The 101,008-nt window shown below is 54.4% G+C and overlaps 5 protein-coding genes and 1 long non-coding RNA gene across 10 annotated transcripts; 1 reads left to right on the top strand and 5 right to left on the bottom strand.

The window, feature by feature from the left end:
• Positions 1-6,671: 6,671 nt before the first annotated feature.
• IDO2 (indoleamine 2,3-dioxygenase 2) lies at positions 6,672-14,835 on the bottom strand. The gene is given in 11 exon segments (XM_080568739.1): positions 6,672-7,718; positions 9,186-9,334; positions 10,724-10,775; positions 10,965-11,082; positions 11,208-11,307; positions 11,905-11,919; positions 12,233-12,351; positions 12,496-12,615; positions 13,162-13,257; positions 13,986-14,227; positions 14,230-14,835. Coding segments are annotated over 11 exon segments (1,449 nt in total). The 5' UTR covers positions 14,315-14,835; the 3' UTR covers positions 6,672-7,365.
• Positions 14,836-15,344: 509 nt separating this feature from the next.
• On the bottom strand, positions 15,345-35,190 carry LOC308182958 (uncharacterized protein). Its single transcript, XM_080568383.1, is given in 46 exon segments — positions 15,345-15,562; positions 16,126-16,203; positions 16,372-16,525; positions 16,804-16,912; positions 17,050-17,130; positions 17,392-17,575; positions 17,885-17,990; positions 18,410-18,608; positions 19,064-19,153; positions 19,326-19,506; positions 19,613-19,749; positions 20,009-20,090; positions 20,210-20,376; positions 20,490-20,561; positions 20,805-20,870; positions 21,375-21,552; positions 21,676-21,752; positions 21,949-22,470; positions 22,606-22,702; positions 22,782-22,814; positions 23,255-23,411; positions 23,571-23,691; positions 24,267-24,347; positions 24,594-24,777; positions 25,252-25,400; positions 25,650-25,961; positions 26,299-26,541; positions 26,545-26,809; positions 27,228-27,364; positions 27,468-27,549; positions 27,772-27,938; positions 28,778-28,849; positions 29,075-29,131; positions 29,281-29,470; positions 29,574-29,650; positions 29,949-30,027; positions 30,355-30,416; positions 30,699-30,763; positions 30,873-30,932; positions 31,859-31,976; positions 32,186-32,266; positions 32,572-32,755; positions 33,073-33,181; positions 33,579-33,777; positions 34,102-34,191; positions 34,486-35,190. Coding segments are annotated over 45 exon segments (6,525 nt in total). The 5' UTR covers positions 35,059-35,190; the 3' UTR covers positions 15,345-15,562; positions 16,126-16,127.
• A 3,151-nt stretch (positions 35,191-38,341) lies between these two features.
• Positions 38,342-67,246, bottom strand: ADAM9 (ADAM metallopeptidase domain 9). Of its 4 annotated transcripts, none has more exons than XM_080568736.1 (23): positions 67,080-67,246; positions 58,512-58,609; positions 57,296-57,360; positions 56,148-56,226; positions 54,194-54,270; positions 53,259-53,448; positions 52,417-52,482; positions 51,870-51,941; positions 51,070-51,239; positions 49,779-49,860; positions 49,144-49,277; positions 48,806-48,977; positions 48,592-48,684; positions 48,146-48,341; positions 47,550-47,655; positions 46,600-46,783; positions 45,839-45,919; positions 44,466-44,575; positions 43,787-43,884; positions 42,721-42,859; positions 42,137-42,239; positions 41,382-41,509; positions 38,342-40,567 (listed from the first exon to the last, which is right to left on the bottom strand). In XM_080568736.1, the coding sequence occupies exons 1-23, from the start codon at positions 67,165-67,167 to the stop codon at positions 40,453-40,455; spliced, it is 2,646 nt and encodes an 881-aa protein (XP_080424862.1). In that variant the 5' UTR covers positions 67,168-67,246; the 3' UTR covers positions 38,342-40,452. The 4 variants fall into 4 exon arrangements, with proteins under 4 accessions (XP_080424862.1, XP_080424861.1, XP_080424864.1 ...); XM_080568735.1 differs by lacking the exon at positions 67,080-67,246 and adding an exon at positions 60,559-60,854; XM_080568738.1 differs by lacking the exon at positions 43,787-43,884 and having other exon boundaries at positions 44,470-44,575.
• Positions 67,247-70,953: 3,707 nt separating this feature from the next.
• Positions 70,954-72,347, top strand: TM2D2 (TM2 domain containing 2). Of its 2 annotated transcripts, none has more exons than XM_080568741.1 (4): positions 70,954-71,229; positions 71,317-71,404; positions 71,499-71,614; positions 71,867-72,347. In XM_080568741.1, exons 1-4 carry the CDS (start codon positions 71,024-71,026, stop codon positions 72,093-72,095), a joined length of 639 nt encoding a protein of 212 aa, XP_080424867.1. In that variant the 5' UTR covers positions 70,954-71,023; the 3' UTR covers positions 72,096-72,347. The 2 variants fall into 2 exon arrangements, with proteins under 2 accessions (XP_080424867.1, XP_080424868.1); XM_080568742.1 differs by having other exon boundaries at positions 70,956-71,229; positions 71,805-72,347.
• LOC308183123 lies at positions 72,204-75,568 on the bottom strand. Its single transcript, XR_013942297.1, has 2 exons — positions 75,013-75,568; positions 72,204-73,433 (listed from the first exon to the last, which is right to left on the bottom strand). It is a non-coding gene; the product is annotated as an uncharacterized lncRNA (long non-coding RNA).
• Positions 75,569-79,752: 4,184 nt separating this feature from the next.
• Positions 79,753-100,410, bottom strand: PLEKHA2 (pleckstrin homology domain containing A2). Its single transcript, XM_080568740.1, has 12 exons — positions 100,255-100,410; positions 95,565-95,728; positions 93,886-93,942; positions 92,397-92,445; positions 91,542-91,639; positions 89,474-89,620; positions 86,637-86,783; positions 86,425-86,493; positions 86,190-86,260; positions 84,562-84,625; positions 83,851-83,928; positions 79,753-83,459 (listed from the first exon to the last, which is right to left on the bottom strand). Exons 2-12 carry the CDS (start codon positions 95,703-95,705, stop codon positions 83,127-83,129), a joined length of 1,254 nt encoding a protein of 417 aa, XP_080424866.1. The 5' UTR covers positions 95,706-95,728; positions 100,255-100,410; the 3' UTR covers positions 79,753-83,126.
• Positions 100,411-101,008: the final 598 nt, after the last annotated feature.

The following is a 101,008-nucleotide window of genomic DNA, read 5'->3' as shown; positions in this document are numbered from 1 at the left end:
CCCAAGCAGCGTCATCTCCGCTAATCCTAAAATGAAAACCCTGGTGGAACTGGAGCAACAGGAGAGCTGAAGGAAAGGGACGTGAGTTTATTGCAAATCTTCATGTCAGACAGGTACTGCAGCTAGCGCCAGATGTCCCAAACGCATCCTTTTGGTATTATACATGCAAATGATGGCCATGATTTATTTATCGGAAAAATCCGTATTTCATAATAATGTACTTTCTCCACAGTATTTATTATTTAAATTACCCGAGCTCCTTATCATAAACCAGGAACCTGCTGTGCTCAGCTCTGAGTAAATACAGAAGAAGACAGCCCCTGTCTCAAAGAGCCTGCCGTCACAGCGTGCACACTTTACTCCTGCCCCAACACGCGGCGAGGATGGCTGCCTGCCCTGCTCAGCGCCGCGCTGCTGGTGGGGACGGGCGCATGCCGAGGGCTCAGCACCTCCACCCGTGTCTCCAGCCCGGGAACTGCGGCCACAGCGAGCGTGGGGCCACGCATGGCCCCGTCCCTGTACGCCCCAGGATGTTTCTTGGCCTCTGTCCTGGTGTATTTTTCATGTTCCCTCAGTCTTTGGAGGAGGGGGAGATACAAAGCACACCCGTCTCTTCCAGCTGTGTATTATTTCCTACAACAAGGCTGCAAACACAATCCTCAAACATTCCCATTGCTAGCAGAGGGCTCTGGCAGCGCTGCAGCAGCAGCGTGCAGTTACTGCAATATTTGTAAGGAGGTCAAAGACCTTTGCCAAGACGCTGCTTTAGCTCTGGCTAGTTTCCAAATCGTTTGCCCCATGCAAAGCTATTTTTATTTTCATGCTAATGTTTTGGTTGATGGTTCCTACTATTTCCAAACAGCTTTAATGGTGCAGTGTTTTATAAACGCTGCCCATACCTTGGAGACTCCAGGGCTTGAAATAAAGCTCTTTCCCAAAGGTCCCTCTGGGGAGCCTTCCATCTGGTGACTCGCTTTACAGCTGGTGCTGGTTCCCAGCACCAAATCCCTGGGAATACACGAACAGCATTTGTCTGACACTGAGCTGAGAAACAAGGCGCCAAGAGCTGCAGCCGCAGGAGCACAGCCCTATGGCAGCCTTCGGCGCGCGAGTCCCTCGTCACCTTGTCCCAGCGCTGCTGCAGCGCTGAGCCTGCACCTGAGCAGACCGCACACTGCAGCGGCAAGCCAAAAACAGGGAGGAAAATCAGGATTCAGCGAACAGGCTGCAGCTGCCATGAGGCAACAGAGAACATGTAAATGCAGCTGGGGCAGGGATGCTTGTCTGCCTGTTAGGGCTGGGTAGGTAAAACACTCCAGAAAGCCAAATATTTAGTTGCGTTTACCCAGGGAGCACAAAAGAACCCCTTCCTGCCCTGATGGAGCATTCCTCCTGCGCGGGTGAGCAGGCTGCTGACAGCTGCAGGAGGCAGGTCCAGGAACACATTGGCAGGGACCCCTGGGCAAGGAGCATACAAAATGGAGTGTGGCAGAGCAGGCAGAACGGGAGAGACAAACGGCAGGAAAAAAAGCTGCCGGAGAGAGAGCCGTGGCTGCCCCGGGGCGCTGCGCCCAGGGCATCCCCAGCACAGCAGTGCCGGTAGCCCCTGATCATCACCTCCACAGTGATGGCTCTTCAATCTGTTCCTCACTCCCCTTCCATATTAGGCATAATTTAGCAGCTCCTCTCTCCTCCTCCTTCTGTGCTGTAATTAGCACTTTTTGGCTTGAGTCATGTCCTTTAATCATATCTGGACTGCAGTCACTCCTGCCAAGGTGAGTAATTCCCCAGGCAGAGATAAAGCCCTCTGCGCTTCTTGAGCTTTTGCCAGGTCAAGCGTTCAGAGGGATGCAGTGGCCAGAGCGTGTACCAGATACAACATCGGGTCTTGGGCAAGTGGCAGTGCCAAGAAGGTTAAGGCAATTATTTCCTGTGCCCTTCTGTTCCTCCCAAGTGGGAATTGCAAAGCAAACTTGGTTGTTATTACTAAATTGCTCTGAGACCAGCGGCTGAGCCGTGCAGGAGAGGAGAGTGCGACAGAGACAAGTACTTTGCACAAATTTGTCCCCACTGGTACATGTCCATCGCGGGAAGTCACTCGGGGACAGCCCCTGGCTGTGATACGGGGACAGCTGGAGCTGCGGGTACAACAGGTTTAGGGGCTCATTGCTTTCCCAGTGCATGGACAGCAGAGCGGCTGTGCAGCTGGCCGCATCCTGGGATGTGACGGCCGCAGACCTGCAGCCTGCGGGCGCCCTCAGGACAGCCACCGGCAGGTCTGGGCACCGGCCCCCGAGGGCTTCGGGGAGTGGCTCTGAGTTAAGTGGGTAGAGAAAAATGGGGGAGAAAATGAGCAGTCCTGGAACAGAATGGGAGGGTGCGGAGAGGGATGTCAGACACGCTTCGGGCAGGAGCAGGCTGCCGTTTAGAGGGGACCTTTAGGATGATGATAGTAGCTGAGGGATCCTGAGATGGTGCTGCAGACCTCCCGGGCACTTAAGGAAAGTTGGTCATGAAACGTTTTATAGCTTATGAGGAGCTCGTAAGGCAGCCAGGACCTGGATAATGGGGGATTTTAATTACTTGGATATTGATGGACATAATAACTGTGCAGCAAACCACAAAGGGAAACCTGTGGCTAGAGGGGAGAGCAAGATTGATCTATGCACAGCATGTTAAATAACCTAAACCGTTTGGAGCTTCTTCTGGCCCTGGCTCCAGGAGCACAGCCAAGTATGATAAATAAGTTTGGGGTTGAGAAGTGTCTAGAATCCAAATGTTTATATTCTTGTTCGATTTCAAATATTCACCAGAGTGGTAGCAGGAGTTGTGGCAAAGCACTTGCTCGGTGTGCCAGGCGGCTGCCAGTGCTGCGGGAGCGGTGCCGGCCACCCAGCCGCCGCGGGGAGCGGCTGCAAGCAGGGAGAGGCAGCTCGGGAGCTTTTGCACGGAGTTTCTGAGAGTTGAGAAGCCCCTGGAGCACCCCTGCCCCCCACGCCACCCCCCGGGGCCCACCAGAGATTCCAGCTGCCAGGGGAGGGCAGGAGCTGAGCCCAGGGCTCAGGGCAGCCCAGTCCCTGCTCCAGCGGCAGCAGAGCTTGCTGTTGGCTTTTGCTCTTGCCTGGGAAGACAGCAGGGCTGGGGGATGCAGCCAGGGACTGTTTCCCGTGTGTTACCTGAGGTGGAGAGGGCAATAAGGCACCTTTCATCCTTTCACCCTGTTCATGCACTATACAAGGGGCTTTCGGAGAGCAGAGCATCCTCCTCTTGGGTGTCCAGGCAGGGTACAGGAGTGATCCCTCCCCAGCCTGCCCTTGCCTGGGTTGTGGAGAAAAGGGCTGCAGCACCTGGAAAAGTCATTGTGCCTGTGCGTCAGCAGCTGGGCGAGACACTAGGCTGGAAAATGGGTGGCAGAGCACCTGAGTGTGCTACGCTCGTGTCTGCAGAAGGTGGACTCACGGAGTGCTGTGCCGTGCCGTGCCGTGCCGTGCCTGCCGGGCGGGTCCCGTGCTGCAGAGTCTCGCAATGGAAATGTGTGCATCAGCCTGCCTGGGGCAGCACCTCTGTTTGTATTGATAAGGCAGTTTTCTGTGTGGGCAGTGCTAATTTGGGTCTGCAGCCGCTACTCTGGTTGCAGCCGAAGGCTGCGACATTCCTGTTGGTTTTGCATCAGCTATCTGGCAGGAATCCTTCCCAACTGATCTGGCAGGTGCTGCCTGATTCAGGGGGGGCGGAACAAAGCCCGGGCACAGCCCCAGCCCAGCAGTGCTTCCGGGCAGCTAAACGAGGAGAAGTCCACCTGGGAGCAGCAACAGCTCTGAGAGGGCCCTGAGCTCCCCGCAGGGAGCAGCGATGCACAGGAACATGCAGGAATGCCCAGCCTGGCCCTTGGGCACATCCAGCCGGGACTGCTCTTTTGCTGTTTGACTTTAATAAAGAGCTGAATAAATGGGCCTAACCCTGCCCGATGCAGAGCCGCGGTGCTTCGGGTGTCCCGTAGGCTCTGGGCAGCGACCAGTGCCACAGCGCCGTGCACCCCTCTTCAGGATTTCCTTTGCTCTTGCACAACAAATGCCAAGTGCCGTGTTATTTTCAAATGTGTTGTGGCATCTTTAGGCATAGGGCCCGCTAAATTATTTAAATGCAATGTGCTTCCAGTCGTAATGCACCTGAGACCTTAGATGTCTGCGTCTTGTGATCAATATTAGACAGCAGTGGTTTGGAAACAGAGAGAAATCAAAGCTCTCGCAGAGAAGCTGTCCCAGCCTGCCGGGAGGAGAGACAGGAAGGGGCCGTGCATCACTGTCTGGGCGCTGACAGCCTGCAGGATCTGCCCGCACCGACTTTAAAGGAGATGAAGCTGATTAATGCCTGTGCTGTCACTGCATGCTTGTCTCACACAGCGTTTCATAAACTGTAGTCAGATCTGACAAGCCCTCGCTATGTCGTTTGTCGGCCTGGGAAAGCCATGGGCTCAGAAGCAGTTTCTGAGGAAGCACACAGCAATTCAGGCACCTTCCTCATCCCCCGGGGCAGTGCTGGCAGAGCCCAGGGTCCCTGCAGGAGGGTCCCGGAGCCCTGCCACCTCTCCTCTGGCTGCCCTGCTCCATTTCCCTGCAGAGGGGGGGCACAGGTCTGCGCCCTCCCTCCCCTGGTTGAGCTTTGCCAGGGCTCTGCCTGTGCAGGGGCAGGGAGTGAGGGCTCCAGGAGGGTTTGCAACAGGGACGGCTCCTTCTGGGGACCCCTTGCCCTTGGCTGGCGCTGGCATCACTGCCGACCAGCCTTTGCTTGGGTGCTTTGCAGCACGGGGACAGCCCCTGCGTCTCCCCCACAGTGGCCATCTGCATGAGCTCCCTGGGAGCCCTTATTATATTTTTCATTTAGCCAGAGTGACTTTTTTTCCCCTCCAGTTTGCTGTTTGCCTGAAATGGTCTGAAATGTAATAGACCAAGACAATCATCAGTATGAAATATTTCCTACATAAAATATGCAGTAGCTATTCAGAAATGAAGATCGAGTGGAATGAGGGCTGCCAGACAAAGATTTAAAGGTGCTGACATGTTCCTATAGGCTGTTTACTGAAGATATCTTTGCCTAAGCCCCAGTTTTAAGACTGCCTTTCAAAAGAGGGCACAAAATAAAATTTAGCAAGGAGCTTTAATAATTCAAGGCGCCGTGTGCTGAGCTTTTTGTTACCCTTATGGGAATGAAACCTCATTTCAAAGGACCTTGACTTTCTTCTGACAGTGCAGGAGAAGTGGCACTGCCAGAGCTATTTTTGCACTGAGACACTGATTGGGTGTGAAACCTGTCTCTGGTGGCCGTGCCAGCAAACCCGGGCAGGCAAAACGTGGATGCATATGGCCTGATTTCCCTCAGGATGCCAACACCGAGGGACTTGGGGGTGCTCTCTGTAAAATCAGGCCACTTGGGCATCTGGTGTTATGAAAAGCTGCGCAGCCGCCGCAGAAATGCGGAGCCGAGGGTGCGTTGGCTGCTCTTGCTTCACGTGCTGTGGTGCTTCTGTCTCGGTGCCTGTGTGCTACGGGTTGGGCTGACCCCCGCCTCGGGCTGGGTGCTGCGCGTACCCGCTGCTCCAGAGCACAGGGGAGGACCTTGGCTTCATCTGGGGCGGTTTTCCTTTGCTGGACCCTTTTGGAAACCGTATGTCCCCTCCCACAGCGCGATATTGATCACCGAGAATTAAGAAAGTGAGCCCTGTGTGTGCCCAGAAGTTGCAGCGTTACCCTGGTGGCATCCTGAACCCTCAATCAGGAGCTGCAATGAAGCTGGTAATGGAGAATAAAAGTACAGCCTTATCACTTGGTGCATCGCCGCCAAGCGACCGCCCGCTCCTTGAGGCCCCTTGCTGCCCCGGTTTGCTCGCATCTCTCCTCCATGTCCCCCTTCCAGCTGGCTCTGCGTGACTCCAGCAGACTCCGGTTTGCCAGCAGGCAGCCTGGGGGTAATTGTGGCCCAGCCACAGACCCAGCATCCATTTCAGATCTCTGCCTGTTACTCAGACTGGAAGCAGGCATTTCAGTAAGCAAGCCTGTCAGGTAATAGGGAAATGTGGGGCAACCAGGAGCCCTATTTTGTAGACCGGGCAGCTTGTTTTTGTCAGCCCAATACCAGGTCCAGCCTGAAAGAATCACAGAATACCCCAAGCTGGGAAGGACCCGCTCGGATCGCCGCATCCAGCTCCGGAAAGGGGTGATGAGAGCTGGTGGCCTGAGGCTGCCTTCATGGTTTGGGACCTGCACGTGCCCGGCAGCCCTGGGCCCTGAAGAAACGTGCCCTGCCGTGGCGTTGCAGTGCCATACTTCATCGCTCCAGAGGCAAGAGGAGCTGAGGCTGACAGACGGGGGTGCCAAAGGCCTTGGGGCGCAGCGGAAAGCCCCCGTCCTGCGAACCGTTTGCGCCCCACGCCCCCCCCCCCCCCGCACTCACGGCAGCACTCGTGAAACACAAACCCAAATTCTGCTTTATCTGCCCCCCACCACCCCCTGCACTCCGTGCTGCCGGCCCTGCGGCTTGCCCCGGGCGGCTCGGGGCGGACAGCGGGCGTCTGCTGCCACCTCGCGCTGGCAGCGGGCTCGGGCCTTGCAGGCCGCTCAGGGCCTGGGCGCCCGCCCTTGCGGGGGACGTGCGAGCCGAGCAGCACAGCCAGCTTTAGGAATTGAGCTTTATTAGCCTGGGCAGTTCCCCTGCTCTCCAAGCTGCTCTTGCAGCCCCCGCAGTGGGGCTCCGAGGCCGCTGGGGGACAGGGGGCTCCTGCCACGCTGGGTGCCCCGGGTGCCCGTCGGGGCTACGGACGGCGGCACGGTGTTTGCCCTGGCAACCTCCAGCAGAGAATCGTGAAATCACGGAAAAGTAATCACGGCAAATACGCAGACTGGGCCTGGAAGGGACCTGCTCCTAATGAACTCGGCCCAGAACTAGAACCTCCAGCAGCGGAGATGCTTTGGGGGTGTATCTGCTAGCGCCAGCCTCCAGCAGCTGCCAGCCGCGCTCTGGAGAGCAGAGCCGTGGCAGCACCGCACCCTGGCTGCATTCGGGAGACCCCACCAGGGGCTGTGCCCGGCCCTGCCAGCCGTGGGGTCCGGGCCGTGGGGGGGTCCTGGCAGGGGCAGCTGCCACGCACGACACCCAGGGGTGGCGTGGGGCAGGCAGGGATGCCGCAGAGCAAGCGGCTTGGAACTGGGGAGGAGAGAGGCAGCTTGCTCTGAGCCTGGGACCTGTGCGAGTGGGAAGGGGCTGCAGGGAGGGAGGGAGGGAGGGGATGTCAGTGATGGTCGCCGTTTGGCTCGAGTCCCGCAGCCTCCTGTGCCTGCCCTCGGCAGCGCCTCGGCAGCCGCCGGGGCGTCAGGCGCTTATCAGCCCGTCCCTGGTGGTGTCCCTGACGCTCTTCAGGAAGCTGAAGATGTGCGACCCCCCGGTCCCTTTGGCCTCCAGCGCAGCCGGGGGCCTCCCAGCCCAGCCGCCCACCTCCGCCCGCCCCGCCTTGGCTTTGGCCACGGCGATGTACTTGGTGACGATGGCGATGTGGTAGGACCTGAAGTCCGCCAGCGCGGCGACGCAGCGGTTGAAAGCCGCACGCAGCCGCGTGTCTCCGGAGCAGAGCACGTGCTGCTTCAGGGAGGGCGCCCGGCAGATCTCCTCGATGAAGGCTCGGTGCGGAGGGGGCATGTAGTCCCTCATCCTGTGCAGGAACGCGGCTGCAAAACACCAGCAGAGAAAGAAAGAAGTTGAGGGGAAATGGGATGAAGCTCTCAGAGAGCGGCCGGGCTGCAGCCAGGACGCCGGTGCGGGCGGTGGGCACGAGTCTCATGCTGCAAAGCCTGGGTGTCCTTAACCCGGACTGTGCAGCTACGTAGGTGGCAGGAAACCTGCTCGAGATACTGCAGTGCGATTCTGTGTCTGAAATGCAAGCCATCAAATATTCCCATCTCTGATCCTGTCTCATATCTTGGTGATATATATCCCTGCTAAGATTGAGGCATGTGGGAAAACTATATAGATGCCAGGCATTCTTTTAGACTGAAATATTGGATTTTCCTCTTCTTGCTTACTCCATGAAGGCCTGTCTATGCACCTGGAAAAACTAATAAAGTTAATGTTAAACCAACAGAGGACCTTAGGAGCGGGTGTAATGTAAATCAAAGAGAAGAGGAGATGCAGATAGCTGGGTCCCTTCCGTAACGCAATGTAAATGCTCTCAAAACTCTTCTCAGCTGGCATTTGCTGGGACCACCCCTGCCCTTTCCTACCTGTGCTGATCCTCACCTGGATGCCCTTGGGAAGGCTGTGCAGGGGCAGCTGCATCCCAGCCAGGAACTAACCCAGGGCTTTTGCCTCCCAGATCCCTGGGCTGGAGCCCAGCACAGGAGCAAGCAGGGGGCCCAAGCCCCACTCAAGTGCTGCGCTGGGGCCCCCGTCAGTGCCTGGGGAAGCTCTCTGCTTGCAGGTGCTGTGGCGTACTGCCTGCAAACACCAAGCACCAAAACCCCAAAACAAACCTCCTGCCAGCTGGTGCCCTCTGCCCAACCCCACCTCTGTCCCCAGCACTGAGTTATGCCATTTAGTGCCAGGTAAGATCCTCCTCGCAGTCTCCTGTCCTCTCGTCTGTCTTGGTGCATTAAATGAATTGAGAAAGAAAACCCATATTAGGTCAGTGCTTCATTAGAGTTGTTTTTAACCCTAAAAGGCAGGTTTTAGCCCTTGCTCTCAGCCTTTATTTATTGTTTGCTATTAGCGTGGTTTCACTAATTTCTGATAAATATATTCTGTTGTGGGCCAGACTATTGCAAAGCTATGTGAATGGATGAGCTCAGTTACTGGCAGGATGCTGGCATGCTCTGCTCCCTCATCTCTGTACCCATATATAACCTCAGTAAAAAGTTGACATGCAAAAAACAAAGTCTGTCCCTCTGGGAATTTATAGCAGCGTGGAGGTGCTTGCCAGAGCCTCATTTATGGACTTCCTCTGTAATGTACTGAGGAGAGCCTCTTCCCAGCCAGATGCTGTGACAGGGCTTTTGGGAGGGTGAGATGGACACACGGCCCTATCAGCTGGTAAATCTGCCGTAGGCAAAGCCATGGGAAATGCACTGGCTTGATTCTGTTCCCCCCAAATTATTAAAAAAAAAAGAGAGAAAAAAAAAAGGAAGAAGTGTTTGACTTACTGCTTTCCTGGCTGTGGTGAATCCCCAAGAACTCATCAAAAGCATGCAGGACGGTGCTCTGTGCCGCGCTCCCTCCCGAGTACGCCATGGGCTCCTCGGAGACCCCTTCGAACACCAGCCCGTCCGGCATCGCGGGGTTGTCCTTCCAGCTGAGCCAGGAGACAAGGTGCTCAGGAAGGGGGCGGCCACGCAGCGAAGCCCCCACGTTTTGTAAACAGGTCAGACTGCAGAAAAGTGACCCTGGGCTGACAAGATTGGGTAAAACCTTCCTGACCCCGTCCTTGAATCACCTCCCCCTCACTGAGCCTTGCCAGCTGTCCTCAAGCACAAGATAAATTCGGAAACTAAACACCACATCAAGGTGCACAGCAAGGTCGCAGCTGTAGGGAGAAATCCATCACTGTCTGTCTTCCCACAAGCGAGGGATCGCTGTTTGGGTCTCCAGGCTCTGGCATTCACCCCAGGGCACACTCCTGGGACCAGCCCCCGCCGTGACTGCGTCCCCAGCCCCTGTGCCAGGTCCTGGGGCTTGGCACTGAGTGGGCAAGAGGGGAGCGGCTGCCCTGCTGCGCAGAATAAAACGGCAGCACCTAAGGCATTTGTTCCCTGAGTCCCCGTTAGGAGAAGCCCGGTTGCCCCTGCACCACTAAGAGCCACACAAGAGCACCTCTGAGCCCTTGAAGTTTTGACTTGGGATTTTTCTCTGTTCCCGCTGATGATGTCTTTAAAGACAGTGCAGGAGAGCCTGTCTGTTTCTTTCAGCAGAGCACAAGCCCGTAATGTGATTTCCTCCCTCTCATAAAAGATGCTCGCCCTCAGTAGGGCTGGGAACTGGGCAGCGCTGCTGCCTCCCCCCTCTCCGTACACCATTAACTCACAGCCCGTGTCATACTGGTTTATGCGCCTGTTGTGCAAAAATGGATAAATGCTCTCTTACAAATGGAAAGAGAAGTTATAATTTCAGAGAGATAATGTGCCTGGCACAAAAATATCTCTTGACCTTCCGAAGAATGCACCATTTCATGAAGCTTTCAGTACTGGCTGTTAGGGCTGTTTGCAGAAGCAGATTTTGCCCAAATTGCAGAGAAAATAGATTCATTATCAAATACCTTAATATTTTTAGCTCTCCCATGGATGTATTTATAGTAACCTCTACTAGTGGGAAGTTGTTATAAGCAGAAGGGAATTTAAAAGGCATGTTTTTCCAAGCTGATGACCATCAAGACAAGGTCAGTTGGGATAAAAAATGAAAGAAACATAATCAGGATGCATGGAGCCTTTTGACTTAGGAATGCTGAGATATGCCGAACAGAAATAAAAATAGAAACCCCCTGAGAAGCCCAAGAGTGGAGCAGTTTGGGATGCTTGCAGCCCAGCAGGGAAGATGAGGGATAACAAAACCACAGCGCTGGGCTCTTGTTGCCATATTGCTGCCTTGCCCAGCTAAGCAGCCCCAGCAGGGCTGCCCCCTTCCCAGCGGAGCCCCTGCTCCCCCTGCCCGTGGTGTCGTTGGAGGAATGGAAATGCTCCATACTCACCCGGAGAGGAAGATCCGGATCACGGCATAAAACACTGCTGGATCCACGTAATCTAGGAGGAAATCGGATCGGAGGTGTCACTGCGGGCAGTCGGCATCGGCGTTTCCCACGGGCAGGGCCTTTATGAGCTGCTCTCTGGGCCAAGCACGAGCGCATTCGCGCAGTGCACCCGGTGAGCAACCCCATGCACAGCACCCCGAGGGCGCGGGCTGCCCCGCAGGCTCCTGCAGGCTGCTGTTACCATGCATCCGCTGCAGAGCCTTGCCCATGGCTCCGATGGCCGTCGCCAGCCCCTGCAGGGCTTGGTGCAGGGTCTCCTCGTCAAGCTGCCGGACGGCACGAATGGCCTGAAGGATCGCCTGCGAGGAGAGAGGGAGAGCACGAAGCGATGGAGGGGCTGGGATGTGCTCTGGGTACTTGCTGGAAGCCCCAAGGGCTGGGATCTGGGGCCAGGCAGCTGCAGGGCGGGGGGCTTGCACCCTACCTTAATGCCAGGCACGGCCGCCTTCTCCACCAGGAACGTGACGAGGATGAACCCCCTCAAGCTCTCTCCCCCGGGCAGCAATATGATGGGGTCCAGGTTCCTGCAGGGGCGAGCGGGGCGGTCAGCAGCAGCTTTCCCCGTGCCCTCGCCTGCCCCCCAGCCCTGACGCTGCGTCCCAGCCACAGCGCTCTTGTGGGGCAGTGGCACAGGGCGGCAGGGAGCTGAGCTCTGCTGCTGCCTCCCAGGGATGGGTGAGATTTTTGGAGGAGCTGCTGCGTGCAGCCGCCTCCCCCAGCATCAGGACAGACCCCAGCTCCCCCACCCATGCAAAATCCTCCTCGTTGCAGAGCCTTCTGCACCCCGAGCAAAGGGAAGCTGGCACAGGGCAAAAGGGAACATCATGCTCTGCTCTGGCTCTGAGGGATCCTGAACCCTCCTTGTGCCCACGCTGGGCTACAAGTCTGGTCCCTGACAGGCAGGCTCTGCACAGGCTGGAACAGCCATGGTTCAGCCGCGATCATGGTGGCTTTGCCGTTGTTTCGGTGGTGTTTGTGTGCCAAAGACCGAGCTGTTTTTCTTCTGCTTGTGTATCGAGAGAGAGGTTTAACCTAAGCAGAGCCCTGCAGTGTAGGAGCACTAAGCCAATTCAAACAAAACTAATACTGTTAGAAAATAAATAAGCATCTTAAATACTTACTCAATTTCCAGAGGCCTGAAGGCATTTTGGGCATTGCCAGCAAATACACAGGGAAAGGGGAGAGGGAGAGAGAGAAGTGTTATAAATTGTTCTAGCGATGGACTGTGCTGCGTAACACAAACGAGTTTTCTCGCCAGAGGGCAGCGCCATCCCTCGGGCAGACATTCCCACTTGCCCCACACATGTGCCCATGGGGCAAAACCCCTCCCCAGCCCTTAGCTGCGAGCTAGCCCCCCAGTTATGGTGGGTTTAAATGGTTTTGGCCAGGACTGGAGCTGCGTGGGCTTGAGCCGCTGACCCGGCTGCAGGAGCCGCGTTCGCTGTTTACCCGCTGGGGTCCTTCCTCTTCCAGTTGGCCAAGACAAAGTCTGCGTGGCTGAGGATGGGGGGGAGCCCGAGGGCCTGCGAGACCTCCCAGAAGGGGACGGCGAGGTGGCGGGGCAGGACCTGGGGGGCACAAAGCACAGGAGAGGTTGCGCCCCAGCTCTGGCCTTGGGAAGGAGGCTTGGCCCCAGCGGGACGGCTCTTGCCGCAGTCCCAGGGGAGCAGCACGCGCGTCAGCTCCCCAGGAGCAGGGGAACCTGCTGTTACCTTCACGGTGCCCTCCTCGCCCTCCTGCCACAGGTAGCCCATGGTGATGAAGCTGAGCACCAGATGGGCCAAGTACAGCTCCTCGCGCCCTCGGAGGTGCTGCGTGCTCAGCTGAGGCATCTGCCAAAGAGACGCTGGTGGGCAAGGAGCCATGCAAAGGGCCCCGTCCGGGGGGACCTGTGTGCCTCCCCAGCCAGGAGTGCCCCTCCTGTCACCTCTCCCTGCCCTTTTCCTTTCCCCCCCGCCCCTGCAGCGCTCGCTATGGACGGACTGGTTTGCTGCGTGCGATGGTTTGCTGCGTGCGATGGTTTGCAGTAACCCAGGGGATGTCACTGCCCCGCGCCGGGAGGAACGCGGGAGCTGCAGCTCTCGTGACATCTAGAGGGTTTCCCCTGCCACCGCACTCCGCGCCTGCCTTGGCCCAGCAGCTGTGTAAGGAGTTATGGCCGTGCCGAAGGCTTTGCCTCTGCGTCGCGTTCGTTATAACTAACGGTCCCTCCATGCGCTTTCCGTACACACTGTCCCTCCGTACGGCAGCACCAGCTAAGGCAGGAGCAGCACACACTGAGACACGCAGAGCTGCCCGTGCACAGGGATCCTGCCAGACACAGCTATGCCAGACCAAGGTTGAGGGCGCGCCGACGCCAGCAGCGGTCGCGCATTTACCTGGTGAACACGCGAACGGAGCCGATGGCTCGCAATCAGCTGGGGCAGCTCGCGGGCGATCTCCATCCACGGGCCGTAGGGAGCCGGCAGCTCTGTCTTGGTAGGTGTCGAGAAGCAAGGGGGGGGGGGCTGTCAGCACACAGCCCCGCGCACAGCACCTGCAGCGCTCCTCTCCCTGCGCTCCGGCAGAGCAGCCCGGTGCCGAGAGCTGCTGCTGGTGCTGCTGGGGAGCCTGCCCGCCCCAGGCCCGGAGCTGCGGCAGGAGCCGACCCCGTGCCCCCCACCCTGGGCAGAGGTTTCTGCGGGGAGGGACAGGAGCGGCTGTCAGCCAGCCCGGGCTCCAGCATCCATCCAGCCCTGCGAGTCGCAGCTAATGGTTTATGTCTGGTTCCCCAACTTGTAATATCAGCCTGCATGATGGTGAATTAATGGGCGATAAACAAGTATCTGCCTGTCCCTGAGAGCTCCCTCTGTAAATTGCGCCCCAGTGACAAATGGCTCTGCTTTCAGCACGGGAGATTTGCCTTCTAAATTCTCTCCTCGTACTCCTGTGAAATCCTGTAAATCCAAGGCCAATATCTGAATTGCAAAGCTCCTTCCCCCCCCCCTCCGGGCCACGTGCTGCAGCCAGTGTAATTTTTAAAGTGAGGAATTTGTCCTATGAAACTGCCTGAGACAAAGTATCACAGGCATTCCTCATCGATTTTCTAAACCCTTGTAAAATAGTGTTAAATGGACACCCAACCAGCGCACCGCTCACCAGCCCCCCTATTTCCCTGCTGTTTCTTGCAGCCCACGGGCACGGTGGCACGGCCACCTCCTACCAGAGGGCTGGGAAGCAGGAAGCCGTAATCCTCCGAGAGCTGAAACCGGCTCAGCGCCGAGGGCAGCGGGGTCTCCTCCTTGCCATCGCCGGCCTCCATCACCGGTGCTGGCCGCGGGGCTGGGACGCGCTGTGGCTCCGTGGAGGCACCGACTGCCCCGTGCCTGGTATGTGCTGAGCCAGCGCAGCACGCCCCGGCCACGAACCTTGTCCTGGGGGGGCAGGTGAGGCCCCGGCCGCCCGCGGCCAGAGGGGTCGAGCAAACACGATTAAAGGTTGCTGATAAGCCAGTGTCGTGGAGCAAGCGCCGAGCCCCGTCCTCGTCAGCATCCACCTCTGGAGCGGGCTCGGGGAAGGCTCCTTGCTGCGGGCGGGGGCTGCGAGCTGTCCCCCCCAGCCTGGGATCTCCTCAGCAGCGCTGGTGGCTGACGCTCAGGGGAAAGCCCACGGCTCCCAGCAGGGCCCGCACCCGGCTGGTGACCCCCCAGCGCGGGGGCTCCGGGCGCCTTGTCCCCGCAGGAGCAATGTATGCTCCATCAGGCATCAACTGCATCCTGAGCCCCGTGCTTGCATAAGGTGCTGCTGATTTACGCGCTAATAATATGCCCAGCGCAGACAAGATAAATTAATGGGAGCCACAACTGAAGCTGCTGCCACAAAGTAAGTGCGGCGTGGCAGGGAGTAAAACTCCCTACTCCACATTTCATGTCAGTTAAGGATTTATCTGCATTTCCGGCTAACTCCCTAATGACTGAACGTGAGCTGAGGTTGTCATTAAATTCCCACTGCCAAACAAAGCACAAGATTCTAATGATGGTTTTAATTGTGCCTGCACCGTAGGCTGCCCATGCTCTCCCCAGGGCTGCACACACCCAGCCCCAGGGGAGTCAGAGCTGACACGGAGGGCGATCAGACGTCCTTGCGATGAGGGTCTGGGGGTTTCTGACCCAATGTCATGCACAGCACCAAAACTCCCTGCCCATTAGGTGGCTCATGCCACTGTCTGGCCAGAGATGAATGAAAGTAGGCCAAACGAGACCCTGCAGAGGAGGCTGCTGAAAATCGTGTTTCAGGGTGGCGCTGCCTTCGTCCCCCCGCAGATCAGTCCCCTCCCGCCCTCCCGCAGGTGCCGGTGCCATTGCAGCACGGCACAGCGCACGGCTGCAGCAATAGCACCGTCTGCTCTCCACGCCTGCTCCCCGTTGTTCCTCCCCGGGCAAAGCACAGCTGCACACGCGCAGCGCTCAGAGCCCCCCTCCTCTGGCCAGCCTCCGGAAGCTGCGTGGGGCTGCGCAGTCCCCTCGCCCTCCCTGGCTCTCCTGGCACTGCGTTGCTCCACAGGGATCACGGGACTCAGGCATCAGAAACACCTTTTATTGAACAGCACACACAAAAACACAAACTACAGACTTAGCATCCCTCCGACAGGCTTCAATGCCCCCAGCGCACAGCCCCAAGGGGGCCACGTGGCTGTTGTGGGTTAAATCCCAAGCCTGGGACCACAAACATCTCTGTCTGTGCGCTGTGCTGCTGCGTCTTCCTTCCAGTGCTCCCCAAACTCCAGAGACCCGCAGGCAGCTGCCAAGCACACGCAACAGGGATGCCCGTTAGTCTCTGCCAGCCCCTCACGCAGCGACCTCGGCACCCCCAGACCCTGCCTGCCCCCCGCGTGTGGCACGGCACCACCCTGAGACCTGCCCCATGAGCTGCAGCAGCCGCCCCACCGTGCACCCGCTCCTCCCATCCCAGGGAGCGCCTCGCAAGCTTCTCCGCTCCGTCACACGGGAGTTCGTCACCTCCTGGCTGTCATCCGCAGCCACGTCCCAAGGACATTTGACCGGCTGCCACCTCGTGACTGCCCTCTCCAGCTCCCGCGACCTCCCTGGCCACGTCTGTTGGTGCCTGGGAGCCGATGCGCTGCGGAACCTGCCAGCAGCCAGGAACTGCCGCCTGCCCTCCGCTGCGATGCCCAGGCCACCTGCAGTGCCCTCACCCTGACGCTCCCCCTGGCACCCCCGACGTGCTGGTGCAGAGGCACAAACTGCTCCCTTTCCCCGGTTTCCACTGCCAGCTGAGCCACCACATGCAGACTCTGTTTACAACCTCAGCACAAGACTTGGGTGACTCTGGCAACGACTTACATTTAAAGTCCTCTCCAGCTATGCTGCTGTGCATCCAACACGCTCCCTTCCTCCTCAGTGCTTTCTTTATCTTCAAACCTAGGGTGGGAGCAGGAAGGGAGTTGTCCTAAGTCACCAAGCCCAACAGCGCTGGGCCTCTCCTCTCCCCTCCTCACGCACACCGCATGGCAAGGGTCCAGGTCCAGGCTCTGGCTTTACTGTCACCTATGACTGCATCTGAGCCCGAGGCGAGGGGAGCAGACTTACTCGTCTATTTCCAGCTGCTCCGTGGAGAGACACTGCCTCAGCTCCTTTCTCTTCACCACCATGAGGATGAGCCCCATGAGGACGGGCACAAAGAGGCAGAAGGTGAGAAGCAGCCACATCTTCAGCGGGTCCTTGTTCTGCAGGCCTGCTTCATCTAGGCACAGGAAACAACCTCCTTCAGCCCACAGCAGCGCACTTCTCAGGAAAACAGTGCTCCCCCCTTTGTGAGCCACAGCCAGACAGGGAACGGCAGCAACTTGGGCCTGGGGGGGTGGGCGCAGGTGGCCCTGCTTGAGCAAGGATGCTGGAGAAGACCTGCAGAGGTCCCTTCCCACCTCAAGGGCCTGCGATTCTGTTATTCTGCTCCAACACCTGCCCTATTTCTTTTCTCCTTCTCCACAACCCAGCAGGCTCGCTGCCCTCGCTGCTCACCAGCACTGAACGGGCTGTCTTTGCTCCCTCCCTGCCTCCCCGCTTTCTCCCGGCAATTCGGTGGCTTCCAGCCAGGATGGCAATGGCAAGTCCCTTTGTTATTGCACACCTGCGCGACAGAGAGGGAGAGAAATGATTTATATCAGCTACAAAAGATCAGGAACACATTTCCTCGCTTTTGCAAGCTGCATCTTGGGAGAGTGGAATGGTCCAAAAAAACCAAGGACACGTGGCACGGTCACTTACCCCGCGATTGTTGCATTTTGTCTTTATGTCACAATTATAGTTCAAGACAGCAGCAGACACACACTTCTGTTTCATGCAGATCTAAAACACAAATGTAGGGGTCAGCAGACAGCACACAACGGGCAGTAACACCCATCTCCTACTTGTGAGAGACACGGGTTTCAAGCCTGACCCCATCCGATGGGGTTCGCACAATCCACACACCAATCCCAACCCATTCAGGATGCAACCCATGGAAAAGCCACCGACTGCCCGTGGGTCTCCAACGCCACTGCCGCAGAAACACTTTCTGCAAGTCCTCCTCTTCACAAGAGAGCCACAGCACGTCTAAGGACCGCTTACCTTGTGGTCGCCGCAGACAGTGCCATCCTTCACCAGCATTGGGTCCCTCTCCGTGGGAGGCTTCATGTAGTCCAGCGTGACACACAGCGTGTTCTGCACCCGAGCATAAATCACCGCAGCCTTCTCCTTGGTGAAAGGCACATTACCTGGATATTCGCAGATGAGCTTCCCACATTGGAGATTCCTGCAAAGGCATGGAGAGCAGAGGACTTCACACAAGCCACCTTCATCCTTCTGTTCCCCTCCGTCGGTCGCACTGAGGGCTTGGAGAACAGATCCCAAGCAGCCGATTTGCAGCACACGGACACAGCATGCTTACGTCTGCCACGGGCCTTTCTCTCATCTGCCTCGCAGCCCACGCACCCTGGGACAGCGCGCTCCTCCCCGGTGGCGAGGGCAACACGTCCGTGCTCCCGTCCTGCCCCGCAGTGCAGCCGGGCTCCCTGCTGTCACGGACCTAGCCAGAGGCCCCTGCCGTTCCCACAGCACTTACTTCCATGCACAGCTGTGGTACCCGCTGTGGTTGGAGCCGCAGTGTCCCATTCTGTCCCTTTGGCCATTAATTTCCTCGTAGCAGGCCAAGGGTCCGTTTTTGGCCCCTGCAAACACGTACCATCCCTCACAGACTGGCAAAAGGCCTCTCTCTCCACCTCAGGGCTGGACATCACTGCTGGGGCCACGCGGTGATGCTGAGGGCTGCCTGCTCTCACAGGCACGGGGCGCCGTGGCCGTGCAGGAGCCTGGACACAGCGCTCTCCCCGCCGTGCTCCCAACAGCCTGCTGCTGCTGTATGGTGCTGCAGCTGCCGCCCAGCCTCACCACAGCCTGCCTGTCAGCTCTGTGCTACAAGACTGAAGTCAAGAGACTTCCCAACACACGTTTTCCTCCACGCCTGCTGCCTGTTTTTGCCTGCACACCGGCTGGGCTGCCAGGGTCTCCTGTTTCGATGATTCTTGTCCACAGCCTTAACATTTCATGCACAACAAACAGCCCCCCTGCAGCAACCTGTTGCCCTTACCTTTGCCGAAGATCTCCTGACACTGCTTGTCAGCTGTCTGGCAAACTCCTCTGTAGCAAAAGGCGGTGTTCCTGCTGCAGGGATGCCCGTCCATCACCCACTGGTTGGGCGTGCACTCCCCAGAGGTGCCGTTGCAATATTCCTTCAGCTCACACTCGTCCTCGGGGCTGGTTCTACACAACGTGCCGCTTTTCACAAACTAGTGGAAAGAGGCAGAACAAGAGGAGCTTTGCATAGCGCATGCACTCTCAGACGACAGAACAGATCTAGGGCAAAGCAAATACTGGCTTTACAGTTTAGATCAGGATTGGGAAAAATCTACCCACACAATTTCAAAGCTCTCCACAAAACAGGTTTACCCCCGCAACATTAACACGTCTGTATAGTTGACATATCCTTCATCTTAGTACTTCAGGAGAAGGCATGGTACCTGCTCCTTAAAAACACCTTCTTGACACAAAGGCCCTTCACTGGCAACACTACGTCACACAGCTCACTTCACTCACCTGTGCTCTCTCCGACCCCTCACATCAGCAGAACAGCCAGTACTTGCAGCTGGAAACGCAGCCACTTTTCCCCACCGAGTCCCATTACGCATGCTCTGCACATGTGGAGGCTGTTCCTGAGCGTGCCCACTGCTGCTGCACAGCTTACCTTGCACTTCCAGCAGCACGGTCCCGACAGGCACTGCACCCCTTTCCTCCTTTTGCACCCCACAGTACAACACAGGTCGCGCCGGCACTCCTGGAGGTACCAGCACAGGCAGTCAGGAGAGCTCACACCTCTCCTGTGGGTACAGGAGCTCAGCAGAGCTCGGGCTTCCCCTCAGCAGCGGCCGTCTGCAGCCTCCTGATGAGGCATGAGATTCACACCCCTCTTTGGAGAGCTCTTCCCTGTACCGAGGCTCACAACTAACCTCTGCTGACCCGCAGTCACAGGCCTCTCCTGGCTCCACCACTTTATTGCCGCACACAGGAGCTTTATACGACACGTCCATCGCTGGCCTGTTCAACAGACACTGCCCTTCTCCAGTGGCAAGAAAACGCTGAAAGTCTCTTATGCTGCAGCTGCTGAAGGCTTTGGTGCCAGCCGAGTGCCTGTAAGCCAGAGGACAAGGCTGGCGCCCACATGAGCGGCACGGACAGAGCACTTGGGGCTTCACCCTGCAAACCCCGGGCACGCTGCGAGGACGGGGAGCCTTACACCGCACTGGGCTGCATTATGCAGGCGGCTCCCGCGCAGCGACAGCTCCCGGGGTCGTCATACACCATCCCCAGGCTGAGCCCCAGCAGCTGGGCCACGACGACCGCGAACGCCTCCAGTGTCATAGCGCTTCGGTACTGCGAGGGCAACAAGGGCAGACCTCAGAGCGCTGTCCTTGCAGCAGGCTCACGCTCTGCCTCGGGGCTCCAGTGGGCTGCGAGGCACTGACAGCCCTGCGGTCCCTGCTCCATCGCCCCAGGGGCTCCGTGCCCACCGGAGCAGCACCTGCTGCCGGCGTTCCTCGCCCTTTGGGTAGGCGTGGGCTCGCCTGGAGGCACAGCTCAGCACCGTGCCAGCACACGGGAGGCTAGGGGTACAAACAGACAGGCTGCGTACCAAGGCAACCCCTCCAGCGTGGTTCTTGAGACACAGCTTCTTCGCAGAAGATGCCCCCACGGAAGGGGACTGCTCCCTGTAACTGAGGAACGGGGCAGACTGAGCCCTACACATGCTGCTCATGTGTATGCTCATGCTGCTGTATCGACACCGTCCTACTCCTCATCCCCATGCCAGCTAACACAGCCATCCCCTTTTTACACGAATAAGAATGTGATGTCCTGTAGCCGCAAAACACGATGTATGTTTTTCCACTGCAAAAATCTCTGCAGCAACTCCTCAGCATCTCCCGTGGTAGGAATTTTGTTCTTTTCTGTCCAAAACTCCAGTGAAGAGAGTACTATCGTCAGATTGAGGCGTGTAAACATCTGGAAGCAGACAGACACCACGGCTGGTCCAGAGCCCAGCTGCTCAACAGTTTCCCACGTGCTTTTCCATACCACTGCAACACATTTGCCACGCACAACCAAAAGCAACTCACGCTGTTCACGTAGCTGAAAAGCTGGACTATCTTGGCTGTCACGGCACCCTTGTCTGCTCCCATGTAGTCATACTGAAAGACAACAGACACAAGAGCATCTGAGTGCACTGTGCGAGGCAGCAGGACCAGCTCTTCAGGGCTCACTGCAGCTCCTGTCATAACATATTATTATCCATGCCCAAGGGAGTTAGTTTCCATTTCATGGAGACTGTCAAGCCCCATGCACACTTCCCTTGATGTTCTGTGAAGCTCTGAAATTGTTGCAGTTTTTTCCTAGAGAAAACAATTTATGATAGAGAGGATGCAAAGACTCACCAGAGCTTTGTCCAAAACTGCATGCATTTCCAGATATCGTGGGGATCTGTGGACAGCTTCCTTGCCCTTAAGGAAATACAAGCCCAAAACAAACCACAGCAAACTAAACAGCAACAAAAATACCCCCATAGAGTACCCAGAGCGATTACCCTCTGCAATTTGTATCAACTTGCAGAGGAGACATTTAGTTCCACACTCAATTAATGGGCGATTTGGAGCTGTAGCACAAACAGTACCAAACTTCTAGGAAAACATTCCTTCCATAATCCACAACACAATAACATCAGCCACAGATTCAGGCTGTATTCACAGCAACAGAAGTTTGCAGAACTCCTTGCGGCTGCAAGGAAGCCCCATCCCACTCACCCGGGCTGAGCCTGCGCTGCCATCAGACCCCAGTCCTGACCTGGTCCTTAGCACCGGTGAGTCACGAAGCCCTTCAGCATTGGATGTACCAAGTACACACAGGAACAAACACTACTGCACAAACTGAGGCACCCTTCAGCTAAAGATTTCACAGGCCTACTGCTACGACTGCACCAAAACCCCACGGCCTCGAGGCGTACTCACTGCTGCTCCTTCCCACGGCTCCGGTGACACCTCTGCAGCCCAGGCAAGGGAGCTGTTTTCTGCAAGCAGCTGCGTCTCTACATTTTCGTTCCGCATTTGATAAATGAGGTGCTGATACCCAGCTGCAGCCTCCAAAGGCCTGATCCCATAGCTGGTATTTGCGAGCTGCAGGACCCCGCTGCAAAGAAAAGGCGTGAGTGGCAGGTATGGCTCCTCCGCCAGCCCAGCACCACTGATACCAACAGAGCCTGGCGCTCTTGCTAGTGCCTGTGCTGCAGGGCAAAGGCAGCCCGAGGCTTACCTCAGTCCAGAGCAGGTGCTAAGTGCCACGAGCGACACTGGGAAACCCTCCACGTAGCCTTCGTAGAAGCAGTCGCGCTGGAAGGAGTAAAGCCGTGTCTGCGGCGTGGTGCCTCCTCCCTCGAGACCTGGAGCGTGTGGCAGCGTGCAAGGCGCCAGACCTTGCTGCTACCTGTGCCATGGTCCCCGTCCCTGCAGAGGACGGGCTCCCGGTGGGAGCACGCAGCGCACATGGGAGAAGCACGGCACTGCGGGCTCCCCTGGGAGCAGACACCTGCACTGACCACTGCTTGGTCTTCGTCCCTTCATCAGCTCCTCGCTGTCCCTGGGAACTCGTGATGGCTGCAGCGGGGTGTGAGCTGATGCACCCCCTCACCAGGGCTGCCCGGAGTGGATCAGTGCCCGAGGCGAGCAAGAGGTCTACAGAGCATCCCTGCAGAAGGAAACCTCGCCGCACGCTTCTTCCCAAAATCGCGCGGCACGCGGGGCATACCGTACCTCGACACGCGCGAGCTCGGATTTCGCCAGCCCCCCTCGGCCGTCCGTATAAATCCGGAGATCCTCTGGCAAGAACACTCTGCGCACAGAGCACAGACGGAGCCCTGGGGTCCCCGCTCGGCGCCCCGCGGCGCCCCGCGGCCGTGCCCCCACTCACTGCTGCCGCAGGCGCACGGTGCGGGGGGTGCCCGCGATGGGGACGCTGTAGGCGCGGGCGCGCTGCGGGGCTCGGCGGCGGGGCTGCGCCGGGGACCGGGGCTGCGCCGGGGACCGGGGCTGCCCGGGCACCACCACCAGCCCCAGCGCCACCAGCAGCCCCAGCGCCACCAGCAGCCCCAGCGCCGCCCGCATCGCCGCCGCCAACGGCAGCCGCCAACGGCCCCGAGAGAGGCGCGGACGCGCGGCTGCACCCGGCGCCGTTATTTTATTGCCCGCGGCGCCCGCCCCGGCACGGCCCCCGCTCCGAGGGAGGCTCCGGCCCCGGCTCCGGCTCCGTCCCCGCTTCGCTGCCGCTCTCCTCGGTGGTGGAGCTGCGGGGAGCGCGGGGGGGCGGCTCAGTGCCGGCCCCGCCGGGCTCCGCACCGCCCGCGGGACGCGGGGCTGTCTCACCTCTCCCAGCTGGGCAGGCTGCCGGCCTCCGACCTGGGGGCGCGGGGCGGGCGTGAGGGCGCCGGGCACCCGCTGCCGGCTGCGCCCCGCGGGCCCCAGGAACGCGCGCTCCCCGAAACGCGCGCCCACCCGCTCCCCGCAGGCACGTGTGAGCCCTGCCGGAGGCCCCGGTGTTTGGGGAGAGCGAGGTCGGCCGGGGACCCGCCGCCACGTTGCAGAGGTAACCCCCGAGGAGCATGCCTGCACCCCTCTGGGAAGCGTGCAAGTGCTTGGAGGGACGGGCGGAGGACAACGCGCTCCATGTCCTGACCCAACCCCGCTCCCCCCTGCTCCCCGCGTGCCCATGCTCTCTCCCACCTGCTCTTCTCCTTCACATCTGGACAGAATGCATCCGCAAACCCCTCACTGCCACAAACCCCTGCCTATCTCCCCCACCCAGAACGGGGGCCTCGCAGTAACCAGCATTAACTTACGCATCACTTTGCGATCTGTTCCTCGCACAGCGTCTCATCAGCTGGGTCCACTTCTTAACCAGGATGATGCAGCAAATAAGGATGGGGATGAGAATGCAGAGGACCAGCAGCAGCCAATTTTTCAGCGTGCCCTTAGGAAAGCTTTTTGTGACAGTGTCTAGGGAGAGAACCACACGCACAACTCCGGGTAAGGGCCAGGCAATGCCAAGGGCGTCTGCTCTGTCACAAGACCGACGAGGCTGTTTCTGGGACCATGGGGGCAGCCACTGCCCCCGGTAAAACCGCTGGGCACCCAGAGCTGCTGCGCAGGACTCACCGTCATGGCCCCGCAGCTGCTGCCCGCTGTTGATGCTGCCGCCTATCGAAGATCCCCGAGTCTTGCACTGGGGCGGGTTCCAGCCCGGGCTGCAGTGGCAGTTCTTTTTGTTATTGCACACCTGCAAACACCAGGGTGGGAAGAAAACATTCCCCACCTGTAAAAACTTGTACTAAGGAGCACTGCTAAGCTTTCACTCGCACCGTTTTCCTACCCACTCCTCACATGCAGACCAGTGCAAGCCCCATGCTGAGGTCACAGCCAGACACTAGCACCACTTGGCACTGCTGCTGGACACCCCTGACCGGGCTTCCCCCGTGTCCTGCTCCACTGCTCCCCAGGCTGCCTCTCACTTTGCACAAGTACACTGGTCATTTCCAACACTATTTCAATTATGTGCAGTTAAATCCTCTTTAGATACTCCTCTTCCAGTTTTCTGTTAATCTAGACAAGCAAATACTCCACCTTCCCTCATCTCATTTATATTTGGTCTTGGAACGGAAAGTACATTAGGTATTCTCACTTAATTTCTCCCACAGTTGCTGCATAACAATTTTGGAGAACGAGTGTTAGCCCAAAACACGGGTTTAGCCAAGTCCCAAGCAAGCCACTGTAGGCACATGAGAAGATCCTCTCTGTCTTCTTCAGCAATATCAATCAACATGACGAGACCACCCTAACAGCACTGTTACTTACTCCATGCCCATGGCATTTAGTCTTCACATTGCAGTCATACTTCAGGACTGAATGTGGATGGCACGTGCCATTCACACAAACCTGAAAGTCCAAAAGGAAAAAAATTCTGCTGGATACTTTCCCATCACTCTTTGTCATGCTAGCCATTACTCTAAAAAAGATTCCTAGGTTCAAACACTGATCAGTAAGTCAATGGCACATGTAATAATTACCAAAAATGTAAGTACAAACCACCTTTAAATTATACTGCAAAATGGCAACTATTTCTAAAACTGCTACAGTTGTGATAATTGTATGTCATTTCCATGCTCTCAAAATATTTCTTACCTTTCTAGGACCACATTTTGTACCATCTTTAACCAGGAGAGGATCTTGCACTGTCGGTCCGCGCATAAAATCAAAAGACACACACAGATGTTCTTGCACTTGAGCATAAATGATGGCACCCTTAACTTTTGTGAAGGGAATATGATTCGGGTATGTACATACTAGCTTTCCACATCCCAGATTCCTAAAAAAATCATTAGCACAGTAAATTAGAAGAGTGGGCACAATGATTGACCACAATGCTGGAGGCACCGAGGTGCACAATTCAGGGAGGGAGATTTAAATGAAATAAGCACACAAGCCCACCGACTGCTTGCACAGCTGGGTGGTCGATGAAGTTGCTTCTCAACCCCCTGCAAGTCTCCAGTATCCCCCCCCAACGCCCCGGGCTATGCCACGGGTAAACATTTGTCATGCCCACCATGGAGCGCTCTGCTCCCCGCTACGTGTCCCTTATCCATCAGGACAAAGACCTGCCCAGCATCACCGTCTCTTTTAAGAGTGGCTAGAGCCAATAGTGGAAGAAAAGGCAGCCATGCAGGAGAAAACCATACTGAAGAAGCTTCTGACAGATTTTTACACTTTGCATCAACAGAAAAAGGGAAGCACAAATTAAACGTGTTCTCAGTTAAACACTTCCCTCTCCCTCGAAACCTACAGCCAAGAGCAGGGCTGGTACCCATCCTTTGGGTGATTACCACAGTGGCCAAACCTATCCTGCTGGCTGTTGACTTCTTCGTAACAAGCCAAAGGAGCATTTTTGGCACCTGGAAGTTTGGAAATAATACTGATTATAACTGAGGGTAATACAGATTAGAATATGGCTTTAACATTTATCATTTCTTGTATCTGATGGAGTAAAACGTGGCTACATCACTATCTGCCCACGTTCAAGTTGCAGGACAGACCTTGCAGACAATGGAATTGCTGGAAAAGTCCCAGAGACCGTCCACAAAATCTGGGTATTTCTGTGGCTTGTTCTCTGCCCAGATGTATGGCTGGCTGTGTGTCAACATTCAGCCTGAAATCCTCACGTAAACCATCACCCTCCTATGGCCAATTCCTTTCCCCTCGCCACAAGCACAAGAAACCCGGCACTAAGCATACTGCATTTGAGCCTGCACTGGCATTCCCAGTCCGTGCCAGGGAGAGCAGAGCCGCGCCGCTACCTGTCCCGTAGAGCCTCCGGCACTGCAGGTCAGCAGACTGGCAGCGTCCCTTGTAGCAGTACCCGGTGCCGTGCTCGCAGTCGTGCCCATCCTGCACGTAGAAATCGGGGGGGCAGGACGCGGAGGACCCGTTGCAGTACTCAGCCAGGTCGCACTGCACGTCGGCGGGAGGGCGACACAGCGAGTTTTTCGCTTTAAACTGGCGAGAGAGGCAGAAATTGTTCCTCTCTCCATCCTCAGGCACCCATCGGTGCAAGGACCCTCTGCAACAGCTTCCCAGTGCCAGGACCGCTGCTGGGCACTCAGCTCCCCGCACAGCCCATCCCCATCCCCTGGATGCTATCTTGTCCATACGTTATATGCTAGGGAATGTGCTCATCTTGCTAAAGGCAAAAGGCAGCACTAATATTGTTAAGTTTTTTGGAGGTGACCATCAGCAAAACCAGTAAGCTGGCTTATAGTCCTACTACAGTAAATACTACATCTCCAGACCTCAAAAATGGCCTTAAGTTCTGATAATTATGAACATGCCTTACCTGGCAATTTTCACAGCACCGTCCTGAGGAACACTTCACGCCCGGTTTGAGCTTGCACTGGGAAGTGCAGCATTTGTCCACCGCACATGCCTGCAAGCACACCGTGAACCCTTCCCTGCTTCCCATCTCCTCACCTGCCAGACAACCACTTGCCCTGGCCCCCATCCCCCTAACAAACAGCACGCTTCGGGGGCCCCAAGGGAAGAGGACAGCTGCGCATCCGTGCATGGCCACAGAGCTGCATTATGAACCCCCGGACCACCTCCGGTCCACGTTTGGGGCCGTTCCTGAGGGCGGGGACACCCCAGCCCCCCGCTGCCCGGCGCTCACCGCCACGGAGCCGCAGTCGCACTGCTCGCCGTGCTCCATCACACCGTTGCCGCAGACGGCCGCCCTGGAGAGCGGGCCCCTCTGGACAACCCTGATGAAAGGGCACTCTGGATTCTGCTTGAGGAAGTTCTCAAAGTCTTCAGCGTTGCAGCTGCTAAAGGATTTTGCCCCACTGACACGTCTAAAACAAAGGATTATCCCTACTTTTGTACGTACCAACACATCCACCACCATTCAATTTCTTAACATCTCTGTTCAGTTCGAGAACTTGCTCGTGGGTGAGCACGAGGCAGGACAAGCAGTCCCCAGGGGCCTTTCAGCTCGTTGGCAAACCTGCCTTTAACGTGTGCTATTAGTAAGGACGAGAAGCATTCGGAAATATCTTGCTTTTGGAAAGAAAAGCTTTGCTTTTCGATGTAACCATCAAATCGCTATTTATTCTTTTTTTCCTTTCCCAGAGCAAGAACAGCAGATAGCTCGGTGTTACTCTGCTATTTGTGACAGGAGGGCACGCATGCCCGAGGCACACCGTGCCATCCTCCTCACAACGCCCTGTGCCTCTGGCAGGCGAAGGCCGCGAAGGGCCGCGAGGAACTCACAGCGCCTCCGAGCCCATGACGCAGACGTGCCCGGGGCAGCGGCAGCCCCGGTTGTTGTCGTAGCTCATGCCCAAGCTGCGGGCCAGCACCTGGGCCAGGAGGACGGAGAACGACTCCAGGGTCACGCTGCGCTGGTACTGGGGGGGCAGAGCCGGGCGCTGGTGGTGGAGCTGCCCCACAGGCACCCGGCCCCACCCCAGGGCCACGGTGCCAGCTCGGTCCCGGCCACAGGCCTCGTACCACGGCCACTGCACCCGCAGCATCCCTCTGACACGCCTTGTCTGGAATGGTCGCACCCGCATAGGAAGCTCGGTCCCGGTACCTGAAACGCAAGAGCTCTCTCTGGCCTTCGAGCCTCAGCGGCTCCGGGTCAAGGCCCCCATCCCACGCAGGGCAGGGGGGGCTCTTGTTTGGTCCTCACTGCATCCCCACCTCACTTCCACACGAAGCATCTAAGCCCTAGCAAAGTCTAGAGTTCCAAAGTACGTGAATTTTACAGGTCACTACTGTCTGCTCTGAAATAATAATGACCCTCTGTTCTTACAGCAGTAGACAGGGCACTTCGTAGGGCCGCAGAGCAGCGCTGGTCGTCTTCCACTTCAGCAACTGCATCAACACTTCTTCTCCATTCAGCCCTGTCTGAAATTTATTCTTGTCCATCCAGACCTCCATGGAGGACAGGGTAATGGTCATGTTAAGAGAACTGAACATCTGGAAAGTAAACAGGGGAAATGGCTGCTCGCGTATGTTTCATTTCATGCCCTATTTAAATGCTTATTCTTATTAGTAGCCACATTGCCTAAGGAAAATAGGCAGGAGCAGTTGGCAACTGATCTACTGCTGTGTATGTGTATAATGAAAAAGGTATAGAGAGTAAAGAAAAACAAAGATAGAAATAGCAATGTGTCCAAAAGAGAAGAAAAAAGTGTTTTATGAAGCAGGATCTAATAAATCCAAAGAAAACCTATCAATGAGTAAAGATATTAAATAATGAAACATGCAGAATGGACAAATTGTCCTTGTCTGCATTTTTGGGGTTACCAGGGATAATATACTTCTCGCAATTTTAAATCAAACACTCATCCAAATGTATATGCTATGTACACAGGCAGGAAAAAAAAAATCAGTCCCCTATGACAGAAAAAAAGCAGTGGTGGCTTCTGACACATGCACACATGCATGATCACCCCTCAGTGGAACACTATACTATAGGATAATATGGTATCGAAGTGATGTTAGGAATAGCTACTGATTTATTCTAGAGAAGCACTGAGTTAGAGCATGTGTTTGTGCTGGACAGCAAAGGATAAAACCTTACTTTGCCACAGCTCCTAACCCTGTCTAGACAAGACCTAGGGAAACTTGGAGCTTCTGGCAGGCTAAACTAAAAAATCAATAGCTAAAAAGATGAGATTCAGTATTATCAGAAAACACATTTAATTATTATCTTCTCAAAAATTAGACAAATCCTACCAATACCTAGCTGTTAGTAGGCTGAAATAAAAGCCCAAAATTTCTATTGCAGTATTTAAAGAACAGTAAAAACTTACACTGCTGAGAGAGCTGATGATCTGAACTATCTTCTGCGTCACAACGTATTTGTCTGCACCCAGGTAGTTGTACTGAAATATGACATGAGGTTGTACCTAGATTATTGACGTGCCAAAGCACACGGAGTTATCATGGCCTTTCACTGAGTGGCTTTTACCAACTGATGGACAGCCACAAGCTACAGCCCGCACTAAGCCACGCAAGACCACAAGGAAGACCATGGCAAAGCTCTGCAGCAGCTCTATCCAGAGCCAAGGAAATAAATACAAAACAGGAACTGACTGATGCAAACCTACCAAATTCCTTTCCAAAATTAAATGGAGCGCCAACTCTCTGTGGTGCTTTGACAGTAACTGGAAAAGAGAAAAAAAAAGTTCACCATTGTTAATTGATTTCTCCATTTGAGTCATGATATGTAAGAAAAGCTAACTTCTTTGACGGAGCAAGAGACACCAGAACTGATGCTGACATCAGTGCCACCAACAGGGCAGCGAGCACTCACTTCGAGAGCTGTGTGCGCTTTGTAGGAGACCTCCTGCACTGCCGGCCTGGCCCCGCTCTCGGCGCGGCTCTTTGCCAAGAGGAAATCTGCCATGCTCTCGTTGCTCATTTGATAAATGAAGTGCTCAAAGGCGGGTGAATTAACCAGAGGCTCGATCCCGTAGCTGGCATTCTCAAACTGCAGCAAGCCCCTGCGAGGGGCACGGCACCGCTGGGAACCCCGGCTCCCGGCAGGGGCTGGGGAGGGCTGGGGAGCCACGGGCACCGGCACGGCAGCGCAGGCGGCCCTGGTACCTGAGCCCGGAGCAGGTGCTGAGAGTCACCGCCGAGCCGGGGACGCCCTCGATGTACCCGCGGTAGTAGCAGTCGCCCTAAACCACAGCAAAGCAAAGGGAAGCAAAGGGAACCATAGAGGCAACGGCACCTTGAGGATTTTGTTCAATCTCACTTTGGCTCAAGTACCTACAAACAATCTCAAGTATCTACACACAATCCTAGTGTGAGGACAGGGCGTTCTTATGACAAAGCACGGCCCTGTCCCACCCAGCTCTGCTGAAGGACAAGGGAAAGAAGGGAATTACCACTCCCCTGCATAAGGGGTGACATCTCCCCATATACTGAAGAGCAAGGCTACCCTGCAGTTAATCCAATGTAAGAACAAAACATTACCTTGATCTGGGGCGAATCATAGTACAAAGATCCCTTCTCATTGTATGTGTAAATCCTGAAATCATCAGGTAAAAAGAACCTAGAACATAAATACAGCAAAATCCTCTGAAAACACCCTGAGGAGTGTTTACCTGGAGCTTCTCAAGCTCGCACTGGGTCCTGCAGCAGGCACTGCACACCGACGGTGCTGGGGCTTCTTGCAGGTCCAAATCCCGCTGCCACCCGCGGTCACGGGCACAAGCATCCCTCCAGCCCTGCTCCAGCCCCTTGCAGCCCCGCAGCACTTGGGTGCGTGGCACACAAACGCATCCTCTGCAGGTGACCGGTACCGTCCCGTGCCAGATGGGCCTCCGGTGGGACCGCGCAAGCCAGCGGTGCTCAGACGGGGCAGCACCAGGGCACTTACTGCTGCTGGAGGTGAATGGTGTATGGCCTCCCCTCTATCGCGAGGACGTAGGACAGCGTGCCCTTGTGTGTGCAGAAGAGCAGGGAAAGGAAGAATTAGGAACAGTGGCTGCAGAAAAGCAAGCTCAGAGGGCAGTCTGCAAGCGCTGAGGACAACTGCAGGAGCTCAACAGATCTGGTCACCCCCCCTCCACACACACACACACACATGGGCAGGCAGAGCATCATTTCCCAAAACTGTCCCCGCAGCAGCCACGCCATGACTGTTACACACTATTTTAATGCACCAGTATGTCCACTCGCACACACAAGCACAAACATTAAATAGTTTAATTGTGTAAGTACCGTCTCTCCAGCTGTTTTTGAGGGTAACCTCTGAGGAATTGTGATGTGCAAAGGTATTTGTGAGCCTAGAGAAACAATTTGTTTTTTTAGTTATCATCACAGATGAATGCTGCCACAGTTGTGCCTGTCAGCGACAGCTGGAATTGTGTGTGTGTGAGAGGCACTTTTACAAACCGTGGGCTGGCACGGTCTCTGTCCGGAGAGGGCTACCAGCCCTGCTTTTTCTGCACACTTCTATAGAAAAAAACAAATGGATGTGCACGTACCAGTGCTGGATCCCAGCTCTGCTGGAGCCCAGGAGTATAAATACTGTACGGCGGGAGCACGAGAGCGAGCCCCAGTTGAACCAAGCCAGCCCAACTTGCATCAGGAACAGAAATGGGGCTCGGGGAGCCCAGCCACACGCCGCTGGCTGCCGTACAACAAGCGCCCACTTCGGCGGGCCCCACAGCGCTCCTGCTCCGTCCGTGTGCCGCGCTCCACACGCAGCCGCCGACGTGGGGCCACTTCACGCACGTGGCACGTCGGCAAAACCCAGGCCCCCCGTGGCAGCGAGGAGGGGGGTACCCGGAGAAGTCCCCGAACCCCCAGAAGCTGGGTTCGGCGTTTGTTGAAAAGAGCCCAGTGCACGAGCCCCCAGCCCTCCCCAGGGACCACCACCCAGCACCACCCCCGAGCATCCCCGCCACGATGCCGGGAGGGACCATTCCCGGCCGGCCCGAGCCGCCTGCGGCCCCGGGCAGCACTCGGGCGGCTCCGGCCCCACCGGAGGGCTCCGGCCCCCCCGGCCCCCCCGGCCCGACTCACGGATCGCGGCCAGCAGCGCGGCCAGCAGCGCCGGGCGCGGCCCCATGGCGGCCCGCCCGGTAACGGCCCCGCAGAGAGGCGCGGACGCGCGGCTGCTCCCGAGGCCGTTTATTGTTCGCGAGGGTTCGTTTCTCGCCCGCCCCGCTCCGCGCTCGGCTCCGGCCCCGCCTCGCCCCGCGCCTCCCGGCGGAGCAGCAGCAGCAGCAGCAGCGCGGCCGCGGCCAGCGCGGGCGGCAGGAGGCAGGCGGCGAGCGGCGGCCGGGGCCCTGCCGGGGGGAGAAGGGAGCGCGGCGGCGGCGGCGGCGGAGGGGCCGCGGGGCCGCCGTGGCGCCGGGCCCGGCCGCGGGACTCACCGCGCTCGGCCGGCCCCGGGCCGCCGTCGGCGCCGCCGCCCGTCGGGGAGCCCCGCCGGCGGCAGTCGGGCGGCTTCCAGCCGGGGTGGCAGCGGCAGCGCCGCCGGTTGTCGCACACCTGGGGAGAGGGCGGAGGCGAAAGCTGTCCCCCTCGGTCTGGAGTCGGTTCTAGGACCGGTAACGCCGGCAGGGTTTTACCCGCGGTACCGGCTGACGGGGCCGGGATTTCGCACGGCCTCAGCCTACAACGAGTCTGCAGGCAGCTCCCACCCGAGTCCCAGCAAACCTCCACGCCCCGACACCCGCAGCAGTGCTGCTGCCGCTTACCCCGTGGCCGTGGCACTCCGCCTCGCTGTTGCAGGCAGCTCCGAGGACTGAATGGGGGTGGCAGGTGTTGTTTATGCACACCTAGAAAAACACACGACAGCTCCAGTTCGGTGCTTTACCGTCGGAGCCCTCGGCTCGTTGGCCTTGTGTCCCACACGGGATTGAAAACACACTTCTTTAAAAAAAAAAAAAGGTGCTTTTGAAAAGCTACGTTTACTACCTTAGGGTTATATCTAACGCTTATATCACACCAGAAACTTAATGTGATGTCAGTGTATATTCACAGTGTTTACACTTACATTGCAAAGGAGCGAGTATTCCTAAAACCTTGTTAATGTTTAAAATTCCTATCTGACATCTTAGTTGCCTATAAAATGTTTTCTTACCTTTCCAGAGCCACACTTTGTACCTGGCGGAATCAGAAGAGGATCCAGCCTCGCTGGTACATTCAAATAATCCAAAGATACACATAAATGCTCTCGCACTTGGACGTAAAGGACAGCGGCAGCATCAGTTGCAAATGGAGTGCTATACGGATACGTGCAGATTAACTTTCCACATCTGAGATTCCTGTAAAATTGATTTGCATGGGATGTATGTGTGTATCACATACACACGCTAAACGGTGAAACAACAGCACCATTAAACCACACAAGAGAAGTACGGAGTGCTGCATGATGAGAAAAAATAAGTAGGACTGGGGAAGTCCAAGGATGATCTGTGCTAGGAGGAGAGACGCTCCATTACCAATGAGGAGAAAACACATGTAACTATTTATTGCTTCACAAATCCTACTGTCAGTTGGAGTCTCGACACTGTCCTCTTCTGTACAGTCCAAAATAAATACTCATTTTTAGGGGAGCAGCTGCCCTTCCCTTGCAACCTACCTCCACGTACAGGCCCTATAGCCTTGTCTGGGGTGGAACCCACAGTGTCCAAATCTGTCTCGCTGACTGTTGAGTTCCTCATAACATGCCACAGGAGCACTTTTTGAACCTACAAGTTTAGTTTATAATCAATATTAGTGCTGAAGGAACACGAAGCGACATATTATGGTCCCTAAAAATTTTCATACTGTGCACAGCAGAACACGGATGCTCTTCACTATTTAGAGAAAATGTTTGTTTTCTTTCTCAAATTAGTCCTCAGAAGCATGTAATGGGCTAATAGTAAATTGGCTCGCTGATGAAGTTCACTTACCAACCATCAGACCTGAGTCTAACAACTAACCACAAAACCTCACCTCCACAGAAACCAGGCTATAAAAAGCCATAACGAAACCCACCTGAGTTTGGTGTTTTAGAGAGCAAAGACACAAACCAACTTCGCTAGCACCACAGCTGCCTTCTCAAGCAGGGCAGCAGTGCCAGCGACAGCAGAGCCGCGCTGCTACCTGTCCCGTAGAGCCTCCGGCACTGCAGGTCAGCAGACTGGCAGCGTCCCTTGTAGCAGTACCCGGTGCCGTGCTCGCAGTCGTGCCCATCCTGCACGTAGAAATCGGGGGGGCAGGACGCGGAGGACCCGTTGCAGTACTCGGCCAGGTCGCACTGCACGTCGGCGGGAGGGCGACACAGCGAGTTTTTCGCTTTAAACTGGTGAGAGAGGCAGAAATTGTTCCTCTCTCCATACTCAGGCACCCATCGGTGCAAGGACCCTCTGCAACAGCTCCCCAGTGCCAGAACCGCTGCTGGGCACTCAGGTAACCACGCGTGCCCTCCCTCCCCCCATCGCCATCCCACGACAGTCTTCCCCCAGTAATTTCCTTCCTTGGGATTTAGGGAGCTGAGCTGGAAAGCTCCACCCCAGGAACTGCAATTGCACAGCAGAAGAGTTTGTCCCCATCCTTAAGCATGGAAACATAATATTTCTCCAAAAAATTATGATGGCCTTGTGATGATTACAAGAACATGACTTACCTGACATCCATCACAGCACAATCCAGAGGAACATTTCACTCCTGGCTTAAACCGACACGTTTTAGTACAGCATTTATCCTTCAAGCATGCCTGAGAACACATCACAAAACCACATTATTCTGCACTTTTGTTCCCCCTGAGCTTTTCACTGTCCAGGGTCCTCCCCTTCCTTCTTATCCCCAAAATGTTACACTCGGGCAGTAGCCAGCACGATAGAGTGGGCACAGCTGCCGTCAGATCGATGCCAGCGCAGGAGCTAACGGCAGACACAAGTCCTTGGGCTGGCACCTACTTCAGCTGCGCCCTGCGTCTCCATGGCTCACCGCTCCGAATGGGCAAACAGTACGAAGTCACACATTTAGCCACAGCTACTGCAGTGCTCACCGCCGCGGAGCCGCAGTCGCACTGCTCGCCGCGCTCCACCACGCCGTTGCCGCAGACGGCGGCTTGCCGGTAGGAGAGCCCGGCCAGGCGGGGCCTGTCGAAGAGGCAGTCCCCTGCGTCGCGCTCGAGGAAGTTCTCAAAGTCTCCAACGCTGCAGCTGCTGAAGGATTTTGCCCCACCAACGCGTCTAAAACAAATGATTATCCCTACTTGTGTACGTGCCAACACACCCACCGCTGTTCTGTTTGAGAACGCCCTGTGCCTCTGGCAGGCGAAGGCCGCGAAGGCCCGCGAGGAACTCACAGCGCCTCCGAGCCCATGACGCAGATGTGCCCGGGGCAGCGGCAGCCCCGGTTGTTGTCGTAGCTCATGCCCAAGCTGCGGGCCAGCACCTGGGCCAGGAGGACGGAGAACGACTCCAGGGTCACACTGCGCTGGTACTGGGGGGGCAGAGCCGGGCGCTGGTGGTGGAGCTGCCCCACAGGCACCCGGCCCCGGTGCCACCATAAGGCCGCAGCACCCGGCCCGGTCCCGGCCGCAGGCCTCGTACCACGGCCACTGCACCTGCAGCATCCCTCTGACACGCCTTGCCCGGAACGGTCGCACCCGCAAAGGAAGCTTGGTCCCGGTACCTGAAACGCAGGAGCTCTCTCCGGCCGCAGGTCACAGCCCCCGGCCCCGTGGTCCCCCCACTGCCCACCAGTGCCCCCGCCGTCGCGGGGTTGGCTGAGCTCCGCCACGCACCACCAGTCCCTGGGGAAATTTTAGTCTTACACAAAGAGGCAGGCGAGGTCATACGACCGCAGGGCGAGGTACGACTGCTGCCGCTCCAAAAATCTCTGCAGAAGTTCACCGGCTTCCCCTGCTGTCGAGATTTTATTCTCCTCTATCCAGAACTCCAGGGAGGACAGAACAACGGTCACGTTCAGAGGATTAAATATCTGAAAACATCACAGATGAGATGGCTGCTCACACGCCTTTCTTTCAGAGCACCATTACATCTGTACATGCAACAAATGACATAGGAAAAGATGGACAGTAGCTGTTGGCAGTCATGGAATGACATCTGTATGACAAAATAGAATGAACTAAACTCGAAAATAAAACAATGTCCCAAGAGGCACATGAACAAAGCCTAATAACTTGATAAAAATGTTTTAGTTTTTCTGTTAAGTAGCTTATCATCATACGCACAAATCAGGCCAAGGACAGTTCTTAAAAGTGTGTGTGTCGGACAGTGTGGAGGGGAAGAAAAAGCAAAACCTTTGTATTCACCCACTGGGGTTAAACCCTTCGCCAACCTTTTATCAAGTCTGGACCAGGAGGCAGAGAAGCTGGCGGCTCCTGCCAGGCTGTGCCTGACATCGCAACGCCAAGCATCACGCGCCAGGGCTGGATCTGCAGTTACATAGCCTCCTCCCCGAACCAAAAGCAACTAGGAAATAGGTGGCCGTTTCTAAAATCAGCCCCTCATCATTTTATTACAATACAAACCGGACTTTAAAACTTACATTGTTGACAAAATTGAAAATCTGGATTATTTTCCATGTTGCAACTTTCTTGTCCGAGCCCATATAATTGTACTGAAAAACAACACAAGGGCATAAGAATGGACAAGTCGTTTATCACAGCGAAGCAGGACAATGTTGAAAGGATTGCCAGCGTCCAGTCACGCAAATGTGAACTACCAATTTTCAATCTTTCTTTCCTGTAAAATCCACAGTACAAACAGCTTTTTAAATGGAAAACCAAAAACGCATAGAAGTTGGAAATGGCACCATTCTTATGTTCATAGTAGTCAAGCAAATACGAGGAGAAGACGGCTGGCACCAACTTACCAAAGCTTTGTCCAAAACCGTGTACACCTCAAAGTACTTAGGAGACCGTGCTGCAGATAATGCTGGCTAAAAAAGAAAATATTGTGAAGCTATTTATTTTTGCATTTTAGCGATCTTATTTCTGAAACGTGCTATACAACAAAGTGTCCGTTCAAAAGCATTACTTGGATGCTGTCTTCATATTAGCACAAGGTAAGCAGCCGCTCTAACTTAGCCACTCCTCACTTTTTAAACAAGCCATTCTAGCTTAGCCAGGCCTCTCATCAGGCACCAGGAGAGCGACGATCCACGCGACAGCTCAACACGAGCCCTTGCCCTCCTAAAATCCCCCACTCATCGCCGCCCATCCAGACCGCATGTGGGACAAAGGTGCCCGCAGGAACAGCCCCCTCCCAGGCCGAGCAGACTTGAGCTTGGCCAGGAGACCAGAGGCAGCTCACTTCACCGTGCACGATCTTCAGCACCATCTCCTGCGCTGCCGGCCTGGCCCCGCTCTCGGCACGGCTCTTTGCAAAGAGGAAGCCTGCAGTGTTCTCGTTGCTCATTTGATAAACGAAGTGCTCGAAGACGGGTGAATTAACCAGAGGCTCGATCCCGTAGCTGGCATTCTCAAACTGCAGCAAGCCCCTGCGAGAGGCACAGCACCGCTGGGAACCCCGGCTCCCGGCAGGGGATGGGGAGGGCTGGGGAGCCGCGGGCACCGGCACGGCAGCGCAGGCGGCCCTGGTACCTGAGCCCGGAGCAGGTGCTGAGAGTCACCGCCGAGCCGGGGACGCCCTCGATGTACCCGCGGTAGTAGCAGTCGCCCTAAACCACAGCAAAGCAAAGGGAGCCATAAAGTCCCAAGAACTGGTCACCCAAGCAGCTTAACTGCACGCACTGAGCAGCGGCTCTGCTCTGCGATACTTCAGGTTAAAAGGAAAAAAAAAGAAACACCAGTCCAAACTCGCCTTGATATGGGTCAAATCAGATTTCAAAGACTCCATCTCATTAGACATATAAATCCTAAAATCATCCGGTATAAAGAGACTGCAAAAGAAAAGCATAAAGTTAAACGCTAGAACTCGCATGTCTTACCCAGAGCTTCTCAAGCTCGCACCAGGTCCTGCATCAGGCACTGCACACCGACGGTGCTGGGGCTTCTTGCAGGTCCAAAACCCGCTGCCACCCGCGGTCATGGGCACAAGCATCCCTCCAGCCCTGCTCCAGCCCCTTGCAGCCCCGGGGTGCGTGGCACACAAACGCACATCCTCTGCGGGTGACCGGCACTGTCCCGTGCCAGATGTGCCTCCGGTGGGACCACGCAAGCCAGCAGTGCTCAGAGGGGGCAGCACCAGGGCACTTACTGCTGCTGGAGGTGAATGGTGTACGGCCTCCCCTCTATCGCGAGGACGTAGGACAGCGTGCCCTTGTGTGTGCAGAAGAGCAGGGAAAGGAAGAATTAGGAACAGTGGCTGCAGAAAAGCAAGCTCAGAGGGCAGTCTGCAAGCGCTGAGGACAACTGCAGGAGCTCAACAAGGAAACGCTCCTCACGAGGCAGGCTGAGCCTCTGTGGCTGCTGTTACAGCCGCCAGCACTCACCACCCCCATCACCCCTCTGCAGCCAGGAGATCAGGGCCTCCTGCATATGTGCCCACTCACACCTACACGTATGTATTTAGGAAATAACAGGGGTGCTCAAGTACCGACTCTCCTGTTGTGTTTGGGGGCAGTTGCAGGGGGACTGTGATTTGTGACAGTACTCGTGAACCTGGAGAGAGAGAGAGAGAGAGAAAGAGATAGAGAGCGCTGTGCGAGGCATTACCGGCCGCATCCCCGGGCACAGCCCTACCGCCCACGCTGGGGGCCCACGGGTGCCCGCAGGCAGACTCACGCAGCGCGGCCAGCAGCGCCGCCAGCAGCACCAGGCACGGCCCCATGCTGCAGCCTGGCTGGTAACGGCCCCACCAGTAACTGCCCCACGCTGCGGCCGTTGGGGACCGTTCCTGTACCAGGAAAGCAGGAGCAGACAAGAGCACTTTTGTACAAAACTGGCATCTTTATTGCTCGTTTCTTACAAAGGGGTTCGGTAAAAGCCCTTTCATTGCACCCAAACACTACAAAACTGGCACGCGGCGCGGTCCCGGAGGCGCACAGAAACAGGCGACGTTGCTCCCAGTGCAACGTTTTAAATGAGAATGGGACACGTACAACATTTCCTGCTCCTTCAGACCTAATCAGGTGACAGGGATGAGTGTACACATTAAAAACGTCAGTAGTCATACTCAATATTTAATACATTTAAAATCTGAGCAATTTCCTTTCCACAGAACTGTTTGTAAAAACTGCACGTTCATTGCCCTAGACCTCCGCCCTGCAAGTATTGCTGACACGCACACTGAAGTACAAAAACTTAACTATTAGAAGGCACCGTTTTCAGCATAGTTTTAGTTCACACGTACAGCTTTAAATACAGCTAAGTACGTCTTCCTCCAGGATTACTTTGTGACCTGGGTTCCCTCCTCCCAAACACACCCAGCGAACCTGGCCACTCGTGTCGCGAGCTGCCTCGAGGGGCTCGGCCAGACATGGCCTTACAAAGAGCAAAGCGAGGTACTTACAGACAGACAGCCCAAACTGAGTAGAATACATCAAGAAGTAGGAAGTGATTATCTTGGAACAAACAGAAGACCCCCACAAATAAGTCTGGTGATACCTTAGCTGACATTTTACATATTTTAATAGTGTTATAAATCTTAGTCTAAGTTTATGGGAAACCACAAGAGTTCAAGTATTTTATTACTGCAAATGCAAACACTATATATATATATATATATTTATATATGTATATACAAAGGAAAAGAATTTTTTTGGCAATATTATGGGGGATCTTTACAGAGCGCGTTTGTACTCAGTGGCTAGCACAAAGTGAGAAAGCCAAGCACACTTTTCAGTATTTTTTTCGGATTTTGCAAGTTTGTGCAATAGACTTCTACTCGTCACCACCATCATTCAGTTTCTACTTACAGCACAACTGTATCACAACTAACAGATCTCTGCTCACACAGGGTGCTAAACACTCCTTTTCAGAAGCAGTATTAAAACCTGGTTTAGTCAATGTTGCAGAAACTGACGGCAGTCCAATGTACTGCAAGTTAGCCTATATAAGCATCCTGACCGACATTAAAAGGGTTTGAAGATTAGGTGACAAAGTCGCATTAGTCAACAGGCTCCTGTCTAAAGTGCACGGAGAAGCTCAGGTGGTCTAAGCAGATACACATTTTTTGCTTCTCAGTGTTCTGCAGGGACTCCTTTGTAGTCTTTAGACCCAATTTAAAACCTAAGAACACTCAGTTTTTAAAAACAAAATATGGCCATGTCTTTTCGTACCTTTTTTTTCCTTGCCCATTCATGGTATTAGTGGAAGTTAGTGCAGGATTCTCATTTAGCAACTCACAATTACTAATTTAAAAACATTAAATTAAACTTAATGTTCATATAGTACAGCTTAGTGTCAGTCAGCATGAAATTAAGAATAAGTGCATTATTACACATCAATAAACATATATACATGCATAAACATGTTTACAATATATTTATCTTCCTCTGATAAAGTACACTGATACCTTATTCCGCTTGTGCCATTTATGTGTAAATGGGTAGCAGTTTCCAGTCCGTGCAAAATAAGTTTTAAATTAATCGGCCAGATTTCCTTGATTTGATACTAGTATGGGTTACTTTAATTCTTCACTGTACGTTCGGAAAGATGACAACAAATAATTTCATTATTAGGGCTCATAACAGAAATGGGGAAACGAAAAGCAACTCCTAAGTGCTGTACTTTAAAGATTAATTAACTGCAGACTGCTCCACTCCCAGCTGGGCAGCCCTGCTGCAGTTTACAAAGCCACAATACTCAGACAGATCTAAGAACAGGTTTGATGTTTTCAGTTCTTGTAGCTTTGGTAGAGGTATTTAGTTTAAAGTTTTACATTCCTTGCTTCAATATCTCATTTGCCTTATTCCAGGCTGCAGAAGGAAGCCTTTCTGGGATTACCATGGGCCACTCGATGCAAGACGGATAAATGCAATTTCAGCTTTGCTTCAGCGAACAGGTCAGCTCACGTGAAGGCCTCAAAGAAGCCAAAAGCTATTTGGGAGGCAAAGGTGCTGGTCGAGAAGGAAAATAATGTCCCTGAGGTAAACATTTTTGCTGTGATGGAAGAGGTCCCTGAGGTACACATTTCTGTTGCGGAGGAGGTGGCCTACAATGGGGACAGAGAAGCTGTTGTGAGTTCAGATGGCTACGTCTAAAAACACACATAGTAAAGCTGCCCCTTCTTCCTCTTGCTTTGCACAAGTGTGCCCCAAGGCCGATGGCAGAGACTGCCCCCTTTCCAGCTACACTGCTTCTAGCACACCCAGCTCCCAGAGCTAAGGCTCATTTCAAACATCTCATGGTCAAACTCTTCTTTGAGTTTCTATTTCTTTGAGCCTGTATTTCTTCCTACAGTTTCAATTAACAATTTTTCCCAAAACAGTTTAAAGACCCCCACAAGTTTCTCACCAACACAAGCTATTTTAAAATACTCCCTCTCTTGATGCATTGTACTTTCTGGATAAGTATATTTTACAGCACAGGCATTAAGATCTTAGAAATACAATTCAAAAGTAAAATGAAAAATAAAGGAAAAACTATTCAAAGTTAATTAAGAAATGATCCTGTACTTGGCGATAATATTCATGAATCAGAGAGATGCCAGATTTTTGAGTAATTTCCTTTTAAACTACGGTCTCTGAGAGGCATTTTCTTCACCTGCATGCAGGGCTAATCTAGCCCCAGAAAAGCATTCTGAAACCTGTTAATCAAAATGTAGCTCTGACAATGTGTAAAATGAATGCTACGGGTAATAGCGCTTTAGTTCTGAAGCATGAAATGAATGAGAAAATTTTTTCAATAATAGGTCTGTTCTGCATGCATATAACACATGATGAAATACCCTAACACACAGATGAAGGCAATGACAAGCTATAACTACTACCAATTGTGCTGATGTATTTGCAATAACTCAAACCAACCTTGTTGGCAGCTTCTGTGGCTGTGGTGCCTGGTATTGCGGAGACGGGTAGTAGGACTGGTGGTAAGCCTGCTGAGGATGCTGGTTAACTGGGTAAGATGGCACAGGGAAGGTATTTGGTTCCATATCCTATGAAGGAAACATTACAAGAACAGTCACAGAGTTACAGTTCGGAAATTGAAATATTTGTTTCATTATTTAGTTGACATTTAAGACCTCTTGCAAACAGATCTGGAAATGTCAGAGTTACTCCTTCCTCCCAAGAAGCTCAGTAGAAAGAAGCAACAGCATTCTGAAGAGTACTGCTTTCTGGAAAAAATAGAAGGGCTGATCTTGACTAGTGTTTGCTTTGTTTAGCAGCAGTGCTTTGACTGGTTATTGCACCCAGAGACAGAACAGGTCTGCAAAGGAGTGGGGCCAAGGAGGTGGGAAGGAATGCTCCACTCCCCAGGTGGGATGAGTGCTTCCAGTGTAAGGATGAGGGGGTAGCAGAGCAGGCAAACTGCCCACCAAGCCAAAACAATCCATAAGAGAAACCCATAGTGCTTGAAGAGGGGAGAACAGAGGAGCTTTTCCACTGCCTTTAGGCAATAATACTTCTACTCCCTTCTTAGCAAAGAGAAAACATGATTACAGAAATGAAAAAATAAAATAGCTTTGAAGCCTCTGTCAGTGCAAAAATAATAAAAAACTGTCCTCATCTGTTACTTTAGAGACAAATAACAAATGAAGTAATGGAAAGTGGATCATCCCTACCATGGGTACACTTCTTGAAGAATAAGGCGTGCCATGTGAAAAGCCTCTGTGTTGGTAGTTTCTTGGTTCTGTTTCTGTTCTAGGAGGTGGTGACTGAAATGACCTGAAATCCAAGTGACATAAACCGTGTGAGCATATAAACTTGTTAGAATGACCAAGTAGGCTACGAATCCAAGTGCTTCTTACTTGCTAGATGGGTTTACTGTATCTTAGCAAATATCAAACATCAGGAGGACAGCCACATATCTAAGAAACAACATAACCTTTTTTCTGTTTAGGATTATGACAGCTTTGCTTCTGTACTAAACATAGGAACCAAAAAAAAAACCACGAAAAAACTATTACCAAAAACATTGCAACAAACATAATTGTAAAAAGAAAAAAACATTGTGGGAACAGAAAAACATTAATCTTTTGTGTCATTGCCAAGGGCAAGCTACACGTGACACTTGATGCAGCAGTCTTTGCTTGACCATCTTGGTACTGGAATATGCCTACATATGTTGGTATTGGCTTGTGTAAAGAAATGTCTATGGACTACTACAAAAGGGCAGAAAAGAAGGTAAGGAGGAGAATATACTTACGAATGACAGCGTGACATTAACCTTCTAAACCATCGCTTCAGCCTGTCTCTCCTTGCAAATGCCAGAGCAGCAGCTATAAGGAGTGGTAGGACCAGGAAAAAAAATACCAGTAGCCCATTCCTCAGTGAGGTGTCTTTGTCTGATAGGGACAAAAGGATGAAGAGGAAAAAAGTATATAGCATTACCGCCTCTCAACTCATTGCAGCATTTAGCAGGATTGGTTTTTTCAACTACCCTCCATTCTTCATGGAAGAAAAACCTAAAGAAACTATTAAGACTGCAAGACATATGCCCAAATATTCTCTTTTCTGATCATCTTTTTCCAGCAATTCTCTGGTCACAGATGAAAAAAAACATACTTAATGATATGCTGGGCTATAACAGCATATTGCATTACAAAATTAATACCTAATTTCTTCCACTCCATCACTGTGAACATTTTATGAACTCATCTGAAAGATAGGAAAACAGAGCTTCCTCCCTTTGATCCAATCCTACCATTGTTTGCTGTACACAAAGAGCTCAGGTTCTTAGCAATCTCTGCATTTTTATATATGGCAAATTTCTCCGCAACAGGCTGTGATGTGATTCTCCAGTTTGTTATTACCTTAACACAGTATCTAGCTTCCCTCAAAAACCTCTACCATCTTATTAAAAACGGTCTTCAAGATCATTCTTCCAGTTCACACAGGGACTGTATCAATCCCTTCTTTATATATTCCATAAGGGCACTGCAAGTTTTCTCCAGCTTAAAGCTTGAATTTTGCTTCCTCTTTCATCTTCAAACTGTCAGTGAAGAAAGTCAGCTTTACAGCCTTTCAGTTTGCTCTTTCATGTACACGAATTTTGCTCCACTACCCCACTCTTCCCGTGCAAACAGATAGATATATCTTCTACATGCATAGATACATCTTCTTGCTATGTCAAATGTTGACCCGGTACCTCTTCCTGGAGGAAAAATTACATGAAATAACCACAAAATTCCCTCCCCAACCCATCTCTTCCCTCCAAAAAAAAAAAAAAAAAAGGCAAACTGAAAATCTACAAACAATATAGTGTCACAAACCTCTGTATCTCCCTGTTTCTGTATCGTGTACCCCTCTTCTATACCGTAAGATGCTTGGGGCAGGGACTACATTTGCATTTACTACCAAACGAAGCATGCTGTCTGCACTTAAATAACAAACGTTAATAAAATAGCGACTTATCAACATGCATTGCCCTAGCCCACCTAGGCCAGATGTTAGTCTTGCAGGTGCACATGCAGCTACCTGCAGATACTAGAACAGGGCAGCTACTCATCTCTGCCATCACTGCTAGAAGGAGCACGCCCTTGTGGAGATGCAGGTTCACATCCATGAATTTGAACCTGCATCCTCAGCCAAATTTCATGTTTTCTTTGGATCTAAAATTAGAAAGGGCCATTTTCCCAGCTTAGATAGAGAGAAGTCCAAGATGATTTTGGTCCAAGTTGGCAGAAATCAGCTGAAGACAGTTAAAACAGACCAGTTTCTTTGAAGATCTCCAGCATCCCAATAGAAAGGCAGGCAACACCTTGAGCTCAAAACCCTAACTAGTATTGCTTGCAAATGAAACCTATTGGCTGCAAATGAAACCTGGTAAACAGCCAACCACCAGCACTAGACACCAGAATTTAGCTGCTTCAAAGCAGTCAGGCACTCTGCACACAGCCCGGCATCACCCCTAGCAAGACAGGCCCACAGCTCCAGTCGCCTTCACACTACTTGCCGTTATAAGGAGGTCCACTGTCAAGACTTCCTCCGTAGCCTTTAGTCTCACAGTAAGGAGGGGCCCAGCCTGCTTCACAGTGACAATTCCTGTTGTTATTGCACACCTATATTTAAATAAAACACATACACAAATAAATAAAAATCAAAACAGAGGAAAAAGCCATCTATTACTCCATGTCCCCAGAGAAAATATCTTCTGGCTAAGAATAGTGAGAACACAAAGACAGCAAGGTGTCTTCAACTGCTACAGCCTATTTGGAAATTTTAAAAAAAAGTTACATGAAAAACTACTAACTGCACTCAGGAATTTCTCCTCCTAGGATACAGAGCAAAAGGTTATCATTATACACACACAGTGACAGAGTTGCTGGAATAACACAAATTGTTTTGAAAACTCACTGTAATAGCCATTTTAATATTCAGTTGAACACTCATTTTGCAAAGGTCTGCATAAAAAAAATTGGTAACTTATGTTTCAGTATTTTTAAAAGCAGCATGCTGTAGCCATGACTGTCTATTCCATCCCTTCCACATCACTCATCCTGGAGAACTTTAACCAGTAATTCCCAGGTCAATTCTAGATGGTCTTTGGCCAGGCCAGGCCAGGCCACGTGTCTTCAAGATTTCACATGACTGAGCAAGCACAGCATTGTTCAGGATGAGCTTCCAAAGATTAGCTGTCCCAACTGCCCTTTTTTTGTGAGATGCAGTTTCAAATTACATTAGCAATCCTGGAACTGGGAATTACTCCTGCCCAGCAAACAAATTATTATCTTAAGAGCTTTCAAGTATATATATATTTTGATACTGTTATACACTGTCTTGACCAGAGACATTTTAGAGAGAGTTTTATCAAAGTTAAACAAACAAAAAAAGTTACTATTCATCAATTTGAAACTTGCATGACTTACGCAATTTTGGTATAATTTTTGTGGACCGTTAAAGGCACTTTTCTCATTGACAACACTAAAAAGCAGCTGTTAATAGGAAAACTCACCCTCAAGAACCCCAAGTGGTATTTTTAATCACTACATCTAGCGTTGTGATTACTTTATTCCCCATTAGTTAGTCCTTAAACAGAGGAGGATAAGAGACTTCCAAGGTGAAAAGAAGACTAGTATATAAACGCTATTAAGTGATCACAGTTACAGCGTACCTTTTTCAATCTGTGACCTTTGGCAATAAGAACAGTCAGTTTATATATATTTGTATGGTCATTGGCTCTAAAAATCCAGCGTTCTCATAACTCATAACAAAGATGTCAGACAGCCTTGTACAGAAACACTGCTAGTTATATCAAAACTTACAGTCTCAGTATCCGTTCTAAGCAGACTATTTGTAGGAGCAGAGGCTCCTGCACTACTTACCCCATGCCCGTGACACTGCCTTTCTACATCACAGTCATAGTTCAGGACAGAGGCACTCACACACTGGAAATGCCTACAGATCTAAGGGAGTTAAAGAGATGCACACAAGTGAAGCATGATGGCTTTTCACTGACCTACCCCTTTTCTTCCTACTCCTTGCTCCCCAGGCTGCCTGCTTTACCTCCGATAGCCCATGCACATGGCTTTCAAGGCACTCTGTTCTCATGGACCGCAAAGCAAGTCTCGGACTCCTGTGTGTTAAACCTTAACTCCACAGGAACACCTCCTCTACAAAAGGTTTCTCAGTATGGGGTCTGAATTGTCACTTGAAGGCTTTTGTCTGAATGTAAAGGATTAGCAGTGTGCAGTATGGGTATGTGGAATGCACATTCCTCTACTGGTGCTAAGCTTCTCAAGTCTATTTAGTTTAGGTTGATTTTAATTGAAAAATTTCTTAGAGGCATTTGTGCAAGCCTAGTTCTTCCTGCTCACTGATGGAGGAAAGATTCTGACTCTTAAAATACTTGTTTTCTTTTGCTTCCTCTACAAATGAGAAGGGTTTTAGATTATTTTTTTTTCTGGACATGCACTGCAATACTAAGCAGTGTGTGTACATAACGGACTTACTCAGTTCTGCATTAACTATGTGAACCCCTCCCAAAAGAATAGTGGCCATAGGTACCCATGAAACAATGCAGCTGAAAGTTTTATTCGCATTAAAACCCCAAATTACTAGTAGCCACTTTGGACTTGTTAATTACCTTTCCAGTACCACATTTGGTGCCTTCATTCACCATTCCTGGATCAGGGACATCAGAGCCTAGCTGGAAATCTACACCCCAGCACGTGGTGCCTCTAATGGGAGTTTGGATAATGGCAGGCTTAATTCCAAAAACAGGCATAGTTTTCACATTTTCACATTGCAGCTTGCCACACATGGCATTCCTACAACATCAACATACAAATGCTGTAATGATGACACTAATTTATTCTGAGAAGACAACTAAAAGCAGATATGACCTTTTCTTTCTACTGGAAGACGCTACTTGAAAATAAAATTGAGGCAACCTGCCAAACAGAATTGAGCTGGGCCTCGTTTCAGTGCTGGAAGAGTATGGATTTACCCGTTCTTTCTGCAAGCTGCCAGGATCTTTACATAAAAGAAAACATGACCATTTCCTATTCTTTTTCCTGTATGTAAAGACTTCAGGATAAGAACAATCAATGATGGCAGATGTAGAACAAACTCTCCCTGCCATAGCCCCAAGTCTGAGTGCATGACACAAAGACACCCTGAGGCAACAGAACATTGCAAGCATTGGAATTGCAGCACAAGCACAAAAGCTTCAAAACCCAGCTACAGAAGAATTGCCTGAATATTCAAACCCATTTCAACTATTAAGGGCAAGAGTTAAAAGCCAGACAATCTAAAACAAAAGCCAGCAAAGCTTATGAATGCAGGTGTGGGGTCTGTGAGTTAGTTAAGTGCTACTAACACCTTCAGAAGTTTCAAATCTTTTTCAGACCTTTTCTAAGCCACCTCCCTGTGGTTACTGAGTGACGCATGCATTGCTGATAAGGTTAGATTATGGCATTATGTCTCCCTCCCCCAGCGAGCCTGCTGTAAAACCCCAAATTAATACTGTGGCACCCAAATAAAGATTCTCAATGATACATTTAGGAATTTCTTGATGTGTCAGGCTCAACTCACCAGCTGGAACATTTCTTGTAGTCATGGCCGTGGAAACCACAATTGCCAAATCTATCACCCTTGGAGTTCACTTCAGCAAAACAAATGTTCGGGGCAGCTTTGGCTTCTGAAAAAAACAGCCCATTCCCCCAGACAGAGGAACCAGGTTAAATAGAGACAGAAACATCTCACATCATCATGTTTCCATTCCCCAAACCAATTACCCTGCTATGCCTAATGTTTTCCATGCAACACAGATAGCTCAAGAGCTTGATCAAAACGGTAGAGTGAAAACATCAGCACCACAAGGTTCCAAGTTAAAAAAAAAAGTCACTTATCAAATGGCATAATTGACTGGATGTTATTTCAAGTCCTATAAACCAGAAGCCTCATTGTAATAGGAATGCTCAGAAAACTACTACTCGAATCACCAGCACAGCACTAACTGTAAAAAAGAAAAAATGTGCAAAGGTAAAGCCATAAATACCACCATTACAAGTCCTTTGCCAAAGCCATCTGGTCATTGTTACAGGAAAGCAATGAAACATTTAAATAAGCTCAGTGTTTTCTTTTAACTACGTCTCCTAGAAAAACTGTAATATTGTGCTCTCTCTCACTTGAGCCAAAGATATCCTGACACTGTGCATCGTAGTACTGGCAAACGCCATTGTAACAGTAGGCTTCCTCGTTGTGGCACGGGTGACCATTCTGAACAGTGAAGTCTGGCTGGCAGAACTGGGATGTGCCGTTGCAGTACTCTGGTAGGTCACACTCATTGTTACTTGCCCGACACTCAGTTCCTCCAGGAAGGAGCTAAAGAGAGAGTTGGGGGGGAAAACTATCAGAAAACATAAACCTCACAGCAGCGAATGATGCACCCAACCCGCTGTGTGCTCCCAACAAAAAGGGCATTGATCTGCAGCCCTCTGGGGGTGCTGTAAACATGCAGGGCAATTCCCATTACAGAGTGTGCTGCTCATCTCACAGATGCACTGGCTAAGTCTACACTCCTTTTCTAAATCCACTGAAGAACACTTCCAAATAATACATCTCAGTCTCTCACCTGGCAGTTTTTACAGCAGTCACCGTAAGCGCATGCAGCACCGGATCGGAGCCTACAAGTACCTGGTTCACAGCAAGGATCGCTTTCACATTCCTGAAAACAGAAGTTCTGTGAATGTCAGGAAATCACACCCTCAGCCAGTCACAGGCTGCTCTCCAGTGAGAGGCATGCAAGGCTACCCAGGAAGCGTTTGTAAGACATGCAAGCTCCTAACCTTTGGCGAACCACAGTCACACTCCTCCCCTACATCCACCAGCCTGTTCCCACAGTATGGGACGCTATAGGTTTCATCAGGCTTGGGAACGTTGAGCAGGCAGCTTCCACCTTTGTTGAGAGTTAGCTTCTCGAAGTCTTCTGCACTGCAGCTGCTGAAGTTCCTTGATCCCCTGTACAGAGAACATGTGCATATCTTTACACCATGTCAATCCACAAGCACTCCCTCAGGTTGCAGAACAAGCGTGATACTTGCTTTCCTGTGAGTTGTAAGAACTAAGCATATACACAGGGAGTTTTGACAGTTTGGAATCGCCTCCCCTTTCCTCAGTTACTTACGATGCCCCAGAGCTCATAATGCAACTGCTTGCTCCACAGTGACAGACTCTTTCATCATCATGGTTCATCCCCAGGTTATGTCCCAGTTCGTGAGCCATAATCGATGCAAACATCTGTATACTGATTTTTCCAAACTGCACAAGAACAAAACAAAGAAAGTTAGCGGACACTTGATATTGAGAAAGTCAGTGCTCACTTATGTGCCAAAAAGTCAATGCAGCTCATTAATGCTCTGTAATTTCACATAGGAGGGCAACCAACCAGCACTGTTCCGCAAAATGGCACAGCTGCAGATGTCAAGCAGACACCAACAGGGGACAGATTTGAGATGAATGCTCACAGCTCCCACATACTTCTACAACATGGGTGCTGAAAACATCCGCAGAGAAATCCTGTCCCTTCCTCATGAGCACTGCATGCTGAGGAGAGGGAAGGCTAATCAGAGGATGCAGAAGACAGTAGATACCCGGGTCACAACTCTTCAAGGAATTGCCAGAAACAGTGACCACATGAAAGCCCCCATTAAACCACTTCAGCTGTGTTGTTAAAGATTCTGCACTTCCAAGAAGACGTGTGGAGTGCAATTTATTTATTTTATCTTGTTCATACTCACAGCACTACTAAAGGTATCTCACCACATTAATGCCTCCTGCGTGGCTCTTGGAGCACACTGTTCCAACATAGGCCATTCCAGCAGTGCCACCAAATCCCTTCTTCCTACAGTCAGTGAGAGAAAAACAGAAGATAATCTTCCCAACCATACAGACAACATGATACCGTCTGTTAACAATACAGCCCATCCATACAGCCACTCAGTAGCTTCTGGGCACAAAACACTGGCTTTTCAGCTCTCGTATGCTAGCAAATGGGAAGAACACTGCTACAAGTGCTACTGATTATTTTGGGTATAAAGGTACTACTTCAGCTTTATCTTTCTGTTCATTTTTTTTCTTTTAAATTAAGAGATTGCAGAGAGTCAGCCTCTCCCACATATTCCTTCTAAACATGAAAAGCTAAGTTCTCCACCCTTAAAATCATGTGTTTAAATTGGCCATTAACTGCCTTTCTACTATTGCCAAACATAGGTTCCTTTCCTTGCTGACTTCCTTTTCATTACTATCTTATTTTGTTTCTACATAGATCTTAAAGCTTAATTGCAATGAACCACATTTTACTTCATATAAAACAATCTTTAAAAGCATTTTTTTCAGCCATCTTGCCCTCATAACCTGACCAGCGGTGCTCTGCCTCAGAGGAGAAGAGGCTCTGAGCTCCTGCTGCTCTGCAGGAAGGGGAGCTACTGCTTTGTGCAAGGGCAGATCGGGCAGCTGCCCCTGTGCAGAGCAGTGCTCTCGCCTCTGCCCTCCCTTGTACTTTGGGTAGTGACTTCCTAAGTACCGTGCTATCTGCAGGGGCAGGAAGTGCACGGGGGCACGCGTCCTGCAAATTCGGTGCTTGCTTCAGGCAACAGGAACGGACAGATTAATGTCACACGGCAAAGCTCAAACTGCGCAGCTGGTTTCTGGATTCCAGCTGCAGAAACAGCTTTTACTCCGTGCGGATGCAATGCTCAGCACCAGGCTTATACTCACTTCCAAGCAAAAAAGCCCTACAAGTCTAAACAGTGTGCAATCCTGACAAAGGATTATCTGATTACAAGCTTTACACAATACAAAAATAAAACATTGCAGGAGATGTGCGACAAGAAAATAAGTTTAGGAATGTATCTGTCAGAGAGGACACTGAATTCAAGGACCACAGAAACCTTAAAATCCTTTAGTTGACTTGGAGTGTTTTCCCATAAAACACAGCAGATTGCATTCAATACTCTGCCAGAAGACAGCTACTTTTGATACTAGAGCAGAGCTAAGCCGACAGGAATAGAATAAGCTTCTTAAAAGTCAAAGGGAAGGAACCTCAACTCACAGAACAAACTGGGCACTGTCATGTCTCCGTCGCAAAACAAGATTCTTCTCTCGCCACTGTACAAAATTTGCCAGCACATCACCAGCACCTCCGTCTGTACTAATGATGTTTTCGTACTTCCAGATCTCCAGGCCAACCAGTACAATGCGGATGTTCAACATTACGTACATCTGGGGAAGAAAATATAAAATAAAAAGGAAAAATATTTCTGAAGACCTTCAGATAAGAACAAGTGGTTTTGTGTTATGTATCTTACTGTGAGAACCTACTTTTTCCCCCCATATTTTTTCCATTTTTTTTAAATTTAGTACACCATTCATATCACCAGGATGCATTTTCCCACTAAGTTAAAATTTAATTAGCTAAAGAATCAACGCTTAAATGCCACACTGGCCATACTACAAGGAAATCCAAGACAGAAATAAAAAGTATTCTAAATCCTGACAAATATCATCATCTGAAATAGTCAAGTTGAAAGACATGCTTTTTCCTCTAACCTAAAGGTTACGTACACAAAGTCAGCAATAACCTGTCCTGTCACTGTGTGTCACAGGTTACAACAGTTCCCAAAGTTAAATCTCAAGTATAACTGCAGATGAATTTAGGGGAGGAAAAAAGCTTTCATAGCGATGACCCATTGGAACAGGTTTAGTTCCTAGCTTGACAAAAACCTTTATTTCATTCTCTCCGAAGTGGTAAGAGAACAAACTCCAAGGCAGAAGTTTATAAACTTAAACACGGCTGAAAGGCTGCTGCATATGCTGTCATTCCTACTTAAGGTCAGCGTGTCTGTAACTTACACTATCAAGGAAGTTTGCCAGTTGCACCATGTGTTCTCTTACTTCTGTTTCACTTTTCCCAAAATCTTCAAACTGCAAGATAAATAAACTTGGTCATGAAAAGAATATAAAGAAAAAACTCAGAAAAATGAATAAAACATTTTAAGACTAATAACAAAAATCATTCTTGCCAGGCTCCCAATCTCCTGCTTAAAAGACACAAAGTTGAATCCCTGCTTATCAAGATGATCATCAAGAAAACAGCATCTTCATTGCTGTTACTGAGCTGTTCAATATCCAAGAGAAGACAGGAAAGGCAGTTTTTGCCATGTGTTTTCCTTCCATTATTAATTCCTTTGCTGATAGAAACTCTCCATGTCTGACAGTTTACTGTTTTCTTGAGGAGTATCACATCGGACACGTTTATTCAGTTATAGGTTAACATTTTTGCATAACCTTGTCTGAAGTGTCATTGTCTTTCAACAGCCCATTCGGGAATAAAGGAGACTGAGGGCTTTTCAAGTCATCTCCTTGGGAGAAGGAAGAGGAAGCAATACACAATCCCTACCTTTTCTTTATCCACAACTATGAATAGCTCCACATATCTTGTTTGATGTAGGACGGCTCTTTTTCTCTGGGAAAGAAGGTTTTGGATAATTTCAAGTTCATTAATTCAGGTGTAAGTAACAACAAGAAATATTATATTGTCATATCTCACTTGACACAACTAGTGGTTTAAGAGACACTCTGCCACGTTGAAAACTAGCCAAAACCAAGAAGTGCAATCTAAAGCAATGACAATTTCTCTACAGCGTTTTACACTAAAATTGAGCTACACGAGGACTTACAGTGTTTCCTAAGCAGGGGACCTTTTTACTTTTCACACAGGTTTCTTTGGAAAGACAGTATGCATTTTTATACAGGAGCAGAAATATACTAACAACCAAATGCTGCGGCCCCTTAGTACTTTTGATACTCCTGCTTTTCCTGCAACTGTGTTCCCATATAGCCAGTCTTTAAACAGCAAGGGGGACATTCACACCTACCTGTTACACTGATGGTTAGGAGAACGGACTAAACACAATATTCTGCTGGCTTATGATGCAATACTTTGATAATGAGCCTCTCCAATGATGGTACTGTTCCTGCTCTTAAAAGTCCCTGCAAGCTCTGTCAATGAATAATCTAGCTAGCCACTGAACTCTCACTGCTGTGTGGAGAAGCAGAAGAAAATTGCAACTGCTTTGTTGAGACAATTGCATTTTCCAGCAGCGTAGAAAACCCTCTGGATCAGAAACCTTTAGGTATGTGCTAAACCCCAGGAAATCCAATAAGCTGCTTCCATATTCTTAGCTGAACATTCACAAAATCCATTATAGGGGACCATGGAGAAAACAGCGGTGCACTTACTCGCAGCAGCTGAGTCATACTGGGATGGTGATTTTCCCCTGCATGTTCCCCGTCATGGCCTTCGGTGGTTACTCCGCACATTGTGGGCTCTTTCTTCACATTATCCAGTGGGTATAAAATGTGTTTGGAGCCAGAGGACGAATCCATGGGATCAATCCCATAGGTGACGTTCCCTATGGTCACCAAACCCCTAAAATATAGCAGTGTGCAAGAAGTTCTTGCATTAAACACAGAATAGCTATGCAGATTTTTACAGTGAAAAAAAAAAGTTATTCTTTGATAACTAAAGGAGTGACTATATCTCTGTCCTCTTTGTCCTTGCGAAACAGTACGCTTCGCTTAAAGGCTGAACACAGCCTTTCACTGGAAAAGGCCTTCACAAATACAGCAAATTAAACATTTTAATCAGTCTGCAATGCCTGAGAAATTAAATCACATGCAGAAAAAACGTAGCTCCATTATTATCGCCACTTTTGTGTCTGACACGCTGCTGCATCGAACTGAAGTCCCAAAAGGTATGTAAATGAGCCCAACACAAAAAGAATTTTCAATCACATTCAAAGTGCATAAGCTAAAGTGCAATTCTATAAAATTTGCAGAACGGTATTCCACTTTACACTTTTGCACCGAGTATAGTTCTTCACAATGACCATTAATTCAAATAAGCCAAAAATTGTGCCAACAAATGGCTTTCTCTAATCTGATACAGAATTGCATTAACTTACTTAAAGCTAGTGGAAATATCTGTTAACTCTACCTGAACAAACAAGACTGCAGAAAGACTACATAAAGATATACACTATTGCAGCTCAGCCCCAGTCAATGAATTCCCATCTGGCTGAACAGTAGCTAAAAACAGAAAGAATTTTTGTTTCAGGTTCAGCGAGCCGTGAGCCTCACGTGACAACTGCAGCACAAAAGATGAGTTCTGCTACCTGAGCCCCGAGCACGCGCTGACAGCAACAACAGAATCCAGGATCCCCTCCACGTATCCCTGGTAATGGCAGTGATCCTATGTGGGAAAACAAGGGCACATTACACGCATATTCCACGCATTTCTGCGCACCCAGTACGAAACCTGAGCACATAAATTGCCATGCCCGCCACTGACCCGCAGTAGCTGCAACTTGACAATATAATGTTTGAAGTCAAAGCTGCCACACACCCTTTACCTACAGTCTACAGCTTCTAACTTGCCTCTGGCTCTACCACAGCATAACAGCATTTCCTTCTCCAGCACGCACCTAGACTTCATCACGTGCTTTGGTGCCACAAGGACTTCTGTATGAGAAGCTAACCAAACTGTCAGATAGATAGGGAGGTAGGGACCCAGTCTGAGTCCTATTCTGTGAAGGATACGCTCTTCACAACTCGATACAGCCAGTAGTTCATTAGATCTGAGTTTAAAATCCCACTCGCCCACTCAGTCGTTCTACCTGACACCGGATTCCGAGCTGACACTGTTAACATGCAGCAATACTGACAAGCAGGGCTCAGAGGCATTATCTAGCGACTGCATTTCTCAGCTTGACACTAAGCCATCCTTTGCAGTTCTGTCCTCCACCCTGCCCCAAATATTTTGAGGCTAGCCCCTCCCTACTGATTTGGGCCAAATCATCATTCAGACTTTGAAAAAACAATTTTGGAGAATGTTTGGCCTGCGTGTAGCCTCCCTCTAGCAAGAAAAGGGCCAACACCTGCTATCCTCGCCAAGGCACTGTGCTGCCTGAACTTCTCAAATGCACAGAACATCCCCCATCAGCCCCGAGGAGACACAACAGTTCCATTTTATCCTCTGTATTAGACATTTTGGAAACGTGAAAAGAGGGTAATACACGGCAAATACATTCAGTTTTCTCTGGCAAGTGCATTTTTGAATGTTACTATAGGGGTCAGGTAGATTACATCGCCTGTTCTTTCAGCACTGAATGCCGAGGCATGCAATAATCCTTCAGGGTCACCGTAACTTCCGTAACCTTGTGCAGAAAAAGCACTTTTCCTCTCAATCACTTTTTTATAGGAAGTAAATACTCAGTCAGTTCAGGTGCTCTATTTTCAAAAACAAGATCCTGTGAATCATATATGACTAACGCTTCCCTTTCAAAGGAACAATGCTGATATGTAAGAGGAGTGAAGCCATTAGAAACGCTTTCATGCTTTTTGTATTGCAAAAGCTGCTATTTATTCTTATTCTACAGAAGTAATTAAATTTTCAAAGGCAGCCTAGCAGGTAGCCTGCTTGTACAGAAGAAGAGCGCTGCAAACGTTTTCAGTGGAATAACTCCAACACCATGCATAGTATGTCCCTCTCAAAGGTCCTCCGCCCCTTCCAGTAGCTCCCAAATGCCTGGACTAATGGCTAGACTGTCAACCCTTGAAACTTCTTAAGCGTCACTAATACAGCGTCTCATAAAACTGAAAAGATGGGTCAGCAGCTGACCAATCTGGAAGACCGCTGTGTGCAAAAGGAAAAGCTTTATGTAGGCATCAGGTAACGCCCAGTTCTGCTCCACGTCTTCTGCTCTCCGTAAGAAATGAGGCCTGTGTCCAGAAGTGGCACAAACACTGCACTGTGCTATATGACAGCGCCACCACCACTCTGAAACAATGAGATATTTCCCAGCTAAGAAGAGTATTTCCTTTTTAGAGCGGAGCTCCTTTTACAGCAATCATCTCTGCATAAAACATGGGGCTATGACAAACTACAGGCCAGAATCTCATACAGAATCAAGGATTCTCTCTGGGAAAAGCATGGCTCATACATGGAATTAGAACTGGGCTCGCTGAAAAAATACAATGATAAGTATGTAACACACAACTCCCTCAGCATGTAGATGCTCGATGTTCAAGTCACCTTCCAGGAAAGGTATAAAAAGGAAGAAGTCCTACCTGGACATCTGGATGTTCAGATTGCAACTTCCCCTCCTTACTATATGTATAAACTGTGAAATCTTTGGGCAGCAGTTCTCTGTAAGGAAAGAGAGTAGAAGAGAAAGAATACAAGAGGAATATCATGAAATAACTATGATACTACAGCAGGTAGCAAGATAATCCTAATTAAGTGTCACAGGTATGTAAATTGTAATTAAATGTATAATTCAAAAGGAAAAAAACTAAGAACTTGTGCACTTCTACAGCAAAATCCAAGATATCAGAATGGTGGAACTGTTAATGAAACCGAATCACACACCTCACCCTGGGTAAGCAGGACAAGCGTCAAAAGTCTTTAGATGGTGCTAACAGCTCACTAGCTTTCACACAGAGAAAAAACAACACAGCACTCAGGCGGCTGCATATAACATCTCTTCCCCAGTTTTGGAAGAAAATGTTTTGGGAAAGTCTCCTACGATTAAGACAGCCGGCCCATACTTGTAAATCCATAGATGCAAGTGTAGACAAATTTCCACGTTCCTGAGGGTCAGGAGTTTGGCAAATGGCAGACAGATCTCCATGGCCTTCTATGTTTAGACAGTTATGTCTCTTCTATTATGAAAGCAGTTTTACAAGGGAAACAGCCTGATATACGGTAACCTGCTGTTGCTCAAGTAGTACTTTAAAAATTAAAAGCAAGACAGACAACATCTATGTTTCCTGTAAGTTACAGATATTAAGAGCTGGGAGATGAAGTTAGCTTCCTCGTTTGTTAGTAGTCTTGTGCTACTGAGATGGGAAAAAAACTGAAACAATAAACAAAACCCAAAGGAAAGCAGAAATATTTACTTGAAATATAACTCAGTTTGTTTATTTTTAGATGTGAATGGAGAGTTATTCAATGATTCCCCAGATCCCCTTTGAGCAAACTACTACTTCCTTCACTGCAAGAGGATCACCAGTGTCGCAGGAGCTCAACATTTCCGGCTGATAGCCAAGACAATGTGGCTCAACCCACTTTCACTGTCTTTCTCTGCAGATTTCTCAGAGTTAGTTTGTAACTGCCCTTCTCATAAAGAACCTCAGGAATCAAAACTAGCATGCTACCTGCCAACCTGTTATTTGGACACAGTTGGAATTTAATAATCAAGGAATTCATCACTTACTTGTTCTTTTCTAGATGAATCGTGTATTCTTTTCCCTCTATCTCAATAGCATACGACACCTTGTCCTGAACGTAAAAAAGAAAAAGTTGCATTTTAATAATGTTAATGAATAAAGTGTTCTTTGACAGCAACAAAAGTTTGGCAGAAACAGCCTCTGCAAGCTACTACTCTGGGTACAAGCATTCAGATCACTACTGACACCTTCCACAACTCAGGACTAGTCTGTCCTGGCAGCCTTCACAGATACAGCCTTAACAACAGCGTTCCTACTGGAGATGCAACAAAATTTAAACTGCTTCCTTGAAGGATGTGGAGCTCCGCTCATCTCGGCTGCTCCTCTTGTGCTTCTGGCTGGTACCACGATGCTGGTCAGTGGGCCGCGTGTTTGTTGTGCTCCTGACTGATCTTGCTGTGCTGCCAAGACTTTGCAATGAGAACCTGGCCTCAGCCACCAGAATTTGCTCTGGTTCCCAGACATCCAAAAGAATTGATGACTGCTGTGTCCATACATGTTCTCACCCAAGGCAGGGGGTTGAACTAGATGATCTGTAAAGGTTCCTTCCAACACAAACCACGCTGATTCTACATGGCATATCCACACGTGGAAACTGCCAGACACACGGATACTGTACTTGTTAAATCTTGCCGGTTGCACCAGAGCAGAAATAAGCAGGGTGAGTGAGCCTGAAACCTATTTTCTAATCGTCCCTACCTCCAGAACCTGGCATCTTTTCCTGCGTAGCTGGGGAAAAGTCACATGAAGAAAGCTATTTCGAAATAGCTTTGTGGTTTTCACATTCCTTGTTTATAACAAGACTTTCACAGAAAAACTCTTAGTTACAGCTGGAAAAGGACAGTTCTGTTTTACTGTTGAACATTCACAGTGGGCTGGTACCTCCACAGCCTTGCGTGAGCCAAGTGCTATGCACAGCAACTAGGGTCCTTACATACTACGTGGGTAAGCTGAATTGCCTGATCACTACATTAAATATCACAGCAAGAGTACTAGTCAGCGACAGCAATAAACTGCAAGGCATTTTTCTGAATATTACATTCTGCCAAGAATTATAAAATCTGTGACTAAAAACATTTGGCCTAATCCAAATACTTTGAAGCGTGCAGCCTTTAGTCATGTGATTACAGCAGAACAATACAGGCTGGAAAGCACCCGGAGGTGTCTAACCCAGCCCCCAGCTGGGTCAATACTGCCCGGTACCTGCACTGAGGAGACATCGGAGGCCTCTCGCCGTTCTCTTCCTAACCTCTGTGGGATTATAACTTCATAGGAGGACAACAGAGAAATTTCCTGGAAACCTAGAAAGCAAAAGAGAAAGGCCACCAGATTAGTCCACCTAAAGAAACAAAGCAGTCGGAAGGATGAGGCAGAAGGACGAGAAGCTCCCTCCCTTTGGCGAGGAGGAGGCAGGCAGAGCCCCGGAGCTCAGTGCAGGTCCACGGCGCGGCACCAGGCAGACCCCGCCGCAGCCTTCGTGCGGCGCTGGCATCGCTTCCTGCCAGACCTGCGAGCTCTGCTTTTAAGAAGCAACAGAGCACCACAGCGCCGAGGCACGCACGCTTTCAGAGCTACGGACCCCTGGGGCTGCGCGCCCAAACACAAGAGGTCACCGGCCCGACGCACACAGGACAGCACGGAGCGTGGCTCAGAGCAAAGCTCTCGTGGGCTGCCTTGTGAAAGGCCGCACAACCAAGCTGAGCAGAACACTTTAAATTGAAAGCTTCACAATTCAATTACTCTCTTACAAGTATCTATCTCATGTTCCACCACTTTCCATTAGCAGAAATCAGAGCACGTCAAGCAGGTCAGCGCAGAGATAACTCGCTCAAGGACAGAAGGAAAGACAGTGTCAGATCCAGGTCTCCTGAGCTGCAGAAACACACCAGCTGGGCTACGGAGCCTCTCCAGCTCGGCTCCCAGGGGCTCCCGCAGTTCCTGGGCTTCCTAACGCTGTGCTCGAGGCCAGCGGAGCTCAGCGTTACGCCCTCAGCCCCGCACACCCCTGCCGAGCTGCTGACAAAAAGCCAGTACTGCTCATTGCGTTCTTAGAGAGCACTTAAGCACCTTATAAAAACAAGTGGGGCGAAACAAATGCATGCAAAAAAACGCCTTTTGCAGATTGCTGTATACATGATTTGCATACGCAACAGACAGATCACCTGACTGAGCAAAAACCAACCAAAAAGCTACCGTCCTGCACGAGCCGCCAGGTTTTCCAGCAACTGTTCCACACGGACGTGCAAACAGGAGTGAAGCGCACACCTAAGTTACTTTCCCGACCCGCAGACGCAGCCCCTGCGCCCGGCTGGGAGCCGCTCGCCGCCTGCCCCGCGGCCGAGGAGCAGCCTTGGCCCACGGCCGCGGATCGCTGAGCTCAGCAGCACAGCGTGAGGCTTCCAAGCCGAAGGCAGGGGGAAGGGAACAGCCGCACTCCTCGCCGCTGCTCACCTCCAGATGTAGCCACCCCACGTCTTGGGGTGCTAAGCGGGTGTTTAACTTCTGAGATGCTCCAAAAGCTTTCAGAGGGGGACCAGGGTACTGCACGCAGTTTTAAAACAGCACCTTGGAGCACGGCCAGAAGCTGGCTGCTGCAGCAGCCTGCGTGTGCCTCCGAGCCCCAAACTTGCTGGGCAGCACCCGAGAGCTCAGGGATGCTCAAGTGCCAGCAGTGATCCCATGCGAGGTGCAGGAACATCACTGCCTTTCACACCCCGTCCCTGCCGGCACCACGAGCTTACCGCACCAGCAGGAGGTTAAAGAGAAGACAGTAAAGTGTTCGTGCTTCTGGGGTGAGCCCCACACCCTCACCCTCCTACAGCCTACTTTCCATTACCTTTTCCCTTCTCAAGCTCAGCATCTCTCTGCGGACAAACACACTCCAGCAGCCTGAGGCACAGACTGGGCTGATTTCATTTTTGCAAAGGATGCAGCCCTCTTTGGTGGAGCTTTGCACAAAAGCAGCACGCGAAGAAGCAGGTGAAAAGCAAAATTTACACCAAGACAGACCTATTTCATCACAGTTAGCAACATTATCTGGAGATCCCTTAGCAGCCCGCAAATGCTTTTACATCTCACACCGAGAGCGCGGCGTTACTTCGCAGCGACAGGCAGGCCTTGCACCGACACTGCCAGTGCAGCGAGGAACGCTACGCCCATCATCTCTGCGCTTTCCACCAGTATCCCAGCGAGGAAGCAAAAGCAGCTAGATGGCTTTCCATCTCTCATACGCTACACTGCGAGTGCACACCTGCTTGGAGAACACAGATGGATTCGTTGCTGTGCGCTGTTTGTAATACAGCATCTGTGTCACATAAGCATAGGCGGAGCTGTATTGCTTCTCCCGAAGTAACAGACACAGAACACATACGGCAGCAGAACTTTCGTTAACTTCTATGATTATTGGAGAAGTGTGTAAAAAAAATAATCAGAGACACTTCCTGAAAATAGCTCTTGAACTGTAGTTCAAAGGCTACAGAAAGTACAGTGGCAATACTTCCTTGGCCCGAGAACAGCCTAGGGAAGGGCTGCTTCCTTCCCCGAGATGAACCACCGAAGTACACTCTGGCAAATCACCTCTCTACATCTGTCACTTCCAACCACACGTTTCGGTTCATATCCTGTCCCAGGCTCTCACGCGTCGCTGCTCTGTGCTCGTCACTTTGCCACTGTGTTTACTGAAGTGGGGGACGAGACGCTGCGGCACTCTGAGAGGATCTCTCAGGACGCAGCCGACAGAAACACCAGGGCCCCGCTCGTCCCCGCAGCGCTCAGCAAGCTGCACGCCTCCCCAAAAGCGACTTGGAAGCAGAACACAAAGGCGTGAATCAGCACACAAAGCTCATGTGTCGGGGAGGAACCTCGGGGAGGAACTTCTGGGAAGAGGGCAAGTCTGGGAGGCTGCGTCGCAGAGAAGCGGCAGCGAAGGAGCATCGTTCTCAGCTCTCAGGATATTCTGACGCTTCTCCCCAGCTTTCTGCTCTCCTTTCCTCACTTCACTACTGCCAGCTTGGGATTTGATTTCAGGTGCAATGCCTTATTCTTCCCTTCGTTGTCCGTAAGATTCAGCAGAGGAAGGTGCGTTTGTCTCCTCCTGCTAGGACAAGCTCAAGTGCAGGTGTCGGAAGGCAGCTCCTTGCTTCCAGTCCATCGGCGGAAGTAAGGAGCACAGCAACGCTCACGTTAGAAGCTTGAACTCAATGCAAATCCTTTTCCCTTTAACTCTCAGTTCTCCTTCCTCTTCTGGCAAAAACATCCTTTTTCTTCCCATGTTGTAGCACAGATTAGGTTGACGAGCCCACTTAGTTACAGGACAGACAAAAGTTTGCTTTGTGGGATTCTCATTAGGAGAAAACCTCCCTGCTCTGTCTGAAAGCACACACTCCACCACTGGGGCCTCCCAGAACAAAAGCTTCCGTTCTAGCAGTTATCTCCATCGCATTTACCCCAACTTTGTACAAAATCATTTCCATGCTGACTGCCCCACGTAAGATTTCACTCATCAGTAAGCCTCAAGAGGAGCATCTGAGTGGTTATTCAAAACTCAGATACAAGGGACAAACACAACGGATCAGCAATTAAAACATGCAAAGAGAGCCCTGCCTCCTCCCACCCTCAAAAGTGGGACTGGCTTTTGCTTAGAGAGGAGCACAAATCTTGACAGCTACTGCACCCCACCGCAGTACCTGAGAACACACTTCTTATCGCTCACGCCTGGGCGTAGCACCAGCTGAAATTCTTTCCAAGCAGAGAAAAGCAATTGCATCCACTGTATTTATCTTGTCTCATTAAGGACTGCCTTAATTATCAGGAAGACATGAATCACCTTCCCCGCCCTGAATCCGCGGTAAGAATGCCATGCATGCTCCATAGCATGTGGGAGCTTGAGAACCAGCGAAATAAATCAGCGCTGTTGTGGCTTTTCAGACACCGAGGGAGGCTGGTGGGGCGTTTATTCCCCGACAGGTAAGATCGACGCTCGGAGGCCAAGCTGCTTCTCCTGCCTCCCCGGACCTCGCCATGCCTGCAGACCGCTGGCTGCGCTGCGGACACACGGCCGCAGCCACCCACAGCGCACGGCCCGGCCCAGGCATCGCCCGTCCTTATGGTAACTCCTTCCCCAGCCTTTCAGGTGAGATCAAACACATTCTCTTCAACAGAAGGAACAAAAAGAAAAATCAGGGAAGTTCAGACTGCAGCTTGTTACACCACAGAATTCATTTCCCAACGCCAAGCTCACCCGGCAGGCGACCAGCTCATGCCATGGGCAGCCGGGACGAGGAACCCACAAGCCCCCTCCTGTGCCGAGGAGGAGAAGGAGGAGGAGGAGGAGGAGATGAAGGAGGAGGCCGGGCCTTGTGGAGGCAAGCCTCCAAACCCATCCCACCTGCAGCACCTCCGGGCACTGCAGCGCTCCAAATGCCAGCAATGGCTGCAGGGCCAGATTTCTGCTCAGCACCCCTTTCGGATCCCCTGCTGCCTTCAGCATCGCAAGTGCTGACAGAGCGCGTCATTCTTTACAAGAGGCAAAACCCTACAATTCCTCTGATCCTACCCAAATCTGGGCACAGCTTGCCATCAGCGAACATCGCAGAGAGGACCGCCAGTGTAACCATACGCTTGTATTTGCCTGCTTCCACTTACTGAATCCCTGCGTGAGAGTGGAAGGTTTCCTACTGAGACAGGAAAAAACTTAGTTTCACACAGAAGTAAGGCAAAGCTGACGTTTGCTTTGGATTTATCTGGTGCCTACATCCATCCTAGCAATTTTTAGCCATTTTACTGTAAAAGTAAAGGTGTGGTCATAACCATGTTAAACCTAGAGTATCAGTTAACAGCACTGAGCTTAAACATGAACACAACTAATACGAGATTGAATCAAAAGACGCGCATTGCTAACGCATTAAATATACAGCCTGTGCTAACCATTGCGTTATAATTGATTACAATTAACAGATGAAGTCAACCGCGCCATCATCTGACACTCACACAGAACACTGTTTGCGAGGAGGAGCACAGAGAGCCTCACGAAGCCGCCCGGCCCACCTTCCTGCCTCCCACCCGTGTCCCTGACGTCCGGCAGCTTTCCCTCGCCGGGGTTTCAGCCGTACGTCTACCCCCAGCGGAGGGGACGGGTCCCTCCCCTTCCATCCGGCTGCACGTCTGTTATATTTTCACAGTTTGTTGGCGTTTTCCCCTCTCCTTTCCCCTAAGGAAGTGAACCCCGTTCTTTCAGCAACCCCTCGCGCAGCGCATTTCCTAGGGCTCCGGCCGTTGGGTGCGACCAGGCTCTCCAGTCACGCTGCACCTATCTGAAACGGGATCCAAAACGGGACACGGCGCGCCAGCGAGGCCTCACAGGTATCGAGCTTCAGATGTTTTGTGAAAGACCGCTTTGTGTGGTTATCTGTCTCCACAGGTTTATTCTTTTCCACAACAAGCAGCCTGGGTGATTCACTGGTAGTTTAACCTACTCCAACACTCATTTCCCTCCCTGCCAACATGCTCCTGCACCCCGCTCCCGTGTGCAGACAACTATTTCCACCCTGGAAGAACACTCTGCACCTGTCCTTCCAAAGCTGCATCTCACTGCCAGCTATTCCTCGCACGTGCCCGCGTTACCTGCGCTGCCGACCCCTCTCTGAGGAGCTCAAATCCTTTCTGGGTATCGTTGCAGATTCAGCGTGCATCCTCTGTATCCCATTATCAAAACCATCAAGGACTTTGCCAAGCAGCAACTGTCTGAGGAGAAAATTCTGTGAACGGGATTAAAACGTCCATCCGGAACGGTTTTCAACCGCTGATTACTTCTTCGGTATAATTCTTCCACCCATCACACCCCGGGGAAGGCATGTTTATGTGCAGCTGACCTTCGCTCTAAGACGACAGCTGCAGTTAAGATGTATTCTTCAAATTACTAGAAGCAAGAAACTCCTTCACTTTCACTATGTAAATGTTATCCAAGTCCACTTGAAAATATTTAGAGCTTTACACAAAGCAGCAAGCTAACAAATCTACTGCAAAAAAAAAAAAAGGAACACTTCCTAGGAAGCCAGCAGTCCTGGCTCCTCTGACGCCTCAAAGACTAAAGAGCGCCTTGCACGTCCACGGTCGTGCTCCATCTCCAAAGCACCTGGAAGCATCAGGCGCGCCTTCCTTCTGCAGGGCATTCCTGCCTGGGACTTCTCTTCGCATCTCCTCCCTCCCTCGCTCTCAGTTTTCAGACCACGCGGGTCTCCTTGTGTCACTGCCTTCTTAGAAGGCAGGAAAAGACGACCAACTATCATGGCAAGAGAAACAGTCATGCGCTTGATTTGTTGCTCACCTGAAATACTTAGCACTAAAACAGACAAGAATGGTTAACGTCATTTCTCCTGGTGTTTTACTAGTGGTGCGGGAAGTTGACAATGATATTGAGCTCTTCTACAGCAGCGTTTCCAGCCACGTTCTCACCTCCCTCCTACCGAAACCCCGACCTATGCTGTAAGGGTTTCCTGTCTAGACTCTCGGTATTCCCTCTGCCCTTTCTAAAGCCACGCTCTAATTTGTCTGCAGGACAACAGCTACCCTCCTTCCGCAAAAAGGACCGTCCGTCTTCTCCTCTGGTATTGCCACTAACATCCTCTCCAGCCTGGCCCTTCATTTTACAGTGAGAAACGGAGCGAAGCCGCACTACCCGAGGGGGGGAGACGATTTACCCCTGCCCGGGAGCTCAGCCCTCTCACCGCGAGCACCGGGGCGGCGCTGGTTCCGAGGGCAGCGCCTTGCAGAGCCCGCTCACCTCCTCCACCTCGCGTCGGCTGCGGAGGTCGACTCTCTTCACGCGGCGGAGGTTCGTGGGAACGCTTCTTTTTAGGGATGTCGCTATCTTTACATTTGGTCGCCAAAGGAAACCACGCAGTACGAATTCAATCACAGAACTCAGTAGAGTTGAGCAAATAAACTTTTTTTTTTTTAATCTTAAGAAATGAGAATGCTCGAGACGTGCAAAAACTACAAAGTCATGTTTCAAACTTCCTTTTTCCACAAACAAAGCACTACAAGCTGCAACATTAGCTACACTGAAGTTTCTTTCCTCTTTTTATTCTTCACTCAAAGGAAATAACCACAAAAACCTCTTTACTCTGCTGAATGATTGTCCCAGATCTGTTGAAATACGGGTGAGGCAGCGCTGTGTTTCTCATGAGCTGAACAAAAGAATTATCTTAAGCAAACATTGCATCTCCTCAGAAAATTCAAACCAAAGTGTTCAGACACTTTAAAAATTCCTTTAAAAACTGATAAAAGTGCGGCTAGACCATCCTGATACATACGTTACGCCAAGAATCAGAGGAGACAGGAGGCAGAAGGCAAAATCCCTGCCTATGGCAATGCCAGATTGCTTTTTTATGGATTTATACAGGCAAATGCTGATGCCTCCCACAGACACAAACAGGAAGGGAAAATCTACAACATATACAGATCCCCTAAGGCTACACATCCCTATGCGATTACGTTCATTCAGGAATTTTCAATTAGCAGTTTCCGGTAACACCCCATTTCTGCCTCATATCCCTCTTTGCTGGGGAGCCCCCAAAGCACTTACTTTCCAACCCAAAAGCTGGGGGTGTCTGGAGGCACTGAAACAGGTGACAGGTTGCTCGCCGCTTGGTCATGCCCCGATCTGAGACAGCCAGCGTCTAACATCTTTCAGGACAGACCTGGCGTGATTAGCTGGGACACGCTGCCCGCACACCACCCGGGGCTCCAGTGCCCTGCGTTTCCTCCCTCATCCTCGGGCAGGAACCGCGGCAATAACCCTCAGGACAGCGACCAGCCCATTGTGCGCACACCCACCCGGCCTCCAGGAGATGCGCCGTGAGCCTTTGCTCCTCGTGGTGCTCACACACTGCTCTACCTCCCCGACAAGCCTGCAGCCACCTGTCAAAGTCGGGATTTTGTCTGGCGCGCGGCTCACGACCACTGGTGACAACACGCCGGGTGCCAGGCACGAAATTCGCAGCTCAGAATCACGCAGGGAGCCTCCGCAGGAGCGTCGCTTCTCAGCACGAAGCATCGCTGTTAGCTTCAGGAAAGGGTCCTCGATTAGGAAGCCCTGAGTACGAAACTACCCATTAACAGCAAACACAACTTCAACCCAACGCAGAGACGCCTTCTGTAGGAAGGCGACGATGGTGGGTGAGACGTGTCAGCCTGCCGCTCAGGTAGAACAGACCCGGCACCATCAGCGCCCACACGCACAGCGCGGTGCCGCTCACTGCCGTGCCCGCACCCTGTTGCGCTCGCGGTCCCACCACCGGACGCAGCCCCGGCCCCCTGCGAGACCCAGCGCAGACCCCCGGGGCTCGGGGCCCTCGGGGGGGGGCCGCGGCTGCCCGAGCAGAGGGGACGGGCCGCGGGCCCCGTCAGCCCCGCACGGCGGGACCCCACCGGCCGCCTCCGGGACCCGCTGCCCCCAGGAGCCCCGGGAGGGCCCCGCACAGCGGGCACAGCGGCCGCCCCTCCGGGAGGCCCGGACCCGGACACCGGGGCACGCTCGGCCGGACCCCGCCGCGCCCGAGGCCGCCGCCTCGCGCCCCTCAGCGCCGAGGCCCCGCTGCCCCCCGGGGCCGCCCCGCGACCCCCGGCGCCCTCCTCACCGCCCCCCCCCCCCCCCGGAGCCCGGCCGCGGGAGGGACGGGGGGGGCCCCGGGCCGGCGGGGGGAGGCCGCCCGCAGGAGCAGGCCCGGCCCGGCCCGGCCCGGCCGAGGGTCGCGGCTCCCCCGCACTCACCCGCGCGCAGCGGCCCCGCGGGCGCGGCCAGCAGCAGGAGGCAGAGGCAGCTCCGCGCCGCCCCGGCCATGGCGCCCCCCGTCCGCATCGCCCCTCCCGGCCTGGGCGCTGGGTCCGGCCGCCGGCCGCGGGCTTATGGGGCCGGGCCGGGGCCTGCGCCGCGCCGCCCCCCGGGGCGGGGCCGCTCCGCCCGCCGCCGGCAGCACCACGGACAAGGGGCGGGCGGCGGGGGCTCGCCCCGAGCCCCGGGGGTGGGCACCAGTGCGAGGCGGCCGGGAAGCGGCCCGGGGGCGCCCGCGGGGGGACGTGGGCGGGGGGAAGCCCCCAGCCGGCCGCCTGAAGGCACCGGCGCGTCTGGGGGCTGCTCGCACCAAGACAACGGCAGGAGTGACTGCGGGCTCCGAGTAGTTCAGCCGACGGACGGCCCTGTGAGAAGTCACAGAAGCCTCGGGGAAAAATGCTCCGGAGCGTGTACTTGCACCTGCCCGCTTCCAGGGCAGAGGCAGGGCACCAACACCGTGCCGCCCGCGGCTGCCGAAACCCGTCTGGCACCAGGCGCCCCGGGCCGCACGCGTGGTCCGATCCAATGTCCGAGTCCCACGGGACAGGGGCTAAGCCTCAACCACGTGCAGCAACACCGCAGTTCGGAAAGAGCCCTGTCGTTTCAGGAGAAACACCCCAACACCTCCTCATTCAAAACAATCATTCTGCCGGCCTTTCCTTCCAAAAATCCTACACTATGCACGCGAAGCACGTGGAGATAAAACTTCACGTTAGCGTTCCACTACGTGATGCCACAGGATACAGGTGCGTAAGGGAAATCAGCTGCTTCTGAATGAAACACGTCACAGACTTTACTGCCGTCCGCTCTGAGCGTCACATACTTTGCTTCAACCTGCCGCTGACAGCACACAGCGACGTGTTAAACACCCAGCCAAAACACCCCGCGGAGCACGGTGCCTTCCTCTGAGCGCAGACGGCATAAACAACATGTGACGTGTTAGTCACGTTAACTAACAGGTTACGGAGAGGCTATTGTGTAGTACTTACAGTATACTACAGTACTAACTGTGCAAGAGCCTATGTGAAGAAAACCCACTGACAACTTTTCATATACCGACCTTTTCTGGTCTTCTGCGTCTGGTAAATTACAGTTTTTTGTTTGTTTTTGAGCATCCACGTTGCTGCTGTTGAGCAAAACCGACGCAGCGAAATATCTCGCTGTGGATCCAGGGCCAGGCTTGTGCCAAAGGCCACAGAGATCTCATCAGCGCAGACACAAACAACAGGCAACTGCACGAGCGCCGGGGGAGGGCTGTCAGCGACACCCACACGCAGGTCCTCACACTTGTAGGGGTCCGACTGACATCTTCAGCATTTTAGAAACCGCTTTTGAGTACAGGTAATGCAAAAGATGACATCAACAAACATCTAACAGGCCCAGCAACTGGTGCCAGTCTTCTCCTTCGCCTTAACTGTGAGTTCTTGGAAGATGTTTGCAGGGGGTTACGCTGCTGTCACTGTGGTGAACAGTTACAGAGAGCCCTCGGCATTCCGAAACTATACAGCCATTTTTCCCAGAGTAGTAGGAAGACGACCTGTGACTCGAGTTTCTTCCCCCAGATATCCTCCTGTTCCTGTTGGGAGGAGGAAACAACTCAACTTGAAGCCAGTTTTACTTATCCTAATGGACCACGCCACAGAGCTAGACAGGAAGCTGGCATGCTAAGTAATGTAGTACTGCAATGTGGGGCAGAAGATTGTATTCCAGCCTAATGTTAGAAGCAACTTTGTGTGGGACAGAGGTTATACGTTTCAACTCTATAGAAGTTACGCATAACTTCTGAGTCAGGTAATACCCGGTGCTTCACATAAGCTAGGCGTTACTCGAGATATATGAGGCTTCCCATGGATTATGATCTTATCATGGATCAAATACGGATATCACTGCGCACTGTACAAATAACACACAAACATCAATCATCCCATAAACGAGTGGTTCCTGCCTGAGGGGCATGAGATTCCCAGGTCTGCATTTAGCAAGAGCCATATCCATCTCCCTTGACTTCTCCTACTGCTTACCACCACCATTCCAGCTTTGCAGTAAAAGGAATTTAAGACGACACACCTCAAAGCCCCAAACCCGAGAAACAGATCAGAAAGGAGGCAAGAAGGCTAGGACAGCTTCTGAACAGCTGTTTTGGGTGAAATGTGAGCCCGTCAGCTTTGGAAGGAAAAGCTCATCTGATCCGCCAGCGGAAATATCCCTGAAATTCATGAACAAGCAGAGCTATCGCTCAGCAGTGGTAGAAGATGTTCTTGGAAGAGAACCAGGTGAAACAAACCGATAAATCCTGGAACTGCTGCAATGTCTGAAGTCACAAATGAAACCTCAAAGGCAAGCACTCCTGCACAGACTGTATGACCAGAATAAGACAAGGAGAAGAACCACAGCACACAAGAACCTCAGAGATTACTCGATATTAAAATCAGGATGTTTAATCTTTCTGAAGGCCTGATTATGAGAGATACTCTCTTAAGCAGGGATTAAAGGCAGAATCGGGAAACATCTTTAAAAAGTGAGCTTACTACAAAAAATGTACCCAAATAGAAACAAATTGTGCGTGCTGGACGTCTCACTTCCACAGGAAATTGGTAACGCAAGAGTAAGCCGTGCAATTTGACAGCCGAAATCATTAGCTGATTCAGCTGATGAGCCAAAAGGACATAAAACTTATTGACACCAAAGGTAAAGTAGTATCTAGTGTGAAAACAAAGTTTGTGTGGTAGATGTTGGAAATAATCTCTCCCAATGCCTGGCCCAAGGAGGGGACTTTGGTGTTTTTCAGGAAAAAGCATCCCAACGTCCTGTGTCGGAGCAGGCACACGCGGCCCTTGCAGCAGTTGATAGTGGGACTGCAGGACGCCCGCCCCGCTTCTGAAAGGGCGCAGCGGAGAGGACAGCGAGACGCCAGGGGTGGAACGACCAGCAAGTAACTGGGGCCTGCGCAGCCACCTGCGGTGGGGAAGAAAGCCTACAGAAGGTGTTTCCTCCTCTGCGTTTTGTCACCGTCAGTCCTCTTTGTGTGCCTTACGGTATCGTATGGACGGTATGGACTGGTCTCTAAAGGAAGCGGGGCTGGCGGAACAACACGAGCGGCAGCACAACGCAGCGCATCAGGGCGTAAATCGGTCAACACGGATACCTGCGGCGGTCCCCGAGGCCGAGAGCCGGGCAACGGCCGCTGCGGGACTGCGCTGGGCGAGGCTTAGCTCCGGTCGGAGAGCAAGGGAGGGGAGAGGCCCCGGAACGAGCCCCCCGGGTGAGATCCGCCACCCGCCGGGTCCTGGCGCAGTTCTTTGCGGGAGCCGCAGGACCGGCACGGAGCAATTCTCAGACCCCCCCCCCCCCCCGCGCTGCCGAGGACGGGGCCCCGCGGCTCCGGGCCCCGCGGTGCTGTAACGGCAGGGCCCGGCGGGGCGCCCGGCCCCAGCCCCGCTCCCACGTCCCGGGCACGCACCGCGTGCTGTTTGTTGTCACACCGTGAATACCGCGCGCTGGGGGCGCAGCCAGCGCGGTGCCCGGTGCCCGCTCCCCCCGGCCCCCGGCCCACCCCAGGCGGCCCCGGGGGCCCACACCGTGCGGCACCCCCCCCGCTGTGCCCCTTTTAAGAGCCCCGGACGCCTGCTTATCCCGCCCCCCGCTCGTTGCCGACTGGCTGCCGCTCCCCGCTAGCAGCCAATCGCCTCCTCATCCGGCGCGCACTTCCTCCCCGCCGCCCCGCGGCTCCCTTCTCCCCCTTCCTTCCGAGCTCCCATTGGCCGCCGCCGGCTACTCCCCGCCTCCCGCCGCGCGGCGCCGCGCGCTCCCATTGGCTGCCGGCAGCACGGCGGCGGCGGCGGCGCGGTGCGGCCCGCGGCGTTTCCTAGCAGCGGGCGCCGCCATGTCGCCGCGGCGCGGCGGGCCGCTGGGCTACGCGCTGCTGTGCGGGCAGGCCGCGCTGCTGCTCGGCAACCTGCTGCTGCTGCACGGCGCCTCCCGCGCCGCGCCCAACAACGCCTCCGAGCCCGACGCGCCGGGGCCGGACCCGCCCGCCGCCGCCTGGGCCTACAGCGACCCGCAGGCGCCGCTCGTGCTCTGCACCTACCTGTGAGCGCCGCGCGGGGCGGGGCGGGGCGGGCCGGGCCCCGTCAGGCCGTGCCCCGCCGCCCCTGACGGCTCCGTCCCGCCCCGCAGCCCCGAGGAGTTCGTGGAGTGCGAGGAGCCCGTGGACCACGGCGGCAACGCCACGGCGCAGCAGGAGCTGGGGCACGGCTGCGTCAAGGTGAGCGGCGGCGCCACGGGGCCCGGTGACGGGGGGGCGGCCTCCGGCCCGGCTGAGGCCGAGGCTGAGGCGAGCCCCCCCCCCCCCCCCCCAGTTCGGCGGGCAGGCGCACGGCGACGTGGACCACACGCGGGTGCAGTGCCGGGCGCTGGACGGCATCGAGTGCGCCGAGCCGCGGAGCTTCCTGCGCGGCAGCAAGCCCTGCATCAGGTAGGAGCCGGGGACGGCCTCCCCCCGCCGCCCGGCACGGCCCGGCCCGGCACGGCCCGGCCCGCAGTGTGCCCAGCACCCGCCGGGGGGAGCCTCGCCGCCGGCACCGGGGAGCGGCCGGGCCCTGACACCCCCCCGCCCCCTGTCCCCCCCCACCCCCCGCTGACCCACCTCTTGCCGCCGGTTGCAGGTACACCGGGCACTATTTTATAACCACTTTGCTCTACTCGTTTTTCCTGGGTTGCTTCGGAGTGGATCGCTTCTGCCTGGGCCACACGGGGACGGCCGTGGGGAAGCTGCTGACGCTCGGAGGCCTCGGGATCTGGTGGTTCGTGGATCTGATTCTCCTCATCACCGGAGGGCTGATGCCCAGCGATGGCAGCAACTGGTGCACCGTGTACTGACAGGAGCAAAGGTGGATCCAAAGAAAACCACAGCGTCTCCGCAGGACTGGGCATGGACGCTTCCACTTGCTGCATAGCATCAGAACAGACTTCTCGTGCGGGTTTCTGCCTTGCACAAACGTGGATTTACAATGCTGTAACTTGATCTGCAGAACAATTATTCCTGTTAATTCCTCTGTACATACCTTGGACACAAAATTGTTCAGTATATATTTTGCTTGTTTACAATAATCTGGGCTTTTTTCCCCTCAACCGGTAACAGTTTAAGAACTCAGATCTTGCAAACACTGGCAATCAAATTAATCTTAATAAAGTCTGGGAAGAGCTGACTCCACTTATCTTTGATGCTAGTAGGGTACATCCACACAGAGATGCAGGCCCCCATCCTGTGGTTGTGTGTGATGATTTAGCAAAGCTTTACAGTTGAAACCAAACAGTGTTATAGAGACTCTGTGGCAAAGTCATGAGCTCCAATTCTAACTGACTTGCTTAAGACCATGTGCGCTTGCTTCGGGTGAAGCTGGGTTAGATCTGGGAGAGACCGCACCCTTCTGGAGAACATCACTTTTCCTTCTTTCAGGCTGGAAAAGCCACAGTGCACCAAAAATAAATTCAGTATCACAAAATGAAGCACTTGTTTCCACTGATGTGGCTTCCCCTACTACGTCCACGTTCTAGAAATCGAGGACACTGCGTCTACCCCAAAGTAGTACGTGTATTACTTTACAGTTACCTGGGTCTCCTGTCCCCTGCCCTTCACGGTTAAGGACATCCTGCGTGGTGCTGCAGCTAAGTGCTGGCTCCAGGGACAGGCTGCAGAGCGTGAACAAGGGAGGGGAGCTGAGGTTAGGCTTGTAGGAACAGCTGGTTGAGAGGTGGACGTTAAAAGTCTGCGCAATGGCAAAATAAAAGTGTTTGACAGCACAGAAAGGACTTGCAGTCTGTAAAACAATCTAAAATTCTGCCATGGAGCAGCCTCACGCCTTCCCACTGCTGGTGGATACTCACATTTGCTAAAACCCACGGCGGGTCAGTGGCAACCGTTTGCAGTTTACAGTCACGCTGCCAAGCTCCACTTGCAGACTCTGGTAACGTCCTCATAAAGCAGATCAGCTCAGCTCCCGTGGCGTTAGAGCACTGCACACATTTATGCCTGTGACGACATTAGTCCCGATCAGTAAACTTGTGCCCCAGTTAATTGACAGCAAGCAGACAAAACGGCCAAATACAAGCTTGGCCTCATTAGTGACAAAAGCCTTACTTCCACCCTGGAGCTGCAGGGGATGGCCAGGAGCCATCGGCGAGCTGGGAAGGGGTCAGGATCGCAGAAGGGTGAATCCTGCATCACGCATGTCCTCGTGCTAGTCAGCCCGCTGCCTGAAGCGCTGCTTCAGCCACGGCACAGAGTGTGCGCGCTACCGAAATGAGCAGAAGCTTCAAGCAACCACACACACAAAAGAGGAAGCCCTACCAGATGCAGTTTGAAAACTTCGCAAGTTGAATAAAAACGGGAAAAGGAAGCTGCTACAGTAAGTCACACAGACAGAACCAGCCACCCGAACCAGAACCGTATATGCAAAAGTCAATTAACATTTGACGTAAAACACAGCAGACGTATACTTGCCACTCTCACACATTTCTGCAAATTAAGCACCCTCCAGTTGTCTGCATTCAGCAAATTTCTGCCGGTGTTACTTCTACTTCTGTCTTCAGTGGAACTGCGAAGGGGTTCGCTTTGGCAGGGAATTGTGCCTGTTCTAGTTTTGGTTTGTGGGTTGTTGCAACAACTCCTTCTGTCTGGGGAATGGGATTTATATCCCATTTAGGTCACAAGTAATCTGAATTTGGCAGCTTTGAATAGGTCTCGGGGCTGTGGGGTGGGTGGGGGGAGCGTTCATTATAAAACTACCACATTCTTCAGACTAGTGGAACAACGGGGCTGGAAAGCCCATGGTGGGAAAAAAAAAATTAAGCTGCAAGCCAGAAAGAAAAAAAAATAATAATCCTGTGTGCAGAAGCCCATCATCATTAACATCTCCCCATGCGCTCAGCCCCGCAGCTGCCAACTAACAGCAGGGGCTCAGATTCCTTCCGTAGCCGAGGCCATCGCTGACTGCGCTGAGTGCCGAGGGTGTCGGCCATCAGGCCAACCCTTCCTCACGCCCTCATATTCAGAAAGGCAGCAGTCGTCACGGCTGCCCTGCTGCCCATGGATTCAGCCCTCCCAGGCCAGAATCTCAACTTGCCATTTTTTTTCTTCAATGCTAAGCGGAAGCTTCTCAAGCGTTCTCCGCTCTGCCTGAAGTTATGCTACAACTTGTTGTGACCACAGCTTAGGGCAACATCTCATACTGCAGTCATGTGCAATAAAAATGGATTATCGTGCTGTACATTTTAAAAGTGTTTTTTTTTTAAATAACTGTGATTTTTAGAGGTTATACCATTTTAAAATCTGATAAAGTTACCTAGTTGTTACCACTTTCCAACTAAATGCACGTTCGCAGATTTTTAAACTGGAGCTCGCTGCTCTTTCCTGTGATCTTTCTAAATTCTTGAGGTTCTTCGGTTTTTGTCCAAATGTCTTCTCCTGAGTCCCTCTCTCTTTTTTATTACATCACAGCACTAAAATCTGGGGGTACACGTTAGGGTATAATCTCAAGCTTCGCATGGGAGCATAGGGAAAAAAAAGTCTGTGCTGAAGCTTTTTAGGTTTTGTTCGCTTTAAAAAAGGTTTCGGAGGGATGGAGTCATAAATATAAAGACAAAACAGAGAAATAGATGTTGTAATATGGTAAACGCGAGCCCAGCCCTTATCTCACCCTGAAACGTGCGCGGGCCTCGGCCCAGCGGCCGTGCTGCTGCGGCGGCTCCGAGGGCGGCTCCGCGCGGGCGGCCTGGGAGCCCCGAGCGCCGCGAGTGGAGTCCCCGCTGCCAGGCTCTGCTCTCACGGACAGAGCGGATGGAAAAGCAGAACGACAAACAAAATTTGCTTACTTGAGAGCTCGTGGAAGCGTTTCGATTCCCACGTCTTTCTTTCCTGACTGAATTTTCCCTAGAAGGACAGAATGAAACACGTTCCCGAAACCAACCGAAGCACGGCCAAAGCCACATCGCAGCGAAGACCGAGAACTCGCTGGTACTGCCCACAGGAAAAACAGCAGCAAATTGCATTGCTCGCGCTTTAAACGCTGCGGATCATTTTAAGAAGAAAGCCTGAGTTGCTCCTCTGAGAAGCGGTGCGTTCATGGTCTCAGCTGAACTCACCGCAGCGTTCAGGCCAGCAGCGGGCACCAGTGAAGACAGAAGCGGCCCAGGTTTGTGTTCGCAGCCAGCCCCACGGCTGTGCAGTGTCTCGCGGAGCTGCCTCCCGCTCCTGCCAGGCCTGGGCCACTTGGACCATGCCCGCAAGGCGTCGCTCCCCTGAGCTGCCAGTAACCACGAGCAGGAGCCACAGTAAGCAGCCACTTCTCCGACCTCTCTCTGTGTAACCACGAGGTCCTGCAAGGGACCGGAGGGTTCGCTCGGAGCAGGTTGCAGAGGAGGTGCCAGCACTTACCGTCAGCGTGCTCAGCCCCGTGACCTCGCCACCCCGGCGGAGCAGAGCCCAAAAACTACGGCGGCACCTCGCGTTCCCACAGACGTCTGTCCCCGTTTTGGAGGATGGCCCTTGCAGCAGCAGCTGGTTGAAGGCAGAATCGTGAAGTAATTCTGAATTTCGCTTTCACAACAAGACCAGCTTATTCCAGGCACAACTAGGGTTGGAATAGGAGTTGCTTGGATGACCTTAAGGCCACAAATGCACCCGCAATGTTGCATTTGTTAATGTTAATTCAATAACAAACCTGTGGCGCAAGAGGAAGAAAGAGTTACTGGAAGAAACATGAATTTAATTTCCCAGTGACAGTAAGTTTGAAATCCCAGCCTCAAGGTTGTGCTTCCCCAGCGTTTACTTAAAGCAGGGAGCAAAGCTTTAGAAAAGTAAGGATTCCTCTGGTAAATGACGAGATTCGCTGGCCTGAGGTGCATCACAGAAACCCTGCGGTCCTCAGACGGCACAAACCCAGCGCATGGGTGCAGGCGAGGCCATGGCACCAGCCGCTTCTGGGCGAGGTGTTCAGGTGCCCCCGCACCCTGCGCTTGCTGCAGCCCACCAGGACCCCCCCGGGGGCCATGGCAGGGCCGGGTGGCCTGGGGACAGCCCCCCCCCGGCAGCTCAGCACCCACGTGGCGAGGGTCTGGGGGATTTTGTAGCTGAGAGGGAGCAAATAAACACAGCCTGACGAGGCACACCGAAGACAAGCACCTCCCGTGCGCAACGAACGCTTAGCGCCAGGTTTCCGAAACAAGTCGGAGCACGGCTGTGGGCGTCACAACGGCAGCCGGTGCGCCGAGCGCTTCGGCAAGTCGGGCCCTGCCTGCTCGTTGTCCACCTCGAGTGGCAAACGCAGCCCGCAGAGCTCCGGCGGCTTCCCGCGAGGCTCGCCAGTGCTCCCTCCGGGTCAAACGCCAGCGTCCCCGCACACTTGCACCCACCTGCACTGAGTTCATGGGTGCCCTGGATTTTCCACATAAAAGTATCATTCCAGTGTTTAAATAATATTATGTGATGGGTACTGATATTTTTTAAATTGCTCTGAAATTAAAAGGGCTTCCCAGCATTTTTTGGGGAAAAAAAAAAAAAGTGTTCAGTTCAGTTATTATCTTCACTTAACAAATGGATACAGAAATTTCCATTTTGTTAGCTGCTACAGTGTGCTACATCGCATGAGGAATAAGCTCTGACTTTATTCTCCTATAAAGTGAGTTCCACTGCTTTTAATTCCCATTGTGCATAGGGCTGATGGAAAAAATGTCAAAGCAAATCTGGGTGGAGGAAATTCTCTTCTTGTAGAACATCTCTCATTGTAAATGAAAGAGTAAGACCTACTATACCCTGCTAAGATTACTTTCAGATGACTGCGCTGCGGTTTCTTCATTCTCAGTCTATCAATGTCAGCAGCAGAGGCAACAAAAACATACACTGGGTGCACTGCAATGAAATAGAAAAGGAACCGAGAGGAATTAGATATGGGCAAAAGACAGGCAGTAAAGAGAGAGATTTAAATTCACCAAGGGACAGCCTGAATTTGCAGACTGCAGCAGGGTAGGGGTCTTATTAGCAATGTGACTTCTTCAGAGACACTCTCCAGGGTATGAGGGTTGTCTCTGCGCAGGACCACCCCTGGCAGTGGGTGCTGAGAGGTTTGGGCACCTACGGGAGGCAGGCACGGCTCCCCTCCCTTCGAGAGGCATCTCCTCCGCTGAGCAGGACCCACACCACCTCACGGCAGGCAAGGACGAGATTGTGGCTGGCAGCAGAGCCCCTGCTGAGCCGCGAGCCCTCTCCCTCCTGCTGGTCGGGCCAGCAGGGCTGGTTCTCCCCGCCAGGAGTGTAATTACAGCAAGAAGGGCTCAGGCCAGACACTTCCTGGGTGCTACTTCCCGGTGCAATATTGCTGCGACTGCTGCGCGGACGTGCATGCAAAGAGGAGAGGCGCCCACGAGACAGTTGCTGCTAATTACAGAGCGGATCACAGAGCCCAAACCTGGGAATTTCTGGGGCATCGCTCTCTAAGCATCCAGGAATCCCACTTAAAGCTGACCAAAGTGCTCTCTGCTGCCTGTGGTTCCCACACCCCCGGGGGCAGCGTCTGGAGTTTGATCTTACGTTGGCGATAGCATCTGTCTGAGCGCAGCCCATGTCTGAGACCTCCGGGCCGAGCTCCTCGTCCTCTCCCTGCCCATCGCTGCTGAGGTCGGTGGCATCTTCCAGAGGCAGTGCTCAGAGGACGACGCTGCTCAGTCTGACCCCAGTGCCTCCAGCCACCACCGGCAGGCTTGGGGCAGCCGATAAGTGGGGCAGCCAAGGCTGAAATGAGCTCCCAACCCCTCTGAAGTTGGGGGTTTGGTGTTTCCGTGCTGCACTCTGAAAGGAGGAGCTGTGCTGAGGCTGCAGGGCTCCCTCAGGTCACAGCGCTCTGAGTCCTTGGGGACAGGTCCTCAGAAAGCCAACGCCGGTACGGGAGGCAGCAAATAGCTCACACAGGGATGCAAAACGCCGGAGCTTCAAGAGAAGGCGCTGGGGTCCCGCGTGCCGCGCACAGCGTGCCCAGGAGCCGTCTCCCAGCGCCCCAGGGAGCATGCACGTTTGCAGGGCAAACTAGCATACAGCTCAGAGCACACAGAACGCTTTCAGAACGTGACATAGCAAGTCCAGTCTCCTCACCTTACTTCCATGCCAGCAGTGTCACCTCTTTTGGGGAAAAGCTTTTGAAAAAAAATCCCTTCAAACTCTCAAGGCAAGAGATGCACTCCTGCTTGCAAGGCCGTGCGCCTGGCTGTGCCGGTGGGCTCACGCTCGTGGCACCCGGCACTTGCCTTCGCTCCGCTATTTAAAACGCAGGCCAAGAGTTATTTATGAACTCTCATACACCTGTCAGAAATATTATCAATTCTTTCTCTCTCTAGTTTGGGAAAAAATCTTTACCGTGCTGCCTGCCTCAGTGCAATTACATACCGCTCTGCTGCATGAATCATCTCTGGTGTTTTCAGCGCAACACACACACTTCTAATGGGCACCCACTTGTTTTTTAAGCAGATTTCTGATTCATTTTAATGGGGAACATAGCTTGAAAAGCAGTCTTACAGTATCCTTTTGATGGCGGGCTGGGAAAAAAATTAGTCGCTAAGGTTCTAAACCTGTTTTTTAAAGATAGGCACGTTCATGTTTTTGTTTCTAATGACGCTCGTTCCCATCCTACACGAGACTTACCTGTGTGCACAACAGCAGCATTTATGTCCTGCACTATTCCTGATGCCATCAACAACTGCCCAGCCCACGGAGTTTGCTTTTGTCCTGCGCAGTGGGAAAAGGAGAGGAGTGGGTAGGAGACAAGCGTCTGCGCAAGGAGGGGAAAGCAGCATTCAAGCCCTTTCCAGGCGTTTCTGAAGCAGCCTTTCCGCACGCTCAGCCTGCCTCACCCCAGGCTCGACTCTCATCCACGCTGTCTGCAGTTCTCAGCAGCCACCACTGCAGTATTTGCCCTAGAAACTTTGCAGCAAGTTTGTTTGCTTGCCTTGTTCTTTGAAGTTATTAGGATTACTACTAGTCCTCGATTATGCTAGTTTGTTAGTAAAAAAATAAAAAAAATTGCACCACTTCTCACAGGAACGCACCTATCAATCACCATTAAACCCTGTTTTGTAAAATGGCGTAGCTCACATGTGAAGCTTTCCAAACCCTTCTGTGTTTCTGTAGGATTGCTTCCCAGCTCTCAGTAACTGGGAAAAGTTTGCTCCCGTTGCACTTTTGCTGTTGTTTATGCCCCCAGCTGCAACCGGTCGCAGCAGGGGTTTCCTAGGCTGGTCTGAGAAGAAGTTATTTCACAGCCTCCTCCTCTGTTGTCTATTTATTCAAGGAGTCCTGAAAAACGGAGACCCTGCTCCGGTCCTGGTCAACACAGCACAGACTGCAAATGACCACGAGAAACGTGCTCAGCTAGTCCGCACTGGAAAATGTAATATTACAAAGAAAAAACAGATTTAAAGCAAGAGTTTTACTGGGACACTTACCTATGGAAGTGCTCAAGTTGAGTAAGATCTGGGGGATCTTACATCAGCAGGGATGGCATTTGACCCCCCTCAGGACTTGCAACCCAAAATACACAATGCCAATGGACAGCCTGGAAAAGCAACTGGGATTTCTTTCTTTATTTAAAAACACAGGGCAAAAAAAAGGGAGTTCCATCTCCTGCAGCCAGCATTTACACGCGAGAGGCAGACGATCGACACCACGGGCTGTGGAGCATCGCCCGGCGAGGGATCCCGGTCCCTAAGAGCACTTGAAGCATGCAGCCAGCACTGACCGATGGCTGAAACCATCTGGGAGTTTTCATACAGAAAAAGCAAACCCATTCCTCACTTCACTCTTTCTGTACAAGATACCTTAAACCCGCACTCGCTACTAAAGCAGGGAAAACTTGGCACAAACTTCATTTCCCAAGGGGCCCACGCAGGACACGGGGCAGCTGCCAGGGCGATGCATTCACCCCATCACCAGAGGGCCAAGAGGCAAACCTACAGGACGGGGGGCACCGATCGAGGTCTGGCCGTGTTTCTGTCTGCCCTTGGGATAGGAGAGAAATTCCCCGCCGGTACCCCACCTGCGGAAGGGGATCACCATCACGGATCGGGCCGGCTCTGTGGCTTTAGTCCCACATTCACGTGCCACCGCCGAGGCCGTCACGCTGTCCTGAAGACGGAGGGAGGGCGGGAATGAGAGAAACGAGAATGTTGCAACCGCACTGGAGCCACTGGTAGCTTCTCCTCCTGGATAATTAACTGTAATTGCGCAACAAGCTTCTGCTTTACCATCCCAGGCCCGAGGAAACTTTGCAATTATCAAGCAACAAAAATACTTGGTACTCTGTGTTTTTGAAGCCTTGCACAAAGTAACCATCGTCCCCGTGCATTTAATGTTTTCCAGAAATGAGGTCAGAGTGCTGATATCGCTAAGTGCTGTAACTTTATGATTGATAGTCTTACCAAATTATTAAAACATTTTTTGAAAGAGAACATCTAACTAGCCAAACAGCAAGTCAGCCTAGAGAAAAAAATTCAAACACTAGTGCAAATAAAGCAAAAAGGGAAAGGAAGAGCATAACCTAGGTTTCTACAATTAAATAACAAATATTAACATTCTCCCAGTACCATTTGCATCGATTCCCACTCATTTTCATAGCTTCGATTTTCTCCAGGATTTCCACACAAAACCCCTTTGAGCCACTCTCGCCCACCGGATTCGGGAGGCCCCATTCGCTGCCTCACACAGGCTGTATAAAGTGTACCTTTAGCCGCTCCTCGTGGACTAGAACAGACCACGGGAAAGCAAAATAATGCCATCTGACAACATACTGCTATCAAGTCACGTGTTGGTCAACCGATTCTGTGAAAAACGAAAACGCCTCTACGTTCAGACTGCGCCCGCCCCCGGCACTGCCACCGCCTCCCCTTCCTCGGAGCCACGCGTCCCCGTCCTGCCGCGGGCACAAAGGCGCAGGCCTGAGCACAAAGCCTCCCCGAAGCGACCACGCTTTCTGTACGGAGCACGGTTGGTGCAGGCTGGTGCGAAGGGACAGGAGAGAAAAACCCGCAGGGCACGGCCAAGCTACGAAATTCCCCTCTGGGCCTCGTCTCCAACACCAGCACCAGGGCCGTGGGCCTGCACCCAGCCCTCCCGCCCTGCCAGCCCGGCAGCTGGGGACTGCCAGCAGAGCTCGGCTGAACGGGATGGATGCGGGAGGAGGCGATTCGGATCCCGCTCAGATCGGCGGGGCTAACCAACGTCTCGGAGCTCGGCGGTGATAAAACCCCACTCGATCCCAGGCCGAGTCTGAGCTGGGTTAAAGCACAGCTGTTAAGCAGCTGGAGACCTGGAAGGGGCAGGGACAAATCAGAGTTTTTGCTTCTGGGGAGCACATTAAGCAGATTTTGCAAAGCAGAGAACACGTAATGACAAAAAAAAAATAACAACTAGTGCATAGTGAAGGGAAGCCTTGCTAACTCCAGAGCCCTCCACGCACTGCTAGGCTTGCCGTGCAGTTCCCACACTTGCCCCCCTGCTTTCTCAGCTGCAACACCCTGGTTTATCAGACAGCAACGAGCGTGCCTGCGTCGGGGGCAGCTCGGTTCCCGCGAGCACCGGGGGGGTGCACTCGGCCCAGAGATACCCAGAGGCACAGAGATGGCACAACCCTCGTTCTGGGTGTGATTCAGGCCTGGACAGGGACCCTCGGAACGAGGCTGAAGCAGCACCTAGGCTTCAATGGGCTGGATGCAGCTTTCGCAAAGTCACAGCCACGCAAGCTGTGGCCCTCAGTGAGCAGCCAGGAGCGGCGTGCTGCTTCCCGGTGTCCAAGGCAGTACACAGGCATAGTTGGGGTGAAGATATCGGACAATCTCACTTCAATTTTCTGTGCGCTATTTGTCACACCTCCTACATGAGCCTATTTGGTTATGGAAATGGCCGGCTCACATTGCTTAAAAAGGTTCTGCTCATTTTCATTTCAAGGCGGGTAACAGGCCAGTTGGACGAGTCTTCCGAGTTTCATTAAACACTCGGCTTTTGTTGCTTTTTCTTAAAAGCACTTCACCACTCAGGCACGTCTCTTTGGTGCCTAAATGCATGCAGTGCAGAACTGAAGACATACCTGAGGATACTCCTGCCCCCCGGTCGCTGCGGCACCGGCAGCCTGCCCAGAAGCAGCTCCCATTTAAAAATCGCTAAAACCTTGCAGAGGGCTTTGAGCAGGGAGTCTGCTGGAGCTTAGCAGTGGCGACAGATATAAAAAGAAGGAATTAAAAGCAAACAGATTTGCCAATACACCATTAGTCGAGCAGGGTAAAGAGCTGGTCTCCTGGAAAAAAACGTCGTCAGCGCTGAAAGTTGCAGCGCTTCTCCTGCTCCGAGCGCAGCTGCACCGTGGTGCGGCTCCCTGGCTGTGCCGGGGGAAGACTGAGCAGCACAAAAGGGGAGAAAAACGTTTATCCAGAAACGAGAAAGGCCACCTCACTCCCCCCCTTTCCTGCTTCTGAGTCCTCCTGCTGTTTCTTCCAGGGTTGTTTTGGGGGAGAAATGATGCATTTGCTGCAGAGGACACCCCTCCACTGGGCAGTGGGGAGCTGGCGCTTCCCACCCCGTGCAGGGGGCACGCAGCGCCCGGGGTGGAGGCGGCTCGCCAAAACCCCAAACTACCTCAGCCAGCCGCTGCCAGACCACGGCCCCCGGGCTCACCGAGACACAACCAAGGGGGGAGCAGGACGGGAGCCCCGCTTCTCCCAGCGGAGCACAGGCACCAGGGAGCGTGTCTGGCCCAGCCCGGCGCCGCGTGAAGGAGCGGCGGTGGAGGAAAGGAGCCAAATCTCGTCCCAGCCGAGGCAACGGGGCAGGCTAGGTCCCAAGGGCTGGGCAGAAGTACCGAGGAGACCAGCTCGCCCAGCCCCACCAGCGCGGCAGTGGCCACGCGTCCCGAAGTCCCCGCGCCCTGCAGCCGCGTTGTGGCTCGGCGCCGTCAGACGTCGGAGGTCCGGATGCTTTCATCGTCCAGGTCGAAGGCGAAGGACTTCTCCTTGAAGTGCTGCGGCTCCGACCTGTGCCGCAGGCGCTGGCCCGGCACAGCACCGACATCGCGCTCGGTGAACGCCGGCACGAACACCGCGTCCCTCATCTGCACGGGCACCTCCGCCAGCGCCGGCTGCTTCCCCTCCGCCTGGGGCACCGGCGTCCACGGCTGCCAGGAGGAGGTCGAGGGGGCTTTGCAAAGCGCTTTCCTCTCCTCCGCCGGCTGCCTCTGCTGGGAAGGGGCTGGCTTGGTCATGGAGCAGGACCTCATGAAGGAGATTTCCTGCAGGGACAGATGCAGAGTGAGTGCTGGTTGTTCGTGTGTGCGCGAGCAGCTGCTGTGAGCAATTTGCAGAGCTCTGGGGACCAGAATTGGGCCCTCTGCATGCTCTGCAGAAAGGAAAGAAAAGCTAAGCAAACTGACAGTCTGAATTCAATGGCCCCTTGCCATCAGAAAGCTCCGAGAGCAGAGCAGGGCTCAGCCAGGGCCAGCCTGGAAGCCGAATCTCACTTTTCAATCCTTTTCAAGGGACTGGCAAGCAAACGCAGGGACGGCAGGCACCTCACCCGGAAACGGGCTAACCGAGCGTTTACACAGGCCCGAAGTAGGCATCTTGTGAGTTGACGTGATCATTATTTGACACAAAATACGAAGCAGAAAGGATATGACCTACCCTCGGGCGGGTTTTCAGGGCCTGAACTGCCCCTGCGATGGCGCGGATCCAGCTGTGCATGTCCTCGGGGCTGTCCGCCTGCAAACCACAGCAGCCAGGCGTCAGTCCCCCCCCCGCGCCTCCCAGCCCCACGGCGTCGGGCTGACCGATGCACGGGGTACCGCGGCCCCCAGCGCAGCTGCTGCTACCTCTTGCTTGCTCAGAAGTGACCGCACCACCCTGTCCTCACTTGCAGACGGGCGGCCGCGCACATCGCAGCGTTTTGTGTGAGGAATGGACAAAGCGTTCAAGGAAGGAGGCGGCGGGGGGGGGGGGGGTGGCTGGCCACATCTGCAGCACCCAGGGCGTGCAGACACAGCCCCGCACGCTCGGGATGCTCATCGGATCACCGCGTGCTTTTGTCTCTGCTTTTTCCTGCTCGCACAAGTAGCTGCTGTTATAAATAAGCCCCAGTGGAGAAGTGAAACCACCCGGCAGTCCTCCCCGCTGCCCGTGCCACGAAGCCGGGCAGTCGTGTACGAGCTCATCCGCTGATGTTTGCTGGCTGAGGCTGCTGGGGAACGTCCTGGTTAGAGGAGGGTGGCTTGCGTTGGCTGTCAGCAGTGGAATTTACTGCCTAGAAAAGTAAACTAGAGGCCTGACAATGCCCTGGCTTGCTGACCGCCTCCACCCATCCTCGGCTCAGGAACCATCTCACTTCGGCTGCCTTACCTGGATGTAGAAGGTCCTGGAGCTCGTTATGATTTCAAAGAGGTTGTCCCGCATCAGGAGGTCACTAGGAACAGCAAGAAAGAGACAGTCACTACCCAGACGTCACTGTGGATAGCAAAATGACAGATTTACCCTCACACCTAGAGAGTGCTGGGGAAAAACACATTTAGGGCAAGCAATCTCATCAGGATTTTGGTAACGAAAGCCCAGCTCCCCAGGGACCACCACCTCTATCCACAAACATTTCAGCTCCTGCAGCCTGCAGTTCAGCCTCTGCCCCCTCCCCAGACCCGGAATCCCCACTCTCATTTTAAACTTGGACTCTTAAGAATAACTGATACAAAGCTATATTAATGAATTATATTTTTACTTGAGCTAAAGAAGTTTGTTTTCATAGTTCATTTTCATTGCAAATCTTCAAGTTACTTTGATTTTATCAGCGTTATCTGCAAAAAAATCGTTCCCAAGACATTGTGTAGCCACCTGTGATAGTTTAAGGAATACGCCTGTACCCAGCTTTCAGCTGCTTTATGAACACCTTTGTTCTTCTGTCATATGATGCTATTTACTGTGCAGGGCCTCATACTCCTTAATCTAGAGAGATAAGAGCTGTGCGAGCACGCCTCTGCCACAGAGATGACTATCAGCACAAGGAGGAGAACAGAATGACAATATCCTGCATCCACATTTCCCCAGCCTGCTTGGGGAAGCTGAAGGAAAAGAAGTTTCTTAAGAGCAAACCAAAACCGGGATGTCTGAAGAATGTCTGGAGAAAGCAAGCACGAGACACTTGGGAATAATGCAGGAGTGAACCACAGGACGGGGGAGCCAAAGGACCCGCTGCCCCGAGAAGGGGTCCCCCTGTTGCCCCCACTCCAGCCGAGAGGGTTTCCAGGGGAGAACGGGGGAATTCAGGATTTGGAGGGGAAGGGATGGGAGAAGGGGACTCTGGATGCGCCTCTGAGCAAAAACCAAGGAAGGGCAACAGCAACACATCCGGAATGCTTCAGCATTTTGCTGAGGCCTGTATACTTCTTGTGGTGCCCACCCCCAGGACCCTCTGGAGGGCTGCGCAGCGCTGGGGGGGAGAAGCAGGAGGCGTTACAGGGTTGTGAAACAGCAGCGAGCACTCACGAGCCGCAGCCGCGCACCCGCCGAGCGGCAGCAAACTGCCCCGGGGCTCCCCGAGAGAGGGCGTTGGGTTTCCTTCCCGTGCTCGCCTGGCCGGGCCCCCCCAGCCCCCCGTTACCATCTCTCAGGGCACGCTGCCCTCTCCCTGCCGCAGCCCCCCGTGGCTGCTCAGCCCCCCCGCTGGCCCCCCGACACCCCCCAGCCTCCGCGAAGCAGCAGCGCGGGCGCCGCAAGGGGAGCGCGCCGTCGGACCAGGGCTCAGCACAGCGAGAGCGACGCTGGGGAATGCACCAAGCCCCGGCCCTGCGAGGCAGCGAGGGTGGGTGGGAGAGCAGGGCAGCCTCGGCAGCAGGAGCAGCAGCGAGGCAGGCGTTTGTCTCCCTGGGATGAGCATCCCACATTCGGCACACTGGGGCCAGGGGGGCTGCACCGGCCCCCAGCACAACGTGGGGTTACGGCAGGAGCAGCCAGGAGAGGGGCACAGGAGGAAGCATTACCCAGACTTGACCAGGCATTCGTGGGTCTTGCACACGTCCTTCAGGAGAATCGAACGCAAGGGCTCCTTGTCCTGCAGAGACGAGAGGAGACCGGGGTGGGCTGGGGCACCCCGCGGGGCTGCTGGTGCCGGGGTGCGCCTGCGAGCACCCCCCTCCTGCGCCAGCGCAGGACGGAGCAGCCCCAGGGCTCTGCTCGGGGAGCAGCCGGACGCAGGCAGGGGTGGGGGCCGCTCACCTGCTCGCACTTGTAGTAACTGATGGAAAATTCGTCGAGGACAAAGTACCGGCGCTTCCAGCTCTTCCTCTGGAAAACAGATGAGGAAACCCCTCGGTGCCGGGCCCTGCGCTCTCCCCGTGCCGGGGACATGCTGGTGGCATCCGGAGCGCCCCTGAGCCAGGGGAAGCAGCAGCCCAGCGCCAGCCACCCCGCAGGCACCCAGCACTCACCACGTTCCCCTGCTTCACGCAGTAGCCGCTCTTGATGGCAGGGGGCCCGGCGGGTGGCTTGGTGGCCGAGACGGGGATGTAGCTCTGCGAGCGCCGCAGCAGCGGGTGGGCGGCCAGGTCGCTGCCCTCTGCCCCGTCCCCTCCATTCTGCAAAGGAGAGCGCGGTTACCCGGGGGGGCACGGAGAAAGCAGGGAGGGGAACTCCCCGATGGAAAGCTGGAGGGGAGGGCGACCCAGAGCACGCCCTGAGCACAGCACTGCATGCAAAGGGCTGATTGCAGTGCCTGGACACGAGCACGGTAATGAATGAGAGGAGAGAGGATTTTCTCTCATTGCATTCGGCTTTCCAGACTGCTGCTGGAGAACAACTCACCATTATGGTGCCCACGTGTTAAAAACAATGTTAAGAAATTGGAAAGGCTACAAAAAAAACAGAGGGGATTCGAGGGCTGAGGAAATCCCTTGCAGCAGGGGAGCTGAACTTCATCTGCCTGGCTTATCAAACCCTGAGAAGTGACTCAGCTGCAACAGAGAGAGGTCCTGGGGGAAAGGCAAGGTACGAGAGCTCTTTCATCTGGCAGAGGAGGCAGAACAAAAACCACCGGCTGGAAACTGGAGCCAGACAAACCCAAGTTGGAAGGCAGGGACGCTTTCCAGCTAGAGAAAGCAATATATCACGGGAATAAACTGCTCAGGAGAGCCATAAAGTCTCCACTCCACATTCTCACAGCCAAGCCAGCATTTCCCCGAAGGAAACCGCGATGTTTGGAGTTCAGGTAGAAAAACCCTGCTGCCCCCAGCCCCGCTGCCCCCAGCCAGCATCGCCGTGCTCCCCGCGGCGCCGGCCCTCCCCCCCCCGCGGCAGCGCGGAGGATGGCTCGAGATGAAACCTCTGTGCTCATCTCCTTCCCTCCTGCCCCTCCAACCCCTTCCTTCTGCTCTGAGGCTGAGGTTTGCGAATTGCCATAGCAGCCAGCCTTATATGGCACCCGCGCCTGAGCGAGTACCGGTGCGGTTAACCAGCGACCTGCCCCGCGCTCGCGCTGCTCCTTCCAGCACCTTCGGGGCGGCGTTTGGTTCTTCCAGGGCAGAGACGAGCAGCAGCTCGGCCGGCCCCGAGCTGCAGCCGGGCACCCCAGACCTTCCCCTGGGTTGGCACCAGCCCCGCCGAGCAGGGCAGCTCTCCGTGCCCAAACCACCCCCCCGGGCAGACGTGGGCACTGACCCAGGAGCTGGGGGCGATGCTGCTGCAGGTCTGGGGGTGCAGCAGGGGCAGGGGTCCCCCCCGCAGTCACCGAGCTGCCCGGGGACAGCACCGTCCACCCCAGGGCAGGACCAGGAAACCACGAGCGTGCCCAGGAAGCTGCAGCAGGAAGAATAGCCATTTCACCCCAGGGCAAGCAGCAAGAGCGCAGAAAATAGCCCAGCAGCTGACGCATCACCTCCAAAAAAAGCTCCTCTGTGAAAGAAAAGGCAGGCAAGGGCTGAGGATGGAGCTCGCCATTTCTGGGCAGCTGTGGCAGGGGGAGGAGGGCAAGGCAAGCTCACTGCTCAGGGGCACCAGGGAGGGGTGGCCGCGAGCCCCGGCCCCGCGCGGCCCCACTCCCCAGCAGCCCCCGCAGATGGGGAAGCGTGCGAAGCACCCGCCAGCGAGAAGTGCTGCGATGATTTAATTCCTGCTCTATTTTTAGTGCTGCCGCCGTCGGGAGCCAGAGCCGGCTGCTGAGCACCCGGAGGCGGGGGCCACCAGTGGCCGTGCTCCCCCTCCACGAGTGGAGGGCAGGGGACTGCAGGACCGTGGGATGCGGTGCCAGCCACCACCCCGGGTACGAGCCTGTCCCTCCACCTGCCTCCCTGCGGAGAAATCCCCACCGGCCCCTTGGCTGCTCCCATGGGGGCGGCAGCACGTGGTCCCCCTGCCCCAAGCACCTCGATGCAGGATCCGGAGCCAGGTGGTGCTGTGGGGTGCCCAGAGAGCAGGGGCAGCAGGTTCCCCCTCCTCCTCACCCCCCCCCCATCTCTTCATAATTCAGAGCGAGACAAAGCAGAGGTGCTCAAGGTGCTAAGTGCAGCTATTTATACACCGAGTGGGAAGGTTTGGCAGGCACTGAGCTGGCTTCCAGAAATGAAAAACGCAAACCAGCCTCCCGGCAGCCCATAACCAGAAACCGCCTCCCCCTGGACCCCACATCGTGCGTTGCTGCCCCTTCACCCCAAATCTTCGAGCTGGAGCAGGCCAGCACAGCCTCCATCCATGGGGACCCCACCAAGCCTCCCAGGGCCGTGTCCACGAGCTCTGCTGCTCCAGCACACGGGTTAGGGAACAACAGAGCCCATTACTGCTGGGTATTTAACAGTATTTCTCCATTCCTTGTGCTGCTTGACACTCACAGGGCACAAAGCGTGGCTGTGGCAGAGGTGCCCTCGCCCGTCACGAAGGAAGCTGCCACCTTCCTGCCTATCCCGTTACCAGCCGCTCTAAAAGCGCTGGGAGCGGACACAAAGTGCCACGCTGGTGGCACATCCAACCCAGCCCGGAGCCTGCAGCCGAGTGGCAGAGCAGGGACACGGCGTGGGAGCGGGCACCAGCTGCCAGCCTGCAGCCCTGCTGCAAGGTTCGCAGTCCTCTGCTCTGAGACATCTCCGCATTAATTCCCGGTTTCAGCCTTCTCGTCCCTGCAGCGGAGCTCCAAAACCCGGCCCGAGCTGCAGCCCGCAGGCTCACAAGGAGCAGCCTCGCACACCCGTGCGCTTTCTGCTGCTCTCGTGGCTCCCCAGGGCCGCCACCAGCAGGACTTGGCACTTCTGCCGGAGAGCAGCGCGGCCGGGACGCTCACCTGGTTGATGGAGATGGGGGTGTGCACCACCACGCCCCCGATGATCTCGGTTTTGTAGGCAACCTGAGGCTTCCTATCCTGCGCCTGCGGCACCGCCGGGGGCTTCGTGATCTCTGCAGCAGGCAGGACGCCACCGCCCTTCGGCACCTGCAGGACAAAGGAAGCGGCTGAAGGCCACGGAGCTGCTCCAGGCACCGCCGCATCGTCCTCCCCACCTGCACCCAGCAACGGCCCTTTAAGAAAAATAAAAGGGAGGCGACACCCCAATTAAGGAGGGACACCCCAATTAAGGAGGGCATGGCCCCACCCGGGCGGTTCACAGGAGGCAGTGAGACAGGAGGCGGTGAATAACTCGGCATCACCTCGCAGGAGCCTGCGACCTGCCTCTGCAGCCCAGCGCATCTGTGGGACACTTGCTCCTTTAATTGGCCCCACTCCGAGCCAGACTTAACGAGGAGCTTCCAGCCGCCTAACGAGGCTGAGCTGCAGCACGTCCGCAGGGCCCCACAGACGGCCGGGTGCTATTTTACACCGACACGCCGGGCAGGCTGCGTCTGCACGACACAGGACCACGGGCAGGGACACAGCTCCCAGCTCCCGCCCGGTTTCCCAGCTCTGGGAAGAGCAGCGGGCGGCCAAGCTTCCCCCCCGGCCAGCACCCCCGCTTCTCTAACGGCACTAACCGGGGGCTCCGGGCCACCCTCCTGCCCTCCGCACGCAGCAGCAGCAGCTCAGCCCCTCCCCGGTGCCGGCCCCTGCCTCAGCCCCGCGCAGCGGTGCCGGGGAGCTGCAGGAAGCGGTTTCGCCATGCGGGCGCAGGGACATTGCGTACGGGCAGCGGCTGCGGCTCCCCGCTGGCCCAATGCACAGGGGAAGGCGTCCTCCCCGCGCAGAGCAGAGCAGAGCAGCACCCACTGCCCCCGTCCTCGTCCCCGCAGCCGCCACGAGCCTCGCGCCCGGAGCCGCCCGAGCAGCAGCAGGAACCGGGCGACGCGCCCAGAGCAAAGTCCCCGTGAGAAGCGGAGGCTGAACCTGGGCCTCGGCACCGGGAGCAGCGCCCAAACCCCTGCCCCATCCTCCCGTCCCACAGGTATCGGCCTGCGCTGGGTGCAGATGCCCACACGGCCGGGGTGCCCCCATGCTGGGGGAGCCCCCAGCCCTGCTCAGCGTGCGGGGAGAACGATGAGAGGCTGCCGAGGGTCTAAACCCCAAACGCTCTCCCCACAGCCCCCTGCGCCCCTGGGGACCGACACCAAACCTTGGAAGCCGTTGCAGCACAGAGCGGCCGGAGGAAACCCAGGCACAAGGAGAAGTGTGGGCAGAGGGAGGGGGGCGGCCATGATCTCCCACCCCGAGCCGCTGCTCGCAGGAGGGCGGGCACGGGCGCAGTGCATCAGCTCGAGGCAGGAGCTGCAGCCCCGGCTGCCCCGCTGCCAGCCCAGCGGCTCAGCGCCCTGCCTCCCACCCCTCTGTGGAGGTTTGGTTTGTGGACACCAGCACCTGAGCCCCTAAAGCGGGCAGGCGGCACAAGCCAGAGCTTGTGCAGGCAGTTTGCTGGCTTCGGGTACAGAGGTTGTCACATTTAATGCATTCGCAGATGAAAAAGAAAATACCAGCCAGGCCTGGTCTTGCAGATGAGTTTCACACAGGGACTACAGCACAGCGCTCCGGCGATTTTAAACAAAAAGTACAAGGAAAAAGGTTATTTGATGAGCCCCAATCCTAAACTATCCATCGTGTCCTACCAGCATTAACCAGTGGCCGCGCTGATGCCGGGCACGCAGAAGGCTGCGGTACCCCGACTCCTTCAGAGCAAGCCCCGCGATGCCCCACCACGCAGCGCATTTGCTGCGCCTCATCACAAGACCCAGTGTTCCGGGAAGGAGAAGGATTAAGGAAATTACTGTGGCACAAGAAAGAAGCCCTTTGACAGCCGCAGCAGGGAATCGGTTACGTGCAGCCCCCGCCAGCGGGAGGGACAGCGGGAGAAGAGCCACAGAGCTCCCGGGGATGGGGACGTCTCCAGCAGAGACAGGCACAGCACGACCTAGGGCACGGCACAACCTACCGTGATCTTGCTGGCCCGGTTGAGAGCCTCCACCCAGTCCTGCAGGTCTTTCTGATCACTGGCTTGCAGGAAGTAGCGCTGAGATAACGCATTGATAACTGTCAGAGAAGGGAAACAGAAGAGTTAGGGAACCCCGCTCAGTGCTCAGCGTTATTAGAACAAACGAGTAACTCTGCAAGGCAGCAGCTCTCAGCTCCTGATCCCAGAGCACCCTGCAGACACCGCTCTTGTAGCCTCTTGCACGGTTGCCCCTTGTAACCCCAGGGCAGCGGGGACGCGGCAGCTGTTTGGCAGCACCCCTACACCACGGCTGAGCGCCAGCGCCACTGAAGCCACGCAGGGACCTTAAGCCAAGGCTGTGGCATGGCCCAAACCAGGACTCAACCATCTGAGGCACTCCCTCCCGCAGCACTTTTAGCTCTCCTACAGATCGTGCGCGCAGACCCAGGCAGGGTCTGGGAAACTCCTTGGGGACGGGTCCCTCTGGCCCCGCAGCAACGCTGCCTGCTGGATGTGGGCCAGGGGAAGCTCTCCGGGGACCTCTGCACCGCAGCGCCGGGGATGTTTCGGGTTGCACAAGCTCTGGCGGAAGCAGCCGCGGGCCCCGCTGTGCTACCAGAGCTGCCCCGGCGCTCCCCAGCCCCGTCCTGGTGGGCTCCGCAGCACGGAGAAGGCAGAGCCCCTCGGGGAGCGCACCCAGGTGGGAACGCGCTGCGTGCTGCGGTCGCTGTGCGGGGTCACAGCCCCCGCGGTGAGGCACTGCCAAGGCAATGCTGCTGCTCTGGGACAAGCGTGCGCCCGTGCTGCCGCTCCTCCCGCGCTACACCCGGGCCCCACTGCTGTCCCCTCGCTTACCAAAGCAGAACGGAGTTTTCGGTTTCTGTTTCGGGGTGGCGACGCTGACCTGCGACAGAGCAAACGAAAGAAAAAATGAAGGATAACCACAAAAGCTAACAACGTGCCAGAGAGGTGGAAGTTTCCATGCATGTGCACGAGACCAAGGGGAAGCTGGCGCTCCCCAGGCACCGGCCGTGCCCCTGGCTGACAGCACAGCCTCGAGACACCGACCCCAGCGCCCGCTTTGCTCGGACAGCAGCCCCTGCTCCCCACCGCCCAGGCAGGCGCGCTTTGCAGCGGCACCGCTGTGCTGCCCCTCAGGCACCGTGCTCCGTCGTCCCAGCCCAGAGCCCCCCGCGGCACTCGGCCCGGGGCTCGGTGTGTCCCCAGGGCGAGTTCTCGAGCTGCAGCACTGCTGGGTGAGCGCGGGAAGCCGCCCGTCCCCGGCACCGCGCAGCCCACGGGCGGGCAGCCCCGAGGGAAGGTCAGCACCAGAGCGGGCTTTCGTCCGCCGCCGTCCCCCCGAGGCACCAGCTGCACTGCGAAGAGCAGAAAGCTTTCAAGGGCCTTGGAAGTACGCGTTTCTGCCGGACTAACATTGTCGCTCTTGTCAGCAATTAAGAAAATTGAAGGAAAATAGCAGTGGTTTCTCCCTAAAGAGTAGGGATCGTTTATATAAGAATAATATTCCCCGGGGCTCCAAGCACAGCATTCATGGAGTATTTATTCTGACAGGCTTCCTCCTTCCGCGCCAGTCTATAATGCTTTAAATATGTTTTCTCAAGCAAACCTCCATTTTTCTGGCGTATTTAGAGCTGGTAGTTAGAGCCACGGGCATAACCCAGTCCTGCAGTTTGTGACCAAATGCTGTCCTACAGCAATTTTCAAACAGACTAAAACGTATATAATTTATAAGTGCGGCTCTTTCTGAAACGGGGAAGGCTCAGCCTCCCAACATTGCTTCATCTGAGCTTAATTTATAAATCATGATTCAGCAGGAACACAGAGATCTGTTCGATTCTCTCCCCGGCTCCGATGACGAGCGGGACCCGGCGCAGGGGCTGCGAGCCCCCACGCAGCAGGAGCAGGGTGCAGCGGGTGGCACGGGGAGGGAGGCAGCTGCACACAGCCGTGCCCGCAGCTCCGTGCTACCAGGTTGCGTGGCAGTTGCTGGGTTTTGCACCGTTTTTGCCTGACAGCAAGAGGGACCGTGGGGCCATCTCCGTCCCCATCTCTACGGCACCTCCCGCAGGGCTTGGGCACGTCCCCGGCCGGCGCAGGCTGCAGCGGGGCTCGGTGCCCCCGCCCCAGCCCCCGCCAACTCCACTGATGCCGTGCTCCCATCCGGCCCCAGCCCTCGGCCCCTTCCTCACCGCAGAGCGGTTCCTCTTCCTCCCACGCCCCCGATGCGCACAGGGGGGACGGGGACGGGGCAGGATCGCGCCTCTCCCGGCAGCACTGCGGGGTAAGGGAACAGCACAGGGCATCCCCGCCCCGCTGCCCTTACCTTGGAGATGTAGGTCAGCTGCAGAGATCCGACAGCACCCGCACCGATGGCCAGGTTCTGCAAAACACAAAACGAGCAACGGGAGTGAAACGAGAGGGAGAAGGCAAGAGGCGAGCCAAGCGCCCGACGTTCAGCATCTTTAGGGCCAAGCGGCGAAAGCGCCAGCCGTGCTCCCGGCTCGGTCGCTGCCCCTCTCCGAGCGCCCACCTTTCCCGTGCCCCTGTCCCTCCCAGCAGCGCCTTGCCGAGCTCTGGCCCCGAGCACGAGGCTGCGCTACCGCCCGCCAGGCGGCTGCTGGCCCTGTGGCCGGGCACTTCTCCTTCCCCGCTGAAGAAGCCGCGGGGAGATGCCCATTGGGGGGCAGGTGCCTGCCCAGACCACCGGCAGCACCAGGAGGCTCGTCCTAGAGCTCAGCTTTGGCTCTTAGCCATTTGAGCTTGACAGCAAGCACCAGGGCAGCCCCCAGAGGCAGCAGGCATCGCACCAGGCAGGGACTCAGCTGCCCCAAGCGCTGAGAACATTTGCCACGTGACACCGCTCCAAGCCGACGAGTATTTTCTAGGACCTTTTATCCTTCCTGTTTTCGCCGCCTTTACACCAAGACACGAACTGCAGGGGACGTGCGGCACCTCACGCTGGCACAGCGCTTCCGAAGGCTCCTGCAAGGTGTGAACTGCTTCTGCTGGCGTAAAGTGCTGCTGGGGGGGGCTGGAGACCACAGCAGCTGGGCCACAGGGGTGCCAGACCCGACACCGTGCCAGGACGTCGGCTCCTGCCCAGCGCAGCCCGTGGCAGCCTCCAGCCCATCGCTAGCGGGGCCGGGCAGAGGAAGGAGACGCTGCTGCGGCCTTGGGGCTGCTTGCGCAGCCAAGCACGTGCAAATAGGAACTCCGCGTTTATTTTCTTTGGATGCGATGTCCAAAGAGATGCAGAGTTCAGGACCGCTGGCGACCCAGGCTGGTAACAGATGTAATCCCACCGCGCTGCTGCTTCCTCAGAAAGCCCAGCGCAGGAACCAGCCCGGGCTACTTGGAAATGACAGATTGCTTCCAGATGGGGCCAGGCTCAGCACCGCTGCCGCTCCACAAGCCAGCAGCTTCACCCCGAGCAGGGAGAAACCCAAAGCTTCCCTGCAGACTTCACCAGGCTTTGGATGAGGCGGCAGGAGTGGAAAATTCAACCCCAGACTTGGAAAACAAAATGAGCACAAGCAATAGATGGGGGGAAAAGCCCTAGCCCTGCGCTTCGTGCTGCTGTCAGGCAAAAAGCATTTCCCTCTCGTTAATCTGCGGTGGAACAGGCACAAACGTGACACACTGCTGTCCCTGACACCAGGCGTGCCCTCACCAGTCTGCTCTTTTTTTTATATTTTTATATTCCACTTTTTTTGTGCGGAGAAGGCCTCCTTTCTGCATCACTTAATACGCCACGCAGAATCCGTGGCGGGAGGGCAGATTCCCCAGGGCACCCAGAGCAGGCGGCACCAAACCCTCTGCTGCGGAGCGGCCTCTCGGTGCCGAGCCAAACCCGCCCGAGCAGCACGGGGACGGGCACACCCGGCGTCACCTCGGGAGAACAGGCTCGTGGCTGGCAGAGCGGCGCAGCGAGGGGACCCCCGCGCCGGGCAGCTGCAGGGAGCGACCTCAGCGAGAGGCCAGAGCGCGGCCGCGGAGCCCTACCTGCGGGTTGTCCATGTACCACAGCAGGCAGTTGGCCTGGGTGTCCAGGATGAAATACCTCCGCAGAAACTTGCCGCAGGTCTCATTTTCCTCGATGTCCAGGAACCCGCAGATACGGTTCTGTCGGTCCAGGTACGGCATGCCGGGCTCCTTCTGGCATCACCCTGGAGAGGGACAGGGCAGGGGAGAGGTGGGTGCTCTGCTCGCGCCCCGCTCCCCGCCTCCGTTAGCTCCTCCTGGGCGGTGGCTCAGCCCCCGGCTCGCGTCCCAGCGTGCAGCACAAAGATGACAGAGGGAAAGAGGGAAGAGACTGATGCCGGGACTGATCCAAACGGGTGTGCCAGCTGCCTCCCTCACTGAGGAATGAGGCCTTGCAGAGATGTGTCCCATCACCCCAGCGAGGGATGCTGGAAGGGCTCAGAAGCCTGCACAAGGCTCCAAAGAGCAGCCAGGGGCTTCACTCCTCATCCCGTCCCCCCGCGGCGCATCCCACGGCCACTGGAGCTTCCTGCAGGTCCCTTTTCTCAAGCTGTCCCCAGCTCCCAGCCAAACTTCTGCTGCCTCTCCCAGGCCTCCAAAGCTCACGGCCCAACACAGTAAAAGCAAAATGAAACTGTCCCGCCATGCAGTCGCGCTGCGGGGAAGCTGCCAGACGAACACAGAAGTCATCCAGCACGCTTCTGTGGCAAGGAGGGGGTGCCAGCGTGACGGCCCCGGGTGCAGGCAAGAGCCCGGCAGAACAGCAGTGAGCAAGGACTGAAATAGCTCAGCGGAGGAACTGCAGGAGTTTGGACACCAGGGTGCCTGCAGGAACCACAGATGGACTCGATCACCGCATGCTGCTGAACAAAAGCTCGTCGGCCTGGCTGCACAGCTCCGGGCGTGCTCGGCACGGCGTGGCTCTCCCCAGGCTCTGCAGCCAGCGCCGGCAGGGTCCGCAGGGCAGGGATGGACCACGCCGAGGGACAGCCCCGTGCCCCAGCACGGCCCCACCAGATGGGGCAGAGCAGCCGCAAAGGTCCCCGGGCAACGCAAGGCCCCCGGGAACTGCCAACAAAAAATAACCCCGCGGCAGGCTGCGCGCTAGAGAGAGTCCGAGCACACTCCCAGGAAATGGAAAACAATCTGCAACTCCAGCAGAAAATGTGTGCAGCCAGGATGCAGAGTCAGCAGGGAAAACAATGACCAATGTCCACGGGGCACAGCCGTGTCACCAGGGCTGCTCGGGGCACAAACCCTCTGCAGCGTTGCCCCTCGGCTCGGCGGCCGAGCTGGGCTGCAGCCCAACGCCCGGGCAGCCGCAGCGCGACGCCCGCCGAGCGGGCAGCACAAGGACAGGGTGCGTGCGAACGGGCTCTGCTCGCATCCCCGTGGGAGCTAGACGTGGGCGAGACTGAGCATCGCCCTTGGCCGCCCCACGGGAGCAGCGGCCACTTTGGCTCAGCGGCAGCGGGTGTGCGTTGCCACCGCTCACACTCGGCAGCAGCACCCGCCCACTGCGCACAGCAGCCACAGAGCCACGGGGAGAGGAGCCCCGTGGCACCTCGTGCCACTCTGCTGCCCGTCAGCAGCAGGAGCAGGACCAGCACGGAGACCCACGGGCTGGCCAGGCACGAGCTGCAGCTCGGGCAGAGCCCCCAGCCCCGGTTACGGGGGACGGAGGCAGCGGTTGCCGAGAGGATGCACGCTGAGCTTGGTGCGGTTTGTCCGGTAGAAAAGGAGGTGCCTCGTGCAGGTGCCAGAAGAGGAGGCTGCACAAATAAAAGATGTCATGCAGAAAAGGAGGAAATACTATTTTTGAGCTGAATAGCTGCAGTGGAGTGGGGCCCGGAGTGGCAAGTGTTGTGCAAGAGCTGCGGTGCAGCTGCGGAGGTAGAGGTGGCAGCGCACAAGGCAACCTGTCGTCAGGACCTCAGAGTCACGTCAGCGCTCCAGAGATGGGTATCGTGGCTGTGCGCGGGGGGAAACTGCACTGCTTCAGTAGAAAGGATTGTTTCAGAACAACACGTTTGGCTGATGCAAAGGTTATGTGGGCACTTCACATTTCACTGCTTTTTTGTGGGTTTATTTTTGTGGGGTGGGGGAGTGCACATAAAACAGATTCCCAGCCGACTTCAACTGTACTAATACGTTCAGACCAGGCTTCTTTAATCGCCTCCTGCTGCTTACAAAAGTCCAGAGATTTCTGCTTATGAAGTGGAAGAGAAAGGTGTGAGGTGGGGTGCAGCACCACCTGGCTTTGGCAGGCAGTTCAGGGGTGAGTCCCCAGCTCCTCGTGGCTGCGGTGCCGGACCCCTGGGATCCCTCCCGCGGCTCCTTATCTCCCCCCTCGCCATCCTGGATTAGCAGGGGCTCGCCTGAAAGCACGCAAAGCAGCTCGACTCTTCCGTGCAAGCTGACCTCAGATTGCACTTGGATATGCAAAAATCATCGGGCAGAGGAGATAACGATCGCTCCAAACTCTGCCTTCCGGACTGCGCTGCTCTCAGCGAGCAGGAATCTTCCCCATCCCTCCTCCGGGGCCGTGCCGCTCCCCGTCTGCTCCCAGCCCCTCACGGCACACGGGCTGCCTGGCTCCCTGCGGCCGCTGGGAATTCCATTTTCCCATAGGAAAATGACAAAAGTAGCAGCTCCAGCTCTGTCAGGATGTGGGTATTTGGTCCTCCTGCTCGGGAACTCCGCGAGGGCCAGAACAAGCTCAGTTTACACTAATGTTTACTATTTACACAGCGCTTTGTAAACTCGGAGTTATAAATATTTGTATGCAGGACCCAAACTTGCCTTTGCCATAGGAAGGCCACAAGACTAGATTTGGGGGGGGAGAATAAGAGGGATTGAGCAGAGAATCAGAAAATGATCGCTGTTCAGAAGTGCTAACGAGCCCTGCAGACCTAGCAGGAGGAGGTGCTTGAGCTTCAGACAAGACCCGTGATAGAAACCTGGGCACTCGAAGCTACGATTTGCCACGATGCCTGGGCCTCACTCACGCAGGCTAACCTGCCGTCCAGCAACAGCCCAGAGACCTTCCCAAGCACTGCACTGCACCAGGCCCGCAGGATCTTGCTCCCGGATCCAGTTCAAGAACTGATGTGCAGAGCAGCACAGCGAGGGCTTCCAGGGTTCTCCCTAGCCTCAGAGCTGACTGGCTGACCAGCATTTCCAGGGCCATGGTATCCCACCAAAACGTACAGCCAACCCTTTTCAAGCTCGGTTAATGGGATGACAAGAGCAATCGAGCTACACAGGAAGATTTGCAGCACAACAAGGTGCCAAACCCCCTCCCCCTGTATTCCGAGATGGAGGCACGCCGCTGCCTTTGCCCCCAAGCAGGGCGGCTGCCCAGCAAGACGCAGAGCGGGCAGGGAGCCATCCTGATATGCAAACCCTCTTACATGGTTCCTGTTGGCTCCAAGGCCTCACGTGCGGCTGCGGTGCCAGACTTTCCAGGAAGCACCCCCAGGACGCCAGCGCCGCCCCACCGTAGCTGCCCGTGCCCTTTTGTACCCCGCTCCCGGTGCTCAGGGCGCAGCTACAGCCACGGGAGCGCTGCCCACGGAAACCTGGCAGCAGGAAGCCAACGCAGCCTGCAGACCTGCCACCCGGAGCACCGCGGAGGCGCTGGCTGGAGGCAAATCCTCGGCACCTTGCTCTGCTACGCGGCCCACGGTGCCTGCAGACGGTCACGGCATCCTCCTCCTCCTCCTCTCCCCGTCCGCCTGTCCAAGCCGCCCCGGTGCCACGCGGGGTGCGGGACGACCGCCCGTGTCAGCGGGGCTGCGAGCCGCGGCGGTGACAGCGCTACTTCCTTCGACCTGCCCCGCAGAGGAGCTCCCAGAGCTTGCCCTATCGACGTCTGTCTGGTGGCAGGCACACAAGACAGAGACAGCGTAGGAACAGCCCAGCAGCTCGATCCAGACGTGCCTTAACGAAATCATTAACCTGTTGAAAGCAGGCTGGGAGCAGCGAGGGTACACTTCTCCGTTTCACCGCGCAGAAACACCCGGTCTGGGGAACGCGCTTTACATAACTGCGGATTAAATCCTCTCTTGCACTTCTGCTACCCGTTCCTTGCAGCACGGCCCCACAGCAGGGGCCGGTGCGTTCCGCACCCCCAAATCTCCCCGCGGGGACCCCGCCCCCAAAAAACGCGAGCCGCCGCGGCAGGAGCAGCCCTCGCCGCCCCCCCGCTCTCTGTCCCCGCACTGCCCCTGGAGCCTCGGGGTGCGGGACCGCGACGCGACCCCCCCCCGGGCAGCGAGGCCGCCCCCAGCGCATGGGGCCGGTGCCGCCAGCCCCGCGGGGGGGGCTTCCGCAGCGCTCCCGCCCCGACGGCCCGGACCCGCGGGGATGTCCCCGGGCCAGAGCCGAGCCCCGGGGAAGGCGCCCGCCCGCCGGCACCGGGCACCGCCAGCCCCGACCCCGCTCCCGGGAAGCCCCTTCGGGGGCAGGGGGGGGGGCTCCGCCGGGCAGCCCCAGCCGGCAGCGGCGGGATGCTGGGGGGGGACCCCGCGATGCTGGGGGGGTCCCGGGATGCTGGGGGATCCGCGCTGCCCCGTCCCCGTCCCCGTCCCCGCCCGGACCGGAGGGGCTGCGGGGGGGGACGCTGCCCCCGGGCACGACGGCGGCGGCCCCGCGGACCCCCCCACGGCCCCGCGTGGCGCCGCCCCCGCCCGCCGGGCCCCGCACTCACCCCGCGGCGTCCCTGGGCTGCGCCCCCCGGGCATGGCCGGGCCGGAGCGGGCCGGGGGCTGCGGGCTGCGCGCACGCCGAGCCGCGGAGGAGGGCCGGGCGGCGGAGGGGGTGTGCCCGCGGCTCCGCCGTCGCTTTTTTCCGGGTTAATTACGTCTCCCATTAGCAAACCCGGCCCCGGATGTGAGTGCGGGGCGGCGGGCGCCCCGGGGGCCGGGGGGGGGCCGCCGCGGGACCCGGCCCGCACCTGCAGCGGCTGCGGGGGGCTCGGCCCCTGCCCCGACGGCCCCCTCCCGGCACAACCCCCCCGAGCCGGCGCCCCGCCGACCCCCCCCCGTCCCATCCCTGCGGCTCCGTGGGGGCGGCTGCGGGAGCGAGAGCCCGGTCCCGTCCCCCCCCCCCCCCGGCCGGAGCCGGACCCCAGCCCCACGGGCAGCGCCCGCGCCGCCAGCTCAGGCGCTCAAAATAAGGAGCGGGTCCTCGGGTGAGAGCTTTTCGGGGGGAGGCGCGCCCCAGGGGTCCCGTCCTAAGCTCAGGCCTCAGCCCGGCAAAGTCCCGGGGCTTCCAACCCCTGCGGGGCACCGCGACCGCTGTACAGACCCCTTCCTGCTCCCATGGCACCTAAAGAAAAAGGTGTCACAGCCCACGCGAGCACAGCCTGCATCTCCGAAGGGGAGCTTCCCCGTCAGACCCGACTGCCCCCCGGTTTTGTTCAGGTCCGAGCATGCCCGCAAATGGAAGTTCCTTGCACGCTT

The sequence above is a fragment of the Anser brachyrhynchus genome, assembly GCF_964034855.1.
Source record: "Anser brachyrhynchus genome assembly, chromosome: 26".
NCBI lineage: Eukaryota > Metazoa > Chordata > Aves > Anseriformes > Anatidae > Anser > Anser brachyrhynchus.
This window is presented reverse-complemented; position numbering and strand designations above follow the sequence as displayed.

Coding starts and splice junctions, on each gene's coding strand:
- ADAM9 (XM_080568735.1), bottom strand. CDS start 60,676: ATGTGTTCTGTGTCTGTTACTTCGGGAGAAGCAATACAGCTCCGCCTA. Junction 51,942..52,416: donor TAGTTGTGGATAAAGAAAAG/GTAGGGATTGTG, acceptor TTTATCTTGCAG/TTTGAAGATTTTGGGAAAAG. Junction 47,656..48,145: donor TCAGGATATCTTTGGCTCAA/GTGAGAGAGAGC, acceptor TGTTTTTTTCAG/AAGCCAAAGCTGCCCCGAAC.
- TM2D2 (XM_080568741.1), top strand. CDS start 71,024: ATGTCGCCGCGGCGCGGCGGGCCGCTGGGCTACGCGCTGCTGTGCGGG. Junction 71,405..71,498: donor TGGGGCACGGCTGCGTCAAG/GTGAGCGGCGGC, acceptor CCCCCCCCCCAG/TTCGGCGGGCAGGCGCACGG. Junction 71,615..71,866: donor GGCAGCAAGCCCTGCATCAG/GTAGGAGCCGGG, acceptor GTTGCTTCGGAG/TGGATCGCTTCTGCCTGGGC.
- PLEKHA2 (XM_080568740.1), bottom strand. CDS start 95,705: ATGCCGTACCTGGACCGACAGAACCGTATCTGCGGGTTCCTGGACATC. Junction 86,784..89,473: donor CCCCCATCTCCATCAACCAG/GTGAGCGTCCCG, acceptor TCTCCTTTGCAG/AATGGAGGGGACGGGGCAGA. Junction 83,929..84,561: donor CCAGGACCTTCTACATCCAG/GTAAGGCAGCCG, acceptor TGTGGTTTGCAG/GCGGACAGCCCCGAGGACAT.